At 37.1% G+C, this 144,179-nt stretch overlaps 10 protein-coding genes and 3 long non-coding RNA genes across 13 annotated transcripts; 2 read left to right on the forward strand and 11 right to left on the reverse strand.

The window, feature by feature from the left end:
- Window positions 1-8,202: 8,202 nt before the first annotated feature.
- On the reverse strand, window positions 8,203-9,108 carry LOC110930790 (root allergen protein-like). Its single transcript, XM_022174176.2, has 2 exons — window positions 8,866-9,108; window positions 8,203-8,727 (listed from the first exon to the last, which is right to left on the reverse strand). The coding sequence occupies exons 1-2, from the start codon at window positions 9,044-9,046 to the stop codon at window positions 8,429-8,431; spliced, it is 480 nt and encodes a 159-aa protein (XP_022029868.1). The 5' UTR covers window positions 9,047-9,108; the 3' UTR covers window positions 8,203-8,428.
- A 4,282-nt stretch (window positions 9,109-13,390) lies between these two features.
- LOC110930791 (root allergen protein-like) lies at window positions 13,391-14,313 on the reverse strand. Its single transcript, XM_022174177.2, has 2 exons — window positions 14,075-14,313; window positions 13,391-13,937 (listed from the first exon to the last, which is right to left on the reverse strand). The coding sequence occupies exons 1-2, from the start codon at window positions 14,253-14,255 to the stop codon at window positions 13,639-13,641; spliced, it is 480 nt and encodes a 159-aa protein (XP_022029869.1). The 5' UTR covers window positions 14,256-14,313; the 3' UTR covers window positions 13,391-13,638.
- A 12,859-nt stretch (window positions 14,314-27,172) lies between these two features.
- LOC110932592 (F-box protein At1g22220) lies at window positions 27,173-28,240 on the reverse strand. Its single transcript, XM_022175917.1, has one exon. The coding sequence runs from the start codon at window positions 28,238-28,240 to the stop codon at window positions 27,173-27,175; it is 1,068 nt and encodes a 355-aa protein (XP_022031609.1).
- Window positions 28,241-35,511: 7,271 nt separating this feature from the next.
- On the forward strand, window positions 35,512-41,501 carry LOC110930825 (phytochromobilin:ferredoxin oxidoreductase, chloroplastic). The gene is made up of 8 exons (XM_022174211.2): window positions 35,512-35,788; window positions 38,042-38,161; window positions 38,632-38,726; window positions 38,812-38,905; window positions 39,008-39,139; window positions 39,626-39,730; window positions 40,617-40,667; window positions 41,164-41,501. Exons 1-8 carry the CDS (start codon window positions 35,594-35,596, stop codon window positions 41,347-41,349), a joined length of 978 nt encoding a protein of 325 aa, XP_022029903.1. The 5' UTR covers window positions 35,512-35,593; the 3' UTR covers window positions 41,350-41,501.
- Window positions 41,502-41,705: 204 nt separating this feature from the next.
- LOC110930824 (calcium-dependent protein kinase 7) lies at window positions 41,706-48,016 on the reverse strand. Its single transcript, XM_022174210.2, has 9 exons — window positions 47,718-48,016; window positions 46,649-47,179; window positions 45,885-46,008; window positions 45,630-45,773; window positions 44,733-44,885; window positions 43,961-44,076; window positions 43,125-43,292; window positions 42,799-43,035; window positions 41,706-42,034 (listed from the first exon to the last, which is right to left on the reverse strand). The coding sequence occupies exons 2-9, from the start codon at window positions 47,150-47,152 to the stop codon at window positions 41,891-41,893; spliced, it is 1,590 nt and encodes a 529-aa protein (XP_022029902.1). The 5' UTR covers window positions 47,153-47,179; window positions 47,718-48,016; the 3' UTR covers window positions 41,706-41,890.
- Window positions 48,017-58,670: 10,654 nt separating this feature from the next.
- Window positions 58,671-61,513, reverse strand: LOC110930826. Its single transcript, XR_002588097.2, has 3 exons — window positions 61,195-61,513; window positions 59,966-60,053; window positions 58,671-58,904 (listed from the first exon to the last, which is right to left on the reverse strand). It is a non-coding gene; the product is annotated as an uncharacterized LOC110930826 (long non-coding RNA).
- Window positions 61,514-64,752: 3,239 nt separating this feature from the next.
- Window positions 64,753-67,515, reverse strand: LOC110930827. The gene is made up of 3 exons (XR_002588098.2): window positions 67,294-67,515; window positions 66,068-66,155; window positions 64,753-65,007 (listed from the first exon to the last, which is right to left on the reverse strand). It is a non-coding gene; the product is annotated as an uncharacterized LOC110930827 (long non-coding RNA).
- Window positions 67,516-79,616: 12,101 nt separating this feature from the next.
- On the forward strand, window positions 79,617-81,164 carry LOC110930828 (calmodulin-7). The gene is made up of 2 exons (XM_022174212.2): window positions 79,617-79,798; window positions 80,518-81,164. The coding sequence occupies exons 1-2, from the start codon at window positions 79,723-79,725 to the stop codon at window positions 80,889-80,891; spliced, it is 450 nt and encodes a 149-aa protein (XP_022029904.1). The 5' UTR covers window positions 79,617-79,722; the 3' UTR covers window positions 80,892-81,164.
- A 3,727-nt stretch (window positions 81,165-84,891) lies between these two features.
- Window positions 84,892-90,122, reverse strand: LOC110930829 (BTB/POZ and MATH domain-containing protein 4). The gene is made up of 5 exons (XM_022174213.2): window positions 89,528-90,122; window positions 87,334-87,676; window positions 86,356-86,632; window positions 85,253-85,431; window positions 84,892-85,080 (listed from the first exon to the last, which is right to left on the reverse strand). Exons 1-5 carry the CDS (start codon window positions 89,914-89,916, stop codon window positions 85,054-85,056), a joined length of 1,215 nt encoding a protein of 404 aa, XP_022029905.1. The 5' UTR covers window positions 89,917-90,122; the 3' UTR covers window positions 84,892-85,053.
- Window positions 90,123-97,044: 6,922 nt separating this feature from the next.
- LOC110932593 (putative pentatricopeptide repeat-containing protein At1g12700, mitochondrial) lies at window positions 97,045-99,118 on the reverse strand. Its single transcript, XM_022175919.2, has one exon. The coding sequence runs from the start codon at window positions 98,983-98,985 to the stop codon at window positions 97,186-97,188; it is 1,800 nt and encodes a 599-aa protein (XP_022031611.2). The 5' UTR covers window positions 98,986-99,118; the 3' UTR covers window positions 97,045-97,185.
- Window positions 99,119-103,965: 4,847 nt separating this feature from the next.
- On the reverse strand, window positions 103,966-105,747 carry LOC118490567 (putative pentatricopeptide repeat-containing protein At1g12700, mitochondrial). Its single transcript, XM_035988273.1, has one exon. The coding sequence runs from the start codon at window positions 105,745-105,747 to the stop codon at window positions 103,966-103,968; it is 1,782 nt and encodes a 593-aa protein (XP_035844166.1).
- Window positions 105,748-108,199: 2,452 nt separating this feature from the next.
- Window positions 108,200-109,591, reverse strand: LOC110928340 (pentatricopeptide repeat-containing protein At1g62670, mitochondrial). The gene has a single exon (XM_022171392.2). It carries the CDS (start codon window positions 109,529-109,531, stop codon window positions 108,200-108,202), a length of 1,332 nt encoding a protein of 443 aa, XP_022027084.2. The 5' UTR covers window positions 109,532-109,591.
- A 6,183-nt stretch (window positions 109,592-115,774) lies between these two features.
- On the reverse strand, window positions 115,775-116,507 carry LOC110930830. The gene is made up of 2 exons (XR_002588099.2): window positions 116,315-116,507; window positions 115,775-116,205 (listed from the first exon to the last, which is right to left on the reverse strand). It is a non-coding gene; the product is annotated as an uncharacterized LOC110930830 (long non-coding RNA).
- Between the last annotated feature and the right edge of the window lie 27,672 nt (window positions 116,508-144,179).

Raw genomic sequence — 144,179 nt, forward strand, 5'->3', positions numbered from 1 at the left:
TTGCAAACCCATGCTAGATAAGTCGGTAATTGTATTTATCGACGACATTTTGGTATATTCAAAGAGTGAAGCCGAGCACGTGTGTCACTTGCGGGAAATATTAGACACACTCAGACGAGAGAAGCTGTATGCAAAATTCACGAAGTGTGCTTTCTGGTTACGGGAGGTACAGTTTCTTGGGCATCTCATTAGTGCTGATGGAGTACTAGTAGATCCGTCAAAGATAGAAGCTGTGTCGAAATGGAGCCCTCCAAGAAATCCCTCGGAAATCCGAAGCTTTTTAGGGCTTGCGGGATATTATCGGAGATTCATACAGGATTTCTCCAAAATTGCCTTGCCATTGACCAAATTAACTCGTAAGGAGGAAAAGTTCGTGTGGGGCATTAAGCAAGAGGAAGCTTTCCAAACACTCAAGGAAAAGTTGACCCACGCTCCGGTACTGACATTACCGGAAGGGACTGATGACATGGTGGTTTACTCGGACGCTTCTCAATTGGGGCTCGGGTGTGTGTTAATGCAACGAGGCAAGGTCATCGCCTATGCCTCGAGGCAATTGAAGATTCATGAAAATAAATATCCGGTTCACGACTTAGAATTAGCGGCGGTGGTGTTTACCTTAAAGATATGGAGACATTACTTGTACGGAGTAAAGTTTACAATCTTTACCGACCATAAAAGTTTGAAATATTTCTTCGACCAGAAGGAATTAAACATGCGGCAAAGACGGTGGTTGGAAACCGACAAAGACTTCTATTGCGAAATACATTACCACCCCGGTAAGGCCAATGTAGTGGCCGATGCGTTGAGTCGCAAAACAGATTATACCCCGATACGGGTACGATCAATGCAACTGGTTGTGACTTCAAGTTTACTAGAACGAATTCGAGAAGCACAGGATGAAGCTGTAAAGGCGGAAAACTGGAAGAAGGAAAGAATTATCCGCCAAGTTAAAGACCTAGAGATAGGCAGTCACGGCCTAAAAACTCGTTTTAGTAGAATCTGGGTCCCTAACACATGTGGGGTTAAGAAGCTTCTACTTGATGAAGCTCATAAATCCCGTTATTCCATTCACCCGGGAGCGACCAAGATGTATCATGACTTGAAGCAAAACTATTGGTGGCCCGGAATGAAGCGGGACACTGTGAAATACGTGGAAAAGTGTTTGACGTGCCTACAAGTCAAGGCGGAACACCAAAAGCCATATGGTAAACTTCAACCGTTAGAAATCCCGGTTTAGAAATGGGAGCAAATTACGATGGACCTATTGACCAAACTGCCTAAAACAAGTCGTGGTTTTGATGCTATTTGGGTAGTCGTGGATAGGTTAACTAAAAGCGCTCACTTTATTCCGATTCGTGAGACTTATACATCTGAGAAAATGTCGGAGGTTTACACCAATGAAATCATAGCAAGGCATGGGGTACCGATATCCATTGTGTCAGACAGAGATACTCGGTTTACTTTGAAATTCTGGCGTGAATTCCAAGAACAGATGGGAACTAAATTGTTCCTTAGCACTGCTTACCATCCACAAACGGATGGGCAGAGCGAAAGAACAATACAAACGTTGGGAGATATGCTGCGGGCTTGCATTATTGACTTTGGAGGTAGTTGGGATGTCCATTTACCCTTGGTCGAATTTGCATATAACAATAGCTATCACGCGAGTATCAAAATGGCCCCGTATGAGCTATTATATGGCAGAAAATGTCGGACCCCGGTATGTTGGGGAGAAGTGGGTCCGCGGGGGCTAGCACCTGCCGATATAATCCGAACTACAAATGCGAAAATCGACATAGTTCGGGCACACTTGAAAGCGGCTCAAGACCGGCAAAAGGCATATGCGGATAAAAGGAATAGGCCAATTGAATTTCAGGTTGGCGACATGGTTATGCTAAAAGTTTGCCCATGGAAGGGCATTATTAGATTCAGAAAAAGGGGAAAACTAAGCCCAAGATTTATTGGGCCATTTAGAATCATTGAACGGGTTGGTAAAGTAGCTTATCGACTTGAATTACCCGAAGAGTTGAGTGGGATTCATAACACATTCCACGTGTCACATCTCCGAAAATGTTTGGCCGACGAAACCGCTTATATCCACTACGATGATATCGAGGTAGATAATAGCCTCAACTATGCAGTAAAACCGATTGCGATTTTAGATCGTAAAGAGAAAAGCTTGAGGAACAAAGTGATAAATCAAGTCAAGGTCAAATGGGACCACAGAAAAGGGTCAGACACGACATGGGAGTCCGAGGAGGAGATGCGACGTCTACACCCTACATTATTTGGTACGTAATTCGGTTTCGGGGACGAAACCCTTTTTAAGGGGGGTGGACTTGTAACACCCCTAAAATATAAACCCTTATATTATAAAGTTCAAAGAATTGATAAACAAGAATTTACCAACTAGGAATTTAACCTAGTTAAATTCAAGTCTTGAACTAATACATATTATGGTTAAAACACATTAACTTAAGAACAAAACAAGGTTGGGGGACTAAACTTGTCAAATTTGAAAAGCTAGTTACTAATAGTAACAAAAACCAAACCAAACACACCAAATTTGGTGTGTCTGGTCGATCAAGAGAGGAAGGGCGACAGGGGTTCTCCAAAACCCTAAGCTTCACACCAAATCCCTTCAATTGAAGCCCCAAATCTGTTCCAAATCGAGTTTTAATCACATATTAGTGAACTCCTCGTTGTAAGGATCAAAAGGTATGTGAAATTTAGTAATTTTGTTGCATCACAAATTCTAGGTTAAATGTGAAACATGAAAAATTCAGCTTAATCACTGACGCATGGGTGAAATTAGAAGGGTTATGAGGATTAGGAACAAGCCCTAGATGATTTCATGACATGACCTTGTATAGGACTTGTAGGATTTCACAATCACCATTGTAGGTGATTAGTGAACTTCAAGAAACTTGTTAAATGCTGAAATTATAACTCTTGTTCTAGCATAATCTGAAATTAGGAAATAAGTTCTGAAAAGATGATGTCAAGATGCATGCAAAAATTACTATTATAGTGAAAATAGATGTTGAATCGCAAGTCATGAACTTGTTTATGAATGTAGAAAAATCTGACCCACTAGGTGTTTGTTGAAATGCCTAAGTGAGGACTTAAATGTGAAATTTGGATAAAAACGCAGATTTGATGATGGTCCATAATGATGTGATTGTGGTCATAAAAAGAGTTCTAAACATGTTGTAAAAACTGAATTTTCTAGGCAAAGAGTCCGGTTCTTCTAGCGGACAAGCCGGAGGGAATTCAGGAGGAAAAGACGCGCTCTAAAGGTACGAAATTTATTGTTTCGTTACATTATATCTAATTGTTAGTTTTATGTAGTCAATTCTGAAACATGATAACCAAGATTTGCCAATATGTCACGAATATGACTAGTGTCTTAAACAAGTGAAATGGGTCAAAACAAGTGACAAACAAGGATACTTGCATGCCCTGAATGGTGCTTAATTCAGCACCCAAACGGGTCAAAACAAGTCTTGTAATAAACATGAAGCTAGACACCATCACTTAATGCATGGTTATAATCATTGCGTAAGTTGTAAATTTGACAAGCTATGTTAGTTGTGAAGTTTAAACTCCTAGTATAGGAGTTATGATCTTGATTTGGTAAATATGACTAGTAGTATAGATGACAAACACGAAATCTTGGATTTAATCATATAGATTAATACGTGAGCGATCCCTTATGGGAAAGCAAAACGTGATAACGAGTAATAGTCCCAAACCTGGGCAATTAGCCTTGGGTGGGTGATAAATCTGTTCAAGGTCATTTCTCTGCAAAACGGAACTTGAATGCTCAAGCTCATAAAGCAAGAAAACAAATGCAGGGCCCACCGTAAATTACGGTGACACCGTAATTTACGGTGGCCAACAAATGCTACGGTGGGGATCTACTGATTTACGGTAGGTTCCAAAATGCCCAGAAGCCACCGTAATTTACGGTGACACCGTAAATTACGGTGGAGCCCAGCTTGATGAAATTTTTATTCCATTTTCTTGAATAAGTTTTCGGACCTAATTCGAATACGTGAATTCCCATCATTAATAACACTAATGCTTGTTTAAAACATTTAGTTTTCAGGTACTCAAGAAAAAGGATGGTGATCAAGCAAACGAGTCGAACCGAACACACATTTTTAGAACGCTTCCGCATCCGATCTTTTGTTCTAGAAACTATGTAAAATAATGGTAGTTACCGTCTTGAATATGGTTTTGTAACAAAAATACATGTATGATGTGTCTCGACATGGTTAAAAACGTTAAAAGTTTTTGTAAAGTCTAAATTTTAGGTATCAAATGCATGTCTTTATGTCCTGATTCTAGTATTATATAGAGGGTGTTACACAATAGTTGATAGGAACACGAGCATGAAAGAGCATGGCCAAACCTGTTTCGACTATGTGTCGATGTTTTCTCTCGGCACGACCATTTTGTTGGGCGGTGTACGGACAAGACAAGCGATGAAAGGTGCCGTTGGCATCAAAAATCTTGCGTACGTGTTGATTAACGAATTCCGTACCACCATCACTTTGAAAAACTTTGACTTTTCTTGAAAGTTGGTTTTGAACAAGGCGCAAAAACGACTCCAAAACAGTATAAAATTCGTTTTTTGCTTTAAGAGGATACAACCAAGAAAACTGTGAATGGTCGTCTATGAAAACCGCATAATATTTGTAACCATTATTACCCAAAACCGGTGAGGGTCCCCATAAATCACAGTGAACAAGATCTAGGGAATGCATGGCACGTTTTTCATTTAAATTAAATGGTAATTTGTGTGCTTTAGCAAGTTGACATGGAGAACAAATAGTAGGCTTCGGTAACAAAGACGTAAAAGATAAACAACCATGTTTTTGCAAAGTAGAAATAACGTCAAAAGCAACATGTCCTAATCGATTATGCCACAATTCAAAAGAGGCTATATTTGAAGAAATAGAAGCAACAAAGGCGAAGGACTTGTTCCGAAGCACGTAGAGACCGTTTTCACACCGACCTTGAGCGAGAGGTTGGCTTGTTTTCCGATCCTGAATACGAAAAAAAGTGTCTGAGAACAAAACATCAACAGGATAATCATGTGTCAACTTGCTAACCGAAAGAAGATTCCTAGTTATGTTAGGAACAACTAAGACATCTTTCAAGGAAACATTAGAGTTAATGGAAACGTGGCCTGTGTGAGTTATAGGAGACGATTTTCCATTACCGAAAGTGACTGAAGAAGTGCCCGTGTAGGGCGAAAAAGAATGAAGATTACCGGTATCATCTGTCATGTGAAGGTCGGCTCCTGAATCGGTAGTCCAGTCGGATCCGTCATCAGACACATGACATTTTGCATGAAATGCATGAGCAATTTTATCATCTCCTGATGAACCGATAACAAATGAGGAGAGCTTGGGACATTTATTTGCATAATGTCTATTGGTGCGGCACAATTGACAGTGAGGAGGCCTTCGTGGTCGGTTGGACGAGTTGGAGTGAGGCTGTCCACGAGAGTAAGACTTCGAGCCAGAACCCGAGCCGGACCCAGATCTGGAGTTCGACGAGCGCTGACTTTGGGCAATGAAGGCAACAAGAGGTGGGGCAGGAGGATGAAGAGAGTGGAGAAACTGCTCTTGACTCTCGGCTTTCGTGAGAAGTTCACGAAAAGGCAGAGGGTCCCGAGCCGTACGAATAGTCGTTGACCAACTTTCGAAGGTAGAACCGAGTCCACAAAGAAACCAATGAGTTTTGTCCGTGTCACTAACCGGAAAACCGATGGCGGACAACTGATCACAAATGCCCTTAAACTTCCGACCGTATTCAGCGACGGTAGAAGAGCCTTTGGTTTACTGACGGAGATTGTCCCGTAGGAGATGCATCCGTTCGAGAGAAGAATTGCTGTAGGCTGCTTCAAGGGCAGTCCAAATCTGACGAGCAGTTGTGAGACCAAGGATTTCAGCAATGGCCTCCTCAGTAAGCGAAGAATGGAGGATGAGAATAGTTTGTTGGTCCGAGAGAAACCAAGCAGAATATTTGGGATTTGGCTGTTCTTTGGATTCAAGGATGATTGTTTTTGGTTCAGGTTTAATGGACCCATCAACATATCCAGTGAGACGTTGATTAGCAAGAAGGGGAAGTATCTGGTTATGCCAAATAAGGTAGTTGGTGGACGAGAGTTTGACAGTGATCATATGAAGAAGGGTGGCCAAGGGGAGGATGGCTTCGGTGGTGTTGGAGGAAGTCATGAGGAGGCAAAAAAGATGGAAAAGAAAAAGGAACAGAGAATTACGCAGGGAAGTAAGGAAGAGAAGAAGGACCTTTGTTAGGCTGATACCATGTGATAATGGTAATACTCTCTTGACAATTAAGAGAGATTGAATTGTATTATATACTCAAAATACAAAGCAATAAAAAAGGAAAGAAATAATTACAATTGAATATACAGTAAACAATATTTAACTAAATGAGCAATCAAAGGAGATAATCTTGCATAGGAAGTTATAGACTTTTAAACAAGTTCGTTCATATTGTGTGTTTGTTTATTCGATCAAGGGCCTGATTTCCAACAATATCATGATAATAAAAACGACCATTCCATTCTAGGTGTAGAAAGCTGAGTTTTAAGGACTTAAATCTCCATATTCAACCCTATGATTTACAAACACCTCTAACTAAAATGATGCTTATTTAATTAATAGAATGTCATCAGTGAAACAGCAGACTGTTAAAAATCCACAAAGCTAGTATATTGTTTTAGCAACTTTCAGTAAAGGGTATTCAAGCTTATTATAAGTAGTAAATACCAATGCACGTAAGGCAAGATTCCGGCCAAAATTCGGTCAGATTCTAGCAAATTCTGCAAATTCCCGGCAAACCGGTCTGAAACATCGCTAAAATGAATCTAAACAAGCTTAAAACATGTTTAAAACCTCAAAGAATGGTATGTTTATGCTATCCTCCTTGCTTCCTCGGGCTATTGCTTTTTAAGCGACTTGCGCCTAGGCCCAAGGCTCACTCATTGCGCCTTTGCCAACTATGGTCTAAACATATGACTTGCGATCTAACTCTTTCTTTCAATAGAACAATTCAAAAATACATAAAATAATAAAAAGATTAATTAAACTATCTAATTGATTTGTCCAGTAATCAATTGTTGGCTTAATTTATCTTTTTTTAACATATTTTGTTTTAACCTACAAGATGATAAAACACATATTTTGTTATAACAAAAGCATAATTAAACAATTAAGCAACACTAACATGTTTTCTTAAATAAACCTCTTAACTAAACTTTTATTATTGATTTTAATTGTCGGGATTAGCTTCATTTGTGAACAACCCCTTGATAAAGAATACTAGTAAACTAATCATAGCCTTTGATTATCAATACACAAGTGTAAATCAATGGCCAAGATTTGATGATAAAAATACACTAGTGTATTTTACCATTTGATGCTGTAAATCAATGGTCAGGATTTGTTCACTCAGTTCACAAATACAATAGTGTTCACTCTAGAACCCCACCCTTAATTGTCAAACATAAAAATTTTAAAAAACAGAAAGGAGGTGGTAGTGGAAGTTGTGATGGAAAGGGGAATCATGCCCCCATCAACTGAAAAAAAAATATGTATATATAGTGGAATATGATGTGACTGGGTGGAAAACAAACCATGTGTCATAACCTAATTGATGCATGGTTTGTGGTAACCCAAATGTAGCGTACAAGGCATTACTTGACCAAGTGTACACTAGAGTGCATAGAATACACACAAACACATACATAAAAAAGATCAAATGCATAGTAAAAATTATGTGAAGATTGATCGAAACTAATTCAAGGTTGAAAACCTAGGATGTGCTACCTAACTAAGAGTAACAAGTGAGTATTGAAATATACATTTTATAAAAAATAGCTTTAGAAAAAACATCAATGTACCGTACAACAATGAATAATTATTTAATATATCTTTACGTAATTATAAGCGTGAATCCTTACTATTGTTTACGTCGTGTCACTTAGCTTTTAGGTAATTAAGTTAACCATAAAAAATATATTTACTTCTACAAAGAAAATAATAAACTAACTGTGATCAAGACAATAACATCTTCTTTTAAAAGGATTAATGAAGCTAGTTATAATGTTATAGAAAACCAAATTAATACACAAATAATATTATTTAGCGAAAGTATCCAAAATATTGGATATAATCACTCATTGTTATTCATCGGTATTATATAGAAACCGGTTACAATGACAACTGTTTAACTTGAATACTACTGCATTATTATTCATCGGTATTATATAGAAACCGATTACAATGACAACTATTTAACTTGAATACCACTGCAACATACCATTATTATGAATAAAAACACCGAACGAAACGATTTCAGATAACGACACACATTCATGCAATATAAATTAATTATAAACTTCAGGATGGGCAGCAGCATAAGCCTCCATAGCCTTGTAGGTTTTCTCATATAGTTCTTTCTCAAAGTTAAGAACGTCAACAGGTGGCTTCTCATCACCTTTGCAGTTATAAATGACTGTTTGTTTAAACACACATCCTCCCTCAGCAGATGGTACAATCTTGACATGATGGTTTATGGAGTCTAATATCCCCATCAAGTTATCGCCTTCAAAAAATGTGTAGTTGTAGGTAAAGTTGCTTGCGTCGATGACATCTTGCTTAAACTTTCCACTTGTGAATGGAATATCTGTGTTAATTAATTTAATGTCAGAAAAAAAAAGTATGACAAATAAATTGATAACAATTTTTTTTGCATCCATTACGAATATATTCCCAAGTCGCATTACAAAAAAATGATTATACGGGTAATAATGTAACTTCTTACCATCGCCAAATGTGAATAGCCTTATAGTTCCAACACCTCCATCGCCCTCAAGTATCTCAATGGACTTGAATGCTTGAGGACTGACCTTGGGTGCGATATCATGGAATTTATTGAAAACCTTAAAAACCGTCTCAACGGGGTATGTAGAAGCAACCTCAACTTCAATGCTAACGGTAGTCATGACTTAATAGAGATACTATGTAAGAAAGTAAAGTAGAAAGACTTTTGTTTTGATGATGCATGACTAAATTTTGTGGTATTTATATATTGGAAAAGCCGAGATGAGTGACACATTCGAATGTTAGATACTTAGGGTGTAGGGAGTGGTTAAACACTTTGGAGTGGCAAACCAAAAAACCGACCAATCAGAGCGCGCCATGTCAATTAGTCAAAAGTGTTTAAACTTTGGGGAAAAGTGTTGGCAATGGTTTAGACACTTAGTGAAGTGGTAAACTATTTTTTTAAAAAAAAGGAAAAATGTGTGATTGGTTGAGATAGGAATGGACCCCACCCCACCACACACACACACTCCCTTCACCGACGCGGTAACCGAACACCGATTTGGCAAACTTGGAAGCGGCAAAGTATGTTGGCGGTGGTGTTTACCGCACGGTAAACGTGTTTGCCGCATGTTGCCGATTACCACTCCGTATGCCCTTAGATTCCTAAGAGCACATGAAGTTTGACCGCTCTTGTGGAATAATATAGCATAGTACATGTGCTCAAAGTCAAAGTCATTAAAAAGAAGAAAATTGGAAAAACAATGAATGCATCCAAAACCCAAAACCCTAAATTATTGTAAAATTTGAGTTGGGTACTATGAAAGAAGGGTCAAATGTAGACAATATGAAAACCGAAAGGATGAGAATTGTAAAAGTATGTTCTCGAACGGTAAACATCATGCAAAGATGACGAATGTAAATTAAAATTGTTCTAGAATATTACGTAATCAATAATGTTCAACTATGCAAGAGTGTGAACTATAAAGTAAAGACGGTTTACAAGCCAACCTTAGTGCCTGTTTGTTTGTCTTTTAATAAGTTCTTTAACGGTTTAGATTTTTTACTGGTTTAACACTTAATGGTTCAAAGTATTTGTTTCGCGAGCAGATGTCTGAATGGTTCAGGCATTTGCCTCTGAATGATTAAGCATTATACTGAGTCTGAATGGTTAAGACCTCTAATCTGAATTCATCAGATATTTGTCTCCAAACGGTTAAACATTATACTTGCTCTTAATGGTTCGGACCTCTTATTCAGCACTAAATCATTCAGAAGTTGTCAAAAATATACCATAGAGTTGATATATATAAACACACTAATAGGCAAACCGCACAATGCGACGGCGAAGACAATTTAGAATGGAGTATAGAATAGAGACAAAGTTATCCACGTGCATTGAGGGGAGACTTGTAAATATATAACAAAATGGGGATGGCATTGATCATATCTAACTAAGGGGCTGTTTGGTAGCCTCTGAATAGTTATTAAGAGGCTACCTCTTAATGGAACCATTAAGAATTTTACCAATGAGAAGGTAGAAGAATGTGACATGTGATGATTTACCATTCAGATGTTACCTCTTAGCCATTCAGACTTGAGGTTACCTCTTATTATTCTGATGTTTTAAACCATTAAGAGGTAGCATTTGAATGGTCATTAAGAGGCTATCAAACAACCCCTAAGAAAAAAACCAAATTGAATAAAAACCTTATTCTGCCCACTAGATTCTTCCTTTCGTCATAAATGTATTGTGTAAGATATTATGTTCTAAGTTCTAACCCTTTTTGGTATCTCATCACTCACATCTCATCTTCACCACAACGTCATATATCTGTAAATACAAACCATAAAATACAATCCAATTGACCTTATTAAAATATTATCAGATTAATGTATCTTTAGTATACCCTTCACATACCACTAGAAAGTATGTATGCAACTATGCATGTATGTGTTTGTATAATAAAGTCCTATAACACCTTGTTTACGATTATTAGCATCCCTGTCTTTGGAATTGCCCTTTGTTTAGCATACTGATATAATAGCTTGAACTTCCAAACATGTAAATTTCCTTATATTTCAAAGCTACCAAATTTACATTAACTCTAGTCATTGTGTTCAAGCTTCATAAATAAAAATCAGAGACTATTAACTTGTCGTACCCTAGAGCTTTTACCCACGTACTTCTTATCAGTAATTTAATACATGTCACCAAGGTCCAAATTAATGACAAGGTAAAATGAAAGATCAAGTTAACTTTCCGCATTTGACCATGGTTTAGCAACTGATTTCAGCTTATTATGCTAAATAAAATGGAGTTTTTTCCCAAACTAGTGTAGATACAAAAAATATTTACCTATTTGGATACTTGGAAAAATATTTACCTATTTGGGTAGATTTAAAGTATTATTATTATTATTTTTGTTAAAAAAACCACAAAGCGTAACTGTTCGTCTACTCCCCCAAAATCACGAACCATCGACATCAACTGGCGACCATCGTCATCCCGGCGACCATCGTTCCCTCCCGGCGGCGCATTCATCGCAACGGCGTATCATCAGGTTTGGTTAATCTTATTATTTTTAACGATTCTGATATCATGTTTACAACCGTATTTCATTGGTTCATCACGGATTCCAGTTTAAAGTTCTTCGATTCCAGTTTTTCTATTAGTTTGCACTTTCATAGATTCCAGTTAAATAGGTAAAAAAAAGAAAAGTATAAATTAGGTAAAAAATTAAAGAGGTATAGAAAAGTACCCGGTAAATATTTTTTAAAGTACCCAAATAAGTAAATACTTTTTGTATTTACACTAGTTTGGGAAAAAAACTAATCGAAACAGAGTGTGATATCATGGTAATAAAAACGACCATTCCATTCCAGGTGTAGAAAGCTAAGTTTTAAGAACTTAAATCTCCTTATTCAACCCTATGATTTACAAACACCTCTAACTAAAATGATGCTTATTTAATTAATAGAATGTCATCGTTGAAACAGCAGACTGTTAAAAATCCACAAACCTAGTATATTGTTTTAGCAACCTTCAGAAAAGGGTATTCAAGCTTATTATAAGTAGTAAACACCAATGCACGTAAGGCAAGATTCCGGCCAAAATTCGGTTAGATTCTAGCAAATTCTGCAAATTCCCGGAAAACTGGTCTGAAACATCGCTAAATTGAATCTAAACAAGCTTAAAACACGTCTAAAACCTCAAAGAATGGTATGTTTATGCTATCCACCTTGCTTACTCGGGCTATTGCTTTTTAAGCGACTTGCGCCTAGGCCTAAGGCTCACCCATTGCGCCTTTGCCAACTATGGTCTAAACATATGACTTACTATCTAACTCTTTCTTTCAAAAGAACAATTCAAAAAAATACAGAAAATAATAAATAGATTAATTAAACTATCTAATTGATTGGTCCAGTAATCAATTGTTGGCTTAATTTATCTTTTTTTAACATATTTTGTTTTAACCTACAAGATGATAAAACACATAGAGAATATAACAAAATTATAATTATACAATTAAGCTACACTAACATGCTTTCTTAAATAAACTTCTTAACTAAACTTTTATTATTGATTTTAATTGTCACGGTTAGGTTAATTTGTGAACAACCCCCTTGATAAAGAATACTAGTGAACTAATCGTAGCCCTTGATTATCAATACACAAGTGTATACATAAGTGTAAATCAATGACCAAGATTTGATGATGATGAAATACAGTAGTGCATTTTACGATTTGATAATGTAAATCGATGGTCAGAATTTTTTCATTCAGTTCACAAATACACTAGTGTTCATTCTAGAACCCCACCCTTAATTGCCATACTTAAAAATAGAAAGGAGGTGGTAGTGGAGGTTGTGGTGGAAAGGGGAATCACCCCCCCCACCCCCCCCCCCCCCAACCACTCCACACAAGTGAAAAAATATATATAGTGGAATATGATGTGACGTTGATGTGGCTGGTAGGAAAACAAACCATGTGCCATAACCTAATTGATGCATGGTTTGTAGTAACCCAAATGTAGCGTACACGACATTACTTGACCAAGTGTACGCTAGTGACTAGAGTGCACAAAATACACACAAACACGTACATAAAAAAGATCAAATACATAGTAAAAATGATGTGAAGGTGTGAAGTTATTATACACGATTGATCGAAACTATTCAAGGTTGAAATCCTAGGATGTGCTACTTAACTAAGAGTAACAACTAACAAGTGTGAGTATTGAAATATACATTTTATAAAAAATAGCTTTAAAAAAAACATCAATGTACCGTACAACAATGAATAATTATTTAATATATCTTTACGTAATTATGACGTGAATCCTTACTATTGTTTACGTTGTGTCACTTAGCTTTTAAGTAATTAAGTTAACCATAAAAAATGTATTTACTTCTACAAAGAAAATAATAAACTAACTGTGATCAAGGCAAGAACATCTTCTTTTAAAAGAATTAATGAAGCTAGTTATAATGTTATAGAAAAACAAATTAATACACAAATAATATTATTTAGCCAAAACATCCAAAATATTGGATATAATCACTCATTGTTATTCATCGGTATTATATAGAAACCGGTTACAATGACAACTGTTTAACTTGAATACTACCGCATTATTATTCATCGGTATTATATAGAAACCGATTACAATGACAACTATTTAACTTGAATACTACTGCAACATACCATTATTATGAATAAAACACTGAACGAAACGATTTCAGATAACGACACACATTCATGTAATATAAATTAATTATAAACTTCAGGATGGGCAGCAGCATAAGCCTCGATAGCCTTGTAGGTTTTCTCATATAGTTCTTTCTCAAAGTTAAGAACGTCAACAGGTGGTTTCTCATCACCTTTGCAGTTATAAATGACCGTCTGTTTAAAGACACATCCTCCCTCAGCAGATGGTACAATCTTGACATGATGGTTAATGGAGTCTAATATCCCCATCAAGTTATCGCCTTCAAAAAATGTGTAGTTGTAGATAAAGTTGCTTACGTCGATGACATCTTGCTTAAACTTTCCACTTGTGAATGGAATATCTGTGTTAATTAATTTAATGTCAGAAAAAAAGTTTGACAAATAAATTGATAACAAATTTTTTTGCATCCATTACGAATATATTCCCAAGTCGCATTACAAAAAAAATGATTATACGGATAATAATGTAACTTCTTACCATCGCCAAATGTGAATAGCCTTATAGTTCCAACACCTCCATCGCCCTCAAGTATCTCAATGGACTTGAATGCTTGAGGACTGACCTTGGGTGCGATATCATGGAATTTATTGAAAACCTTAAAAACCGTCTCAGCGGGGTATGTAGAAGCAACCTCAACTTCAATGCTAGCGGTAGTCATGACTTAAGAGAGACACTATGTAAGAATGAAGTAGAAAGACTTTTGTTTTGATGATGCATGACTAGATTTTGTGGTATTTATAGATTGGAAAAGCCGAGATGAGTGACACATTCGAATGTTAGATTCCTAAGAGCACATGAACTTTGACCGCTCTTGTGGAATAATATAGCATAGTACATGTGCTAAAAGTCAAAGTTATTAAAAAGAAGAAAATTGGAAAAACAATGAATGCATCCAAAACCTAACAACCCTAAATTATTGTAAAATTTGAGTTGGGTACAATCAGTGGCGGATCTTGACCTAAAACTCAGTATGGGCCGATGTTTTTTGGAGATAAAATCAGCCTGGGCCGAACCAATACACATTTTTTTATTCTCGAAAACCTGAAATTTAATACTATTGGACGAAAAAACCGCACGGGCCGAGGCCCGGTCCGGCCTCCTCTAAGCTCCTCCCCTGGGTACAATAAGAAGGGTCAAATTTAGACAATATGAAAACCGAAAGGATGAGAATTGTAAAAAAAGTATGTTCTCGAACGATAAACATCACGCAAAGATGACGAATGTAAACTAAAATTGCTCTAGAACATTACGTACTCAATAATGTTCAACTATGCAAGAGTGTGAACTATAAAGTAAAGACGTTTTTTTAACGGTTCATGTGTAAATTCACCCTGCTTGGGGTTATGTCTAAGGTTGACTACTCAACCGCCATGAGACCATGCCCCCCAATGCGTGGAAACCAGATGGAATCCGTAAACCCTCGCCCCGTCAGGTTTGAACCCACGGATTAAAGCCTCGATTCGTCCCTTCACCCAGATCTCCCTTGAAAATTGCTCAAATGAGAATTGAACCAGCGTCTCCACTAGGGAGGGCAGGCCAATTTACTACTAGAACAAGTTCTCAGGACAAAGTAAAGTAAAGACGGTTTAAAAGCCAAACCTTAGTTAGGGGTTGTTTGTTTATCTCATAATGTTTGTTTATCTTATAATGAGGCTCTTAATGGTTCAGATCTCTTACTAGTTCGACATTCAATGGTTCAGACTGTTTGTTTTGAGAGCAGATGTCTAAATGGTTCAGACATTTGCCTCTAAATGGTTAAGCATTATACTGAGTCTGAATGGTTAAGACTAGGGGTGCAAACGAGCCGAGCTACTCGCGAGCTACTCGAGCTCGGCTCGAAAAAAAGCTCGAACAAACCGAGCTTAAACGAGCCCGAGCCCGAGCCTAAAAAACAAGCTCGTTTAGTAAACGAGCCCGAGCTTCGCTTATCGAGCTCGAGCCGGCTCGCGAGCCTAAACGGACTTTCTGTTTATATATTTTTTATTAATATATTAAACACATATTTATATAATAATAATTACCATTTATATAAATATAAAAAAATAACTTAATTATATGTATAATAATAATTATATTTAATATAAATTAATTAATAAATACTAAACGAGTCGAGCCCGAGCCGAGCTCGAGCTTGAAAAATTACCTTCGAGCCGAGCTCGAGCATTAGAAATAAAGCTCGAATCGAGCCGAGCTCGAGCTCGAGCTTTCATATGTTAAACGAGCTCGAGCTCGAGCCTGGTCGAGCTCGGGCTTAGCTCGGCTCGTTTGCACCCCTAGTTAAGACCTCTGATCTTTAGACATTTACCTCTAAACGGGTAAGCGTTATACTGTCTCTTAATAGTTCAGACTTCTTATGGTTCAACACTTAATGGTTCGGACCACTTACTAATTCAGTACTTAACCATTCAAAAGTTGCCAAATAGCCCCTTAATTATACAAAAAGAATTAATTTCACAAAAATTCCATGTGACTTAGTAAATCAACAAAAACAAAATTTCGGTTACTATATGTAATGCCCATGTTTCTTACATCAAAAATAAGTGTTATTATTATTAAAATTCGGGCATGACCCGTTCGTATAATGAACGATTCTCTGTAACAACTTAAACATAACACAGCGGAAAATATGAGCCCAAAAATTTTCTTTCTTATTTAGACCCATTACTTATTTAAAAACTCAAATACAAATGATAACCATTTACAAAAAGGGATTTACAATAACCATATTAAATTAACGCTTCAAAACAATACATAATTCCAACTATGTGGCCGTTCTCCCCGTACAATCCTTGTTTTGCAGCTCGATCAACGCATGCTTATCTTCGCTAGTAGTGGTAGAGGTTCACGCAATACCTGTGGACATCACATACAAATTATCTATTAGTCATTGACTACCTCATACGACACTATTCTCACACGATTAAGATTCGTATAACATTCAACAATATAAACTTCGATTCATTCAACTAGTCTCTTGAAGTCTCTTGTTCAGAATTCGGCTTCAACTTCATAAGAATCCAACGTTCTCATTCCTACATTATATTCCAAACTTAAGTGCATTGTTAGTAACGTTAATTCTCAAATGTATCTAAATCATACATTCGCACATACTTACACACGTACATGCTTACATTCATACACACCTACATACCTAGATACATTCAATCATACCTACAATCATGTATTCATACCTACGTGTTTCAAACACGTTCTTGTATACCATTTGTATGTAATACATGTCCAACTTTAATACATACGTCCATCCTACTCTTACATTGATTACATGGGACTTAGACTTGGATTTATAACTCATAAATGTCAAGGAAACACTCGAAATCATGTTTGGGAGGCCCGCCGTAGACCACGGTTGGAATACCGAAGCCTACAATACGTACATCAACTTAAATAAAAATTTTCAGCCTTTTTAAACAATGGGGAGGGCGTCGGCGACGGCCCTAAGGGCGTCGGCAACGGCCCTTAATTCTTCGCGTCGGAAACAATCCCGTAAGCAGTGAAATAAGGCGTCAGCCAAAAACGGAGGCCAGAGAGGGCGTCGGCGACGGCCCCTCTAAACTATGTTTTTCTACAGATCCGTTTCGTCGTCCGTTAATACTAAAACTTACGTAACTTTTAAACCGTTTACCCGTTTAACCTCTCGTTTCTTCCTACATGATCGTAAATTGATATTCTATCATGTGAACTTGAAATCCAACAATCGGGTTAAGGAAAATATTAACTTAAGACTCGACTTTATATACTCGTTTTCACTTATTTGACCCGCTCATGCTTTAATCCACAAACTTGTGTGGTTACTATCATTTTCGTACTAGCTTCATAACCATGAATGTCCCCTAATACTCGGGCTTAAATCATGAAGTTTATGCACCCGTTATCAATTTCTATGCGTAAACGTATTGTGACCCGCTAAAGGATTCAAGCACTTTAAACTTAAATCTTGCTTTCCTTTCCTTACATCTTATGTCCACATTATTTCATCTATCCATCATTCACCACAACCATATATGTAAAACCTTATTTGAATTCAATTATCATGTTTATATAACTAGTACATAACTTTACTTAAATAACATGAGAAGTGATTCCAGAAATCACTTACCTTAGCGTCCGTATTTGCATCCGTTATCCTTCAATGCTCGTATCCGTGTGACCCGCTTCTTTCCCAAGTCTTCATCTAACTTGTCTAGAGTCAAACTATCATCATCACAATTCGTAAGACGGTTAGATTAGTCACAATCGTTTACGACTATTCTATCCTACGGGTTTTCTGTCGAATTTATCATTCGACCATATCAAAATTATCATTCGATCTAATCATTGGTCGATTTGACTTATTAAAAGTCAATTGACTTATCAACATATTCAAATGCACATTTGGTTCATTGAACTCACTTAGGCATATTTCATCCGAACTCTTAATGAAATCAAATTTTACACACAACCAAGTAGACCGCGATTTCATTTATGCATTTCATATCACTGAAAATGAGCTGTTTTTGGTGACTTGTTTAACTTGTTTACAATTCTTCAAAAATTATGATTTTTTTTATGCGGCGTACCTCTCGGAGGGTTAGGCCTTGTGTTAAAATTTCAAGATCTAACTCTTTACCAAAAATTCGTAAAAATTCATTTACTAAGCTGCAATTAGATTCGTCACTTCTGACTGCAGCTTACGGAAGTTTCTCACTTAACATTATTAGCCCCTCGGAGGGTTAGGCCTTGTGTTTTTATTTTTGATTTTTAATAACCCAAGTTTCTCACTTAACATTATTAGCCCCTCATGTTTCGTTAATTAGTAAGTAGGCTACAACCTACTTGTCTTCAACAATATTTTGTTTTATTAACTAGGTTAAACTTTCCTAGTTAGCTTAGTGAGTTCGAGATAGTCATAACCCGTTTTATTTTAAGTCCCGTTAACTTGGGCCTCTTCACATACTTTGTTTTCTCAAAAGCTTTCGTTTAGCTTTTATTTAATATTAGACTTATTCAATTAAAAATCTTAATATTCACCGGTTTACTTTTACCCCTAACGGTAATTTACCCGTCTTTTAGTACTAACATAGTTTAATTACCAAATCTATTTTCGGGGTGTTACACTATAACAAAAGAAGTTAACTGAAAATAGAAGACAATATTCGCTCACAAAAAGTTGAGAAAAAAAAACGAAAAATCTCTATATCAATATCGATGTCATGATTTTTGGCTTTCTTATGTTTTCTTTCTTATTTCGTAAATATAATTTGGAGTTAATTGCTCGGATGGTCTTTGTGGTTGAATAAAACAATATATCTTTAAAAACCTCATTTATTGTACGGGTTGAATAAATATAATTTTATATATTAAATAATAAAAAGTTATATCTATAAGAACCATATTGTACGGGTTGAATAAATGTAATTTTATATACCAAATAAAAAAGTTATATCTTTAAAACCACGTATATTACACGAGTTGAATAAATGTAATATTGTTTACCGAATAATTAAATAATACATATTTAAAAAACCTCATTTATTACACGGGTTGAATAAATGTAATTTTATATACCAAATAATAATAAAAAAATTACATCTTTAAAAATATATGCATTACATGGTTTGAATAATTGTAATTTTCTGTACTAAATAATAAAAAATATATATTCTTAAAATAACCACGTGTATTGTACGAATTGAATAAATCTAATTTTATTTATCAAATAATAAAAAGTTATATTTTAAAAAACCTCTTGTATTACATGGGTCGAGTAAATGTAATTTTGTATAATGAAAATAAAGATATTTAATATATTAATACAAAGTTTGGTTTTCGTGATAAAAATAGATTATTCTGTTGTTGCAAAATTTGTTAACGAAATCTCAATAAATTTAACCATTTATTTAAAACTCCGTAAATGTATCCCTAAAATGGTTTCTTTTATTATATAGTATAGATAGATTAAGTTTTTTATATTAATATCTCATACTTTAATATATTGGTAGACATAATTAAGGTTTAAATTGTTTTAGTTCTAATTAAGTTAGACTGAATCAAAAGTGGGCTAAGCCCATTTCATGTATCAAGATTAGTATACGGACCCATTTGATAGTTCAATATTTTTTAATAAGAAATTAAACTAATAATATTTAGTTAGAGGGTTATCTATAATACAAAATATTAAATTAAATAATATTTAGTAGAAGGGTTATCTATAATAAATTAGAAGAGATTAAACTAAAATAATAATTATCTATAAGAGATGGTGCTTGAATGCGTGACTTATGTCTCTTTTTCCATTTATAAAAAGTAAGATGAATCTACGCTCCTCGGCCTATAGTAAGTGAATGAGAGGGTATGGGGTTCCAGGTCTTTTTCTAGTCAAAATTGACTAAGAGGCAATCCCCTTTTTCCGTGATAATGTGAAAGGACTCAATTCCTTCTTTCTTCCCCAGCGAAATGTAGCAGGAACAACCTTCCCGCAGTCGCATTAAGGAGATTTTTTCTTGAAACTCTTTACTCCTTCATCCGTAGCAAGTACTCATTTCTATTTAGTTGATGACAAATGTCCTTAAAGTGTATAGATTTAAGTCAAAGATATAAGTGATTAAAAAAATATTAAAACCATTTCAGTGAATCGATTTGGGCTTTGATTATAATTGTCCACTAAAGTTAGCTCTATTCCTTTCCTATACAAAGCCCAATTTCCTTTTTATTTATACGAAGTTATGCTTTAAATTTCATTCAATCCATTTTTCTTCTCAATATTTTTCTTAGAGGGCCGTTCAAAAAAAAAAAAATATTTTTCTTAGAGAATGTCTTACATAAATGGATAAAGGTTTTTACATATTCATGATCCATTGTCTTCTCAGCGGGTAACTTTATTATTAGCCACCAATTCGTAATTTACTTTCATGGTTGTGTTAATAGTTCAATATTTTTAATAAAAAATTAAACTAATAATATTTAATAATATTTAGTTAGAGGGTTATCTATAATACAAAATATTAAATTAAATAATATTTAGTAGAAGAGTTATCTATTACTAATTAGAAGAGATTAAACTAAAATAATAATTATCTATAAGAGATGACCTAATATGATGACAAGTGTTCTTAAAGTGGTTTCTTTTATTATATAGTAAGTATAGATTTGTATAAGTGTATGTGTATTTTTCTGTGATTTTCTAAAGGTTACTTATTTTTGGTTATAAAAATCTTTTTCCGTCCACTTTCGTGTTACCATTTATACAACGAAGTAATTTCTTTTGTGCATCACGACTAGGGATAACAATCAGACCTGAACCTGAGGGGTAAACCCGAAACCCGAATCATTTGGGACGGGTTTGGGTCTAGTAATCGGGTTTGGGACCGGGTATGGGATTAGTTTTATTTTTTTACGCGGGGTTTGGGACGGGTTTGGGATTTGATGATATACCCATTAACCCGACCCGATTACCCGATAAAGTATACCCGTTTACCCAACCCATTTACCCGATAAATATACCCGTTTACCCCATATCTTTCTATATTTTTATATATAAATATACATGTTTTTTTTTAACCTGAAACACTATATCATTCCACACGAAAAAGGGCAATTACAAACCAATGGCAGGTACTCGGGCAACAAGTTGCGCCGCCACCCCCTTTTGAATAGAAAAACCAATTCTACTAAATACAAAGTTTGAAACCTTTAGCGACGAAGAATTACTATTAATGACTTTTTGAACCCGATTCAAAAGTCGCACAGCGTCAGGAGCGAGACCACCAAAGGTATCAAACGCAAACGGGACAAACACATGTTGATTCTCCAGGCAGACTTTCTCATGTTTTGCCACTTTGCTCGCCTCTGTCTTGAGCACCGGTTGCCCTACGACAAAACCCTTGTCCTTGAGCCCGACAAGGGGGAGACTCCAGTTAGATCTACACAAGCGTGTTTCCCCCTTCCCATCCAAACACAAGGATGTCCGCCGGGCGTAAAGTGGAGCTCCCCTCTAAGGGGTCAGTCAGGAAATTTACTGGAGCCTCCTTTTTGGCAGAGATCCCGGCCCGCTTAAGAACATCACATAACACATCTCTCACCCAATCATGCCGATATTTAAACCCTGATAGCTCTTTACAGTGGATCGCGTGCTCGCCGAAAGAATCCAAACACGCTTTGCGGCATAACGGACATGGCTCGTCAACTGGGAACAAAGGAATCATCAGTCGGTATCTAAGGATAGCACGGTATTCCACAGCCGACATGTGTTGCCCCAAGCCTTCAATAGGTGCGACAGACAGAAAATCCTGAGCATGTGGGGCACGTAGACATTCAAACACAGCTCTTTGCCGAGGGGATAAAACAAACTTCTCTTCAAACCTCTTGACAATTTCGTCATATAAGGCATTCGCCAGAATTTTCTGGGATATAGGAGGGGCAGTGTCTTTAATGTAGAAACCGCCAATATCAAGGTCGGGAAGAGAACTATGCAAAAGGTCCAACGCAATCCTGTAATCGGAGTTTAAAACATCCCCACCACATTCTTGGAGTATGTGGTCTTGTAAACCCCAAGATTGGGCCCTTGAAGCCACGAAAGCATATGAAGAGGCATTCTCGGCCGTACAAATCCCTAAGCCTCCGAACCGGGTTGAGAGAGAAGCCAACCTCCACTGGAGATCTCCAAAAAAGGCACCCCCACAAACAACAATATCCTCTAATGCTCCCCGGAGGCCTTCATAAAAAACAGAGACAGTTCCCCCGACCAAAGAAGGTTGACACGTTCGAAGACCAAACAGTAATTTAGCAACACCCATACAAGAACGAAGCAAAAGGAGCTCGCTCTGAGGGTCCCGTAGGCGTTTAAGGCACCTCATCAGCTCGACTGCACAGTTCGCTCTTTTAAGAGCCATACTACTAATAAAATCTGCATCACGACTAACGGCACCCCCCAGGAGTTTCACACCCAGCACCGGCCTCCCAATCCCCCAAGGGAATAAGCCCTCCTGAACCTTTACACCATTGCAGGTTGGCCAGAAAAATTCAGTTTTCTTTATATTAAGTTGAAGCCCTAAGGAAGGATCCTCAGCTCTGATGATATCTAAAGCATTAGCCACTTGGGTGGCATCTCCGATAAGCGTTCCGTCATTTAGGTACCAGGCGTGAAATAGAAGTTTGCAGCGATCCCTTATTCGGTGAACAAGGGGGTGTAGAACAAGGGCAAAAAAGAGGGGCCCCAAGGGGTCCCCCTGCTGAACGCCAGTACATATTCTTTTTTATAATTATGGAAACTCAAAAGTCACCCCATTACCTCAGACTGAACCGCCATTGGTATATCAACAGATTCACACTCACCTCATACGTCACACACGCCATTTTTCATCTATGAATTTGAATTTTTTTTACATTGACGTATTTTATTTTATTTTATATACTTTGCCATTAAGTGACATATTTTCATGATGATAATGCATTAGTAGTTACTCGACGGGTTTGGGTTGTGTATACCCGACGGGTAATTTTTTAGATTAATGGGTTTACCCGAAACCCGTGGGTATACCCGATACCCGATAGATATTTACCCGATAGAAACCCGACAGGTTTTGGGACGAGTTTGGGATAGGTATATCTAATCGGGTTTGGGTTTGGGATTACCTAAACCTGTCCCAAACCCGACCCATTGCCATCCCTAATCACGACATACATTTTTATATATGTTTCAATATTCGAAACTACTTTAACCACTTCAAACTAAGTCACACTTCGTGTCCCACTTATTTTCTCTTATTAATAAGGTTATGGGTGTGGGATAAAGCTCCTAGGGGCTTTATCACGTCACGTCAGACCCACGTCAGTTAGGGGGTTTTATCACGCCTTCTCTTAACTTGCAGAGTGTGGGATAACGCCCTCTATTAAACAAAATTAAAAAAAAATTTATTGGATGAAATGATGTAGACCCCACCTGCAACTCACCTTCTTCCTTGTTACCATGGTGAAGCTCCATTAATGGTGCCCCTCCGTAAATGCGACGGTGTGGGGTGGTGGCGCCATCAGGCGCTATAGACGGTGAGGTGGCATGAGTGGTGCCTCCACACCCTCCGGCCTAAACATGCATAATGCAACTTTTATTTTTAGGTTTTCGTGTTCGGTAACAATACCCTGACGAATCGAGTTGGTAGCAATTGAATGGCCGCCGCGAAGCGCGGAAGAATACGGAATACCACTAGTTTTAATAAAAATGTATATGGTTTTCATTAATAAACTCGTATCTTAATAATAACCCGTTATATATTTTTGTTTTAACCTTACCAAACTAATGGAAAAAAATATTTAAATCTATATTGGTCCTGTAGGGTTATGCGTCCCGTATAGAGAGGTTCAAAATCCTAGCAAAAACTCAACAAAAAAAGACATTGGGTAGTATAATATTATATTGGTCATCTAATATCTTATACGACCCGTATAATGTTATACGACTCGTATATGTAAAGACAAAAAAAAACTTCCTTTACTTTTTGGTTGGTATATCATTCATCTATACGACCTATATAACCATATACGGATATAGTTAATAATGTGTAAATAAGGATTGACAAATGTGTGAATAGTTGGAGCCTTTTATATACTTGATCATATAAAAGAAACTTAAGAGTTTAACACAAACTCACAAAGTATAATTTTAATAGAAAAAAAACATCACATGTACACGAAGACAAGAAGAATACAACATGCCCAGGTCATCAAAACTATAGTTAAACCCAAACCCATAAGACAAAGTAAAGACAAATATGTACCCACCCTTAAAAAGTTTAACCTTAATCCTACGTTTTTCCACGAATTCTATTTTCGACTATATCCTCAAAGAGGTGAAAGTCTATTAAATTTGGCCTAATCCACCCATCTCAAATCAATTTAAGCATACCTCTACTCATCCTCCTTTCTATGGCGAAGGTTCCCACTTATCTAACTGGCATCGTCGTCTGTCTCCTCTTCACATGTCTAGATCATCTAAAACGTTCATCTCTTATCTTACTAGATATACTAGTCACCCTAACCTTTCCCAAAAAAAAAAATCTCATTTCTTATCCAATCCAATCTTGTATTGTATGCCCATACATCCCCTCAACATCCTCATCTCCATTACTTCAGCGTACACACCCAACAATTTGTTTTATATAACATCACATGTTTAACTTACACAAAACCAAATTTGAAAAATATATATTATTTGGAAAGAAAAGAATGTGTCAAGTACTATCTAACAAACCACCATCTTTACCTCTCTACAATCACCTACAATCGAAGTAATTGTCACCGACCCTTATTCCAATAGTTTATCTTCTACTTTTTTTTTAACTCTCGTTTCAATTAACTCCACGTTTGAACCGAAATGAAACTAATGAAATATAAAAGGTCAAAAATAAACGAAATGAAACTAATGAATATAGAAAGTCAATAAGTTCTCTCAACACACAAGTCACAAACTATTAAACAATATAATAATGTTATAACGACTACACGATAAACACAGTGACCTGTCTAATAAGTTGTTGTCACAGAAGATGCACGAATACAAGGCAATCTCGAGTAGCTAACAAGCAACTAAGGTTGTCTACACCCTTTACGCTCACTGTCACGAAAACTTAAATCAACGTCGGCTAAAGTGGAGAGGGTTAGTAAAGAAAGAACGTAACGAGTCACTTGAAAAATGGTGATGATCGATGAATTACTGAATGTTCATCACATATTAACCAAGTCATTTCTTATCAGACTAATTCCAAAGTCGAGATAAGACACATGATTAGTTACAATTAGTTGTTAATTAACGTTTGCTTGCCTACTTCTTTCTTCTTTCAAGTGCATAGCAATGTGCAAATGATGCACATCAAATCAGTTTATGTGAATGCAGCGTTCTAGTAGCTCTTAATGTCTGATTTTTAAAAAGCGTGCCTAGGCACAAGGCACAGGCCTCAGCAGTCATGTCACCTGAGGCGCGCCTTTTTCCAGAAAACGCAAATGTTGGGTTTTTTTGGTCTGAGCGCACGCGTTGTGTACTTTGGGTGTTTTTATGCAACAAAGTGTTGTATTATAGGTTTTTTGTCTTGTACATGTAGGTAAAATCATATATAAACCTTATTTATAGCTATAATGTGGCTAAGGGATGCTAAAAACCTATGGATATATAAAAAAAATTATATAATCTCCTTGCGCATCAGGTATAAAAAGCCCACCGCGTTTACTCTTTGCGCCTCAGTTTCAGACCTCGTGGCTTTTGTGCGTCTCTCGCTTTTTAAAACCAAGCTTAATGTTCTATTCACTTCTAGACGACTCGATGTCAAGCACCCCTTACAACTTTGGTTAGCAACTGATGGGTGATTAAGCAGTCCAAGATATTGCATATCATTAATCAGACTAAGAACACATATTTACCCTGCTAACCGAAGAACAAAGTCGAAATAATCACATAACTGTTGCTGACCCGACTAGAGTTTAAAACAATTAACCCTGATCTGGAAAGCTAATTCACCCGGAAATAGAACAATATTCTACCTTTGGTAGCCCAATTTTTTTGAACCCAAAACAAACATTCAAATTGTGCAACTTAGATAGATGAGTAAAACGTTATCCGACCACCTACTTCAATCCAGTTGGTTTTTAAGAACATTGTGTGAATGCAACATCAAAGCGACTAGCGTTTCAAATCTTCATGACGCGTAGCAAAACACACATTTGTTATAAAAATTCTTCTACTCTTCAGCAAAATTCAAACCCAAATAGATCATCACAAGCTATGGTTGACAACTGAGTTTTGATACTGAGTTTAGTTAAGAAGTCTACTCAATTTTGACATATTAAGGAACAATTTGAGTGCTAGCCATAGGTTCTAAATAATATTAGGGCTGCAAACGAATCGAACGAACACAAACAAGACCTTGTTGGTGTTCGTTTGTTACGGAGATACACAAATTGTTCATGAACACTTACCGAACGAGATTTTCTGTTCGTGTCCGTTCATTAAGGAAATGAACGTGTCCGTGTTCGTTTGTTAATTTTAGATAACGAACGCTCATGAACACAAATGAACACAAATGGACACAAACTTATGTTCATGAAAACAAACGAACAAAAACAAGCGTTCGTGAACAAAATATATAATACACTAATACTTATAAAATATTCTATTTGTCATGATTTTGAAGTATTTAAATCAAATTTAAAAAATAAAAGCACTAATGAACTACCGAACACAAACAAATATAAATGAACACATTACCGAACGTTCACGAACATAAATGAGCGAACCCGGCCTCTGTTCATGCGTGTTCATTTAACTAAACGAACAAAATTGGTTGTTCAAGTTCGTTCATTTATTAAACAGACGAACTTCCCGCCGAACAGTACACGAGTTGTTCGCTGAACGTTAAGTTCATTTGCAGCCCTATACAAAATCGTTACAACATTTCTAACACAACCAGATGCAAATACACCTATGTAACTTGCAAATATTGTTTTAAATTGCATTCAAAGATATATAATACTTGTACAAACAGACATGAACATTAACCTTTAACAAAGACGATTACCAGTTTCAAGATCATACTACAGCAGCCGCTTCATTTTATCCTTATGATTCTCCAAAATCTCCACCACAGCTTCACTATACGCCGCCTCGACTTCATCTTCAACTTCAAACCCATCACCACGGCTCACCAAACACTCATCCCCATCCCGAACATCACCATTCATCCGCATCACAACAAAAGTCACCCCTTTCATAACACACCCCGAAACCGGCAAATTCAACACCGGCACATAACACTGGCTAACATTAACCGGCACCTCAATCCGATTCATCTCCGGTTTCACATTCCCACCCTCGGAATCCATCCACCCCCTCACCTCAGCCAGCCTCCCCCCGCTCAAACAAAGCGTCCCCCTCCGACCAGAATCCGTAATCGACAGTTTCTCCAAGTTCGGAAAATCCTTAACAAAATACAACAACATCCTATGCCTTATAATCACATCTTTCAAACACTGAAACGCAATGTGAACTTTGCGCTTAAACGAATCGATAGTTAGTTCCATATCTAGATCATTTCCTTCTTCATCAACATTTCCATTAACGTAATTTAACCCATTCGGTGACAGAAACCGAAACGATTCGATTCGGTTACTAAACTTAACATTCCACTTAAACAAACAATTATTATTATCTACACCTCTATGATTGGAAACCGGAAGCTCAATAGATAAAAACTTAACTCTAGTAAATTTGCTTAAGAAAGTAACTGCAGATCGAAACGAATCACCGTAAAACGAAGAGATCATAGGCGGAAGAGGTTTAGTAGAAGGAGTAACCATACGTTTGAGGAGGTGAATAGGTTTGAGAACGACGCCGTTTAGGAACGATCGGAACAGGTTTTTGGGGGATCCGGTGGTGGTGATGTCGCCGGAGGTGGTGTTAGGGTTTACGAGAGGTGCGGTGAAGGATATGGTGTCGATTTGGAGGATGATTGAGGCGAAACGTTTGGAGACGAGGTGGAGAATGCATAGGGTTTTAAGGTCGGGTGATTTGGTGAGGATTTGGAGGATGATTTCGTCTGGTAAACGGTTTAGTGAAGATGAAGATGCGTCGTCTTCTTCGAGTGATTTGTTGGTGGTGGTCATTTTTGGGATGTGGGAGTTTGATGGAGTATCGGATAAGGAAACCCTAATCATCTTGTTTGTGTATGTATGTGTGCTCGGTAGGGGTCCTGTCCAGATATGGTCCTGATCTTGATCCCGAAAATACCATACCGAATTTTTTCGGTACCAGAAACGGTATCCATTTTTTGGCATTTTCAGAATCGGTACCGATAAAATACTGAATTTTACCTTCAAATACCGCTACCGTACCGATATATTTCGGTATTGGTATTGGTACCTAGTTTTGACGAAATTTGGGAACAGGATTTTCGGGATCGGGACGGGATCGGGATTTGCTCATCCCTAGTGCTCGAAAGATAGATGAGCATTTGGGACTTTGGTTATCGAATTTCTTGTACTGAATTTTTTTGGTATCAATTTGGTATCTGATTTTTAGCGTTTTCGATACCGGTATTTTATCGAATTTTACATACAAATAATGGTATCGTACCGCACGGTATCGAACATTTTTTGTACCGGTAACCATATTTGACGATCTTCAGTACCGGTACAGAGCTTACCCTACTCTTAATCCTTTGATTTATGAGTTATGACACTAGAAATGGTTTTGGTTAGAAGTTTACTAGGAGAAGTTTGTTGGAAATTGGCTAGGTTTATAAACAAGTCGAGCTGAGCTGAGCTGATTTGGTTTGTAAACCGGTGGAACTCAAGCTAAGGTTGGTTTGCTTGTTGCCTTGTTCGTTTAAATTGATCTCAATTACGCTAAGCTAAGATGACTTGGGTTGTTGTTTTGTTCGTTTAAATCGATCTCAATTTCTCTTAGGTAAAGGATATTCAACATTTTAAGTTCAGCTATTTATGCATTAGGTCAATGTTACATCAAGCAAATGTGTTTCTTCTAAGTTATAATAATTAACAACCTAACCAAGCCGGAACTATGCTGAGTCAATTTTGCGCTAAGTATTTAGCTCCTTTAAAATTTTGAACCGAGCTAGTTTAGTTTGAGTTAGGATATATATTTGTCTCTAATCAAGAGTGGGATTTAAATCTATCCCTTAAATCGAGGGTTGGGGTTTCATAATTTCATGTGAATAGTGGTTAGAGTTTTGATTTCTTCCTAAAATTGTGGGGCAAGGGATTTATTTATTAGGCTATGTTTGGCTTAGCTTTTCGAAACAACTTATGACTTTTTGGAAAAGTTTTCTCTCACATAATAAGCTCATGCCAAACACCTTTTAACTTTTCAAAAAGTCAATAAGCTAATAAGTCACGAAAATAAGCAATCCCAATCACCCCCTTAGTCTCGATTTAGGGTTTCGTTTTTTTTTTTTTTATATTTTGCTAGGTTAGGTGTGTTTGCGGATGTTCATTTAGATTTGATGCGCTTGTGTATGTGTTATATTTGTGCTTGAATGTGTGTATCTGTGTTTGGATTTTAAGATCATAGGTGTGTTTGTTTGTCTATATTTGTTTCATGTTCGTGTTTGAATATAGGTTCATGTATGTATATGTTGTTGGATTTGTTGTGTGTTTGTATGTTTGGTGGGTGGGATGGTGGAGCCTGTGTTAGGATATATGTGTGTACTTGAAGTTGGGTTCATGATTATTTGCCTGACGGGTGGAGATTCTAAATTCTTTACTAAAAAAAAATAACATGTTTTATACCCCAAATTAAAAGGCTTTGAAATGTAACGCAATTTTAGCAAATGAGCATATACGTTGCTAACTTCTTGTTTTAATAAGCCTCTTGATACTAGATTGCCCCATGTTAAGAGTTGAGCCTTGATTAACCATCCTTGAAAAAAAGGGCATGATTGAGGACCATTGACCTTAATCGAGTAACCCGTTCAGGCGTTCATCGACAAGCCTCTTTGATTGGCCTTGAGGATCTGTTAAGGTTGGGCCCATAGATCATATCATTAGAAAGGTGTGAAACAAATACCATATTACAATCTACTACTCTACTGTCTACTAGAGTAAAGGTTGTTCTTTTGGAACTTTTGTACAATGTGTTTTTTGTTTTTTTAGTTTCAATTTCACTTCTTATACATTTCAAGCAAAATCGCTCCTACGCTTTGCTTGCATGAAAATATTTTATCAAATATGTAATACTGATAGTATAGGGAATGATCTTATAATACCTGGTCTATATAAACCAGGTCTCACGTAAACTCTAATCACAACAATCTAATACAAACAATATTTGATGATTTAAGTACTTCAATCCCTAAAGAGTAGCTTAAAAATCCCAAGTCACTCAATTATAAAGTTGATATTTCATTTTCTTCTTAAAGTTGATGATGTGTTTTTTTCCGGTAACTAAAACTCTAATAATTAATTCATTACGTATTTCTAAACTAAAAAAATGAAATAATCAAGAATATGTGACATTGTCAAGCGGTGTCAACATCTAGACATGTTTACCGGATGTCATCAAACAAAACAAATAATCTTTTGCCGACCTAAAACAATATGTTGCCATGTTTTATAGAGATAAAGAGCATGCATATTCACAATGTATCTTTTTTTCCATATCCGTATTATATGAAAAACATTACATTATCTCTTCTTTTCAATTAAATAATACGGTATATATTTTTATCATTACTTTTTCTCTCTTCTCCACTCATAATCACTTTCAAAAATATTAAAAAATCATAAATGGTGAACAATGTTTTCTTCAAATTTACTGAGGAACGTTAACATTTCTCTCTTCTCCATTCACCAACACTTACAACCATTCTATATATTATAGAGAACTCTATCGTGAATACTCTAAAAGGACTCCAAAAGATGATCTAAAAGAGCAAACAAATCAGTGTTAGTTATGGGTTTTCAGAAAAAAAAAAATTAGTTCTACTTTTTAGTATTACGTATATTATTACATTGGACATTGTCGGCTAACACCCTTGTTAATGTGGGTATTTAACACCCCTCAACATTGGCACAAGGGCGTAAAAACTGGGCGTCAAACATGGGGGCACCACCACCTTAACAGGCGTTTGAGAGAAGAGGGGTGGGGCCCATGGAACGTCAACAAATAACCAATTTCTTTATTTTATTTTTTTGGGTTTTTAATTATTAATTAAACATTAACGTGATAGTTAAAGTATACGTTAATCTATACCTTATAATAAAACAAAACAAACTTATGTCACTTGGCATTCACTTAAACCACTCATTACCACGTGTATTCCTCTTAATCCACGCGTTTTGTGTTTAGGCGCTAAAACAAAAGCATCTAAACCCTATTTCAGTTTCTTCTTTCATATGCCATCACCTCCTATCGATTATCTTCAATTCACCCATCATCGAATTCAATAAATTTCGGAGTTACCTTTTTGATTCTCCCATTGATTGAGGGCTGTTACAATCAAAAACCCTAAATCCAGTGTTTCCTTTCATCCTTTATCCTCCCAATTGAAATGAAAGAACCCTAGATCTCATCTCTCTACCACCAGATTAATGCCGCCACCATGGTGATGAAGATGATGAACATGATTTTGAGGATTGCAATTATGGTGATGAAGATGATAGTGACGAATAGGTTCGGTACGTTTTATCTTTCCACAATAATCTCAGTCACAAACCCTAGCTCTAGCTCAGGCGATTTCATATTTTTCCCATTTATATCTTTCGCAATTTCTTCTTTTGAATTCATTTACGTTGATTTCACATGTATTACGGTTTGTTTGCTCGCAATAGATATCGGTGGTCAAACAACTGCTTCCACGGCAGCAGCGCCACCGCCTCTTGGTTTTTCCGTTGGTTGTTCACGGCGGTGTTTGGCGTGACATCTGAGAATGACTGAAGGTATGTGTTTGGTTTATGTTATTTGCAAGATGTATTCTACATACTTTTGTTTCTATCCATCTCCTATAAATATGCTTCCAATTTCAGTTATCAGTTCATCACATTTGCTCTACTTACTGTTGATTCTATCCATTTGTAGGCTTCGGCAATTAGTTAGGGCTCCAATTTTATTATGTTGTTGGCTGGAGATTTAATATGATTTGTTTTGGACATTTTTTTTACTTTGGATTGATCGGGTTTTAGGGTTACAGAACTGTCAGAACATTGATTTTGTTGAGAATTGGTTTTACCATGAGGTTGGAGTCTACACATCTGGTGGGTGGATCGATGGATGGGATCATGCATATTTCATTGTGCTTGCTCAAGAATATGTATGGATGAAAGTGTCACACACGAGAATAGTTATTCGTTGAGTCTTGGACACTGCTGTTGCTAAACATTTGTTTCGTATGTATGGTACCATGGTACAGGTTTTATTTTATTTTTCGCTAATTATATTTTATTAAATTATCTGCGAGGGATAGCCCTTATCGCATTACAAGGTGAGAGAGAAACACATACACACCTGTCCTTTACCTTCACCTTTAGCTTCAGATCACATTACAAGTAGCACTGCTGAACCTTCATTGACTATCAAAAACACAGTTGATAAATACCAATTTATCTCAGAGCAGGTTCACTTCGGATTCTTTTTGTTCTTGTGTAAGTTAAAATTTATTATTTTTTCAGCTGGAATCTCTTATAGCAAAGGATGCTAAAGAAGCTGAAATTCAGGAAATGATTTCTCATATTCCCCATGAAAGGTATTATTTTTCTAAAACATTTGTACTTGAAAAATAGATCTGAAAGAAGAGGCTGTTTTTAGGCTATTATTGGTGAGGTCCATGGGGTAATTCTTAGATGCATTAGTCAGGATGAGGCTACCTTGGTTGTGGCTCAAAAGGTAGTTATTCAGTGCTACTATGTTGAATCTTATCCGTGATAGCTGCGTTAAAAATTAGAAGTATCAAGTGAATTTGAGCAAAAAGTGTATTCAGACAATAAGGATTTATGTTTACCTTTTCGTTGTTGGGTGTTGTGGATACTGCATTGGTGGATAAGCCGTGTTATGGTCTAGGGACCCCGGAAGCTCGAATGATATGTTTTGTTAATAAGGTAGATTGTTTTCTTTAGGTAGTAGGCATTTGTACAGTTGCTTTCTTGCATATGTTAAATGTTTTTTACTAAAAAGGCTTATGACAGCCTTTGGTAAATGTTGGTGGTGAGCTATCGAAGCTTGTGCATGGTTGTGTTTCAACTGAGGTGGATGCTTTCCTTGCTAATGTCACACATCTTATTGTTGGGAAGGTACAACTATGGTTGTTGTTCACGTAAGTATGGCTTTGAATGTTAGTTTAAGTTTGTTCATGGTCTTAATTATATATATGTTGATTGCCTTAGCCCTGTATAATTAAAGCCTTTTGATTTGGGTCAGTCTCAACTTGGGTCATTTTCATATTTGGGTTAGTTCTGGTAATTATTTGCATTTCAAATAAACTAACTACAAAATCTGGTGTTTTCAGCCGTTTTATAGGTTCGAATGTTGTTAACAAGGCATGGGCCAGTTGACTTACAAACCATGTTTTTGTCTACTTAAATTGTTTTTATAAATAATGCATTGAAAAAGGTTTTCAAAAGTTAGTACAACATTATAAAGAAGTAAAAAAATCAAAATGGAAACAACCATGGGTTCGACTTTTAACATCCAAATTCCAACATGTCTAAAAAAACATCATAATTGATTAAAAATAACCAAACAAAAGTAATTTGAGATTGTGTTAATCTCGCTAATCACTTTGCATTTTCCTTTTTCCTCTTTAGTTTTGCATATTTATCCCATCTTCAATCCACTCTAAAAACCCTTTGGAATTCATTATTATATTCGGTATTAATATCGGTATAGGATAACATAAATTGAATAGCACTAAAATTACAGTAGTAAAAAAATAGTTATATATGAATTTTGATAATCCGTTATCAATTGCCAAACTTGATTTCTAAGCATTTTTTGCCTTCTAACTGCAGATAAGGAGGCGTGAAAAGTGGGATAACAGGATGATCTATTTGTGGGCTACTCTTTTGTAATTATCGACATCAACACCAAATGACCACTTCTCTTTTGTAATTATAGAAGTGCTAGAAACTCAAATGGTACTTTAAGGACATGTACATATATTTTCTAACTATGTCAAATTTTTGCCATGGTGAAGCATAAAGATGTGTCCATTATGGACAACAAGAAGGTGGGGTGGTATCTGCTGGGATCTTGAGTGGAACCCCACACTCACCTCTGCTGCGGAAAGAAATGACTGGGAAAGGCTGTCATGTTTTTTGGGCCAACATAATATTAGTAAACAAGGGTCTTACTGGTGGATGGAGAAGCGATGTTGTATCTCTGTCCTGAGCAAGGAGAACTGGATTAAATTCAAAGGAATGGACTATGGTTAATTTTTGTTTCAGTTTTACTGTAGTTTTTCTTTTCTGTATTGTTGTCCCTCTGGTGTATGCTCTGGTCCCTTAGCATCTTGCTAAGTGGAAAGAGTTTTTTTTTTTTTTTTTTTTTTTATTGAGAAGTTCTCCTTTTGCTGGTCATATTATACTCATATTAACATTTAGTAACTTAGGGTGTCATCGCATACACATGCCTTTTCAAATCGTTTCCATTTATAAGCTCCCAGCATTTCATAACTTTAGACATATCGTTTCACTTCTTCCTAAACCTTCAGACACGTCGCTTTGTGTGTGTTTTCAAATTGCTATGCATTTGAGGAGAAGACCTACATGTAATCTATAAAGTTTTGCAATTCAAGATGATGTAGGATAGTAGTTTTTTTGGTTATTGGTATCTTGGGTATTTTAATTTATTAACCTTATTTTTTTCTATAACAGTAAAAGGGATTTATAGCAAATCAAGTGTTGGAGGGTAGCCAACCAGTTGATATCTCTAAGAACCCGTTTGAGTTGTTCTTACACTTAAGTAAGAATCTATTTTTTTTCAAATTAATTTCATGTATCTTTTTAATAATCTAGCAACAGAGGTTTAAATTCTAAGTCGTCCTGGTTGGAATTGATAATGTCAGAGGATGAATGCGATAGTGGAGTTAAAGAAGATATCATGAAAACATCATGAAGGTTTAGTTGACAAAAACTTAATTTGTAACGAACATTATGTAGATGTACTATTGGGACGTGCTCAACTGTCTTAAAATATTAGGCTTAACAAATCACACTTTAACGTTTCTACGTTTAAATTATCTTATGTGTTTAGTTGGTGTTTAGCCACCCGCGAAGCTCGCGGGGTCTTAGGCTAGTACACAACGTGACGAAACGTTATGTTAAACCCGAACAGAGTTTTAAAAGGCTAGACACATCCTATTTATAGAAAAAGAAAAAAGAAATAAAGAAAATCCAACGGTCCAAACAAGCAACACGTGACCATGTACGAAAGTAGAAACCTGTGCGGCTGTCTTCTGGATTGCTGTCTGCACACGCACCGAGCTTTCAACTGCAAACCTTTCAACAATGGAGTCTTTATCTTCCTCAACTTTCTTACCTGCTGCAACCATTAAACCTCATCCATTGTCTTCAAGAACCAAACACAAGAGATGCCCATGTTCAATGAAAGTTGTTTCCACCTTTTCATACCAAAACTTTGTTCAGTTTGCTTTGGATGAAACCAAACTCTTAACTCCAGACCTCACTCCTTCTTACTTGCAGGTAACTATTTATTATTAACTATTGCAGTTTATTTATTACTTGTTCTATGCTAAGTTTAAGGGGTGAATTAGATTATTATTGGGGTTTTGATCAATGTTTTAAATACCGGTATGAACCTGCCGGCTATACCTTTTTTTTTTTTTTTTTGAACGGCCAACAAACTTAATCCCGAGCACTCTCGGGGCACCCACTGGACAAACGGAGTACTCCGAGAGTAACCCGAGTCCACCACCAATTCCGGGGAAAACCCGGTAACTCACCCGCCCGTAGGCACGACAGTGAAATTACCGGTAAAACCCGTTTGGCTCAAGGATCCAACCCAGGTTTCCTGGGTCTCCTATCATTGCCCACCAGTGCCTCACTCTGCACCAAGTGGGAGTCGAACTTGCATCTCTCAAGAGAAATGCAAGCCCTCCACCACTTGATCTAGAGATCATTGGCTATACCTGTTAAACCGGATTCCGGACACATGCGTGGTACAATAAAGACAGGTAAAACCTGAATGCTACTGTATATCTTATGTATCGGCGGTTAATCTGATTCTACCGGTTCAAACCGTTGAACCGGTTTGCATTATTTTAAAATTTGTTTTTTAGTTTTAATAAAATACGATATTATTAAGGTAACACTGAAACTGTTACTCACCTCGATCAATGTAATATTGTTTATAAGTAATAAAAATGCTCTGAAAATACTTAATAGTTTACAAGAAAATAGTTGTTTTTTTTTTTGGATAAAAACATAATCAGTTACATAAATCCTAAATGCGGTTGAACCGCATGGTACAACCCGGTTCAACCAGTTGAACCATTTTAGAGCCCAACCTAATGTAATTTAAAAACCGGTTTTTAAAAGATTAGTTTTGATTATGTTTAGTTTTAAGTTTATATGACCTTCAGGATGTTTCTTGTTGAGGATTTGATATGTAGGGCAATGCTTTGAATTGAGCAAGTTTAGTAGTGATGACAATCATGACAAATTGGTGGTTACTTGGTAGGAAAGTAAGCACTGAATGAGAATATAATTTTAATTTAATGGTTTGGGTTATTTACAATTTTATAGAAACTTTTTTTTGACTTTGTGACTAAATGAATAGTTGAATAGTTTTTAAGATCCTAACTTGAAAGAAAAAGAGTGACCATATATTGAGGAAAGCATGTTTGGGTTAATTGTGTGACCTTGGTTTAATAAGGAGGCGCGGGGTGCTACGGAAAACACATTAGAAGGAAAAGGTGCGCCACATGTAGTTTTGGGTCAAATTCAGTGGCGGACCCAGGAATTATTTTCAAGGGGTGTGAGCGGGATTTTTGCTTAAAAAATTTGTTCAAGGGGTGCGCCCACCCACCCACCCACCCACCCACCACAACACCTAAGTCCGCCCCTGGTCAAATTGCTCAAAAAGGGTCCATACGAGGTTTTAATATAAAAGCAACTTAAGGGATAAAAAAAATTATAAAATGTTTACTTGATATATAGGTTTATATGTAAAAGTAACAAATGAGAAATATGCATCTTTTAGTTGTAAATAAAGCTTATTTCGCTATACATAGACGCTCGCCTTGCATGTGTAATGTGTGCGCCTCGCGCGTAAGATTTTGGGACCAAAACGCCTCAGAGTGCCTCACACTTTATTAAACCAAGAATGTATAAAACACCATAGTAACAATATCCCACAATTGAATGCCCAAGAACAATAAGAACACAATTAACACGGTCCACTGTATCAATGTGACTCCCAAGTTAAAAAGTTCTGGTTTCATCACTTATTGATCATGTATCATAATCTGACCCAAGCCTTAAGCTTGAGTAAATTGCTATTTTAGTCCCTGAGTTTTTGTCCAAATTGCCATTTTAGTCCAAATAGTTTTTTTTCTCCTCTGGGTCCCTGACTTTTCCTTTTTCTTGCTATTTTGATCACACTGCCTAACTTAGTCTAAAAACCAGGTTATAATTAGGGGTATTTTTGGCATTAAATTATTATGAGGTTTATAAATTATGTTGTAAACTACCCCTGGTTATCACTACACAACAGTTATGCCAAAAATACCCCTGGTTATAACCAGATTTTTAGACTGAGTTAGGCAATGTGATCAAAATGGCAAGAAAATGGAAAAGTCAGGGACCCAAAGGAGAAAAAAAAACTATTTGGACTAAAATGGTTGAACGTCAAACTGTAACCACTTGGCAATGGTCGAACGTCAAACTGTACATACTAACTTTATAACTAAGGTTTTGGTCATTTTAAATTAACAGGATGATTTCAGTACCTTAAAGGCAGTGGATGGGAAGACAGAGCTTAAGATGTGTTCGTTTCAAGCTCCGAAAATCAGATTACTTCGCAGTCTTTCTATCGAACAAAGTGATGGCATGCAGGTATATCTTTAACTTTCTTAATTAATAATAATTAGAGTAAAATGCACGGATAGTCCCTGTGGTTTGGTGAAATTTCACCTTTAGTCCTCAACTTTTCAAAATTACACTTTTAGTCCTTGTGGTTTGACAAGTTGTTACTCGGATAGTCCCCAAAGCGGATGAAGGTTACTCGGATAGTCCCTGTGGTTTGACAAGTTGTTACTCGGATAGTCCCTATAGTTTGATAAGTTGTTACTCGGATAGTCCTTGTCATTTCACACCCACTTAACCAGAAAAACTAACCTCATCCGCTTTGGGGACTATCCGAGTAACAACTTGACAAACCACAGGGACTAAGAGTGTAATTTTGAAAAGTTGGGGACTAAAGGTGAAATTTCACCAAACCACAGGGACTATCCGTGCATTTTACTCTAATAATTAGTTACTCTTAATTATTTTATCCTGATCTGGGTACTATAATCTGCTTGCAGGTGCTAGATTTGGCTGTCTTCCCCGAAGCAGAATTTGACCTCCCGATATTTTGCGCCAACTTTTTCACCTCCGGTAACACAAATATCGTTGTACTGTAAGTCTCGGTCAAACAAAGTCATCGAAACATAATTAAACGTTGAATGTTATTATTAAAATTTGGTTTCTGTTACCTGTTACAGGGACCTGAATCCGTTGCATGATGTAATAAATGAAACGCCGTACAAGCAAAAGTATTATAGAAGCTTGATTCCTCTCGGCCTGAAGTACGCCGAGGTGTGTTGACTGTTGACTTTTCAACTTCTTTAATCTGTCAGTTGTAGTTTAACGAATGCCTGAGATTTATGGTGTGCCAACTTAACGACAGATTGCATGCAGCTTTTACCTTGGGGAGGAAAACTCACCGGCGAGTCTTTGAAATTCTTCTCGCCAATAGTCATATGGACGAGGTTTTCTTCAAGTCATGAAAAGCACGATATTTTGTTTTCGGCATTCACAGATTACTACAAGGTATCCACTTTGTGTGTTATCTCTTATATTAAAAGGAGTGAATTTCAAGAATTGTCCTTTATCTTTATACCCAATTTCAGGCGTTGTCCTTTATGTGCAAAATTGACGAGTTTTGTCCTTTATGTTTTCATATCATTCACGTTTTGTCCTTTAGGCCTAACCCAGTTAGTTTTTGTCGTTGAACTTACCTTTGAATTGACAAAAATGCCCTCATGTGCAAAGCATATGACCAAATTTAACTGAATAAACTAACTGGGTTAGGCCTAAAGGACAAAATGTGTATGATATGAAAACATAAAGGACAAAACTCGTCAATTTTGAACATAAAGGACAGCGCTTGAAAATGGGTATAGAGATAAAAGACAATCCTTGAAATTCACTCTATTATACAATCCATAAGATTTAAACATCTTTATTCTACTTCAAAATATCTTATTGCTGTTTTTTACTCTTTTTAATTCGTACTTTATTGTTGTAAATTGGCAGGCTTGGCTCGGTTTGATGAATCAGGCAACAAAGGAGACTGACGTTTCTCAAATAAGTTTGAATCGTGAGGCGCAACATAGGTATTTAACATGGAGAGCCCAAAAGGTGTGTACTTTGCTTTTCTTTTCTTTTCTTTTCTTTTTTTTTCTTTGTTTTTTAACTCTAAATTTTTTAGTCGGTGCGATTGCTTAACCGCTAACAACCAAATAACGTATTTGTTCTTAATCATGATTCCTTCCCCAATATCAATCAAGCAACATTAATGTAATGATAATAGCAATGAGTGTTCCTTTGCATTTTCTTTACCATTTCGATTTCGGGGAATTGGCCTGTAATAATCTCACCTAGACCTTATTGGCCGTTAATAATCCCACCTCAGAATATTCCCCCCACCAGTCCCACCTTTCACCTATTTTTCCTACAATGGTCCCCCGTTAAAAAAACTTAACGGAGTTAAGCTTTTTTCCAAATTACAAACATATTTTTTAGGGCTTTTGATTAAAACGACGATACGAGTCCATTGATGTAAAACTTGCCTCTAAACGGTGCTCCAAACGATGAAACGGCGCTTCAATTCAGGTGTTTAAATTTCCAATTAACCAAAATCAAGTCACTTGGAGCACTATTTCGAAGTAAGTTTTACATCAACGGACTCGTATCATCGTTCTGATCAAAAGCCCTAAAAAATCTGTTTGTAATTTGGAAAAAAGCTTAACTCCGTTAAGTTTTTTTTAACGGTGGACCATTGTAGGAAAAATATGTGACAGGTGGGACTGGTGGGGGTAATATTCTGAGGTGGGATTATTAATGGCCAATAAGGTTTAGGTGGGATTATTATAGGCCAATTTCCCTTTCGATTTCTTGGTGAAAATAGCATACAAGAATTTACCTTACATAACTCTTACCGCAAAGCTTTGACCGCATTTTGTGTGGTAGCTAATTAAGAGTTGAAATCCATGGTTTCTCACTGTATCTTTGTTGCTACAAACAGGATCCAGGCTACAATCTTCTCAAAAGATTAATTGGGGAGACTCTTGCAGAGGTATCGATTTTGACTTAAATCAAAATAAACTAATGCATTTTGACTTTTGAGGTCATATCTATTTCAACTCGAATGACATCACCTCTTTTCCTCTATTCCTTATGATATAAAGAACAATGACAAAATGGCAGGTTGGGGGAGTTGAGTAACACGTCAAAACGGGTCACGTCGGGTCAACTTGTCACACAAACAAATGTGTGTCCAATTTTCCATTTTGGATGAATAGTTAATGCATTATGTACGATTAAACAGAAGCTGTGTTAATACAATATTGAACTAACTATGTAAAGTAAAAAGATTTTCGGAGGTTCTGCGGCTTTCGACCCGTTTTGACCCATTTTCCTTTTAGCTAAATTTATGATTTGGCCCATTTGGTATGTTTAACATAGTCCATAACATAACCCAAAGTGACTCGTTTATAAGTAAATTAGTCAAAATTAAGTCCTTTAATTTTGATCTTGTTTTTTTTAATGCCACCTCTTTAAATGTTGTGTAGGATGTGGTGAAGAAGTTCCTTTTCAATGGAGTGAATGAGCTCGGGAACAAGACGTTTCTAGATTACTTTCCGGAGTATGAGCGTGGGGACGGGTCAATAAATGAAAAACGAAGCGTTGTTGGCAAGTCGTTTGAGAACCGCCCTTGGGATGCTCAAGGGGTATTTATCGGTGATACTTTTGGTTAAGTTCATTGCTATTGTGTATGCATGTTGATACTTGGTATGCTTAGTTAAGTTCATTGCTATTGTGTATGTAGTGGAGGATCATAATATTTGATTTCGTTGTATACGATGTTAGATTTAATCCTGTTCAATATATTCGCATAATCATTGACACATGAATCTTTGGCCGCGTATCTGTTTTTACTCTAGTAGACAGGGGCGGACCCTACCTCTTGACAAGAGGTAACCCCTGTTGCCCCTTGACGCTTCCACAGTAGTATAAATTTTGAAAAAAAAATTGACGTGTTTTTGATTTCGTTACCCCTTTTTCTTGAAACGTCCCTATAAAGTTTTTCTAGATCCGCCACTGCCAGTAGATATAGGCTATAGCCATGATTTTAGTAATATGATCAACCTCAATGATCCAAAACATAGTGTAACTAATCCTATCTAAAGTCAAAAGTCAACTCTAGTAAAGTCAAAGTCAAAGTCAACATAACCTTTACCATCTTATTTGTACATTAGATTTGATTTCTACAAAACCTACTTGTCCTGTAAATTCAACTCAGTTGGACTGTAATGAACCATCCTTCATTAACTTTAAACCGAGACTGTTCAAACGCTCTCGTGAATATTGTCTAGACGCTTTTCTCCAATCGGTTCCCGCTTTCATCATAGCAGCAAACTCCTCATAGCTAATGCGCCCGTCCTGATGCGATAACAATAAGATTATCATCTCATCATCAATGCCAAGGGGGGTGTTTGCACATACAAAATCGAATACTTTACCATCTTATTTGTAAACACTAATGGTAGGGCTGCAAACGAACTGAACAAACACGACGTTTGGATTGCAGTCGTGAATCGCTATGGGTAGGGCTGCAAACGAACTGAACAAACACGAATAAACTTGTTCGTGTTCATTTGTTAAGAAATATATGTGTTCATGAACACTTACCGAACGTGATATTATGTCCGTGTTCGTTTGTTAAGGAAATGAACGTGTACATGTTCGTTTGTTAATTTTACGCAACCAACGTTGATGAACACAAATTAACGTTCATGAACACAAACAAGCGTTCATGAACAGAATATATAATACGCTAACACTTATTAAATATTTCATTGGTCAGAATTTTGAAGTATTTAAATAAAATATAAAAAATAAAAACGTTAATAACTATCGAAAACAAACGAACACGTTACCGAACGTTTATGAAAAAATATGAACAAACACGACCTCTGTTCATGTTCGTTCATTTAACTAAACGAACCAAATTTCTTGTTCGTGTTAGTTTGCTTAATAAATGAACGAACACAAACAAACTTCCCGTCGAACGGTTCACGAACTGTTCACTGAACATTTGGTTCGTTTGCAGCCCTAACTATGGGTATGGGTTGGGTTTGCAGTTAGGAATCATTATGGGTATGGGTTTGATAACGCGATAAAATGGAATAACAATGAATTCTTACCTTATCAGTGTCGACGTCATGCATAATCGCGTGGATCACTTCTTCAATGCCGTTAACATTCTCGTCGTCATCACTTAACACATAGCGAAGCTCATCAACTTCTATATAACCGCTACGGTTTTTATCAAAGAAACCAAATGCTTTGTGTAAATGCTCATCGTTCGCCATCCTCTTAAGATGCACATTAACCGCCACAAATTCATTATAGTTTAGTGTACCATCTCCATCAAGATCAACCTGCAAGTCAAACCATCACTCCTTTGACCAATGGATGCAAAATACGAAACCCGAGAACTCAACAGTGTAAATACGATGATGAAACTTACGGATTCCATTAACACTTGAAGATCTGCATCATTTACCAACTGTCCAAGTTTCTGTAAACCGACGCGCAGTTCTTCAAGATTTATCTTGCCTCTTTTGCTTGTGTCCATCATATCAAACATCTCCTTTATTCCTGACACTTCATCGACTGATAAATGTTCGGCTATCACCTGTGTAATTCAAAAATTACATTCAAAATGATAAGAATCATGAGATGGACTTAGGGCTGCAAACGAACCAAACGTTCGGCGAACAGTTCGTGAACCGTTCGGCGGGAAGTTCGTTTGTGTTCGTTCGTTTATTAAACAAACGAACACGAACAAGAAATTTCGTTCGTTTAGTTAAATGAACAAACATGAACAGAGGCCGTGTTCGTTCGTTTATGTTCGTGAACGTTCGATCACGTGTTCGTTTGTGTTTGATAGTTCATTAGTGTTTTTTGTTTTTATATGTATTTAAATACTTCAAAATTCCGACAAATTAAAGATCTAATAAGAGTCGATGTATTATATATTATGTTCATGAACGATTGTTTGTGTCTGTTTGTTTCCATTTGTGTTCATGAACATTAGTTTGTGCTCATTTGTGTTCGTCGTCGTTCGTTTTTGTTCGTTGCCTAAAATTAACAAACAAAAACAAACGAACACAAACAAGTTCATTTCCTTAACAAACGAACACGAACATAAAATCTCGTTCGATAAGTGTTCGTGAACGGCTCACGAACACATATGTTTCTTAACAAACGAACACGAACATAGTCTTGTTCGTGTTCGTTCGGTTCGTTTGCAGCCGACTTGAACAAAAAAACAAAGCAACTTTAGTAGGTTGTTGATCTTACTATTAAAGCTTGTTTCTTGAACTTGTTCATCACTGAAAACTGTTTAAGTCTTGACCTTACAACCTCGCCCAACGAGACATTTGGAGCCGCCTTTGCATCGACTAACCACGGGTGTTCTGTAATTACAATATGGTAGCAATAACGACAATCAAATCAGCTTATTCACAAGAGAAAGTAGCTTCAAGCGGATCGATTTCGGTTATGTTTTATGACTTTTATCTCAAACAGGTCAAATAGATTAAAGAGTTAATTACTGTTTTCGTCCCTGTGGTTTGTCAAAAATCACTATTTCAATCCATTAGTTTAAAAATTGCGATTTCAGTCCCTGTGGTTTCACTTTCGTAACCATTTCAGTCCACCTCGTAACCATTTCAGTCCCTGTACTAACAGAATAAATGGATTGAAATGGTTACGAAAGTGAAACCACAGGGATTGAAATGGTTACAAAAGTGAAACCACAGGGACTGAAATCGCAATTTTTAAACTAATGGACTGAAATAGTGATTTTTGACAAACCACAGGGACGAAAACAGTAATTAACTCTAGATTAAACTAACTTAACTAGGTGGGTTGAAAGTCATCTGAAATGTATTCAATTGCATAAAATTTCTTGTACTAATATAGTTTTTGTAATCATATTTAACACAGAGAAAACGTAAAAAAGTGATCACGGTTGGTCCAGCCCGACCCGTTTTGACCCGCACTAAAAAGTGCCCGTTTTGACATCCCATTTTTCCACCCTCACTTATATATCTATATAATGAAACATTACCAAGAACTTGTTGAGCTGTAATCCTACGCTTTGGATCGGGATCAAGCATTTTCTTCACAAGATCTTTGGCATTTTCGGAAACTTTTGGCCATGGATCTCTTTTGAAATTAACTTCTGATCGAATAACTGCTTGAGCTATTCCTTGTTCGGTTTCTGAAAACAACATAAAAAAATTATTTTTTAACCTTTGTTCTCTATCATATACACGTATGTAACGATTTATTACAGTTAAGTTCTTGTAAAAATAAAGTAAACGTACGGAACGTACGAATTGGGGGAAAAAGCAAAAGTGGCGGTGTCATTTTGGTAATTATCATCAACTTCAAAATTACTCTAGTAGAGTAATTTTGAGCTTCTGTAGAGTAATTTTGTAAATGTTCATGTAGAGTAATTTTGGTCGTGTAGAGTAATTATCAAAATTACACAACCCCCCCCCCCCCAAAAAAAAAAAAAAACCTAAACCACTGTAAATGTTCATGTAGAGTAATTTTGGTCGTGTAGGGTAATTATCAAAACTGTAGGGTAATTATCAAAATTACACTACCCCCCCCCCCCCCAAAAAAAAAAAAAAACCATAACTAAATGCTAACAAAATTACTCTACAAGACATTTTCCAAAATTACTCTACAGAAGTCAAAATTACTCTACTAGAGTAATTTGATAATTACCCTACATTTCCCAAAATTACTCTACAGATGCTCAAAATTACTCTACAAATGCTCAAAATTACTCTACAATACACTTTTTGCTTTTTCCCCAGTGATATTGAAGTTGCTGATAATTACCAAAATGACACCGCCACTTTTTTGCTTTTTCCCCCAATTCGTACGTTAATTTTATTTCTATTTGATCCTTTACCCGATTTATTAATATCAACTTAGAAATAGAGAAACAAACCTGCCCAGAAAGGCGGAACACCACAAAGCAAAATGTACAAAATAACTCCAGCGCTCCATATATCAACCTCGGGGCCATAATTCCTTTTCAAAACCTCTGGGGCCATATAATAAGGACTTCCAACTATTTCATTGAACACTTCACCTGATAACACACATTTTAAACGGTATTGTGGACTTTATGCCCAAAAAGAATCCGTTTTAATTAAAGGGTTGGCATTTAGATGAACAATGAGCCGTGTTAAGAGTCACATACCTGGTTTAAAGAAAACCGAAAGCCCAAAATCAATAGCCTTGAGATCAGCGGTTTCTTTCTTGTTTGCGAAAAGAAAATTCTCCGGTTTGAGATCGCGATGCATAACTCCATGCTTGTGACAGGTCTATAATGGATAAGAACTATAGTTAATGGAGAAAATACCTCATGCTTCAAGATTTTGACTAGTGACAGGTCAGCATACGTGTGAAACGATGGTTTCTAGCACAAAATGATTCATGAAAACAGATTTTGGTGGAAATCTATGCAGTTAATGCGGTAAAATAGCGGATATCGGTCAAGAACCGATATTTGAGATATTGGTTATCTCGGTGAGATCAGTGGCGAAGCTTGACCCGAATGACAGGGGGGTCGAAAACGTATATACCAAAAAATTTCTATAGAACCGGGGGGTCGAAATATATACCCAAAAATTTCTATACGAAAACTACATATATAACACTACTGAGCGAAAAGTTCGGGGGCGCCCCTCCCTGCCCCTTCTATCCTTCGCCACCGGGTGAGGTGTCTGTCGGATATCAGTAATTTTAATATCATGCAGAATTTATATATATAGCAATTTAACACTAACAATTCAGTGATATATCGGTTATACTGGTAAAAAAATTGGTGATATATCGGTTATAGCAGTCAAATATTGGTCAATATCGCCGTTAATATCGGTACCTATAGTTTGACCGATATTGTACATGGGGACCGATAACCAATATATATCACCGATATTAACTGCATTGGTGGAAATTTACCTGAACAACTTCCACTATTGTCCTCATAACAGCAGCGGCAGCGCGTTCTGTATAATGTCCCCGGGCTACAATCCGATCAAACAACTCGCCACCCTCACACAACTCCATCACTATGTGAACAGCATTATTATCCTCATATGTGTCCTTTATGGTCACAATATTAGGATGTTTAGGCAAATGTTTCATGATTTCAACTTCTCTTTGCACATCCTCGATATCGACTGAAGTCCTAAGTTTTTTCTTCAATATTGTTTTGCAGGCGAATCTTTCACCGGTTTCTAAATCGGTACATAAATATGTTACCCCGAATTCACCTCTTCCTAGCTCGCGTCCCAGATTGTAACGCTGTGTGATGTCATGACCCGTTGGGTTCTTTAAGACGTAAAGTTTGAACCCGGCTCCAGAATTGGGCTTCGGTCGATAGGCATTTGCGTACGGGTTCGGTTTGTTGAGTTTCTTCTTCTTGTTAGCTGATTTACCAGGGGTGACACAGCAGTTTCCCATGATTTAAGTGACAAAATCTTTAAAACTCTGTAAATTGAAATCATAAATAAACAAAAAATAAATCCCACATCATAAAAACTCCATCTTTTTGTTAAAATCAATCCCTAGAAATTAACTAAAATAGAACTGCAAACAGATACCCAAAAAAATCTTGAATTTTTGTTATATAATTAAAATAACAAGTCTTAAATTCACTTAATTTAAATTAAATCTTGAAAATTGATTTAAATCAGACCCCAATAAATCTTACAAACAGTTACCCACCCAAAAAAAAAAAAAATCTTGAATTTTTCATTTGCAGAACCCCAAAACAAACTAAAGCAACAAGCTTTACAAAGATCAAAAAATTCAAACTCAGATAAAAAATATTTTACAAACAGTTACCCCCCCCCCCCCCCCAAAAAAAAAAAAAAAAAATTGAATTTTTCACTTACAGAAACTAAAGCAACAAGCTTTATACATATTCAAAACATGTATACTAATTAAAGACCCTAGTTGGAATTGAAGAAAACATAATCAAACAAAAACCAAACAATCTTGATAAAATTATATAAAAACAGCATACCTCAGAGGCCAATTATTCTAGTTGGGTTTTGTGAAATCTTCTTGAAATGTGTGTGTTTTAAAAAGGGGAAAATTAGGCGATCACAGAGTCGAAATCTTGATTCTTGAAGAAACGCATTAAATGAAGGGGACCGTGGTTTTTTGTTGGGTGGGTTAATGTTATTGATGGGTGTTGGGTGCATACACCATTGATTAAATGAGCAGAAAGATGATTAAAAATCTCGACTTTTCAGAGTCAAAATCCACTTTTCTTGTTGTTTTTCTTGGCTGTTTCCTACTCTTTTGGACTTTTGTGTTGTGAAATATGATTTGAATCAAGGGGTGTGGACATAATTTAGAGATAACACTTCTTCTTTAGTTAAAAGTTTAGAAATAACGCCTCTTCTAGATGGTCAAACTGATGCAAGCAAAGAAAAGAAGCTTCTAAGGCTAGTCGGTATGGGGTTCGGCCCCGGTGCGTCGCGGTCCGGCGCCGGAGCCAACACCGTGCCGCCCCCTGCGTCCTGAGCTCCGTCCCCGTCGCCAACGTCCCTTCTTCGCCGTTCGGGACGATCCTCCAGGTGGGCCCCACCCCCGTCGCCGGAGCCAACACCATGCCGCCCACCCCCGTCAAGCTCCGTCCTCCGTCGCCGGTCCGTCTGCATACCGTGTAGTCTAAGGGTGAGCGGGGCACTCCCCTCTTATGGGAGTCCTCTCTCTTACACACACGCAATCAGATTATGCCACGTCAACTCCTCTCTTAAACTCCCCTCACACCCTCAATTTGATGGCGGCACTCCTCTCTTAGTGAACTTGTTTTTTATTTAAATAAATAAAGAAAGAAAAATACTTGATTGGTTGTTACAAGCTATGGGCCCACCATCTCCTCTCTCTTCATGCGGTGACTCCTCCCCGACCCAACTCCCCGATTTGGGTCCCCGCAGGGATGGCGGCGGTGTTCCCGCTCGGGGAATGGGGTCACCGATCCGCCTCCCCGCTAGTGCCCCGCTCACCCTAATAAACTCTTTTTTATTTTTTTGTATAACCCTTATGATTTTATTAAACATCCAGTAGTTAATGATACGATATTATATAATATCGTTTTTAGTGATAGGATACAATATGATAATGATATTGTATATATGAGATTGAGCTTAGTGGGCGCAAAAGCCCAACCACCTCAGCACCTGAAGACGCGTCAAACATCATTCTGGTGTGAGTGTTAAGGGCGCGTCATGGGGTTAACGGGCCTGAGTGAAGCTTTTAATTTTTTAACATATTACCACCTGACATGTTATCTACACTTTTTAGTTTTTTTTTTTTTTTTAATTTGGCTTTTAATTTTTAGCCAATCAATACCTGACATCATCAGATCATCTACACTTTTTAGTTTTTTATTTAATTTGTTAGACCATGTGTAGTGGTGCACATGAATAATGCCCCCACCCATGGGCATTGTGCGACACGTGTCATCCCAGTCAGCAAATGGGCATTACGGGCGTTTTTCACAAATAGGCGTAGTGGGATAATGCCCAATAATGCCCCATTAATGATTACCCAATTATATAAAAAAATAAAAGTAAACTAAACTAAAAATTAGGTGGAATATTCTTATTGGCCAAAATGGAAATGAGAATGCATGCAATGGCGTGATTACAAAAACGCCAAAACCATTTTCTGCTCGGAACACGCCACAAAACGCCGCCCCGTAATGGGCTTTGGGCGTGATTAGGCGTTTTTTTTGAATTTTTTTTATAAAAAACGCCCCACTACGGGGGGTCTTATAGGTTAATTGTACTTAATTAAATCCCTACAACTTTTGTCATGAGTTCTAATTTTAATAATAGTTATTATTATTTAAAATTTTAATTAAAAATAAATGTAGTTTATCTTTTGATTTGGTTAGGGGATCGTGTAATTGGAAATTATATACTAATAAAATTTGAAGCGAATGAACAGTGTATATATATTAATTAAATATTGATTTAGGGAATATAAGAATATGGGGTATGGGGCGGAGGTTGTGACGTGGGTTGGGTATAAACGCCAAAGTCACCACCTCGGGTGGGCTTGGGTTTCGGCGTGGCCCCTTAGGCGGGGGTTTCAGCCCGGGCGTTGGGCGGGGCTATCAAGATGACATGGCGTGATCTCATTGGCCAAGACAAGTAGCCGTTTGGGCTAGCCGTTTGCCAACGACTATGTGTTTAAAAAAATCTATGAAATATTAGAATATGTGGTATGGGGCGGGGGTTGTGTCGTGGGTTGGGTACAAACGCCCAAGTCACCACCCCGGGTGAGCTTGGGCTTCGGCGTGGCCCCTTGGGCGGGGGTTTCAGCCCGGGCGTTGGGCGGGGCTATCAAAATGACATGGTTGGATCTCATTGGTCAAGACAAGTAGCCGTTTGGGCTAGCCGTTTGCCAACAGCTATGTGTTTAAAAAAAGATTTAGGAAATATTAGAATATGAGGTATGGGGTATGGGGCGGGGGTTGTGGCGTGGGTTGGGTACAAATGCCCAATTCACCACCCCGGGTGGGTTGGGTTTCGGCGTGGCCCCTTGGGCAGGGGTTTCAGCCCGGGCGTTGAGCGGGGCTATCAAGATGACATTGCGGGATCTCATTGGCCAAGACAAGTAGCCGTTTAGGCTAGCTGTTGGCCAACGGCTATGTGTTTAAAAAAAAGATCTAGGAAATATTAGAATATGGGGTATGGGGCGGGGGTTGTGGCGTGGGTTGGGTACAAACGCCCAAGTCACCATCTCGGGTGGGCTTGGGTTTCCGCGTGGCCCCTTAGGCGGGGGTTTCAGCCCGGGCGATTTTGATTTTTAATTCGAATCGTTTACAGTAATGTATAACTAATCGTGATTTTTAATTCAAATCGTTTATAGTAATGTACAACCAATTGAATAATAAACATATATGTTATCAAACCGAGAACGATTCGGTTTAGTGCGCCGCAACGCGCGCTGGTTATAAAACTAGTTTCATTAATCACAAAAATGGTTCTTAGCCTGGGCGGAGCTTTATTGGGCCTTGGGTGTTTCGACCTCACCGATTTTTCACTCGTAGTGTAAATTTTACAAAAAAAAAAAAAAAAAAATCCGATTTATTTTTGTAGTGTATACTATTAGATTTTTAAGAGTCCGGTCACACCGATTTGGATTTTGAGAGTTCGGCCCACAACGAGTTTCATTCAAGTTCCGCCACTGGTTCTATGTGAGGGAACACCTCTACAGCTCTTGTGTTCTCTGAGATTGTTTGATAGAGGTTTCTCATTGAGAGTTTAAATTGGGGATCTATTATGCGAGGGGGCTCTCTAGCGCGGACCCGATTAAAACAACGTATGCTAGACTTCACGACATTCGTGAATAATTCACATCTTTCAAAAAATGAAAAAAAAAGTCACAACACTATGATGCATGTAGGATTGTAGAGCCAACTTTGTATCTTCTTGATTTTAGCATACAAATATGTTTTTCTATGTAGAATCAACTTACTAGTTAAGTCACCTCAGTGGGTAAGTAGGGTCAACCATGAGCAACATAGTATCTTCCTATATGTAGCATACGAGTCAAATGGTGCCTTCTTGTGTAAGTGGAGGTGTACAATAAACCCAGACCGGACCTGAAACCGGGTATTTTAAAAACCGGGTTGTTTATACCCGAACCTGACCCTACATAGGGTAAGGGTCGGGCCGTCGGGTATGCATATTCGTTATAATACCCAAACCCGTAACCGGGTTTTTTATACCCATTTTATACCGGGTTTTCTTGCGTACCCGGGTTTTGAAAATACCCCAACCTGGGTTTAGTTAACACCTGAAACCGTGTTTCATAAATACCCGAACCGGGTTTTGAAATACCGGGAACTGGGTCTTGATCGGGTATTACCGTTGGACTATGCACATCAGCTTTCCAGGTTCATCTTTAACGGTCATATGACCGTTTGGGACGTCTTTGAGCCTCTTTTGGGCAGATTTCACACCATATATCGGGTATAAGTTACACCGAAAATCACCAAAAAACGCTATTAAAATTCTATTTTTATGCCAAAAAAATGAATATAAAAACCCGATCAATACCCGAGCCCAACCCGAACCCGGGTACATATGGTATGGAATTCTTGCTCAATACCCAGACCCGAACCCGACCTGGGTATTGGCAATACCCAAAAAAGTAAAATCCGGTCATACCCAGACCCGATTTCATACCTGGAACTGGGTATTTAAAAAAACCCTATTTGTGCACCACTATGTTTAAGTCCACTAAACGATATCCTCCTATCTAACCTTTTTCCCTAAGCTATGTTAGACTTTAGGTCCATGGGCTTATGGTAGTCTCATGTATGTTTTTTTATCCAGGCCCAAGGTTTGAGCCCACAACTTGGTAATGATGTGTAATTGTGTTCCCTGGTTTTAAATCAGAGTAAACTGCCATTTTGGTCCCTGAGGTTTGACCAGTTTTGCCACTTTAGTCCAACTTTCAAACCTTTTGCCATTTTGGTCCCTGTGGTATCTTTTTTTGCCATTTTGGTCCAAATTGCAAATTTGGCCAGATTCCCCAACTTAAAACCTTCTATTTTGTCTTTATCCTCAAGGGCATTTTAGTCATTTTGAAATTATTATAACACATTTTTAATTAAAACAATACAAATAAAAGCATCCTATGTCTTCATCTTCCCCAAAATTAGAAGACCACCACCGCCACCTCCTCTCTCTTCTCACCACCGCCACCTCCTCCCCCTTCTCACCACCGCCATCATCAACACCCACACATCATCATCATCGCTTCTGAAAAGCATAACTCCATACTATCACAAACAGAACCATCCCCACCACCAATTTTAATCCCATTTTCACCAGAAAACCCTAATCCAAACCCTAATTCCTCTACACCTACACTACCATTCCGCCGCCACCTGACCACTGCCGCTGCTAGATGCTTTCTGGGTTGCAGGAAAGACGGCTCCGCCGTCAATCGTCACCGCGACGGCGGAGAGGGGTCGGCTCCCCCTTCTCCCACCGCTCTCTCTCTCCTCATACTCTCTCTCTTCGTCAATCTCTTTCTCTCTACTCGTCTCTCTCTTCTTCGATCTCCCAACCGACACCACCCACCACAGTTGGATGGTGGTTGTTGGGGTTTTGAGAGGATCGTGGTGTTGGTGGTTGTCCAAAGGTGTCGACAGTGGGATGGTGGTGGTGGGGATGATGCGGTGGTGGGGGTGTGGTGGTGGTAATTCAGAGAGAGAGAGAGAGAGAGAGCAGAGTGAGAATAGGGTGGTGTGGTGTCTGTATGTGTGTGTATTTTAGGGTATTATATATATATAATTAGTTATAATAATTCTAAAATGACCAAAATGCCCTTGAGGATAAAGACAAAATAAAAGGTTTTAAGTTGGGGAATCTGGCCAATTTTGAAATTTGGACCAAAATGGCAAAAAAATGAAACCACAGGGACCAAAATGGCAAAAGATTTGAAATTTGGACTAAAGTGGCAAAACTGATCAAACCTCAAAAACCAAAATGGCAGTTTACTCTTTAAATTAAAACTTAAAAGAAAGGAAAGAGAAAATAAAGTCAATGGAAGAAAAAGGAAGCAGACATGAAAGAGAAATGGAAGGAGTCTTCATGTTTTTAATCTCTAGTTCACTATTATGCAAGTATGATAGTTTTGTTAACAAAAGTCTAGAAAAATAAGGACTTTTTTGTAATTTAACAGTTTTTTTTAAACATCCTCCAACTTTTCCTTTTAACTAGTATTAAACCCTTGTGTTGCGGGATGGGGATGTAAAACCGTGCTACTAGCATTACATGGCCGGGAGCGAGAGACGTAAAACCGTGTTAAGTAGCAACCAAACGACGACTACAACTAAAAAAAATGTACAACAAAATCACGAATTTCTAACAACAATGACTCACATGACGCAAAACATAGACTAAGTCAAATGTATACTGAAACGTATTAAAACTTCACGGGGGTAAAAAACCTGAGGAACCAAATGTTACCACAAAACATTATGTTAAGTAGCAACTAAATGACGACCAAACTCGAGAAAAGCGTAAAACAAAAACTAATATAAAAAACTAAACTCATTTAATTTTTATCGTAAAATTATAACAAAACCAAAGTTTTTCTACAAAAGTTAAATAAAAAAATCTTAAAGTATATTATAAAAAACCCACAAAAGAAAGAAAAAAAAGTTACCATTTCTTGTGATGTTATAAATGAATAGATATCGATAATTACTTTCATTTTTCTTCTTTAAAAAGCTAAGGGTCTTTTTGGTATGGGGTAATGAAATAGACAAGAGAATGCAATGGATCATTACTCTTCTATGTCTTGTTTGGTTACCATGTGAATGGAATAAATTATTATTGTGTATTATTCGGTAGGCAAGAAAAACGGAGTAATAAAATTAGCGGTGAGTGGTGGTGGTGGTCGGTGGTAGTGATTGTGGGTGGTTATAAGTGGTGGTGGTGGTGGGTGTCGGCGGCGATGATGGGTGGTGGTGGTGGCGGCGAGTGGCGGTGCGGCGGTGACGAGGAGTGGTGGTGGCGACAAGTTGGCCGTTGGTGGTGGGTGGCAGCAAAGGTGGCGGTTGGTGGCGGCGGCGGCGGTTGGTGGTGGCGTCGACGATGGTGGTGGGCGGCGGCGGCGAGTGGCGTTGGCAGTTGGTCGCAGCTGTGGGTGACAACGGTGGCGGCGGTGGCTGTCGGGGTGAGGTGGTGGCGGGTGGCGGCTATGGCGTCGGTGGTGGGTGGTGGGTTGTGGCGAAGGTCGTGGGTTGTGGTGTTGATTATGAATATGTGCAAGAGGGATGGAATAGAAAAAAACATGGGGGTGGAAGGAATTATTTTGAGGGAATGGAATGTCTTTTGGAATGGGTGATTCCATTCCATTGACTAACCAAACACTCTTTTCTTCATTCCCTCATAATCCCTCATTCCATTCCACCTCTCATTCCTGCATACCAAACACTACCTAAAAGAACGCAATATCTTTTTTTTTATGTATCCCTCCAATTATTTCATTTCATCTTGAAAATAAAACTTCACAACACAACATAGCTATAGGTGGTATTTTTAGAAAAACCTATTTTGCTCTTTTATGTCTGCGCCGCATAGACCACGTACAGACGTTTAGCTCTGCAGACCTCTTTCAAGCCTTCTAACCTCTTCTTCTTTCTCAAAACACAGACAACTCTTATCAAAACCCTAGCACCTCTCATCCACCCCTCTCCTCCTCCCAGTCGTCACCTCCACCTCCTCCGCCACCACCTCCACCTCCTTCGACAACCACATGTTGCCTCCAAGCCGCCGCCCTCGTTGACCCCACACAACAACCACCTCTTGCCTTCGTCGCTTTTGCCTCGTCGACCCCACACAACAACCACCTGGTATGTTCATTCTTAAGGAAGATGAAGGAACAATCAACCCCCAAATTGAGTGGTAATCCATCTCAAACTAGCAGAGGAGTCCAAATATCTAACAAAGGTCGACCCAATCATGATATTGAAGGATGGGACCTTTCCTCGAAAAAGAAAGGAGATTCGGCTGGATTCATGATGTATTTGTTGAATAATTTCAGTTTAATTTGCAATATATTTGAAATTTTGTTTGATCTGTATTGATGTTTTTGTAGTATTGTTTGATTTGAGGAGTGATATGATATTGATTATACAAAAAACTTTGTTCTTGTTGTTTTGAGTGAATCGATTGTTCTTGCAGAAGTTAAAAAAACAAATAATCTTCTTATTACACACTGCAGAGGTTTGGTCCACCTCTTCTATTACAGATGACCAGATGTCTGTAGATGTGGTCCGCAGACTGCAGACATTTTACATCTGAAAAAACAAACAGCACCATAGTATTCTTTTATGATAAAAATATAAAAATAGTTGACTAGTATTAGTCAATATGTTTAGTATTAAATATTGTTTACCTATTTCTAGCAAAGACTTTGATTTTCATTGTAATTCTTGTTCTATTGGCAAATCATCGAAACTTCATTTACCATCTTCTGATTATAAAAGTAGTCATGTTTTGGATTTACTCTTTTGTGATGTGTGGGGGCCCGCACCGGTCACCTCCTTTGATGGACATACTTATTTTCTTTTGTGTGTGGATCATTTTTCAAAATTCATGTGGTTGTTTCCTTTAAAACGTAAATCAGATGTCTTTGACGTATTCAAACATTTTGTTACCATGGCCGAACGACAATTTTCGACCAAAATCAAATCAGTCCAAACCGATTGGGGAGGAGAATTCCGAAGTCTCTCGCCCTTCTTTGCCTCTCTTGGCATTATACATCGACTCTCTTGTCCTCACACCAGTGAACAAAACGGTGTGGTTGAGCGTCGTCACCGTCATGTTGTGGAAACCGGCCTAACATTAATGGCCCAAGCCCATGTTCCACAACGCTTTTGGCATTACGCCTTTGAAACCGCAGTCTACTTAATCAATCGCATGCCATCTCGTACCAACTCCACTACTTCCCCGTTCGAGCATCTTTTTCATCATAAACCCGATTTCTCCTTCCTCAGAATTTTTGGATGCCAATGCTACCCTTATCTTCGTCCTTATAATCCACACAAAATGGATCTTCGATCCACTTCGTGTATCTTCCTCGGGTATTGCACCTCTCATCATGGATATCGGTGTTTTGATCCGGTTTCCGAACGTATCTACATTGCCCGTCACGTTCGATTTAACGAGTCCCTTTTTCCATTCTCTGTCACCAAAACTACACCCTCTTCTCCTACACCACCCACTGCACATACATCTAACCCTTACGTCTCATCTTATCCTACACCACCCACTGCTGATACATCTAACCCACCAGTGCCCAATCCCACATCCGAGCCTATACCCTCCACACCCTCATCTCCTATACCTGAACCACTTATTCCACAACCTCCTCCTACTCAGCAACCTGCTTCCTCACCTACCTCATTACCAACCCACACAAACTCGCAAACACCTCACACCGAAATTCCAACTCAAACCTATTCTCGCCGAACCACCGACGCCCCACCCTCCTCCGCTTTTGACCGATTCACCAAAACTGTTGCTCCCACTCCCACCACACCTCCCACTCAAACCGCAAATCCCTCCCAAACACCACCTCCTCGTCAGCGCCCACCTAACCTTCGCCAAAATCCTAAACAAACCAAATCCTTCAAACCCGCATCTTTTCACACCTCCACACCTCTCGCTGAGTCTGAACCAACCTCCTTTACCACTGCCAACGCGGACCCTCACTGGCGTAAGGCTATGGCCTATGAATACTCGGCACTCTTACGAAACGGAACTTGGACATTAGTTCCACGGGCACCAAACACAAATGTGGTCGATTGCAAATGGGTCTATAAAATTAAACGGGATCAACATGGGGCCATTCAGCGTTATAAAGCGCGTCTTGTTGCTAAAGGGTTTCGCCAACAACAAGGTATTGATTACACAGAGACCTTTAGTCCAGTGGTTAAAGCCACCACTATTCGAGTAGTTCTCTCCATTGCTGTTTCAAAACATTGGTCTCTACGCCAGCTGGATGTTCAAAATGCCTTTTTGCATGGCGACTTAAAAGAAACAGTTTATCTACAACAGCCACAAGGATTTGTTGATCCTCATAGACCGAATCATGTCTGCTTGCTCCACAAATCCCTATACGGATTGAAGCATGCACCGAGAGCCTGGTTTCAGCGCCTGTCAGCGGCTCTTTTTTCTCTCGGTTTTCAGGGGTCTAAAACTGACCCCTCTTTATTCATTTATTCAGCTAATGGGACAGTAATGTATATGCTTATTTATGTCGACGACATCGTCTTGACAGGTAACAACAACAAGGCTATTGATCAGGTTGTTAAGAGTCTCAGTCACACCTTTGCCATACAGGACATGGGATCTTTGTCTTACTTCCTTGGTATTGAGGTCGCCCGACACGGCTTAGACATCGTTCTCTCACAAAAGAAGTACATCAACGACTTACTTGCTCGTGCCAACCTCTCTCGGGCCAAACCGGTTCCATCACCATGCACTACTAGTGCCCCATTATCTCTTGGTGACAGTGAACCATTTGACGATCCAGTAAAATATCGCCAAATGGTGGGTGCCCTTCAGTATGTCACTCTCTCTAGACCAGATATCACCTTTGCTGTCAATAAGGTTTGCCAGTTCATGCAGTCGCCAACCGTGAATCACTGGTCTGTTGTCAAGCGTATTCTACGCTACCTCCATGGAACCGCCGATCATGGGTTGTTACTCTCAAAATCCTCCTCTTGTGTGCTTCATGCATATACAGACACGACTTTCAATGCCTTGAGTGCCTTCTCTGATGCAGACTGGGCTGGATGCCCTGTTGACCGTCGATCCACGGGAGGGTATGCTATCTATCTTGGATCGAACCTCGTCTCATGGTCTGCACGAAAACAAAAGACAGTCTCTCATTCATCTACAGAATCAGAATATAAGGCACTCGCTGATACGGTAGCGGAAGTAACTTGGCTTGAAACACTTCTCCGTGAACTCCGTGTTCCTATTTGCTCAGCCCCAAACTTATGGTGTGACAACCTAGGGGCTACTTACTTATCGTCTAATCTGGTCTTTCATGCGCGGACAAAGCACATAAAGGTTGACTTTCACTTTGTAAGAGAAAAGGTTGCTCAGGGGGCCCTATCAGTTCAGTTTATTTCAACAAACGATCAGATTGCTGACGTCTTCACAAAACCGCTCTCATCTGAACGATTTCTCTTCTTGAAGTCCAAGCTAAGGGTCGTTCCTCAGCCTTAGCTTGAGGGGGGATATTAGTTAATATGTTTAGTATAGTGTCCCGGCCCTAATTAACATTAGCCGGCCCTAATTAGGGTTTTGTATTCTCTATATATACCTGCTATTGTACAATATTAGACCACACAATAATACAAATGTAACACCCTTGTCATTATTTAATGGTTTTTGTAAAGTATACGACAAACAACATGTAATTATGACTACATATACTTAGTAAAAATACGGGTTTGTTTAAACTTTACAATTTTAAAATAATACAACATAACATAATTGAGTACGTCGTTTAAACATTTCAAAAGTTGTTTAGCAAACAGTTTACATCATAAACATTGTTTAAACCGAGTTGATTTATGCGGAAGCTTCAAGAGTATGTGTTCGGTCCTTCAAAAGTTGCTTGATCGTCACCCATAATCCTTGAGTACCTAAGACTGAAATGTTTACATAAACATTTATATTAGAATGCTTAGAAATGATACTTGATCGAAACTACGATCGAAATGAATTTGAAAATTTACAATTATATAAAATTTATAAACATTCAGGCCCTACCGTAACTTACGGTTTCACCGTAAGTTACGGTGGTCAATTTCCAATAATGGTCCACCGTAAACCAGTAGACTCACACCGTAAGCTCCTGACCTCTACCGTAACTTACGGTACTACCGTAACTTACGGTAGTCCCTGTAAATCCATCTTTTGGTTGCTTTGTTCATTATACTCAAGCCTAAATCTCGGATTTCGCTCTTTCTAACATACCAATACATTAGTTTCTTGAAATTCTAATATGTTACATATGAACCAATATCAAAGATCAATCAATCATATTCAAAATATCATGCATATCACGTTATATCAACTTACTAATGTGCAAGGTTCAAATTACGGGTTTCTTATGAATTCTTAACCCGTTTTACCTATCTACTCCTTTTGACCCGTGAAGGGAAGTTAAACACTTTTAACTATACATCTATATATATAAGCGTACCTGGCTCGAGTCAACATATTGACCCGTTTTAAGACCTTGTCTCTATAATATGCTAATTCATAGCCTCGCTAATTCATAAACCAATTACCCTGCGAGCATGAGACTCGACATACACTTATTAGTCGTTAATTGTCAAATGGTATAAATATTACCATTTGACCCGTTTGGTCTAGACTACCAAATATTTCGTGCTTAATATTAAATGGTGTTGTTTTAAACTTCAACTCTTTTTCGTCTACACATGACTAATTCGTCGTTTTACTCTTTTTATTCGTTTAGGCTTACCTTAATAAGTAGCCATTCAAAAACTCATTTTATATATATGTTATCTCGTGACCAATTACCATTTCGCCCATTTTACCATTAAACATGGTTTATCATTATTTTATATGTCCCGACCCGTTTCATTTCGTGTCGGAACCATATTTCAAATATAGCTTTTATCGTATTTACAACCTATGAATAAACACATAACTTACAAAAGAGGGCGTAAGCTTTACTTACCTCGCATCCAAATTACGCTTTTCTTTTCGTACTTGCTTCGTTTGACCCGCTTCATTCCAAGCCTCCATCTAGCTTGTCAAGAGTCAAACTATCATCATAATTCACAAGGTGGTTAGATTAGTCATTATAACCACGACTATTCCACCTTACGTGTTTTCTATGTCAAAACTACTATTCGACTCCGTCCATGGTTAGTTTAACTCTTCAAAAGTTAACTGCCCTTAATTATATGATATGTGCATATAAGCTAAATCGACTTCATAATTAAAATTTGTATTACCCCACGTCACACATAATTAGTCGAACTAGGAAATTACGCGTTTGATTCATAATTTCAACATATGAACATTGTGGGCATAATTTATAATATCAACAATCAAGTTTCGTATCACTGAAAATAGGCTGTTTTTGGTGACCTGTTTAACCTGTTTACAAGTCTTCAAAAATTATAATTTTTTTATGTGGCGTACCTCTCGGAGGGGTAATCCTTGTGTTAAAATTTCAAGATCTAACACTTTACCAAAAGTTCGTAAAAATTCATCTACTAAGCTGCAATCAGATTCGTCACTTCTGACTGCAGCTTACGGAAAAATTCATTAAAAATTCCTCGTTTATCCGATTGACGAAATTCCAATTGGAGATTCTTCTAATAACTTAATACTTTCTACAGTAAGAATTTGAGATCATAACTCAATTCCTAAATTGAGTTATGACATTCGTAATGGGCTGCAAATTCTGCCAGAAAACGCAGCTTGAACCTTTGATACGGAAAAATTCATAAAACGCTCAATTTTAGTCGAAAAAATGCGATTCCAGTGGGGTTTTAAAGATATTTCCTGGAATTACATTTTAGGCTCAAGAAACAAACGTTTTTGTCACGTTTTGTCCACGTTACAGCCAATACAATTCGGCTGTAAATTCTGATCAGAAGCTGTTTGAATTCAGTTTTCAATCGAAACATGTTTATGATATTATAGCACTATTTTTAGCCATCAAAAACCCTAAAAACATCACATTACACGAATTTAGCATCATCACACTTATCACCTTCAATGGTGATCATGAATTCACAAGATTTAGACCTAATTTCATCATATGCTTGTCTAGGGTTTACTCCTAGACACTACAATGTTCCTATTTCATCATATAACGAACATGCATCAACAAATTTCGAATATCCTAAATTCATGAGAATTTCAAGTAGAGAATTAACATCAAATTTTACATACCTTACAACCCCCTTGCAATGGGGATCAGTAATCTATGCTCGATTTTCGTTTTCGACCAGATTTGCACCTCCAATTTGAGAGTTTTAGTAAGGATTTTAGGGTTTGAAGAAACCCATCGCCTCCTGCTTCTTTGTACGACCAGACATCCCCAAATGGGGTGTTTGGTTTTTGTTTTAATTAAATTAGCAACATAAGTTTCGATTTTAACATCTTTGGCCCCTTCATTTTCCTTAGTTCATAATTTAAGTGTTTTAACCCACTCATAAGTCACTATCTAACTAGGTTAGAATTATTCCTAGTTAGCTTAGTAGGTTCGGGAAGTCGTAACCCCTTTACTTTAAGTCCCGTTAAATCGGGCCTTTTATAAACTTAATTACTAAAAACTTTGACTCGTTTTTATTTAATATTAGGATTTCTTATTTAAATCCAAATATTTGCCGGGTTATTTTTACTAATAACGGTACGTTACCCGTCTTTTAGTATTAACAGAGTTTAATTACCAAGCCCGTTTTCGGGGTGTTACAAGTCTACCCCCCTTAAAGAGGTTTCGTCCTCGAAACCTTGCTTACATAGTTCATTGAGTTCTAAACTCAATGCCTTTGACCTGAGTAATCTCTTAAGCATTATTCATATTTTAACCAATTGTTAGTATTACCAGAAAAACTTTGGTAATATCTTTTTGGTTACAGAACCTCTACGTACCTCATACGACATAATGTAATTTGAAATAACGTAATTCCGTTATTTCTACTAGTTTAGTTAACTTAGCGATTTCCATCGCTTTTATATATTATCGAACTCTTGGTGAATCCGTTACCTTGACCCGTTTAAAGGTCTTTAGTGAAATATTTCACTTTTAGCAATAATTTCTTTTGTTTTCAGATTTATTTATTCGGTTCAGTTATACCGAATCCACCGCTTACAAGCAAACCAATTTTTTTATTGATTTGAATTACTGGCCTTAACCGGTCTTACTAACTAGACTTATTAGTCCCGTTACTTCTCACCGCTCGCTTGGTTATAACGTGATTTTACTTCACATTACATTTCCTAACCGTGATCGTGTCACATCATGTTTAGTTTGTATCAACCTTTCATTTTCGAAAATATCACTTTTCGAATATATCGTCTTGCGCCTATCAGTGTCAAGACTTGTATCTTTCATGCTTACTATTTAAATTCCTATCAGAATTTATGTTTGTAAAAACGCTGTTTCTTACTAAAACCGAAGTTTTAGTTTTAGGATCTTCTCTTTAACTTTTGTCAATTATCCATACCAGGATATTGACAGTCCATAATTTATTCTTTTACAGTCTTAGTTTTATGCGGGGATTCTCAACCGATTCCCTCGCTTTATCTAATTAACCCGTAGGTTTTTATCACTTAGCCTTATGGGCTATTTTGATTAGACTTTCACCTCTTTAGGGCGAAGTCACTATAACTTCTTTCTAATCATGACCCGTGGGTCGTTTTAGTCACGTAGATCTTTCATTTGTTTGTAACCCTAAAGGTTATGTTGATCCCGTAGATCACTCCTTACTCATGTCATTCTTAAAACACATGTTTGGTGTCAAGGCACCCTGTTTTTGTTCGAAGAATTATTTGGTTTCAAGCTTAGGTCCCGTTAACCTTAATTGTAGTTTCATGGCTATAATTGTTTTCTTTCGGACGATTTTCCGATTTTATGACTTCTCACGTCATTTATGCGTCAGTTCTTCTTATGCTTACTGTTATTTGATTTGCATATATTCTTATTTGGTTATATCCCATTACCGGGCTCATTATTCTCTTGCATTTAACGCTACCTTTCTCTGGCTAGCGCTCACTTGTGCCATTCGGCGTTATATTGTATTCAACCTGTTTGACTTATTAATGTGAAATCCATCACTTATAAACAATCAACTTTATTCTTTATTCAACCCATTCGACTTCGAATAGTTGAACATATTTACTCACAATTTCTATATACGAGATTTTATAGTCATAACTCGTAATCCGAGTCTTTTGACTTTAAATTCGTGTTCCCGTTTCTCGGTTTACGCATGTGTTTAAATCCTTACCCATCAACCGGGTACTTTACCGAAGTCATTATTAGTGCAAGCATTCCGGTATACATTAAGATTTCGTTTTAATTTGTTTGGTTGTCTTAGCGAAATCCATCGCTTTTATTCAACCAAACCTTTATTCTTTATTTGACCATCCTTGACAGTCTTATAAACTATGAATGATGATTATCATCATCATTATTTCTTTACTACGACCAAAGTCAACGACTTTGATCGTTTTTCTCATGTGGGCAATACCTTTGTTTCTATGACCCCGCGGGTCATTTATACTTTGGTTTTACAATGCCCTTTTTGTCTACCATGGTTGTTTCGTCTAAAATGACTTATGTCACGAATTTCCTTGGGTCTTTTGTTTCTATGTGCGCCATACATCGTTTTTATGGTTCCCGCGAAAACCATTTATACGAGTATGCCCATAAGATTTCTTGACCCTAAGGATCCTTTAAATTTTCATTCATCTTGACCTTACTACATCGGACATAACTGCGCTCATTATAATAAGCTCATGCTATCATGTGTTCACTACTTACTTGGCCAGAGTAAGCGATCAACACATGGTACGCGTGACCTTATTATAATTACCACATCACGTCCCATGTAAGTAACTCCTCAAATTATCTCCATATTTATGATTTCATTTGGTAAAACTTTATTTAATTGTTAGTTAACAATTATTAGTTTTAGTCGTTTATCCTTGAACATTTAAAATGTCCCTTTTTATAAACATTTATTCACATTCGTTGATGTGATCATTACTTTTCTCAATAGGATTTATATTGAGAATACTTACTTGGATGATCACTCTCGTCCAAGTTTCTATATAAACTGAATTCTGTTATTGTCTTGTTATTCACAATTTGTGAATAATACATATTCTCTACTGAATTTCTCTTGGAAACGTCATCCTGGATAGGTAACCTATCCAGGTTTTCCAAGTTTCATATTCTATATGCAACTGTCATTCACTATGTATTTGTTGCATATTACTGTTTGTACTATAAGTTTAAAATGTGCACCTGGTAATGCTTGCCCCAACGGGCATTCCTTGCCATTACTTATTTGCGATCGTTACGCGATTTAGGTCCTTGATGAGTATGCTCTTCTTGTCACATCTCGGACCGTTCCATCATCATATCCGCAATTTGTTAAACTCTCGCTATCTTCAGATGCGAGTGTCCTTCAATTAAAACATTTACAAGAATTAGTAATATCAACTTCAATAATCGCCCGTATTATAATGCAAGGCTTTTCTACTATACGCGTCAACGCGCGCAATTTTGTCAACTATATTTATCATTTAATTGAGGTAACGTGTATCACACGATAACCCTATGTGTTGTTCACAACATTTCAACACATAACAAACCATTAATATACATGTACTTACCGGATTTGCGATCAAGCCTCGAACCGAACACAATTTACTCTTTAACCATGAGCTCTGATTACCAATTTGTAACACCCTTGTCATTATTTAATGGTTTTTGTAAAGTATACGACAAACAACATGTAATTATGACTACATGTACTTTGTAAAAATACGGGTTTGTTTAAACTTTACAATTTTAAAATAATACAACATAACATAATTGAGTACGTCGTTTAAACATTTCAAAAGTTGTTTAGCAAACAGTTTACATCATAAACATTGTTTAAACCGAGTTGATTTATGCGGAAGCTTCAAGAGTATGTGTTCGGTCCTTCAAAAGTTGCTTGATCGTCACCCATAATCCTTGAGTACCTAAGACTGAAATGTTTACATAAACATTTATATTAGAATGCTTAGAAATGATACTTGATCGAAACTACGATCGAAATGAATTTGAAAATTTACAATTATATAAAATTTATAAACATTCAGGCCCTACCGTAACTTACGGTTTCACCGTAAGTTACGGTGGTCAATTTCCAATAATGGTCCACCGTAAACCAGTAGACTCACACCGTAAGCTCCTGACCTCTACCGTAACTTACGGTACTACCGTAACTTACGGTAGTCCCTGTAAATCCATCTTTTGGTTGCTTTGTTCATTATACTCAAGCCTAAATCTCGGATTTCGCTCTTTCTAACATACCAATACATTAGTTTCTCGAAATTCTAATATGTTACATATGAACCAATATCAAAGATCAATCAATCATATTCAAAATATCATGCATATCACGTTATATCAACTTACTAATGTGCAAGGTTCAAATTACGGGTTTCTTATGAATTCTTAACCCGTTTTACCTATCTACTCCTTTTGACCCGTGAAGGGAAGTTAAACACTTTTAACTATACATCTATATATATAAGCGTACCTGGCTCGAGTCAACATATTGACCCGTTTTAAGACCTTGTCTCTATAATATGCTAATTCATAGCCTCGCTAATTCATAAACCAATTACCCTGCGAGCATGAGACTCGACATACACTTATTAGTCGTTAATTGTCAAATGGTATAAATATTACCATTTGACCCGTTTGGTCTAGACTACCAAATATTTCGTGCTTAATATTAAATGGTGTTGTTTTAAACTTCAACTCTTTTTCGTCTACACATGACTAATTCGTCGTTTTACTCTTTTTATTCGTTTAGGCTTACCTTAATATGTAGCCATTCAAAAACTCATTTTATATATATGTCATCTCGTGACCAATTACCATTTCGCCCATTTTACCATTAAACATGGTTTATCATTATTTTATATGTCCCGACCCGTTTCATTTCGTGTCGGAACCATATTTCAAATATAGCTTTTATCGTATTTACAACCTATGAATAAACAATAACTTACAAAAGAGGGCGTAAGCTTTACTTACCTCGCATCCAAATTACGCTTTCCTTTTCGTACTTGCTCCGTTTGACCCGCTTCATTCCAAGCCTCCATCTAGCTTGTCAAGAGTCAAACTATCATCATAATTCACAAGGTGGTTAGATTAGTCATTATAACCACGACTATTCCACCTTACGTGTTTTCTATGTCAAAACTACTATTCGACTCCGTCCATGGTTAGTTTAACTCTTCAAAAGTTAACTGCCCTTAATTATATGATATGTGCATATAAGCTAAATCGACTTCATAATTAAAATTTGTATTACCCCACATCACACATAATTAGTCGAACTAGGAAATTACGCGTTTGATTCATAATTTCAACATATGAACATTGTGGGCATAATTTATAATATCAACAATCAAGTTTCGTATCACTGAAAATAGGCTGTTTTTGGTGACCTGTTTAACCTGTTTACAAGTCTTCAAAAATTATGATTTTTTTATGTGGCATACCTCTCGGAGGGGTAATCCTTGTGTTAAAATTTCAAGATCTAACTCTTTACCAAAAATTCGTAAAAATTCATCTACTAAGCTGCAATCAGATTCGTCACTTCTGACTGCAGCTTACGGAAAAATTCATTAAAAATTTCTCGTTTCGATTGACGAAATTCCAATTGGAGATTCTTCTAATAACTTAATACTTTCTACAGTAAGAATTTGAGATCATAACTCAATTCCTAAATTGAGTTATGACATTCGTAATGGGCTGCAAATTCTGCCAGAAAACGCAACTTGAACCTTTGATACGGAAAAATTCATAAAACGCTCAATTTTAGTCGAAAAAATGCGATTCCAGTGGGGTTTTAAAGATATTTCCTGGAATTACATTTTAGACTCAAGAAACAAACGTTTTTGTCACGTTTTGTCCACGTTACAGCCAATACAATTCGGCTGTAAATTCTGATCAGAAGCTGTTTGAATTCAGTTTTCAATCGAAACATATTTATGATATTATAGCACTATTTTTAGCCATCAAAAACCCTAAAAACATCACATTACACGAATTTAGCATCATCACACTTATCACCTTCAATGGTGATCATGAATTCACAAGATTTAGACCTAATTTCATCATATGCTTGTCTAGGGTTTACTCCTAGACACTACAATGTTCCTATTTCATCATATAACGAACATGCATCAACAAATTTCGAATATCCTAAACTCATGAGAATTTCAAGTAGAGAATTAACATCAAATTTTACATACCTTACAACCCCCTTGCAATGGGGATCAGTAATCTATGCTCGATTTTCGTTTTGGACCAGATTTGCACCTCCAATTTGAGAGTTTTAGTAAGGATTTTAGGGTTTGAAGAAACCCATCGCCTCCTGCTTCTTTGTACGACCAGACATCCCCAAATGGGGTGTTTGGTTTTTGTTTTAATTAAATTAGCAACATAAGTTTCGATTTTAACATCTTTGGCCCCTTCATTTTCCTTAGTTCACAATTTAAGTGTTTTAACCCACTCATAAGTCACTATCTAACTAGGTTAGAATTATTCCTAGTTAGCTTAGTAGGTTCGGGAAGTCGTAACCCCTTTTTACTTTAAGTCCCGTTAAATCAGGCCTTTTATAAACTTAATTACTTAAAACTTTGATTCGTTTTTATTTAATATTAGGATTTCTTATTTAAATCCAAATATTTGCCGGGTTATTTTTACTAATTACGGTACGTTACCCGTCTTTTAGTATTAACAGAGTTTATGTAACAGCCCAGCGTAACCGCACCATGATATTGTCCGCTTTGGCAGCCAGCACGCTCTCAGCGTCCGCCCCTCACGGCTTTAAAACGCGTCATGATGGTGAAGGTATCAAGCCCCTTATAAGGAAGCCTCCGTTCCCCTTCACAACCGATGTGGGATATCACAATCCACCCCCCTTAAGGGGTCCAGCGTCCTCGCGAGACCTGGCACCACCGGTCCGGTCCTGGCTCTGATACCATCTGTAACAGCCCAGCGTAACCGCACCATGATATTGTCCGCTTTGGCAGCCAGCACGCTCTCAGCGTCCGCCCCTCACGGCTTTAAAACGCGTCATGATGGTGAAGGTATCAAGCCCCTTATAAGGAAGCCTCCGTTCCCCTTCACAACCGATGTGGGATATCACAGTTTAATTACCAAGCCCGTTTTCGGGGTGTTACAACAAATCATTCTTTACCAAGTTTAACTACTAGTAACCCTCAAACACATTTATGAAAATAAGTTACTATTCATTGTGATGTTGTGAATGTGAATTAACTAGAGTTATGCGCTGTCCGCGTTGCGGGGCGCTAAACCGAATATTTTTTAGTTTAATAACATGTACGTTTTAATGTCGATTAGTTATACATGCTACCTATAACACGATATCAAAAAAGATACATCAATTTAACCAATTGATAAAAAACTTAACTAAAATGATAACAAGCGTGTAATTTTGAGTTGGGGGCAAAACAATAATTTGTCAGGACCAATTAGCGAGTGCTAGCCAGCTGTTTGGCATGAATAAAAACAAAATTGAGTCAACAAAGTAAAATAAAACACTACCATGGTTTTGCCAAAGAAAAAAAACGATGGCAAGATTGCAATTTTTAGCGGATGTAAAATCGTAATTTTAAAATGGAGGTAAAATAATATCTTGAACTGAGGGCAAAACCATTTTTTTATTTTGAATGGGGGCAAAATCGTAATATTTTAGCTGCGGGCAAAATCGTAATTTTAAACTGGGAACCAAATCGTAATTTGGCAGGACTCTAGCTGAGGGCAAAACCATAATTTTATTTTAAACTGAGGGCAAAATTGTATTTTTTAACTGAGGGCAAAATCGTAAATTTAAGCAATGGGCAAAAGCAAAATTTTATTTTGAATCGTGGACAAAATCGTAATTCTATACTTGGGATAAAATTGTAATTTGACATCAACTATAAATAACTATTATATAAAAAAAGAAAAAAAAAACAAAAGTCAAAGTAGCCGTAAGTGGCAAACCACTTCAAAAAACTATTCCCCATAACGTAAGCAACTTGTAAATGTATATGTTAGAAAATAGATATCGAGAATTCATTTCTTGATAGGCGTCTTTGTCATGCAAAAAATATTAATTTAGAATCAATGTGTTAAAAGATTTATATTCCAAGTGTAAGGTGGTGTCTATGAAATTATGCTTGGGTCTTCGAACAAGTATTTTGTAAGTATTCTTCAACTACGTTAAAGATAAATGTGTGTGTATATATATTATGCCTTTACTTTATATTAAGAAAAATGTGTGTGTTTTTTTTTTTTTTTTACTTTCTTCATACTTTTTATTAAATTTATTACTAATTTCTTTGCATAGTTTTCCATTGATACTTTTTATTAAATTTATTACTAATTTTTTGTACTTTCTTTATAATTTTGTCTTTTGTGAGATTCATTATCATCATACTCATTAAATCTCACCAATAGCAAAGTCAAGGTAGAGTTTGAGGATGGTAAGATGTAAATAGTCTTACCTCTATCCGTTAGTAATAGAGAGCCTGCTTCCAGTAAAACCCAAGGGTAAAATGTAGACAGTCTTACCTCTTTTGTGAGATTATTAATCTTAAACATCTTATAGTCAATTTAAGAACCTTCTAGATGCATGTTTAAAAGAGACATCTTGCTTTATATGATGAGGCCAAATGCGATCAAGAACTTATAATCATAATGAATTAAGCTACAAAAAGAATTGTTCTAGTCATATATCTAACTTTGAATAATATTAGTTTAACTGTTAAAAAAATGAAAAATTGAACATTCCTGTTTTTCACAAAGAATTTTTTGTACTTTGGATTTGACACAATAAAATGAATAATTGACTGTTATTCACAAAGAATTTTTCCTACTTTGGATTTGACACAATAAAATGAATAATTGAACATTCTTGTTTTTTAAGGAATTTTTTTCTTGTGCTTTGGATTGAACACAATAATATAAATAATTGAACATTCTTGTTTTTTCACAAAGAATTTTTCTACTTTGGCTTTGACACAATAAATAGAACAACTGAACATTTTTTTTTCACAAAGAATTTTTCTACTTTGGATTTGACTTCACAAAGTTGATACCAATCTATGACATCATTGCATTCTTTCCCATTTGCCTTAAATCGTCAGAAATAATACATAATCATGCAAATGATGTAAGAGTTAATTATATAAATGGTGATAAGACTATGTGTAGTGGCTTTAACTAAACATTATTGTTTAATGGTTTTGTTTGAAGACTTAAGTTCAATCCTTACTAGTGCCATATTTGATAGATAAAGGCAATGAATGTTAGTTATCCCAGACCTTAGGTCAAGAGCTGGAGCCCGAGCCACCCCGGGTTTTAGTCCACCATGCGTTACGCCAGAGAGATTCTCTCTTGTGGCGGCGTTAGCCAAACTCTGACGCCAACGTGGGCCCGGTTAAGACAACATAGTCTGGCCAGTGTAGGGTTAGGCCCCTCTGTTTTGGAGGGTGTGAGATCTCTCTCTCAACTGTTAAAGATTCTCATCGTAAAAAAAAAATATAAGTAAACATTATTGTTAAAGTGTTACATTGTTTCCATGTAGGGAGTAGACCTTTGCTAAACCATCATTTTATATGGGTGACGTAATTTTAACTAAAAGTTAAACAACATAATAGATAAGAAAAAGAAAACATATGATTGGTTGATTTGCAAGTGTTCCCTACCTCCATACCCTTTACGCTCGTTAGTGTGGTAACAAGAAGCCTATTGGCGCCCCCTTTCATTATTGTATAATGGTGTTTGGGTTGTTAAAGTGGTGTCGTGACAAACCTTTAACGTTCCACTACACTAAGTCTAAGGTTTAGCCTAAGTTTTGGATTTTGTCCCTATAATCTAAAATTTGCTAAATTAGTTCTAAAGTATGTACCTATTTCTCTTTCAATCTGGATCCAAATAATTAATTTTCTTTTTCTATTTTTTTCTTTTTTTGTTTCTTTTAAACCAAGGATTAAAGGGTAATTTTACATCATTTAAATTTAAAAAGCTAACCCATTAACCATGTGGACCAAGATTGAAAGAGAACAAGTTACTTCAGAACTACGTCAGTCGTTAGAGATTAAAATCCAAAATTCAGGCAAACTACGAGACTATATATTGGGTTATAGAGTGAAAGCTTGAAATTTAAGACGCGAGATATTAAGACGATACGATATATTAGGTTATAAAGTGAAAACTTGAAATTTAATACCGGGCTGGAAACTGGTTTTCTTTTACACCTCTACTCCTATGTGGCTATGTATGCTTTTTTCTTGGGCTATGTTATGACTTTAAATTCACGGGCTTATGGATTTGGTCCTATGTATGTTTTTTTAAGGAGCACCAAGGTTTGAGCCCACATGGTGATGATGTGTGATTGTGTTAGGGCGGTTCACGAGTCGAACCGTACCGATCAGACCTTTGCTCGTGCTCGGTTCGTTTACAAATCGATTTGAACCGAATCGAGCGTTTTTTCAACCGAGCCAAAGTCGAGCGAGCGTCTTTCGATCCGAGCATTTTTCGAACGAACGTCGAGCGAGTATCGAGCGTTGCAGAATAAACAAAGAAAGTGACGATGGGAGTGCTAGTTATTAGAATAAAGTGCAGTTTCGTCCAATAGAACACAAGTAAAAAATTTAACAAATAACCAGGAATACAAAAACACTCAACTAGTTCTATCGAGATTAACTAAGCGGGAAGATAAATCGTCGACCGATTGAAACATGCCCTTGTTCTATCGGAAGTTTGAAATTGAATGGATCGATTGAAGCTAAACCCTTGAGAGTTAGTGTCTTGGCGAGTGGATGGAGAAATCGAATAACGATGGCCAATGGGGGTTTTGACCAGGGTCTTGCACTTCTGAATCAAATGGCGGGTTTTGACTTGAGTATTGATTGACGTTTCACATTTTAGTATTTGAAATTTTGACTCAATTATTCAAATGGACATTTAAGTATTGGATAATAGACTATTGGTATTGGATTTAAATTCTAATTACTTAAATGAGTTCTATTTGGATCTTGGACCAAACATTATTATTGTTGGTTTCTAGTCATTTCATTAAAAATGATACACACACAAACACAAATATATATGTATATATATATTAAAAGATAAATCGAGCCAACCGAGTCGAACCGAACTGAGCGGACCTTTGCTCGTGCTCGGTTCATTTACAAACCGAGCCGATCCGAACCGAGCATTTTTTTAATCGAGCTGAATCGAACGAGCAAATTTCGAGCATTTTCCGAGCGAGCATCGAACGAGCGTCGAGCGCCGAGCAAATTGAACAGCCCTAGATTGTGTTCCCTAGTTTTGAATTAAAAGAAAGGACCATGAGATGATGAGAAAATAAAGTGAAGAAAAGAAAATGGAAGGAGACGTGAAAGAGAAATGGAAGAAAATGTAATGAGTTTTCATGTTAATTCACTATAATGGAATATAATATGACACTTCTACGATAATGAGTTTTCATGTTAATTCACTAAAATGGAAATATATTATGACACTTTTACAATAATACGTTATGTATATTAGTTTAACAAAAGTCCAAAATCAAAAGCAAGGACTTTTCGTAACTTTAAAGTTTTTTAACTCGTTTCTTTTTCTTTCCTTTCATCAGACTCCAAATTTTAAAACCGGTCTTTTTTTCGTTTGATTTCTTTCATTCTTCTCCTTAAAAATCACAATATTTTTTATGTATGCCTCCATTTATACCATTTCACCTTGAAATAAAACTCGAATCCTTAAAAATCACAGACTCACAGTACTTTTTATGTATACCTCCATTTATACCATTTCGCCTTGAAATAAAACTCGAAAATTTTATAAGTTCCCAACTTGAATTTTATTTATTTTTCGGAAATCATAGAGGAAAAAGCAAACCAAGCCCTAGTAAAATGTTGAGACTTGAGATATACAACTTGTGAAGTGACTTGTTGACTAATAACCCAGTTACCAGTCACACACCTCCGATACAAACGAATATCACATACTCCCTCAGTCCCTTGCTATATTCTTAAGCGTCTTTGTCACGCAAAGAACATCAACAAGTCTTAAAATCATCGTTTTAGAAGAATCACTATTCCAAGTGTATGATGGTGGTTGTGAGGTAACTGCGGTTATGCTTGGATCTCCGATAACAAGTATTTTGGTAACTATTCTTCAATTACAGAAAGAACTTTGTGTGTATATAATATATATTATGCCTTTAAAAATACAATATTAAGAAAACATGATTTTGTTACTTTCCTAGTACTTTTTTATTAAATTTAATAATTAATTTCTTTGTATCTTTCATTGAAAAAACATCATCATTTCTTGAGAGTTTAAGCATATTTTTAGTAGGAGTAAACTTCAATTTTGCTCTCTGTGGTTTGGTCACTTTAACGGTTTTGTCTCAAACTTTTAAAAATAGTCATTTTACTCCCTAATCTATGAAGCTCTTCATGATTTTACTCCCCGCCTAAGCGTCATCCATTTTAAACGTTAGGGTTTTAAAAGGTAATTCATTAATATGGGTTGGGAAAAGACATAATTGCCCATCAGGTGTTTTGCACGTGATAGGCTTTAATGTTTAAAATGGATGACGTTTAGGGCGGGGAGTAAAATCATGAAGGACTTCATAGATCAGGGATTAAAATGGCTATTTTTAAAGGTTTGGGGCAAAACCGTTAAAGTGACTAAACCACCGGAAGCAAAACGGAAGTTTACTCTTTTAGTAGTGTTGTGTTGAAAAGACATCTTTTTTTTTTCAAAACAACGTAATAGTTAACTTTATGCTATATACTTAGGGTATACGGAGTGGGATGCGGTTTCATGCGGTAAACTTAGTTTACCAATTGAGAACATCAACGCCAACATAAGTTTACCACTCAAAGTTAAAGGATTTCGGTGATGGGTTGCCGAAGCGGTGAAGGGAGGGAAGGAGAGAGAGGGGTGTGTGTGGTGGGGTCCATGTCATCTCAACCAATCACACCTTTTTTTTTAAATAGTTTACCAATTCATGAAGTGTCTAACTATTGCCAACACTTTTGAGCATAGTTTAAACACTTTTCATTGAATGACATGACACACTCTCATTGGTTGATTTTAAAGTTTACCACTTTCAAGTGTCTAACCGCTCCCTACAGCCTTATATAATTTTAAGATATGGTTTCTTTTTGAAGTGTTTACTTATGAATAATTTAAACCGAGTTAATATTCATACACCCCTCCTCTATATATATACATAGATATATATAATGAGAGATAGAGTGAAAAAATATGTGAAAACCGAAAATAAGATATAAGAGTATGAGAATAATGAGAGCCTTAATTTAGGGGGTGTTTGGGATTGCGTTTTCAACCTGATTATTTGATTATTGTGTTTTGAAATCGCAAAAAATCTATTTTGAGTGTTTGGTAAAAAATAATAAAAAGTGATTTTTTACGTTTTGTAGAGTTCAAAACGTGATAATCCGTAAGTAGGTCACCCCTTGCTGCAGGAAAACGTGATAATCCAAAAATTGATTTTTTACGTTTTCACTTATTTATTTTTTTAAAATATATATACTTGCCAAACACTCAAATAGTTGATTATCTGATTATCGTGATATCAAACAACATAATCAAATCCAAACAATGTTGATTATCTGATTATTGTGATATCAAACAACATAATCAAATCCAAACACTGTCTTTCTGCAGCACGTTTTGTTACAGCTAATTATCTGATTCTGATTATTCAAAACGCATAATCTATTTTCAAAACTCAACCCCAAACACCCCCTTAAACATCTACAAATAAACTACTAACATGTTTCAACATATATCATGGTTAAAGTCACATTATTTACATTTTTTTTTCAACAAGTGACTAAAGTTTTGCATCAAATTGAAAGCCAGACATAACTTTGTATTAACCAACTTTTTAATGATATAGATAGTTTGGTTTCCTAGAAAAGTTTGACTTTTTTTAACGAAACTGAATATTAATTAATCTATGAATTGGTGTATTTTTTTTTTATATTTTAAAAGTAGTATTCTCGATATAAAAGTTGAATGTTATACAGTCTTTAAAGAAATCAAGGGTCTTGGCTAAACCAATCATATGTGAACAACCACTCATGACTTGAACAGTTGAACACTTCTATGTTTACAAATAATAGTAGACTCATTCGTCAAAAGCTGACCAAAATCATGTTTGAAAGTTATTAGTATTTGTAACCAATAATTTATAACGGAATGTTTCGTATTTGAATAGAACTTTCTAATTTTTTTAACGACAAATTTAGATCATTGACGGCAGTGACGGACCCAGGATTTTTTTCTAATGGTGTCCATTTTTTTCGATGTTCAGATTTTTCACAACTAAATGATAGAATTTTCGGGTCGGGATGATCCTGGGTTCCTATGGGTAATCATCTCAGAAATCATATACAGTTTAATATGCAGGACGTAAAAGAAATTAAAGTTGCTATGAATTGTCATTCTGTTTCATGACACTTTTTCAATCTCCAAAAGAGTGCATACGTTTCATATTGGTCAGGCAAATTCTTAGGGTGGTTCACTTGGAGTTTTGGACCCATGAAACTATGCATCCAGTTTAGAAGTTTTGTCATTGAAACTCAAAAGTGGGCCTTGCTTTTTGTTGCATGAAATAAGAAAACGCTTAAAAACGTAAAAAACCAGCTTGAATAAGGATTGAACTCGTGACCTTTTTGTTAGGAAACAAAGGATTTACCACCACACCGGTTCTACCTTTGACACTATGGTGTCCAACTAAATCTTCTTATGGAGTCCATGACCAATTTAATATACCGAATCTACTAAATTTTTAAAAAAGATTGGGGTCCGGGGACCCCAACCCACTCTATGTGGGTCCGCCCCTGATTGACGAACCACTGGAGTATCATCGTGTCACTAGCAGAACCACCCGATCATATCCATCTCCACTAGGCAATAATGCATATACATCAATTCAGGAGAAACCCAATTAATATGGAAAAACCCTCCTATGAGAATCAAACCCAGGACCTAAGGTAGCGTTCGTTTCATGGAATGGAATGTAATGGAATTAGGAAGTTTTTCTTTGTAAAATTGATCTTAGTTGGGGGAGGGAGGAATTTGAAATCCTTCACTCTAATGAAATTTGTGACTATTTCAACATTCCTTGGAAATCCTTCACTCTAATGAAGGAATGAAATGGAATGTTGAAATAGTCACAAATTTCATTGATTAAAGAAATTCATTGGATTTCAAATTCCTCCCTCCCCCAACCAAGATCAATTTTACAAAGAAAAACTTTCTAATTCCATTCCATTCCATTCCATGAAACGAACGCTACCTTAATGGTTCTTTTTTAAGATGAATTGCTAACTTATATAAAAACTTACGCTTAAGAGTTCAAACTCATAAATCAAAATCATTATAGGATGAACCTTAGCGCATACCACGATATAACTATTAACTACATATAGGAATACAAAAATACCGAAATGTGACACCAATTATTATACGCACCACATAATAACAAAAACCACATGATCCTAATCTTGTATGATTTCTAAATGATTTAGCGGTAGAACTAATGTATAGTCATTTGTACTAAATTCCATACCGAACACGACACATGAGACGTGTCACATTAATCACACATAAATTTCTTCGCTCTTTTAGCATTATTAGGATGACGATTCCTATCACACGACACTCTTCTAAGATTTTTGTACTTTCGTTTTCATTTTAGTCAATTTTAAGAATCTTCAAGTTGCATGTTTAAAAAAAGATATCTTGCTTTATAACATGCATTCTAATTCGCGGCAAAGAGAAGATTTTATGACCGTAAACCTTAGAATCTTCATTTTCTCAAACATATAAGCTATGAAAAGAATTGTTCTAGTTATATATAGAACCTTCAAAAGTATTAGGTTAACAATATGAACAACTAAACATTCTTGTTTTTCACAAAGAATTTTCTACTTTGGTTTCGACCTCACAAAGTTCCTAGAAATCTATTAGGGAGGTGTGGGCGCTACATGATGGTCCGTGGTGGTTGGGTGACCACGCCGTCCACGCGTGGAACACCGCCACCACTCATGGTCACCACGCGTGGTGGTGACCACGCGTTGTGGTGACCATGCGTATTAAAAGTTGTTTACTATCGCACACCATGCTTCTCCTAGTGATGGTTTGTTACGGCGGAGATGAGTGTGTGGTGAGTGATGGAAAGTGGAGCACCCCCACTAAAATCCATCACTAGTGATGGAACCAAGTTCGATAACGTGGCGTAACATGATTGGGTGTGGTGAATGGTGGAAAGTGGAGCACCCCCACCCCCTTAGGGTGGCCGAGGTCATGAAAGATTGAACGGGCACAATGGATTTTTAGCGGCCATGTGTTTAAGATTGAGATGGCATGAAGAAAGCATGTAGTCCTGTAAATGAACTTAAATGAACTGAACGAATATGAACAAAGACATGTTCGTGTTCGTTCATTTAACTTTAACCGAACATGAATACGAACATATAATCAAACACATTATTTTGTTCATGTTCATTTATGTTCGTTCGTTTAAAACCTAAACAAACAATTCACGAACGTAAACGAACATAAACAAACAAACTTAAATGAACATAATTTAACAAACAACAAGCAATACTAATGAACATAATTGAAGAAACATAAATGAATATAATTCACTGAATATAAACGAACATAAAATAAGTTTTTATATAAATTGGTGATTAATTAAGATAAACTCCATTAGAAAACCCATTTTTATTACTAAAAACCAACAAAATGTGTGTTCATGTTTGTTCTTTTAATTAAACGAGCTTCCCGCCGAATAAGTTCACAAACAGTTCGTGAACGTTTAATTCGTTTACAGGCCTAAGCATGAGCAAAGCGAGAAGCAAGGCACGAGCATGAGAACACTATTATGTGGCTTTCAGTGTCAAAGTGAAATTTACAAAAGAAGCCCGAAGGCATATGAAAAAGATACATACTGTCCACCCTTACAACATTGTATTCTTTCCCATTTGCCTTAAAATCTTAAATCATCATAAACTAGAATTTTGATATGTGTCGCGCTACAGTGGCTACATCGCGTTTGTGACTTCGCTACACGTGTAACGATAATGACATTAACGTGTGGAGGCTGCACATGATGTTAAACATTTTTTTTTACTTTGTTACACACGTTACGTTTATGACATTAACGTCATTAGACATAGGTAAAAATAGTATAATGTCTTAGACGTTGCGATGTAAAGTTGTAAAAGTAACTTAGGCAGTGGTGTAAAGTCGTAAAAATAATATACACATTAACGTGGTTAGGGATAAATAAAAAAATATAAAAATGTGTCGCACGTTACAATCTAAAACCATTAAAATAATTTAAATATAAGGTGTCAACTTATTAAATAGAAAAGGTCGGCGGTTCAAAGTTGTAAATTAACAAAAAATAAAATTAACAAAAGTTAAAAGTGAATATGTGACTTAGTTAAAGATGAGAGTTAATAGTGTTTTATGTCAAAAGTTTGAGGGCGTGAAGTGAAAAACCAAAACTTTTAAAACGAAGTAGCAGTCAAAGGTTAAAGGGTTAAAACTGTTAATTTTGAAAGTTTGGGGTTAGTTTGTCGGTGGGAAAACTCCACCGACCATTGATTTAAGATAGTTATATATATAAGAGTTAAATGCCATTTTAGTCCATGTGGTTTGAGCCATTTTGCCAGTTTAGCCCAAATGTTTCACCGTTGTTATTTTAGTTCACTGGGTTAACTTCATTCGTTTTCTATGTTAACGAGAAAGGCAATTCAGTCATTTTATATGTAATCCTGTTAACTAGAAGGGCAATTCGGCCATATAAAATGACTGAAGTGCCCTTTTCGTTAACAAAAAAAAAATGAATGAAGTTAACCCAGTGGACTAAAATGGCAACGATGAAACATTTTCGGACACACAAGCGAAAAATAAAACCTTCGGACTAAACTGACAAAATGACACAAACCAAATGGACTAAAATGACATTTAACTCTATATATAATTATAATTTAACTAGTATTAAGCACCCCCACGTTGCGGCGGGAGCGGACACTAATGCCACACTACTGTCAGCAATCACCGACAATGAAGTTGCAGCGTGTTAATGCAAAGAAATTAAACTGAAACATAAAACATGTAATAAAATAACTAAGTTGATTTAGGACTCGCTCGTTACGGTGAACCTACATCTATTTTTTTCCCGTTTGTAAGGTTCATCGTAATCTATATATAATATATATGATTACCACTATACAAACCATAATACATACATTACAACAACCAATGCATCAATATATTGCAAATTATATAATATAATATAATATAATATAATATCACAAAACAAAGCAACCATGTATAAGATCCTAGACAAGCCAAAAGTGTAAGTAGCAATGAAGATGAAGGAGCATTTGGAAGAAAAACAAGACACAAAAGGGAGGGCAATATGGTAAAAACGTAGGAGGGAGGAAGCATCAGATGCGTGGAGGACCACCATACACTCTTTTATATATTCCACAGCCCGGCCCAACTCCAATCACCTCACCACACACTCTCCCTCTCTCTCACTTTCATTTCATTTCTTCTGTAACCAAACCCTTTCTTCTCCTTCTTCTTCTTCAACAACAACAATGGCCGATCAGCTCACAGATGATCAGATCTCTGAATTCAAGGAGGCTTTCAGCCTCTTCGACAAGGACGGCGATGGTCAGCTCTCTCTATTCCTCTTACTATTGCTTTCATACCATTACAAACCTTAAATCGGTTATTCGATCTATGTTTTCTTTAATCATGATTGATTGAGTATGTTATCGTTTCAGATCTGGTTTCTGATCGTCTGATTATGAATTTATCATCTTATCATAGATGTTGACTTTTAGATTTGGGGGTAAATGATGACGTCAGCCGAATTGATAATTAGTTTTGGTTATTGTTGTGTTTTTTTGTGTTGTATGATGGATGATTGATTGATTGTTTAGAATTTAAGTGTTTGTTGTGAGTGATTTTGAAGGAGATGACAGATTAACCAAACCCTAGGTTTTTGTTATGTTGTTAGATCTGTTTGGTTTATAAGAATGATTGTTTTAGGGCTGTGTAGGTGATTAACAGATCAATTTAGACGTTTAGTTTCAAGTTATTAAGTTATTAGAACTTGTTACTCTTTTAGTTAATTTTGTTTTTTTATTTGGCGCGTGTAACATGATGAAAGTATGAAGCGTAACGCGAATCAGTTTGTATTTAGAGCGATTAATGATTGTTATTAGGGCTGTGTAGGTGATTAACAGATCAATTTAGACATTTAGTTTAAGTGATTAACTTATTGTAACGTTTTTGTTCTTGTGACGTGTGTAATAAGATGAAAGTATGAAACGTAACGTAACGCGAATCAGTTTGTATTTAAAGTGTTTAGTGATGTATATATGTAGGTTGTATCACCACCAAGGAACTTGGAACTGTGATGAGATCTCTTGGGCAAAACCCGACCGAAGCTGAGCTTCAAGATATGATCAATGAGGTGGATGCTGATGGGAACGGGACGATTGATTTCCCGGAGTTTCTTAACCTGATGGCACGTAAGATGAAGGACACTGATTCTGAGGAAGAGCTCAAGGAAGCTTTCAGGGTGTTTGATAAGGATCAAAACGGTTTCATTTCTGCGGCTGAGTTGCGTCATGTCATGACTAATCTTGGTGAGAAGCTGACAGATGAGGAAGTCGATGAGATGATTCGCGAGGCTGATGTGGACGGTGATGGCCAGATCAACTATGAGGAGTTTGTTAAAGTCATGATGGCCAAGTAAGGATCTTCAGTCTGGGAATTGGATTAAGTTAAAAAAAAAGAAGATAAATGTGTTTGCGGTTATGATTCATTTTCCGGTGTTTTAGTGTCTGTTGGGTGCTTTCGGTTTCTCTTGTTTGCATTTATTTGTAGCGACGAAATATTAACTACTTGTTTTTCTGTATTTTGTTGAGTAGCTTGCATTAGTTTCTGGTTATTTGTTAAAAAAAACCTAGAACAAGTTGGAGTCTTTTGTTTCTTATTTTCTATTAATCTAAGTTGTTTTTCATTATTGTTCTCAGCTTGCATTAGCTTGCATATTGTATTGTTAATTAGGATGACCCTACTTAGCATGCTGTGAAAGTCTGGCTTTATTTAGATACTTTGTTGTGTTGACTATGCAAGCACCTATGGCTGGAAGTGACCCAAATTGAGCTGGCAATGCTCATGGTCAACTCACTTACGGGCTGTTTGGCAACTTCTGAATGGTTAAGTGCTGAACCAGAAAGAGGTCTGAATAATTAAGTGTTGAACCAGTAAGAGGTCTGAACCATTAAGAGCCAGTATAATGCTTAACCGTTTAGAGGCAAATATCTGACCAATTCAGATTAGAGGCCTTAATCATTCAGACTCTGTATGAATCGTAACCATTCAGAGGCAAATGTCTGATCTATTCAGACAATTGCTCGCAAAACAAACAGTCTGAACCATTAAGTGCTGAACAAGTAAGAGGTCTGAACCATTAAGAGCCTCATTAAGAGGTAAACAAACAACCCCTTAATGTTAAAATGTTCATTTAACTTGATACCCTAAAAAAATAATCAGGATGCATGCTTGAGTTCGGTTCAAGAGGCTTAAGGTTAGGTAGATGTAGATTGGGTATACTTGGAGATGTGCTTAAATGCGTGAGTTTGTGATTGCTAGGACATATCTTTTGTGAGCGTGTTAATGATCAACTAAAAGTGTCGAAAGGGCTTTCATTTTTTGGTCGAAGGCAATGTGAAACCAATGAACTCGAATACATATGGGTGAAATGGTTAATGGACCAGTTTTTTAAGATTCATGGATGTTGCACGACGCTTATAAGTGGAGCGTGTAACAAGTAATATCTGAGTGGGCGTTTGAGCATTTTAGGTTGTTTGGCGAGGTAAAGTCACTTTCCGAGTTTCTTATATGATGGCGAGAAAAGAACTAACAAGGATGTGTCTATGTCTTCTGAGTCATGGTGGTGGACAGGATGTTGCGAGGAGTCACATGCTCCACTCGAAGGTTGCGAAAGAGCTAGCACTGGACCACCAGAAAGGGTGATGGACCAGCCTAAGGGGGTTGTTTTAATTGATTTTCAGCAGGCCGAACTTTTGTGAATGGCCAAATGTATTGGAATTTGGTTTTAAGGGGTAAAAACAAATAATTATAAGTATAGTCCAATTACTTGATTAATTTACACACTCCCTTTTTATAACTATTTTTATACTTAAATACTCATAACCTTGCACTTTGAAAGGTTTTGAATTTAAACTCATCAGAGGCCAAACACTTTATCACTAGACCACCATGGCACCATGCTATGGGTATTTACATCATAATATCTATTATTGTATTCTTATACTACGTGTAGTCGTGTATATTATTTAGCAACTCTTCATGGGAGCATTCGCAATAAATTCTTTATCCATATCCATATATTTACATTAAAAAAACTAGTTTTTCTCTCTTCTTTGCAATTAAATAATATTTTTTATACCTTTATCATTATCTTTTTCTCTTCTCCACTCACAACCATTTCTAAAAATATTAAAAAATTTATAAGGTTTTCTCTCTCTAGATTTTTTTCCCATATATTTACAGATCAACGGTAACTTTCCCATATATTTTCTCTTTCCTCCACTCATAACCACTCAAAAACACTAACAACCATTCTTTATAATATAACTAAACTCACTTAAATATTTTTAGGATCATGAATGCTCTTATGTGCTCCAATAGACTAATAAATTTCACTAATATTGTAAATAACATATATTTTTGACCTACTTTTTTTCAGTTTCATTTTTTCTTTAATAACTTTCATTCGTATTTAGAAACAAATTAATACGCCATTGTGTTGATATCCTTTCGGGTTGTACCGGTGACGAACCGAATCTATACTATCCGAACATTGGTATCGTTAATCAATGTTATCGGAACCAGTATCGATATTCGTTTATAGCTCTCGATTGATGTAAAACATGTTGATATCCTTTTGGGCATCTCACGACTTTATTGTTTGGGTTTTTCCTGCTTCATCGCCCTTGTAGAACTTACTAGTTCTCTCCAATTACAACTTGTTCTTGACATGAAATCATCAAACTAACCAGTTGTAACTTGGACCCATAGTTCAACACCCTGTTTGAAATTTAATTATTTATTGAACACTAACCGAAGAAATCATCAGAGTTCGGTTTTGTGCACGTATGTAAGGGTGTACGGGGCACCCTTCGGGGACCCCTTCGGTGACAAAAAACACCGATCGGCAAAGCACCGCCGTTGATGCGGGAGAGGAAATCGGGACAGGAAACCGGTGGCGGCTCACCGAAGAGAGAGGGAGGAGAGAGAGAGGGGCGGTCCAATCACAGCTTCCCTTTTTTTTTTTTTTTTTTTTTTTTTTTTTTAAAACCAATTCACCTAAGAGGGGAGTGCCGCCATCAATTTAGGGTGTTAGGGGAGTTTAAGAGGGGAGTTGACGTGGCACACAAGGATTGGTTGGGCGTAAGAGAGGGGACTCACCTCTTAGGTGAGCACCCCTTACACCCTAACCAAAACCAAACCAAAAAGTCCGTTATGAATAAATATAAAATCAAAAAATGGCAAGCCAAAAAGTCCGTTATGAATAAGCGAAACACACGGTTTCTTAAACTAGTAAATATAAAATCAAAATATGGGTTTTTGTTTGATTCAGCTATATAGATAAATTCGATTCTAGTCACCACTTGTGGCCTAGTGGTAGGGAGGCTTGGGTTCTCCAATGGAGACCCAAGTTCAATCCTCACTTGTGTCACTTTGGTGGATTAGGCAATGATGGATAGAGCCTGACCTCCTTGCAACGGTGTCAGGTTCTATCCTGAGCCCACCTAGGTTTTCGTCCCACCGTGTGTTACGTTAGGGAGTGTTCAGCTCTTGTGGTGGCACAACGGCTGTCAAGTGGCAGTCGGCGGTATGGTCTCTCGGGGGAACGCCCAAGCCAAACTCTGAAGTCAGCGTGAGCCCCGATTAAGATAACATAGTCTGGCCGGAGATGGGGCAACGAGCCTCTCCAATTTGGGGAGTGCGGTAGCCTAATACAAGAAAGTCGCCGTTCTCTAAAAACAAGATAAATTCGATTCTGGTTCACTTGATCAATTTTCTGCTCAACTTGCACTTCTCAGGCGTAAGACAATACAACAGATTACGTCGGTCAACATATGCTATATAGACGATATGACTTGCCATTACGGATTCAAGAACGTCGCATGCACTAGTAATTCGAGTCGGTGACAGTGCTAGACAAAATGACCGGCCCTCATGGATTTAAGAACGTCATGCGAGACTCATAACGCATAGATATATTCGATCCTGGTTCAGATTTTCTGCTCATCTTGCACTTCTCAGCTGGTCTGAGACAATGAAACCAACTACATTGGTCAACCGTACGCTAGACGATATGACTTGCCACTAAGGATTCAAGAAATCAAGTTGGTGACAGTGCTAGACAAAATGACTGGCCGTCATGGATTTAAGAACATCACGCATCAAGCAAGTTTTGTAATTTGAGTCGATGATGGCGCTCCTATCATATAACTTGAAAACATATTTGCTCGATTTCTGTTTTATTTAGGTAAAAATATACAACATACCTACATATTACATAAGGTCCGAAATGACTCGAATTCCTACCCTACGCGTTCAAGCTCAGTTCATTGCATTTTCTAGTTTCGTTTTCCATTTTATTTGTGTTTGGACTTGGATAAAATATCAACTCAGAAGTTTAAGATTGAGCAATTCAATTAAAGAAATGTATAATAATGTTACCTATAATAACTGAATTCTTGAATCCACATGTTTCGAGCAATCGAGCTTACTTTTGATTTGAATGCCATCAAACAAATCACAAACTTATGTCACAACAACGACGTTTCCAGCTTACTTGTGGGCATCTAAGCTAATCACTACATGAGAAACCTTACCCATCTCACCTACATCACAACCGCGAATAATATTATACACAGCTTCATCATCAAAATCACAACAGAACCGGCATATCACGCAAACCACCACAACAACCACTGCCCTTGCCGTCTTCTTTTTACTGTATAACAGAATCATTCTAATAAAAACAAAAACAAACAATCAAGTTCTCTGTCTTACCCTCCTGCTATTTGAATCTCCGCCGTCTGACAGCTGAGCACAAACACTCATTGTTTTACCACCGCCACCACCACCACTGCTATAGCCTTCTTCACAACCAGCCACCGTCTTCAGAATCTCCGATTGCAATGCCGGATGGTTTGCTTTCAGATACTCAAACCCATCTGATCGCATAACACCTGCCATTTGTACCACAATATCAATAAGAAAGAAGTAACACACATACATGCCAAACATATACCAATAAGATAATATGCATGTCATACATAAATAGCATTATTTAAAAGTAAAATGCCATTTTCGTCCCTGAGGTTAGGTCAGTTTTGCGACTTTCGTCCAAAGGTTTGTTTTTTTGCGCATCTGGATCCAAAAGGTTTGAAATCTTGCCAATTTCATCCGGCTTTTTAACTCCATCCCTTTTTCTCCATTAGTAAGGAGTATTTCCGTCTTTTTGTTAACTTAAAGGGCAATTCGGTCTTTTTTAGGGGTATTCGGTCTTTTTACATAAAGTGAAAAAGACCGATTTGCCCTTTAAGTTAGCAAAAAAGGCGAAATACCTCTTAATTAATAGAGAAAAGGGATGGAGTTAGCGAGCCGGATGAAAATGGCAAGATTTCAATCCTTTTGGATCTAGATGCGGAAAAACAAACCCTTGGACGAAAGTCGCAAAACTGACCAAACCTCAGGGACGGAAATAGCATTTTACAACTTTTTAATTTTTATACAAGAATTTTTTTTTTCATATGTATACTGTGGCAGCAATTTACAGGTAAAATTAACTAAAATGAGGTTGGTTCCCAAAAGCACTATTAAATCATGAGTTGGTTCCCAGTTTACTATATAACCCCGTTTGACCGAATCAACTTGTAGCTATTTTTTTTAACCCAGTTTAAGATAATACACAATCCCAATCATAAAATAGGAAGATCACTTTTGTTATAAGAAAACAGAATAATTATTGATACAGGTAGTTAAAAACAAGTAAGATAATTGTAGTGCATTTAACAGTTATGTCGATGAAAATGTTCCGTAGAAACCATAGTTCACTAGAAAATTAAATCAACAGGTAATATCAATAATATCCAAGACTAAAGGCGACATACCTGCAAGGTTTTCGGAAGCAAATCGGAGGCAAATAGCTTTGAGTTCCATAGCATGATAAGTATCTGCAAATGCTAGAATTCGGCCAACAGAATTTACAGATATATCCTTGCAGATACGCGACTCACACATTCGTTTGAGTCTACACAAATCATACTCATCAGCAGCAGCTAACAACTTGGCTGATAACGTATCCCCCACATGGGATTCACTAGACGCACTAGAAGCCGCCAACTCATCTTCATCAAGTTCATCTCTGTATATGAAGTGCAGCATTGCCTGTTGAACAATAGCCAAACCTTAAAAAAAAGATGCAGAAAAGTACAGTAACGTTTTTCAACCAAAAAGCATGCTACAATCATTATTTTCTTATACACAAATAGTAATATGTACATAACTTTGAGCTGGACGTAGGACTGCAAACAAACCGAACGAACATGAACAAGACCTTGTTCGTGTTCGTTTGTTAAGAAATATGTGTTAACGAACTGTTCATGAGCATTTACTGAACGAGAATTTATGTTCGCGTTCGTTTGGTAAGGAAATGAACTTGTTCGTGTCCGTGTTCGTTTGTTAATTTTAGGCAACGAACGAAAACGAACATTGATGAACACAAATGAGCACAAACTAATGTTCATGAACACAAATGGAAACAAACGAACACAAACAAGCGTTCACGAACAAAATATATAATATACCGACACTTATTAAATATTTTATGTGTCGGAATTTTGAAGTATTTAAGTAAAGTATAAAAACTAAAAACACTAATGAACTATCGAACACAAACGAACACGTTACCGAACGTTCACGAACATAAATGAACGAACGCGGCCTCTGTTCATGTTCGTTCATTTAACTAAACGAACAAAATTTCTTGTCCGTATTCATTTTTGTTTAATAAAAAAACAATCAGAAACGAACTTCCCGCCGAACGTTTGGTTCGTTTGCAGCCCTAGGCTGGAGTGAGTATGAATTACCTTGAAAACCCTAGGTTCCATATCAGTGATGACAATCTCATGATCATCTCCCTCTTCCCGAAAAAAATTAGTCCGAAAAACAGGGGATCTAGCGGCCAATACCAACTTATGGGCGTGAAATATTTCACCAGCAACGTTGAAGATAACATCTGAACCTTCCATATTTTCAAGCAACATGCCAAAATTTAATCCAATATCAGATTCTGGGACCTGAATAGAATGTAACCTAGGACAATGCGTTGCAGAAACCACCACTCCAACAGTGCAATTGATTTTTAAGCAGTCATCCTTGAGATAATCCGATGTTTCAAGTAATGCTCGCCTATAAAAACGCTTGTAACCCCTTAAAAAGTACATGTTGAATTGAGTTAATTTTATAGAAAATAAGTTATACCAAACATATATGAACTTTGTACAACTATACATCAAACTATGAAAGCAAATTACTCTAAAACGAGTGGTTAAACTACGAGTGGATATATCCTATTAGGCTATTATAGCCAGTGAACTAACCAAAAAAGTCCAAACGAACTAACTCAAGCTAACCACGAGCTTGTGAGCTTCCCACAACCACCCAAATGCATGATCCAGTTTGCACAGCTCATGTAAATAACCAAAAGGATACACATTATACACACTATTGACATTTAGCCAACACAAGGTCCATTAAAAAGGTATTATAAGAAGAAAAGAAAGTAAGCTTGGTCTATATTGTCAAAAGCCCAAGGCGCATAGGCCGAGCCCAGAGCCCGGAGCCTAGGCGCTGAAAAACCGAGAGCTTTTTTAAGCTAGGCGCATAGTATAAAATACCAATTTTAGGGGTTTTAGACATGTTTTATGCTTGTTTAGGGCTAATTTAGGATGCTTTAGGTTGATTCCATGCTTACTTAGGTTAATTCCAGCCTTCTTTAGGTTTTTATTAACCATTTTGGCCGGAATTTGGCGAGAAAATGCCCTGAAGCAGCGCACGAAAACTCGCCTTTCAGGACGCAGCACATTTGGTGCGTTGGGCTACGCCTGAACGCCTAGGCGCGGCGCGCGCTATGTAGTTAATATCCCGATATATCAGTGATATATCGGTTATCGGTCCCTTGTCGAGATATCGGTAAGAATATCAGTACCGATAATATCGGCGATATTGACCGATATTTGACAAATATATCACCGATTTCTCGATCTCAGTACTTTTCTTCTAATTTCTACTACCATTCGCCTTTCTTCTTATTGTTGCTATTAGTGTTTTAAGTCTTAGTCAGTTCCTACTTGCTACAATTGTTAGTGTTTTGCAAGTTGCAAATGGTTAATTTGTTAATGGTAGGAGACAAGAGTATACTGAATCGTTAGTGTTAAATTGCTATACATATAAATTTAGCATGAGCGCGATAACCGATATCTCAAATACCCGTCCTTGACCGATATCCGATATTTTACCGCATTAACTACTTAGGGGGCTTTTGACAAGATAGACCTTGGTGAATGGTGATAATGTAATACCACAAATCACAACTCTAAAGCAATCGCTACATCTAAATAAGCAGTCCGATTAACAAAAGACCAAGTACATCTATTCTACATAAGCAAAACTCTCCCCTTTATCCACAACACCGGTCCAAAAATCCATCCGAATACGCATAGTTGTTAAAAGCCATCGCCTCTCGCGCCTAGGCCCATTCTTCAGGCGAGGCGAGGCGGTTGCACTTTAAGTCGACGAAATTGCGCTTTAACTCTCCAGGTGATGGTTCCGGCGCAGATTCCGGCAAGATTCCTAGATTCCGGAGAGTTTCCGGCTAAATTCCGACAAAATTCTAGCCAAATTTCTACTTTTAATAAAGGAAAACTACTTTTCTACACTAATACACTAAAATTTTGGTACTCATTAGATGTTATAAAGTGTTACACAATAGACTTTGTTTATTTTATTTGAAGAATAGTATTCTTTTTCTAATACATAATTTATTTTTAAAAATTTTCATTATGCGCTTCATTTTTCTCAGGCCCTCGCTTTTTTTACGCTTTGCGCCTAGGCCCCAGGCGAGGCCTATGCGCCTTGAGTGCGCCTAGTGCCTTTAATAACTATGCGAATACGTACACAAACAACCTATAGGCTATACCATATAGCTACAATCCCTAACATTAATCACAACAATATAAAACCAACACACACAAAATCAACAAAACCAATCCAGCAACATACCACATACTGCCTCTATACTTCAACGTATACGGACCGCTCTCCAACGCCCGATCGAAATGACTATGCACCTTATGCTTCTCCTTCCCACTCTGATCAACCAAAGTGAGCTCAAACAAAGCCCTAACATCCGAACCCTCACTAGTAAGCGCAATGAAAAGCGAAACATAAGTCGAATTATCCTCCTGATTCTTCCCATCAGGATAGAAATAGACAGCCCATTGGTAACCTCCAACCGTAAAATTATCACTGGCGATGTGTTTTCCGATCCCCATACCTTTGGCTAACGAATAACCTTGAATTACGAACTGGTGTGAGCCGTTTACGGTCTCGGTTACTGATCTGGAGCTTGTTGGCGAGTCTATCACGGGGATGTTGTCGTTGTATGACATTGCTGTTGTTAGGTTTTAGGGTTTGTGGTTTGTTCTGAAAGTCATGGAAGGTTAGAGATCTGGTAGTGGTGGTGAAATTGACAAGTGGATTGGATTGAGATCGTACCGGATTTGATTGGAGAAGGATTTGTTGGTGAGATTATGAGAATTTGTAATCCAGATGATGATGATAGAGAGAGTTTGGAGACTTTCTGGCTGTTCGTAATGGTGCAATTTTGCTTTCTAAACTTGAGTTTTTATATAGAGTTAATTACTATTTTCGTCCATGTGGTTTGCCAAAAATCACTATTTCAGTCCATTAGTTTAAAAAGTACGATTTTAGTCCCTGTGGTATCATTTTCGTAACTATTTCAGTCCACCTCGTAACCATTTCAGTCCCTGTACTAACAGAACAAATGGATTGAAATGGTTACGAAAGTGGAACCACAGGGACTGAAAGGGTTACGAAAGTGAAACCACAGGGACTGAAATCGCAATTTTTAAACTAATGGACTGAAATAGTGATTTTTGACAAACCACAGGGATGAAAACAGTAATTAACTCTTTTATATAAGATTAGTGCTAGTGTCGTATCGTATCGTATTGAACTGGTATCGTACCACATAGTAATTGTATCAAAAATTTTGCTAAGATTTAATTACTGTTTTAGTCCATGTGATTTGTCAAAAATCACTATTTCAGTCCATTAGTTTAAAAATTGCGATTTCAGTCCCTGTTGTTTCACTTTCGTAACCATTTCAGTCCACCTCGTAACGATTTCAGTCCCTGTACTTAACAGAATAATGGATTAAAATGGTTACGAAAGTGAAAGCACAGGGACTGAAACGGTTACGAAAGTGAAACCAAAGGGACTGAAATGGCAATTTTTAAACTGATGGACCGAAATAGTGATTTTTGACAAACCACAGGGACGAAAACAGTAATTAACTCTTTTGCTAAAATCAAAACTCTTTCTCAACCTGTTGACTTAACCCAGCCCAGCTGGTTGATGCATTGGAAATGATGGGGAAGGACTCAGGTTCGACTCTTGATCTCACCTGAGTTTTCTACTACAATGCATTTATTCCAGAGGGTCGGCTCTTGTGGAGGGTGCAACTCCTGTCATGTGGCAGGAGGCTGTAAATTTTCTCGGGGACAGCGTAACGCCCCTCTCGACCAGGCGTAGGCCCAGTTAAGACAACATAGTTCTGGTAATGAGTGGTGGCGGGCCTGCGACTTGCGGGTGTGAATTAGCCGTCTGTTGTGAAGTTCACTTGTAAAAAAAAAAACCTGTTGACTTAACGGTTTGACAGTTTCACTCGTGCTTCTTGAAAGGAAAGAAATATGTCGCAGCCCCCGACCCCACCCTGGGAGCGGGAGCCGCGAGCCAGTCGGATGGTATCGATGTTTATTAATTTGGCAGTGGAAATTTTCATCAGTACCGTAGTTAGGAAATATTTTTATCAGAGTTAAACACCAAAATGGTTGAAATAATTAAATGGGATAAAACCCAAGTTTTTCTGATAATATATTTATAATAACAAGTGGGACAAAACCCGATTTTCATTTGTAATACATTTATAGGGAATAGCCCTAATTATTGAAAACAATTCTCCTTTTTAATTAGGTAACTTTTATGGCCACTTTTCTAGCTGTCTTTTATTGGCTTCATACTAAGTTATCTGAAACACGTGTTTAAAACATTTTATCAGCAAGAAATACTGGTGAGTGCATCTCAGTTTAATCAAAAGAGTTTTATCGTTTTATAGCATTGAGGGCAACCCGCAATTACATTTGCTTATATCTACTTTAATTACCACACACGGTACTGTCAATCCTGACTTGTGGTAATGTTACTACTCACAGTGTAGTAACAAGTTATGTATACAAAACCCCAACATACCGACAGTAATTGTAGAATACAAATACTCAATCACTGTTATTTATATTTTAAAATAATTGAGGTTTTATAATAACAGTTTATGAAAAGCAGATGTACTCACAATACTATTTTAGATAATTCCTGAAGACGTCCTGGTTATAATCTATTTAAAATAAACAATCCACACGTGTTAGTATAATAACCCAATTTACATTAGCTATACCCTCGAGACAGAATTCCAACGATTGAGTCAAGCAGAGCCTTGACATGCGTTACGGAGCTCTAGATCAATCTGGCAGAGTAACTAATACGTAACCGGGGGTTATAATACTTACAACGAGATAGAGCTTCGCTTATTAGGGGGTATTTGGCTATAACTTTGGCTCATAGAAATCGAGAGAAATAAAGAAAATGAACGACTTGGAAATGCTGCATCTCGGTCCTTTTATAGCTGAAACAGAGGTCTCTCGCGCCTCGCGAGAGCCTCTTCTTCTTCCGTCGCGGCCCGCGAGAGCCTAAAAAGGCGGCAACGAGTTTGATGAGTCATCCCCTGGTTCTGACGCGTGTCCGACACGTGGCGACCTGAGAAGTCGCCTGGTGTCATTCGTCGCGCCCCGCGACAGCCTAAGCATCCTCCGTCGCAGGCCGCGAGGCCCTATATTTTTTTTGTTTTATTTGATTTTTAATTATATAAAGGTATTTTGGGTCCATTTTTCACACACGGAATGTATCTGGAGCGTTTAGGGTCGTTTTCGAGGGTTATTATAAAATAGCTCGACTGTTAAGTAGAGAGAGCACTGAGTTACACTCACTATGCCCGACCATTCCGATTAGTAAGTAACTTTATAATCAATGTATAGAATAATTTAGATTCAGTCCGAGGATTAGGTGTATATTTCTCTGTGCTAAAGGGGGGGTTATGTGAGGCCCTTATCATGTTGATAGCTGGAGGAAGAGGGAAGCTTTTCCAAGCTCAAACGCGGTGACTAGTGTATCCTTTTTTTCCTGGCTATATGATATCATATATGACAGAATAGACCCCGCCAAAGAGCACTAACCCGGAGCGAAGGGTCCAGAACTTAATACCATCTTGTATATGTTCGGTCAATATTGGTATGGTACGGTTATGTTAAAAGTCTGGAATTGGATACAGTACCGTGTGGTACTGATATCGAAAACGAGCTAAATTAAAAAATGAATACAATACCGTATATGTTCAGTCAGTACCGGTATTTAGCATAGAATATTCATCCCTAGTTTATAGTGTGTTATGTTTTTATGTATGATTATAGAGTTTTAAGTAATATTATAATCTGGAAATTTGTAATTTAATTTAGACGAATAGTTTATTTAAATCATATTATTATTTTGAGTATATAATAGTTTTGGTTGAACACACAAAGTTTCTATATATTTACATGTGACATAGAAATACATGTGAAGATAATGTGGTTTATGATGTCATTGATTGCATATAGTTCCATCTAACATGCTTTACTCATTTAGGGTGTGTTCTTGCGCCCTTTTGTAAGGAGAAATGTGAAAGTAGAAATAAACTGGAAATTATTTTTGTTTCTGATATTTTTAATGGAAGAAGGGAAGAGAAAATGAAAGAAATTATTTTTTGTTCCGATGTTAGTCAAATGGATTGAAATGGCAAAAAAAAAAAAAAAAAAAAAAATTGAAGCGGTAGTGTCTCAGCAAAAAGAAATAGGTTGGGACCGAGAATTTGACCAAACCGTAAGAACAAAAAATGTAATTAGGGTGAGAGGTGTTAGACTAATCTTGCATATTATGCGTAAGTTTGGGTTAAAAATGACCGACTTACTAAGTTCGGGTAAAAAGTGACCGACTTACAAAGCTCGGGTAAAAAGTGATCGAGTCACAAACTTGGGGTTTTTTTGAGAAAGTTTTTTAATCCTAATTTGAGTCAAAATAGGTTTCTTTGTTTAGGTTTATATAAAAAGGAATTTATGTAACCAGATGTATCAATTGGAGACTTAATAAAACAGAGAACGTGCTTTGATTCAAGTTTCTTGTTCGCCAGATCTATACCAATTTTCTTTCAAGAGGGGCACTCCTCTCTTAGGGGAGTGACCTCTCTTACAAAAAACCAATCAGCACGCGCCACGTCAACTCCCCCTCTTAACTCCCCCCACACCCTCAATTTGATGGCGGCACCCCTCTCTTAATTACATCTTATCATCTTCTCTCTCTCTCTCTCTCTCAGCATCTTCTCTCTCTCCTCTCTTTTTATGCGGTGAACACCCACCGCTCCCCACTCGGAGCAAACACTCCCCAAGGGGTCGGCGGCGGTGTTCCCGCTCGGGGACTACACACCCCGCACCCCTCCCCGAGAAGTGCCCCGCTCACCCTTAGACCAAACCCAATGCAAAGTATTTAGCTTGGATTTTGGTGGAGGTGACCAAGCATGCCCAAGAGCTGCATTATGGAGTAGGACATTTAGGGGGTGTTTGTTTTTGCTTAAAACATCTGCAAGGAGCCTATGTCTAAAGGCGGGCAGACATAAGGGCTTGAAGACTGTTTGTTTTTTTTTAAAGAAGATCTGAAAATGGCTTATTTTATCTTAAAATAAAAGCTATGAACCCTTGCTTCAATTGTCTTCACACAACTCCTTCAACACATCTCCAGCTCCCTCTCCTTCCACCCCCCTCTTCTTCTTCTCAATTCCCGGACCACCTCCAATGTCCTCATCATCCACCACAGAAAATCATCATCATCATTAGACCGCCGCCGTCGGAGACAGACCGCCGCCGTCGGAGACGGCTCCGGAAACCTCGTCGGAAGAAATACAGACCGCCGCCGTCGGAGAGGGCTCCGGCTCTGCCGGTTCTCTCTCTTTCTCTGGTCCTTACACCGCCGTCGGAGACAGCTCCGGCTCTGCCGGTTCTCTCTCTTTCTCTGGTCCTTACGCCGCCGTCGGAGACGGCTCCGGCTCTGCCGATTTCTCTCCTCCTTTCCCGATTTCTCTCTCATCAGTCTCTCTCTCTCTCCTTGTTCTTCAGGGTGTCGGAGTGTGGGGGGTGTTCGTGAGAAGGAGAGTTGTGAGGGTGTGGCCGGCCGATTAACCGGCTCCGATCAGTCATCGAGAGGAAGAAGCAGGGGTTGAGTTGATGTGAGTTGGATCATGGATATGTTAGATGTTGAATGTGTAGACATTATCAGGTTATAAAACAAACAGTCTTATATTTTCAGCTTGCAGATCTTCAAACCACATCTTCAGTTACAGATATAAAAACAGATGAAATCAGCTTGCAGACAATTTATGTCTGAAAAACAAACAGCACCTTAGGGAGTATTTGTGGGTGGAGGTTAACATTGTCTCATTTTTTATTTTCTTTTTCCATTCCCAACAGTAACGAGTGAAAAAAGTTAAGTCCAAATTAAACCAAAGTTATATTATTTTAAAAAATAATAATTTTTTCCAAACTACTAAAAAGATAATTAATAAGGCTGCCCGGTGTGGGCTTCGGCCTTGGATAGTCGAGGATCGGCGCTGCCGGCTAGACCATTTCGCCCCCCATCGTCGTCCTGCGCGTCTACCTTTGGACGATTGAGCCGACCCACAAAAAGACAAAACATACTCACACACACCTATACATACGATATATACATTTATATTTTAGGCTCATCCTCCAATTCCTTACCTCAATCCTCTTTGCCCCATCCTCACACCCGATCTACGTGGCGCTTACGTGGCGGATCATCCTCCAAGAATGGGTCATCACCATTCCGCATAGCCTAATTACTACACCTTTACATATTCATCCTAAAAATCATGAACCCAAACCTGAACCAACCCTCAATTACGCAATTATTAAATGACGACGACAAAGATAACAACCCGAACTCATTTCAACCGAACCAACCTTATTTAATTTTTTGGTTTTATAAATTTAGTTATTTTAATTTATTTAATTAGTTTATTTTTATTTTAATTAGGTAAAAAAAAGAAGGGATTAACTATAATAAATTGAGTATAGAAAAATAAAATGTAAAAAATGTGGTGATGATGAGGAAATGTAAGTATAAGTAAAGATGTTATAGGATTGGAGAGAAAAATGAGTATTTTTTGTGCATCTTGTGTAAATCTGATGTGGAGCTGAGTGTATACGTTTCTGAGTGTATTTAGCCCTTTGCACTAATGATTTCTTAGCTCAAAAGAATTAAGGAGGAACGAATCTTAGAACCTCTTAAATATCTACTAGATTCGTTCCTCCTTAACTCTTTAAAACTGTTTTTATTTGAAGATTTATTTTTTATAACAATATTATTATTTATTATAATCATAACTAATGCCTTAATAATTTACAGAAATTTTATAATATTAACAAGAAAAAAAGTCCTTGTCCAACAACCCAGCTGAACAGGCCAACCCAACCCGTGTTGACCTGACTGAAAAAATGACCCATAATTATATATCATATTTGATCATCACATCTTGCAGGTGCTCTGATACTACATAAATATTTGGATTGCTAATAAAATCTACAATGCCTATGGATCGATTACGAGTCCATCTAAGAGTGCACTAAATATGTAGACATCAGGTGCAATAGCTCGCCTAAAGCAACAACCTAGGAGTGCAAACCCGTCTTTGGTGCGATACAACTGACAGCAACACTTGATTGCAATGCTCATAGAATATTCATTAACAGGGAGACCAAGGGAACACATTTGGTTGAAAAGGTCAAGAGAGGAAGAAAAATGTTTCATTTTAGTAACAGCGGTCAACAACTGATTGAACTTAACAACGGATGGCAAAGGTCGTCTGTGTGACATTTCATGGAACAGATTCATGCCATCATTCAAGTTGGTATCTTTTTCAAACATGGATCGATATGAGGATACGTTGGAATATGTCGATAACACCAGATATATCAACAACATATGGTATCAAGGTACGACTTGTTTATAAACATCAAAACAAACAGTTCAAATAGAGAGCTGGAAACTTCTGAATTCAAAAATTCAGAAAAAAAAAATTGGAAGAGATAATCCGAGGTTTCAAGGAATGCTCACCGATTGAATTCAAAAAATATCACTATGTTGCAGAAGCCACTACTTACAGACTAGCAATCCTAGTTTGAATTATGATCAACCTATGATATCCACATTGTTACATAAAAATGGAACTAGCATATATAACTGATAAACTGTGAAACACCATGTATCCAGAAACAAAAACTAAAACATAAAGAAGATCTTGCAGCCAGCTTTCATATATTAGCAAAATATCATAAAAATACAACAAACACAAATGCCTAAGCGTTGTGAATTCATTAAATGGACAATGTCTAGAGACCAAACACATGAAATCAAATGTGAACCAAACACATCAAGACCAAATCGAATTTGGTAGAAATTTCCAAATTACTATTTAAGTTTCAGTCCCAGTCGCACAAGCTAGGGTCGTCTATTAATTCTTTTGGCACAAGCTTACCTAACAGCTTAAGCATACTTCTATCTAGTAAACCAGCTGCGATACGATCTATAAATAACGATAAAGTCGAAGCATCAAGTGAGTAACCTCTACAATCCATTTCCTGTAAAAGCGTCTCTACATCATCATAGTGCTTGTTCTTTAAACATCCTTGGACAAAAACACAGTAAGTAACATTATTTGGTGGGTAGCCACTCTCTTCCATTTTAAGATACAACAACTTTGCTTCCCCCAATAGACCTTCGCGACAAAAACCACCAATCATCACATTATACGTCCTGACATCAGGTTGCAAGCCTTTATCTATTAATTCATGGAAAAGATTCCTTGCAATGTGAAATTTCCCACATTTTCCTGCCCCATCAATGAGGATAGTGTACACAACAATATCAGAATTAAGCTTGCTATCACCCATTAACTGGAACAAAGAGAGCGCATCTTCTACTAGATGGTTGTTGCAAAGACCGCCTAAAATTATTCGATAAGTGCATTGGTCTGGAATTAGGCCTTGTGCATGCATCTCATTGAAGAGTTTGCATGCATCTACACAACGCCCAACCTGAAAAAATCCTTGTATCATGGTGCTGTAAGTAACTACATCGGGTTTTAAATCTTTTCCGGACATTTCACGAAACATTTGCTCAGCCTTCTCAATATTCAGATTCTTGCAATACCCATTCAATAAACTACTGTAAGTAACAACATTGGGAACGAGACCTCTAAGTGTCATTGAATCAAAAATCTCCCTTGCTTTGATCATTTCACCTCGAAGACAGTAACCATCAATAAGTGAACTGTACGTCACTATGTTTGGAACCTCACCTCTCTCAATCATGATGTTGATAACAGCCTCAGCTTCTTCTACTTTACCTTCCTTGCAAAATGCATCAACTAATGCAGTAAAGGTTTGCACATTTGGAGAAATGTTCTCATCCTCCATTTCTTTTAGCAGCTTTGAGGCCTCATCCCAACGACCCAAGTTACAAAGACCACGAATTAAAGAAGTGTAGGTGATGACGTTTGGTAGAATACCTTTGTCAGATACCATTTCTTTTAAGAGCTTCAAAGCATCATCAATCAGTTTATCCTTGCAAAGACTATCAATGATGGTGCTATATGTAACAATACTAGGCTGACAATGTTTTTGTTCCATTAGCCTGAGCAAAGCAAGTGCTGTAACGTTATTACCGAACTTGCAAAGGCCTTTAATCATTGTGCTGTACATAACAACATTAGGTTCACAAAGTTTTTGTTTGACGAGCTTCTTGAATAACATCTCTGCTTCAAGAATCTTATCTTCAAGGACGAGTCCATCTAAGAGTGCACTATATATGTACACATTGGGTGGAATAGCTCGCCTAAAGCAACAACCTAGGACTGCGAAACCATCTTTGGTGCGATACAACTGACAACAACACTTGATTGCAATGCTCATAGAAAATTCATTAACAGGGACACCAAGGGAACACATTTGGTTGAAAAGATGAAGAGAGGTAGAAAAATGTTTCATTTTAGTAACAGCATTCAACAACTGAGTGAAGTGAACAACAGATGGAAGAGGGCGTCTCTGTGACATTTCATCGAACAGGTTGAGTGCATCATTCAAGTTGGTAATTTTATGAAACATAGATCGATTTGAGGAAACATCGGAATGTAAAGAGAAAGGGGTTTCGGAATGAAGATGGAAGGAGGAGTTGGTGGTAAAATTACCTCGGAATTTGATGAAAGCTATGCGATTCATCATCTTCGGTAGGAGGAAACGGAGTAGAAGCAGCCTTCAACCTGGCTATGAAATTTCCATTTCTACAAAACTCAAAAATTGAGTCACACACCCACATTCACATCTTTCATTTATCTTATTTTGCATTTTTCACTTTTCTCTTAAACTAGTGGAATTTTTCCGCGCGTTGTGACATAATTAAGTTCCTGTCGGTTAATTTTACTATGGTTCGGTATGGTAGCGGCATTCGGTACTACAACCAAAAGATAATATTCAAAGTCGTAATATTCTAAAAATCGATATGTGCTTTACATTGATCTAAAACTATAAAACTAATATTTTTTCGAAAGATAGTCACATGTGATACCCGACGATCACACAAATAACTCATTTTTAGTTTAACAATCACTATTTCTATGAAAAAATTTAAAAGATTTAAAAATATATTATCTTATATGCTAGAATATTACATGTGTTTGGAAACGAAATGTTTTTTAATTTGTTTGCATGTGATGTAAAACCAATTTTTTTACCATTGAATTCTCCATATTTCTCACATGTGATGTAAAAAAAGAAATGTCATTGGATGACATTTTTATAAATGCCTTTTAAAATGAGGGATGATTTATGTATTATAGCTAAGCGCTTGGTATAGCTAAGCACTTGATCTTTTATACAAATATAATAATGTGTCATATTATACACTAGAAAGGACAACACCGTTGTAAGTCGTATTCTTTATATCCACGAGTAAGGATTCTTGATTCAGATATAGATATAGATAATTAAAAGTAATAGCTTAGAATTATGAGTCATTTAAAAAAAATAAAAAATAATAAATTTCAAATATTAAATTCAATAATTCACCCAACATATCCATATTATAAATACTATTTAGATTTCAATGTGGCTCTAGTCTACTGTAGGTTTTCTTTTTAGGTTTTTATCTAACTAGTTATTTTCCGTCCGCACGTTGCGGCGGGGACCCAATAACTACAAAAGGCGTGTCAGTAACGGCAAACAGAATACCGAATATCAAAACATAAATAAAAATGACGTGGTAAGGATAGTCACTCCGTCCTAACAAAACGATGTTAAATAACCTAATATATAATAATAGGACCCACACGTTGGAAATTCGGTTGTTTTCAGTTCAGTTATTACAGTGCTAACACGTTAAAATATGGATGAGCTCGGTACCGGTAATGAGACCGAAAGTACCAATCCGGAAAATCATTGAAATTAGGTACCAGCACCGAAAATGCTCGGTACAATACGGTGTGGTATTTGAAGGTAAAAATAAAAAAATACAGGCATGGTGCTAGACCAGTGACGAACCGAAAGTAACGATTCTGAAAACGCCAAAAGGTGGGTACCAAATTGGTACAGAAAATAATTTGGTATAGTAAATTTGGTACCGATACGATACCGGTTTGATTACAGGATTTGATACGATTTGCTCACCAATATTCTAAATATCCAAGTTAATTTTACATGCTACAATTCATTCATTACAATTCATTACAGAAAAAGACAAAAAAGAAAGCAAAATAAGTTCTTGTGTATATAAAACCTCATTCAAACGAAATACTGTTTACTTATTATGTGTATGAAAAGTAATCTAAACGGTGCAATTACTTGCATTGCTGCGTTGCTACAGGATTTGATGAGCTCGGTACCAACCGGTATCGAAAATACCATTACCGAAATCCCCAAAAGTGGGTACCGATACCGAATATATCTGGTATGGTACGGTTTGGTACTGGTACGACACCGGTATTTGAGGGTAACAACCGGTGAATACCGGTACCGAAAATACACCGGTTTGGTAAATTTGGGATCGGTACCGGTACCCGATACCATTTACTCATCTCTTAGTGATGTTACTATTCATTCCATTCTAATTCTAATTTTAATTTAATATATAGGTAATATGTTTTGTAAGTTTTAATCACATCTTTAAACTTTAAAAACATTGTGTTCGTTAATTATTCCAATTGCCGGCATTGTACAAGTAACTAAACGAAGTGGGCCAACACCGATTAAACAACGTCATTATCAGTATAAATATTCGTTTCTATTGTTTTTGATTGATGTAAAACATGCCTCCATATCAACATTTTTGTTTCTCTTTCGGTTTTTATAGCGAATGTTGGTATCATAACGAACCGAACCGATACCAACCAAATTCCTACCGCATAGATTTAGGGTATGTTTGGTGCGAGGTAATAGAATGGATGAGGGAATAGAATGGACGGAGGAATGGAATGGGCGAGGTAATGGAATGGACAACCGAATAAAATGAATCATTCCATCCATTGTGATGTTTGGTTACTCATTTGTGAATATAATGAAATATTACTTTGTACGATTTGATAATAAAAAAAGACGAAGTAACGAAACATAATTGTATTAAAAATGACAAAAATATGATTGCCTTAATAATAATATATTAATGGTAAAAAATTAATAATATAAATATAATAATAATAATATATTTCTTTCTATTCCTCGAAGGAATGAACAAAAAACATCTCTCACCAAGGAATGGAATTTTTATATTTGGAAGAAGTACATTCGTTTGGAATCCTCTATTTCATTACCACATTATAACCAAACATGTTTCTTTATATTCCATTTCACCTTCTATTCCTTCGTACCAAACGTTACCTTACAATTTTTTAAAGTTGTAGTTTATTTTATTATTATAACTAATTTTAAGCATATTTAGTTTTTTTTTTAATTTTAATATACGACGTTTTATGAAATTAAGAGTTTGTCGTTGCGACATGCCTATCTTTATCTACATCTCAATATAATTTTTTTCCCGAAACCGTGTTGTGAGTAGTAATGTACAAGTAACGGAAGCACAAACGTAAATGCTATCAAAGTAACCCCACATTTATTTTTTTAATAAACTAGCGACATATACTATCTGTATAAAGTTCCGAGAACATATCGTTGCGACATGTTTATTTTTATGCACATAAATTTCGTTGAAATGGAGTTTTATTTGAAATAGAGTACGGTACCGGTAACATGACAAATCAAGCTTATGTTGTCGACCGAAAACATCGGTATCGATAGTATCAATTGCGTTACAAGTATTGGTTTGTTATGGTTTTTGGTCGATGTAAAACACGTTGCGACATCTTTTGGGGCTTATCACGACTTTATTTTTTAAGTTTTCCTTTCCGGTTGCTATATCGAGTGTCTGTACTATATCAATGTCGTAATGAAGCGAACCAAATGAATTTCTGTCATTAACGCTATTTTTACCATTGTGTAAGGTCACTGATTGGCTTAGAAAGGTTATACGCTTGCAAAGTATGTTGACTTGATTGGCTTAGAAAGGTTATACGCTTGCAAAGTATGTTGACTTGTTAACCAAATTCTTTACCTACACTGAACAAATGTTCATGTTGACACTTTATCAAGTTTATATGTGTTTGGTTATCAATACATGAACATTCGGCTTGCTACAATATTATCAAACCGTTAGACTGTGGGGTATGGGGCGTGGGTTGACTGAAAACACCCAAGCTACCACCCCGGTGGGCTTGGGTTTGGGCGTGGCCCAAGGGGCGGGAGTTTAAACCCGGACGTGGGGCGGGCTAGCGATCCTATGTGGCACATGGGCTGGTGTGTATTTTTTAATTGGGGAATTGGCCTATAATAATCCCACCTAGACCTTATTGGCCATTAATAATCCCACCTCAGAATATTCCCCCCACCAGTCCCACCTTTCACTTATTTTTCCTACAATGGTCCCCCGTTAAAGAAACTTAACGGAGTTAAGCTTTTTTCCAAATTACAAACATATTTTTTAGGGTTTTTGATCAGAACGATGATACGAGTACATTGATGTAAAACTTACTTCGAAATGGTGCTCCAAGTGACTTGAGTTTGGTTAATTGGAAATCTAAACACCCGAATTGAAGCGTCGTTTTCATCGTTTGGAGCACCGTTTCGAGGCAAGTTTTACATCAATAGACTCGTATCGTTCTTCTAATCAAAAGCCCTAAAAAATCTGTTTGTAATTTGAAAAAAAGCTTAACTCCGTTAAGTTTTTTTAACGGGGGACCATTGTAGGAAAAATAGGTGAAAGGTGGGACTGGTGGGGGGAATATTCTGAGGTGGGATTATTAATGGCCAATAAGGTCTACGTGGGATTATTACAGGCCAATTTCCCTTTTTAATTTTTGTTTTTTTTTATTATTATTTTAATAAACTGCCAAGCCACGCGGGCTAGCCACACCCCGCCATACCCCACAGACACGTCACTCACCGGCGGGGGGGCTCAAACTCCACATGTCAACTCATGTCCCCTACCCCAACCCCCGCCCCACCATACCGACAGTCTTAGTAAAATATCAAAAGTAACCTTTAGGAAGTGACTAGATTTTAGAAATATCTGCATCTTTTATAGCACCGGGAAGCACATCATTGTTGGGTTTGCAACATAAGCATGACTGGGTTCAACTGATTCTGCATCATGTCCTTTCTGGCTAATATTGCTTCTAAACTCTCATCATTCATGTATCTTTTCAGACATTCTGCTTATGAATGATGACTTGCGAAGCTTGAGATTTCCGATCGGGGGTGGAAGTCACCAGACCTAAAAATTTCTATAAAACCAAGGGGTCGATAACGGATATACCCAAAAATTTCTATACGAAAACTACATACTCTCCACTACTGAGCGAAAAGTTCGGGGGGGTCGGCCGTCCCCTCCCGCCCCTTCAAAGCTTCGCCCATGATGATGAGAATTCAGAAGCAATGTTAGCCAGCAGCACAAAGATAATGGCTAATATCATGTCTCAAGACAATGATATTGCAGGAAACTTTCATCAACAAGCAAAATATCACAAAACTACAACAAACACAGATGTGAATTCATTAAATGCAGAATGTCTGATGACCAAACACATGAAAACCACATGTCAAGCAACCAAACACATGAACACCAAATAGAATTAAGCAGAGATTCCCACATATACTATTTCAGTTTCTCTCCCAGGTGCACAACCTAGGATGGTCCATTAATTCTTTTGAGACAAGCTTACCGAACAACTTTAGCATACTCCTATCTAGTGAACCAGCTGCGATCTGATCTATAAATAATGATAAAGTCGAAGCATCAAGTGAGTAACCTCTTCCATCCATTTCCTTTAAAAGCATCTTTACATCATCATAGTGCTTGTTCTTTAGACATCCTTGGAGAAAAACACGGTAAGTAACATTATCTGGGGGGCATCCACACTCGTCCATTTTAAGAAACAATAACTTCGCTTCCACCACCTGACCTTCCCGACAAAAACCACTGATCATCACGTTATATGTACGAACATTAAGTTGCAAGCCTTTGTCAATTAGACCTTGGAAAAGAACCCTCGCAGTATCCACTTCCCCACATTTTCCTGCACCATCAATGAGGATATTGTACACAACAATATCAGAATTAAGCTTGCTATCACCCATCAAATGAAACAAAGAGAGAGCCTCTTCTACTTGACGATTGCTGCAAAGGCCCTCTAAAACTATTCGATAGGTGCATTCGTTTGGATTTTGGCCTTGTGCATACATCTCGTCAAAGAGTTTGCGTGCATCTACACAATGCCCAACCTTGAACAATCCTTGTATCATGGTGCTGTAAGTGACTACATTGGGCTGCAAACCTTTTCCAGTCATTTCACGTAACATTTGCATGGCCTTTTCTATGTTCAGATTTTTGCAATACCCATTCAACAAACTACTGTAAGTGACAACATCGGGACCCAAACCTCTAAGCGTCAGTGAATCAAAAAGTTTTTTTGCTTTGATCATTTCCCCTCGCAGACAGTAACCATCAATAAGTGAGTTGTATGTCACTATGTTTGGAACCTCACCTCTCTCAATCATGATGTTGATAACAACCTCAGCTTCTTCTACTTTACCTTCCTTGCAAAAAGCATCAACTAATGCAGTAAAGGTTTGCACATCTGGAGAAATGTTCTCATCCTCCATTTGTTTTAGCAGCTTTGAGGCCTCATCCCAACGACCTAATTTACAAAGACCACAAATTAAAGAGGTGTAGGTAATGACATCTGGTAAAATTCCTTTTTCAAATGCCATTTCTTTAAAGAGCTTGAAAGCATCCTCAATCAGTTTATCCTTGCAAAGACTATCAATGATGGTGTTATATGTAAAAATATCAGGCTTGCAGTTTTTTTGCTCCATCAGCCTCAGCAAAGCAACTGCTGTAACGTTATTACCGAACTTACAAAGGCCTTTAATCATTGTGTTGTACATAACAACATTAGGTTCACAAAGTTTTTGCTTGACGAGCTTCTTGAATAACATCTCTGCTTCAAGAATCTTATCTTCAAGGACGAGTCCATCTAAGAGTGCACTATATATGTACACATTGGGTGGAATAGCTCGCCTAAAGCAACAGCCTAGGAGTGCAAACCCGTCTTTGGTGCGATACAACTGGCAACAACACTTCATTGCAATACTGATGGAGTAATTACTAACAGGAAGGCCAAGAGAACACATTTGGTTGAAAAGATAAAGAGAGGTAGAAAAATGTTTCATTTTAGTAACTGCTGTCAACAACTGATTAAACTGAACAACAGAAGGAAGAGGGCGCCTCTGTGACATTTCATCGAACAGGTTGAGTGCATGATTCAAGTTGGTGATTTTATGAAGCATAGATCGATTTGTGGAGAAATTAGAGTGAAGAAGGAAGGGTGTGGTGATAAAATTACCTCTGAATTTGATAAGAAGCGAATTTGTGAGATTCATGATCGTCGATTCGTCAGGGAAAAGGAGTCGATGCCTTCAAATTCAACCTAACTATCAAATGGTGGAAAGCATGTCTGTCCTTGTTGTTGTATTTGTATTTCTTAAAAGATGGAATTAATATCTTTTTTGAGTTACCTACCTGAATTGGTTGATGGGATTTCCTTTTGAATATGGTTCAATTTTATTTTCATTTTCATCTAAAATTAAAATTCATTCAGATATCTATTTTATTTTAATCTTTTTTCTCACTTTTAATGAACGGTAAAATGGTCTTTTAACGTTTTATAAATAACAAATTATAAAAATCTGAAAATTTTGTCATTCATTAAAAGCGAGGAAAAAAACAAAAAAACTGGATGTTAAGTGAAAATCTAACCCGGTCTCCCAACAACCTCTATATATTTGTAACCCCCAACCCACTGGTCCCCCCATCCCACGAACCGAAACCCCACCGGCTACCCACTTCTCTTGAACCCGCTAACCCACTGGTCCCCCATCCCATGAACCCAACACCGCTATGGCATCCTGGACCCATGAAGAAGAAATTGCTCTTGTCATAAGCGTCGTTGACGCTATGAAGGGTCGGCCACCCGGCCAAACAAAATATTGGGTGGAAGCATTCGGAGCCTACCGACATAACGTCGGTAACGACCGCCACAACCTCAACGCGTGCCAACATAAATGGCGCGAGCTACGGCCCAAGCTCGAGCGTTTCAAGGCTTACTACGAAGCCGTTCCCGGTGGCGAGTTAAGCCACGAGGACCGGGTGGCGGTGGCGAACATAGAGTTTCAAGGCAAGGAAAACAAGGCGTTCGACAAGATCGACCTTTTTGAAATTTTTTTAACGCTCTAGGTTTGTTTATTTTGTAATTTTTAGAAATTATGTAATTTTTAGGATTATGTAATTTTTAAAATTTTAATGAAGTTGTAGGTTTTTTTTATAAATGTTGTGTGATTTTTTGTATTTTTTTTAAATTGTTCTGCCACGCGGTGCACCCAACCCAAGCCCAACCCACGCCCCGCCATATCCCGCGGACACGTAACCAGGCAGGGGGGGGGGGCTCTTTTTACACGTGTCAGCAAATGCCCCAACCCAAGCCCAACTCCCGCCCCACCATACCCCAGGTCTAAGACCGTGGGGTATGGTGGGGCTTGGGTTGGGGGCATGAGTTGACACGTGGAATTCGAGCCCCCCCACCGGTGAATGACGTGTCCGTGGGGTATGGCGGGGCTTGGGTTGGGGCGTGGCTTGGCATTTTATTAAAAAAAAGCGAATAAGAGCCCGCCACATAGGATCGCTAGCCCGCCCTACGCCCGGCTTCAAACTCCCGCCCCTTGGGCACGTCCCCAACCCAAGCCCCCGGGGTGGTGGCTTGGGCGTTTTCAGCCAACCCACGCCCCAACCCAGGCCCCATACCCCATAGTCTAAACCCAGATTCAAAAGATTTAAGTTTTGAACTAAAATGACAAAAGTGATCAAACCTTAGGGACATTTTGGCAATTTACTCATCTTTTTTCTTGTTTCTCATTTATTACTTTTATCTCTAAAAAAATGGTGAACATTATACCTAATGAAAAGCATTAAAAATTATTCCTTTATTTTTTTTTCCATTTTTTAAATGCTAATATTAGTATAATTTTACTTTTAAATTACACTAAATAAATCATAATTTATTTTTTTTAGGTTGAGGTGTTTTGATTGAATCACCACGAAAAAATGTTCTCGGGTCGCAAAAAAAAAAAACGACTCACATTCTTGAACGGCTTTATCTAGTGCTCAATCTTCGGTTGTAACCTAGGCACGCCACGTAGTACCCATCAAATACAATATTTTTAATCTTTTAAAAGAAGAAGCTAAAGGAACGGCAAAGGGTAAAGAAATTGAAGCACCGAAGGAAATCGTGGTGGCCGTTATTAAGGAACTTGCGGAGCCAAAGATTAAAAAAAATTGAGGACTTGAGGATTAAAGAAATTGAGGCGGCTATGTCAAAAGATAACGTTTGTGACGGATATTAAACACTTGTGCTACAACTTAACTACAAATCCTTTGGTTTCATTTTGCTAATCCATATATATTGAAAACATGTCGATAACACCAGATATATCAACAACATATGGTATCAAGGTACGACTTGTTTATAAACATCAAAACAAACAGTTCAAATGGAGAGCTGGAAACTTCTGAATTCAAAAATTCTGAAACAAAAACTAAAACATAAAGAAGATCTTGCTTCTAGCTTTCATATATTAGCAAAATATCATTAAAATACAACAAATACAAATGCCTAAGCGTTGCGAATTCATTAAATGGACAATGTCTAGAGACCAAACACATGAAATCAAATGTGAACCAAACACATGAAGACCAAATCGAATTTGGAAGAGATTTCCAGCTTTCCACATTTTGCAATTTATAATCTTCATCTTTCATCCCACAATTACTATTTAAGTTTCAGTCCCAGTCGCACAAGCTAGGATCGTCCATTAATTCTTTTGGCACAAGCTTACCTAACAGCTTAAGCATACTTCTATCTAGTAAACCAGCTGCGATCTGATCTATAAATAACGATAAAGTCGAAGCATCAAGTGAGTAACCTCTATCATCCATTTCCTGTAAAAGCATCTCCACATCATCATAGAGCCTGTTCTTTAGATATCCTTGGAGTAAAACACGGTAAGTAACATTATTTGGTAGGTAGCCACTCTCTTCCATTTTAAGAAACAACAACTTTGCTTCCCCCAATAGACTTGCGCGACAAAAAACACCAATCATCACATTATATGTCCTGACATCAGGTTGCAAGCCTTTATCTATTAATTCATGGAAAAGATTCCTTGCAATGTGAAATTTCCCACATTTTCCTGCCCCATCAATGAGGATAGTGTACACAACAATATCAGAATTAAGCTTGCTATCACCCATTAACTGGAACAAAGAGAGTGCATCTTCTACTAGATGGTTGTTGCAAAGACCGTCTAAAATTATTCGATAAGTGCATTGGTTTGGAACTAGGCCTTGTGCATGCATCTCATTGAAGAGTTTGCATGCATCTACACAACGCCCAACCTGAAACAATCCTTGTATCATGGTGCTGTAAGTAACTACATCGGGTTTTAAACCTTTTCCGGACATTTCACGAAACATTTGCTCAGCCTTCTCAATATTCAGATTCTTGCAATACCCATTCAATAAACTACTGTAAGTAACAACATTGGGAACGAGACCTCTAAGTGTCATTGAATCAAAAATCTCCCTTGCTTTGATCATTTCACCTCGAAGACAGTAACCATCAATAAGTGAACTGTACGTCACTATGTTTGGAACCTCACCTCTCTCAATCATGATGTTGATAACAGCCTCAGCTTCTTCTACTTTACCTTCCTTGCAAAATGCATCAACTAATGCAGTAAAGGTTTTCACATTTGGAGCAATCTTCTCATCCTCCATTTCTTTTAGCATCTTTGAGGCCTCATCCCAACGACCCAAGTTGCAAAGACCACGAATTAAAGAAGTGTAGGTGATGACGTTTGGTAGAATACCTTTGTCAGATACCATTTCTTTTAAGAGCTTCAAAGCATCATCCATCATTTTATCCTTGCAAAGACTATCAATGATGGTGCTATATGTAACAATACTAGGCTTGCAGTTTTTTTGTTCCATTAGCCTGAGCAAAGCAACTGCTGTAACGTTATAATCGAACTTGCAAAGGCCTTTAATCATTGTGCTGTACGTAACAACATTAGGTTCACAAAGTTTTTGTTTGACGAGCTTCTTGAATAACATCTCTGCTTCAAGAATCTTATCTTCAAGGACGAGTCCATCTAAGAGTGCACTATATATAAACTCATTCGGTGCGATAGATCGTCTAAAGCAACAACCTAGGACTGCGAAACCATCTTTGGTGCGATACAACTGGCAACAACACTTGATTGCAATGCTCATAGAAAATTCATTAACAGGGACACCAAGGGAACACATTTGGTTGAAAAGATGAAGAGAAGAGGGAAAATGTTTCATTTTAGTAACAGCATTCAACAACTGAGTGAAGTGAACAACAGATGGAAGAGGGCGTCTCTGTGACATTTCATCGAACAGGTTGAGTGCATCATTCAAGTTGGTAATTTTATGAAACATAGATCGATTTGAGGAAACATTGATGTCTGTCGTTAGTGACATGCAAAAACCGAAATAAACTAGTAGCTAGAGTAAGTCGGATATCGAACCAGAGGAGGTTGTGGAAAGTGTGTAATGCTCAGTTTTAATTAACTACTATAGAAAAAGTAAAACTCAATTGATGATTTGATTGATTATGAGAAATAGCTAAATTAACGAACAAAAATTGTGATTTAAATCAATAGGAGAGAGAATGGTTCCTCCAGATTTCAGGTTTTACAGTTAGTTTCCACTATGTGTTTAATCGTAACCTACATAGACATAGGTATTAAACTCGATTAATTAATTGTGATAACCAACGACTAAGTACTCCGGTCAATACATAACGGGAGGTTATCGAATGATTATCAATTACAATTTACAAACCCTAACCCCATGTCAAATATATCCCAATTACTAGAACTCTCGGGAACTGAATGCTTAGAAATTAAGGTTTAAATAACCGTAACTGTTTACAATCAATAAATCAAATCAATGGTGAAAAGCATCGAATGCTTAGATCACCAAATTAGAACGATTGTATCAAACACATAGTTTCACCTAACTTACAAAAACCCTCCATCTGGAGGAAACCACTAGGAGATTAGCCGCTCATCTCGATCACTTGATCTTCAAAGGCTTGATTAATGGTTGAATAAATCATTATCAATCCAATTATTATATTACAAATAATATTGAAAGATAATAATATTCTCCTTCCCAATGCCTTGTCTTCGAAGATGATGATGTTGTTGACTAAAAGTGATGATGTTGATTCCTCAATCAATGTCTTGGTTTCTTTTGCGGCTGCCAAGGGGTCCCCCAAAAAGAAATCTCGGTCCAAGATATATCTGCTTGTATGGATGATGTCACCTCATGTATTGGCCCAAGATGTGCCGTCCAGTCTAATTCTCCTTCACACATATGCGGCCCAACAACCCTCCAAGTGTTCGACTAATGATGATGTATGTGATTTTTATGAAACCCACAAAACTATGTTATCTTTTCCAAAGTAACACTCGTAAGCTACAGGTTAAAACCATAGCTTACAAATTGAAATCTCTGATCTTTTTCTCCTTGTCATCATAATTCACTCGTAAGCTACGAACAGAAACCATAGCTTACAGTTTGTGATCTCTGTTCCTTTCCTTTCTACGTAACATCTTTCAACAACTTACATATTGGCCCCTTCTAGTTTGTTTCTTCATTCTTCTCACATATTCACTATATTATAACTTTCCATTAATTGCCAAATGACCCTTGAACTTTATTACTCCTTGATTTTTGCATATCTAAGCTCCACACAACTTTCATAAAGTACCGAATTAGTCCCTGAACTTTGCTTTTTCACACTCCTTTCACTCGTGAGCCTTTGTATCACCCGAACAAGCTTCGACATTCATTCTTGAGCTGCAACATCCCATCCAATGCTTGTAACTTCATCTTTAATCACCGTAAATGCATCGAATTACGTGCTTTACTTGCGAATCACCAAAATCTCATAGTTACTTCATTCTAAGCAAATAAACACATCAAACGCACATAAGACATGATATTTAGACACTCTAAAGCTCGGGTTTCACCCTCTCCATCAAACATCGGAATGTAAAGCTAAGTGGAAAGAAGAGAAAGGGGTTTCGGAATGAAGATGGAAGGAGGAGTTGGTGGTAAAATTACCTCGGAATTTGATGAAAGCTATGCGATTCATCATCTTCGGTAGGAGGAAACGGATCAGAAGTAGCCTTCAACCTAGCTATGAAATGTTACAAAGCATGTTCTATTTCCATTTCTACAAAACTCAAAAATTGAGACACACACCCACATTCACATCTTTCATTCATCTTATTTTGCATTTTTCACTTTTCTCTTAAACTAGTGGAATTTTCCCGCGCGTTGTGACATAATTAAGTTCGTGTCGGTTAATTTTACTATGGTTCGGTATGGCAGTGGCATTCGGTACTACAACCAAAAGATAATATTCAAAGTCGTGATATTCTAAAAATTGACATGTGCTTTACATTGATCTAAAACTATAAAATTAATATTTTTTCGAAAGATAGACACATGTCATACCCAACGATCACACAAATAACTCATTTTTAGTTTAACAATCACTATTTCTATAAAATATTTTAAAGGATTTAAAAATATATTATCTTATATGCTAGAATATTACATGTGTTTGGAAACGAAATATTTTCTAATTTGTTTGCATGTGATGTAAAACCAATTTTTTTACAATGAATTCTCCATATTTCTCACATGTGATGTAAAAAAAGAAATGTCATTAGATGACATTTTTATAAATACCTTTTAAAATGAGGGATGATTTATGTATTGTAGCTAAGCGCTTGGTATAGCTAAGCACTTGATCTTTTATACAAATATAATAACGTGTCATATTATACACCAGAAAGGACAACACCGTTGTAAGTCGTATTCTTTGTATCCATGAGTAAGGATTCTTGATTCAGATATAGATATAGATGATTAAAAGTAATAACTTAGAATTAGGAGTCATTTAAAAAAAATTAAAAAATAATAAATTTCAAATATTAAATTCAATAATTCACCCAACATATCCATATTATAAATACTATTTACATCTCAATGTGGCTCTAATCTACTGTAGGTTTTCTTTTTAGGTTTTTATCTAACTAGTTATTTTCCGTCCGCACGTTGCGGCGGGGACCCAATAACTACAAAAGGCGTGTCTGCAATGCCAAAATATGGATGAGCTCGGTACCGGTAACGGGACCGAAAGTACCGATCCAGAAAATCATCGAAATTAGGTACCAGCACTGAAAATGCTCGGTACAACACGGTGTGGTATTTGAAGGTAAAAATAAAAAAAATAAAGGCATGGTGCTAGACCAGTGACGAACTGAAAGTAACGATTCTGAAAACGCCAAAAGGTGGGTACCAAATTGGTACAGAAAATAATTTGGTATAGTAAATTTGGTACAGATACGATACCGGTTTGATTACAGGATTTGATACGATTTGCTCATCAATATTCTAAATATCCAAGTTAATTTTACATGCTACAATTCATTCATTACAGAAAAAGACAAAAAAGAAAGCAAAATAAATTGTTGTGTATATAAAACCTCATTCAAACGAAATACTGTTTACTTACTGTGTGTATGAAAAGTAGTCTAAACGGTGCAATTACTTGCATTGCTGCGTTGCTACAGGATTTGATGAGCTCGGTACCAACCGGTATCGAAAATACCATTACCAAAATCCCCAAAAGTGGGTACCGATACCGAATATACCTGGTATGGTACGGTTCGGTACTGGTACGACACCGGTATTTGAGGGTAACAACCGGTGAATACCGGTACTGAAAATACACCGGTTTGGTAAATTTGGGATTGGTACCGGTACCCGTACCCGATACCATTTACTCATCTCTTAGTGATGTTACTATTCATTCCATTCTAATTCTAATTTTAATTAATTAATATATAGGTAATATGTTTTGTAAGTTTTAATCACATCTTTAAACTTTAAAAAAATTGTGTTCGTTAATTATTCCAATTGCCGGCATTGTACAAGTAAGTAAACGAAGTGGGCCAACATCGATTAAACAACGTCAGTATCAGTATAAATATTCATTTCTATTGTTTTTGATTGATGTAAAACATGCCTCCATATCAACATTTTTGTTTCTCTTTCGGTTTTTATAGCGAATGTTGGTATCATAACGAACCGAACCGATACCAACCAAATTCCTACCGCATAGATTTAGGGTATCTTTGGTGCAAGGTAATAGAATGGATGAGGGAATAGAATGGACGAGGGAATGGAATGAGCGAGGTAATGGAATGGACAACCGAATAAAATGAATCATTCCATCCATTGTGATGTTTGGTTACTCATTTGTGAATATAATGAAATATTACTTTGTACAATTTGATAATAAAAAAAAGACGAAGTAACGAAACATAATTGTATTAAAAATGACAAAAATATGACTGCCTTAATAATAATATATTAATGGTAAAAAGCTAAAAATATAAATATAATAATAATATATTTCTTTTTATTCCTCGAAGGAATGAACAAAAAACATCCGTCACCAAGGAATGAAATTTTTATATTTGGAAGGAGTACATTCGTTTGGAATCCTCTATTCCATTACCACATTATAACCAAACATGTTTCTTTATATTCCATTTCACCTTCTATTCCTTCACACCAAACGCTACCTTACAATTTTGAGTAAACTTCCGTTTTGCTCCCTGTGGTTTGGTCACTTTAACGGTTTTGCTCCAAACCATTAAAAATAGCCATTTTGCTCCCTGATGTTTCGGTTTTTTTGCCAGTTTGCTCCCCGCCTCTAACTCCATCCAAATTGTTTGTGTTTCCATTTTGCTCCCAGCAGGCAGCAGGGAACAAACTGGCAAAAAAACCAAAAATCAGGGAGTAAAATGGCTACTTTTAAAGGTCTGGGGCAAAACCGTTAAAGTGACCAAACCACAGGGAGCAAAACTTTATACTATCTGTATAAAGTTCCGAGAATATATCGTTGCGACATGTTTATTTTTATGCACATAAATTTCGTTGAAATGGAGTTTTATTTGAAATAGAGTACGGTACCGGTAACATGACAAATCAAGCTTATGTTGTCGACCGAAAACATCGGTATCGATAGTATCAATTGCGTTACAAGTATTTGTTTGTTATGGTTTTTGGTCGATGTAAAACACGTTGCGACATCTTTTGGGGCTTATCATGACTTTATTTTTTAAGTTTTCCTTTCCGGTTGCTATATCGAGTGTCTGTACTATATCAATGCCGTAATGAAGCGAACCAAATGAATTTCTGTCATTAACGTTATTTTTACCATTGTGTAAGGTCACTGATTGGCTTAGAAAGGTTATACGCTTGCAAAGTATGTTGACTTGTTGACCAAATTCTTTACCTACACTGAACAAATGTGCATGTTGACACTTTACCAAGTTTATATGTGTTTGGTTATCAATACATGAACATTCGGCTTGCTACAATATTATCAAACCGTTATACTGTGGGGTATGGGGCGTGGGTTGGCTGAAAACACCCAAGCCACCACCCCGGTGGGCTTGGGTTTGGGCGTGGCCCAAGGGGCGGGAGTTTAAACCCGGACGTGGGGCGGGCTAGCGATCCTATGTGGCACATGGGCTAGTGTGTATTTTTTAATTTTTGTTTTTTTATTATTATTTTAATAAACTGCCAAGCCACGCGGGCTAGCCACGCCCCGCCATACCCCACGGACACGTCACTCACCGGCGGGGGGGCTCGAACTCCACATGTCAACTCATGTCCCCAACCCCCGCCCCACCATACCCGACAGTCTTAGTAAAATATCAAAAGTAACCTTTAGGAAGTGACTAGATTTTAGAAATATCTGCATTTTTTTATAGCACATCATTGTTGGGTTTGCAACATAAGCATGACTGGGTTCAACTGATTCTGCATCATGTCCTTTCTGGCTAATATTGCTTCTAAACTCTCATCATTCATGTATCTTTTCAGACATCTTGCTTATGAATGATGACTTGCGAAGCTTGAGATTTCCGACCGGGAGCGGAAGTCACCAGACCTAAAAAAAAATTATAAAACCGGGGGGTCGAAAACGGATATACCCAAAATTTTCTATACGAAAAACTACCTACTCTCCACTACTAAGCGAAAAGTTCGGGGGGGTCGGCCACCCCCTCCCGCCCCTTCAAGCTTCGCCCATGATGATGAGAATTCAGAAGCAATGTTAGCCAGCAGCACAAAGATAATGGCTAATATTGTATTTAACTCAAACTAGCAAATAAACTGTGAAATATCATGTCTCAAGACAATGATATTGCAGGTAACTTTCATCAACAAGCAAAATATCACAAACACAGATGTGAATTCATTAAATGCAGAATATCTGATGACCAAACACATGAAAACCACATGTCAAGCAACCAAACACATGATAACTAATAAACCATGTGAATAGGTTCAATAACTGACATACATAACTGGGATTCTGTAACATTTCGATATGTTACATTTGTAACAATTTTCATTCTTAACCTCTGTAGTTGACACTCACTAGGTTTGACTATAAAAAAGTCAAAAATGCACTCAAAACCCTAAAATCAAATAAGCTTCAACAACAAACAAATCTAAGCAAACCCCTTAAATCTTAAAGCATCCAATCAACTACCATTAACAGCTCAAACACATTCTCCTACATAAATCACATTCTCAAACCCATGTTACATAAACAAAGAAACCCATCAATCCAACACACAGAATCAACAAATAGCTAAACCCTGAAGAAAAGATCCAAACTTTTTAGGTTTTATAAATACCCAACTGAGAAAAACCATGAAATCAAGCAAATAGAGTGACAAATTAAGACGGGTATTTGCTAAAACTTACAGAAAATCAGTACAAGTGAGAAAATGAGCATGAAATTGAGCTTCTGAGCTTCACTTTCCCTCATGCTTGATGGGTTGGTTATTGTCGCCCTTCAAGAAATATGAATTTATTGTAATAAATTTGCAAAATAATAAATGAGTGAATTTAAAGAATGATTGTCATAATTTTGTTGAGAAAAAGAAGGCGGTGATGAAACGGGAATATATAGAGCAAGCAAGTAGTTTGGTTGCAGCTGTCTATTTATTTATATGCCAAGAGCCCCACAAAAATATATAGCGTGTAGATGAAATATATGTTTGTTATTTTGGAAAATCACTAAAATAGCTAGGACCACGCCGTTATTTCAATACTAGCCAACTGACACCTTTCCACGAGCTGGTACCGTTCACTGACACGGCTTAAGGAGTTCTTTCAACGCAAACCAATTGTGATGCGGGTGAACCCGGTCTGGAATGGGATCCCGGTTGAAGATTACCCGAAGATTTGGATAATATTTTATTCCTTAATTATCGAGTCTTTTATTAGTTATCGTATCTTTTATTTATTTTGTTTATTCATGTTTATCTCTAAAAATTTTTAGTTTCTAGTATAAATAGGGGTCTAGGTTTTATTATTTAGTTAGCTTTTGATTTGATTATTAGTAAAAAGAACAATGTTCTTGAACCTTTTTGGTTCTTTTTATCGTCATTGATTATCAATTGTTCTTGAGCCATTTGATTGCACGCGAAACTGCATCAGGTGGTATCAGAGCTATGGTTTATCAAATGGCTCTACGTGGAAAAGAAGAAACTTTCGTTCGTAGATTCGCCGCCGGAGGCAACGACGGAGTTCCTTTTAATCCGCAAGGATATGGTGATCATTCTCGTAGATTCGCCGCCCGAGGCAACGAGATTGTGGACCATGAAAACTTTCGTGAATCATGTGATGGTTATCATCCTCGTAGATTCGCCGCCCGAGGCAACGAGGATCCTGACCTTATCTATGATTCTTCTCCCGTGTATGATGAATATGAGGACGAGGAGTGGTATTCTTGGGTTACCGGTGGTGATCGAAACTTATTGGGAGATGAATCGGGTTTCAAAAGTCGTAAGGTTGGTGTTACAGCGGTAGAAAACGGTGATGATGCGGTTGCTCACGGTGGTCCTGCGCAGGCCATGGTGGTTACTGGTTGTGATACCTTGGTCAGGGGAGGTCCTTTGGTGGACCGAAAAATATTACTGGTTAGTTTTATCAATTTGGATATTGCTAATTGCATAAAATTATCTCTAGTGAAGGTGAGAATTCAAATTGGAGATGGTTATTATTTTAATGGAAAAAGATCACTTGTTGATAATAAACTTTTCGATTATTTTGATGGCTATACACGTGAAGAGCTATTATTTTCAAAAATACAAATGAGAGGGTCCAATCAGAATGCTAGGATTATTGTGATAGGTTTGACTAGTAAACCTCTTTTATCGGAAGTTCAAATAGAAAGAAATATTAGCAAAGAAGTAGGTGAAAGTGGAATGGAATTAGATGGGCCGCATGTTGCTGCTGTTCACATAAAAGTCCAAAAGGTTGGACAATTTAATTTCCCTAGTTATTTACCAAATAAAGGGGCAAAAGAGATTGAATCGAACAATACCCAATTCGACCCAGGTGGTTCATGTCAAGAGCCAGGCGTAACGAATCTTGAAAAGAGTTTAATCCCGCTGCTGCTTAATATCATCGGGCCTACGAGTATAAATACAATTATGGTTAAGTCAAAACTGAGTGATCGGCTTGTGGGATGCTTGGTTCGAAAGCAAAACTCGAGGACGAGTTTTTTTGAAGACGGGGAGAATGATGCGGGTGAACCCGGTCTGGAATGGGATCCCGGTTGAAGATTACCCGAAGATTTGGATAATATTTTATTCCTTAATTATCGAGTCTTTTATTAGTTATCGTATCTTTTATTTATTTTGTTTATTCATGTTTATCTCTAAGATTTTTAGTTTCTAGTATAAATAGGGGTCTAGGTTTTATTATTTAGTTAGCTTTTGATTTGATTATTAGTAAAAAGAACAATGTTCTTGAACCTTTTTGGTTCTTTTTATCGTCATTGATTATCAATTGTTCTTGAGCCATTTGATTGCACGTGAAACTGCATCAAATTGGAACACGACACGAGTCCGACAAACTTCTGAAACGGCTTAATATGCTGAAACGGCTTGATATACTGAAACGGCTCCAATCAGATGAACCGGCTTGGGTCACCTCAGACGTCTCGAACAGTGCCTGTGACGGCTTGAGCACTTGCCGGAAACGGCTCGGCTTGAGCACCACCGTAAACCACCACCACCCTCACCGAGCACCACCACCCTCCACCCACCACAACCACTACCTAGATTACTATAGATGCGACGGAGTTTGTTGAGTTTTTTATTGTGAAACCGGTGGTTGATGATGAGTTTGTTGAGTTGATTGAGTTGCTGAACGATGATAAAGACTTGAACTTCGATCTGCACATATGCTTCATGGAGGTGAGGGTTGTGGAGGGTGGAGGGTGGTGGTGGTGCTCGGTGAGGGTGGTGGTTGGTTGCAGGGTGGTAGTGCTCTGTGAGGGTGGTGGGAGGTAAGGGTGAGGGTGGTGGTGGTGCTTGGTGAAGAAGATGAAGACCGAGAGTAGGGTGGGAGTGGTGAAGAAGAAATAGGGAGATGAGAGAGAGAGAGAGAGAGAGAGAGAAAGAGAAAGAGGAGATAAAAAAAAGAAATAGGCTTATGTCTTGAGCCGGGTTGTAATTCGTGAAACGACATTTTATGGGATGTCAACGGGCTATTTTTGAAATTTTGACAAAGTCTTGGCTAAATTCGTGATTTTCCCTTGTTATTTTCTTCACTAGAAAAAAAAAAAGAAAATATTATGAATGTTTAATAGATGTGTTTTTAAACGGTTGTTGTGTAGTGATCGAATACGATTAAGAGTAAAATGAGAAACTTAAAATGATGTTTAAAAGTCTGCATTCTTTTTAGGATAAACAAGAAAAGAAAGATAGATATTTTTTTTTAACTAACAGGTCTTTGGCTTAATGATATCATGTGTGTAAAATAGTACCATTTGAGGTGGTGTAAGCAGGTTCTAAAAAAGTGTATGTGGAGGGCCGAGTTGAACCGGATTCTTACCAGTGATGCTTTGCCTAAGTGTAACATTGTTGTGGAGAACCAAAGGTGTTTGTTTTATGATCAAGCGGAGGAGTGACGTGCTTTAAAATATACATATTTTTATATAAATATTCCTACACTTTTGAATAGCTTAATGATCGTTTGTTATTAAATTCCATTCATAACTGATTCATATTTAAAGTTGAATGATTTTTAGTAAAATGAGCTAAAACGATCAAGTTGGAGCTAAAATAAATATTAGTATTCATCAATCATAAATAAAGTTGTATAATATTAGATTGGACTAACACATATTTACAATTAGTAATGCATGTAGTATGATAGGTAAATATGCTAGTGTTTGGTTTTGGATACTAAATGAGAAAAATATATGATTGACATTTGGTTGTAGGTGTGCTCGAGAAACAGGAAATAATAAAATATCAAAAGAGATTAAAATGGGTCATGACAAATAAAGAGAAGAGAGGCATAGGGGGTACACCTATTATTGTTTTCGAAATCCAAGATATACATAGAGCAATTGTTATTGTTTTCGAAAAAGGAGAGTTAGACAGAAGACATTAGTGGGCCGCCAAAATCACAGCATGTTTACGTGGAAAAGGGTATTGGGCTTTGAATGGTAATTAAATTAAACTAGGGTTAAAGATCCGCCCGCGTTGCGGCGCGGGTGCATCGTAAACATTGAATAGATTAGTCCAAACATTATATGATGCATTAACCATATGAAAACACACATTTCGACGTATCTAGTTGAACTCAGTGTAACCTGTATAAGCATTGTCATTGGATCAAACGTAAAGTAAATGAAATTCATATCGAACAATAACTTGAATTTATACGAAAACGTACATAAAAATATGCACGTAAAAATTGTTTCTTTAAACGAAAACGTATTATATTTGACTTGACTCGTCTATAAAAAAAGTTTACGTCGGAATGTAAAAGAAATCATATTTATACATACCCGTACATAAAATATGCACGTAAAAATAGTTTTTAAGTGAAGGAAGTATAGGGGTAAACCGAAACAAAATATTAGTAAAAAAATTAATAGGTTAAAACCGTTCGTAAAACCGTGCCAAGTAGCACCAATGCAACAACGGCATCGACTCTCAACATCGTAAAAATAAAATAGATAAAATGGTAAAAATTACATTGAACGAAAAGGAGACTAAAATTGTTGAACCATACACACCCGTTACAGTGTGTTAATGCGAAGAAATTAACCGGAAACGTAAAACGTAGAAAATAACAACTTAGTTGATCTAGGACCCGCCCATTGCGGTGAAGTTTTCAAAAGGGAAAAAATGGACGCGTTGCGACGGGTCTGTCAAATATGAGAAAATAGAGCAAAAACGTTGAAACTCACATGCACGTCACTACATGTTAACTCGCAAAATTTAGAACGAAACGTAAAACGAAAAACTTGCGAAAGATAAAAAGTATGGGGACCAAAGTTGTAAATAATAAAGTGTTGTGTTCAATTCAAAAGATGAAAAGTTTGAGTTAAAAGTAAAAATTCAAATAGGTTAAAATGAAAAAGATAAAACTTTAAGGTTGAAAGTGGAAATCAAGTAATGGGTTAAAATTTAAAAGATAAAAGTTTAAGGTAGAAAGTGGAAAATCAAAATTTTTTTTTGAAAAAAGCCCAAAGCATAGAGTACAAGTGATGATGCATAAGAAAGTTGTAAATTTATATATGGGATAATATGTATTGATGATATCTAAAAACCCTACTCAGCGACATACATATATACTTTGAACGAAAAAGAAAGGGGATGATGTATTGCAAAATACATACTTTTATCGTGTATAGTTTGTATATTTTATCGTTAATTTTAGTTTAGTTTAGGTTAGAATTGCGTGCTATTGATCTTTATTGTTTTTTTTAGGTCGTGATACATAAAAATGCTGGAATTGGAGCAAAACCGAGCTGAAATGTCGAATGTCAAGTCTTGGTTCAATACACAAAAGTGTTAGAATAAATTGCAAGGATTTTGGAGAGTTGAACCAGCTTTTGGAAGCAACATTCTGTGAAAAAGTCCCACTCGCGTAGCGCGAGGGTGAAACATCAGGCAGTAGCGCTACACCACTGCATCCAAGTGATTTTTCGTTGACCTGGGAAGCCTCGCGTAGCGCGAGCACATGAGCTTAACCAGTCGCGCTACGCGACTGGTGTAACTGACGCGTCTTATCTGCTGATTGATTAGGGTTTCGTATAAAAGCTTATTTTATCATCATTAAACAAGAGGAGACGAACCAAGAACTCTAGGGCGATTTTAAGAGCAGATTTTGGAGGTTTTCGAGGCGTTCGAGCTTGCAAGAATCATAGGATCGAAGCACGGAGCGTAGGAAAGAAGATAACTCGGGTCTTACCTCCCGTTTTTCACTATTTCCCCGTTTAGTTACTTTAATCATGAATTCTTGTTTTGAAACTGATTTGTTTTCGTTAGACATGATGTTTCTTGGCTAGATCTTCGTAACTACCTAGACTAGATGATGGTTTAATTATTGTTTGGATCTTTTAAAGGTTTTTATTTGTTAGACTATGGATTGATTTCTGAAAGTAAAGTGTTCTAGATATTCTGATTTGGTGCTTATGCATACTTGACAATTGTTTTATAACTACTTGTTACTTCATATGATCCTTGGTGACGGTCTTTATCACGTAATAGGGTTATATTAGGGTTCTTGATTTAGGTGAGTGTCTATATCACGTTATAGATCATTAATCCTTTAGGGTGAAAACGCGTAAGTAACCTTAGAAGTAATATTTGGTAATTTAACAAAATCAAGTGTTCTGCTTAACTTGTCGCTGAGAGGCTCGAGTTAGTTATTAGGTCGCAGTGTAATATATATCTAAGATAGGTTTTGAGAGAAGTCGATCTTATTTCCCTAATTGCATTTGTGTCTAGTAAACCAAGTCAGAACCTAGAATTGCCTTAGATTATCGCGCTGAGAGGTAGATAGTCATATTAGGGCACTTTTAGAATCGTTAGAGGACTGAGAGGAAATCTAACAGTCGGTAATCATAACAGCCTTGTAGGGTTTCCTAGGTTTCTTCCTGAGAAGGGTCGGGAAGTCTTAGCATTGAAATACCTTAAGGTTTAGTATTCAACGATCCCGGCTCCATACAACAATAAACCCGTTAAAAGTCCACTCATTGTCAAACCGGATTCAAGTCTAGGTAGCCCTTAATCTCATCTGAATTAAAACCTTAGTTCTTCGTGCGTGCTTTAGTTAATTTTAATTTAATCACAATTTTAGGATTTTAGCAAACCCCCCCCCCCAAACACAATATTTGTTAGTCGTGTCAGTATTTAGTCTAAATTGAGTAGTTAACGTAATTCGTAGAGTCCTTGTGGGTTCGACATCCGGACTTACTTTTCTGTGCTAGAGTCGACCGGTACACTTGCCGGTGAGTAGTTTAGTCAGGTTTAGGAGTCTAGAATTTTATTACTTGAGTCTTAATTTAGGGTAATTTTAGTTTAATTAGTTGAACTACTTTTTCCACATCAAGTTTTTGGCGCCGTTGCCGGGGATTCTTGGCAATTGCGTTAACTGCTTTGTTTGGATTTCAACTGATATCGTTACGTGCTTTTTGTGTGTTTGTGAGTCGTAGGAGTCCAAGTACTTTTAGTATCTTTTTCGTATTTCTTTGAGTCTTTTATTGGAGTCGTTTTACTTGTTTGTTCTTGGTTTTGCAGTTCATGCCCCACACGCGTTCGCAGGGACCAGTGAAGCCACCAATTGACAAGTCTTCCGTCTCCACACCAATCCCTCAGGTTCGAAAACCCCCAACTTCATCTTCAGCCCTTTCTGACTCTACACTTCCATCTAAACCACCGAACTTCGACTTTACCCCTAAGTCATCACCCCACAATTCCCCACCACCCTCCCGTCACCCTAGTCCACCACCAGTTCACCAAATGGCCGAAAACCAAACTGTCCACCAGCGTTCCACCGCGGGTTTTACCGCAAACTCACCCATCACCCTCCCTGAAATCACCAATGATAAGTCTTGGCAAATTCCTTCATACATCATGACTGCCATTAACAACTCTTGTCAGTTTCACGGTCGTGATGATGAAGACGCGCCAGCACATATCAACCGTCTCACCCGTCTGTGTAACACCTTCGGTATCGAAGGTGTGAATCTTGATGCCCGCTATCTCCAAGTCTTCCCCTTTTCGCTTGCTGGCCGCGCAGCCACCTGGCTTGATTCGCAGCCGGCAGGTACTTACACCACTTGGGCTGGACTTAGAGATGCCTTCCTTGCTAAGTATTTCCCACCTGCGAAGGCATCCCGCCTTCGAGATCAGATCCATTCCTTCAGAATGGAGCCTGACGAACCTTATCACTTAGCATGGGAGAGGTTTCAAATATTGCTCTCGCGTTGTTCCCAACATGGACTGTCGGATTGGGCCTTAGTAGAAAAATTTTATAATGGTCTTACCCCTGAGTGCAAGGCCCGATTCGACACATCCGCAGGAGGCCACCTAATGGGAAAGAAAACTGTGGCTGACTGCAACGACCTCTTTGAGAGCTTCGCTCATGCTGATATAGATCATAGTGCTACCGGCAGGAATTCCAATCCTGTGGTTACCTCCTCATCCTCTCGAGGAGTGAATCAAGTCGTTTCAGACTCAAAGGTAATATCTCAGCTTGACTATATCACCAAAGAGTTGCTAGAAATTAAAAAGAAGGTAGATAGATGCGAGGTTTGTAGAGGGGGACATGACACCATAGATTGCCCAACCATCACACTAGAGCAGGTCGAGTATTTAGCAGGTCAAAATAGGGGTCCAACTAACCCGTTCAACAATAGTAACTCTAATTGGCGTGCTAATAATTATCGCTCCTCAGGTAACCCCCCTGGTTTTCCGTCAGGTCAATACCAAAGTAGGGGGCCAGGTTTTTATTCTAGTGGGGGGTCGGGTCAAACAGGTCAATTTGCTAGTTCAGGTTCAGGGGGGCAGTTTAGAGGTGAGGGGTCAAACCAAGAGGTTCAACCTAGGAATGAGGGGTCAAATGGTAGTTTGTCTAGGATAGAGGACCTTCTTTCCCAATTATTGGTTAGAGATCAGGCTACCCAACGTACCTTAGAGGACCATGCTACGCTCTTAAAGAATAATCATTCGAATTTCTTAGACCTTCAAAGGCAAGTTGGGGATATTGCACGCCAGTTGCAAGAACGACCTCCTGGCCAATTTTCGGGCAACACAAAGCCAAACCCATCTGGTAGTGTGAAGGCAATTTCGACCCGTAGTGGTAGGACTCTAGGAGAGGTAGTGAGACCCGAGAGTGTCGAGGAAGAAGATGAGGACCCCGTAGATGAGGAGATTGAAATGGAGACGCCCGGTAAAGTGCAACCTAGGTTAATCCCAGCATGCACCGCACACACCGGGGGTCCTTCGAGTGAGAAGAGTGTAGGAAAGAAACCCGTTCAAGTCGTTCCATCACCCACTGTTAATATTTCCCGTGCTCCGTTTCCTTCCCGCCTTAAAAATCAAACTTATTCCAAAGAGTACGGGAAATTTTTAGAGATCTTTAAGCAGCTTAGGATCAACCTTCCTTTTATAGAAGCTCTTCAATCAATGCCGAAATATGCAAAATTCCTAAAAGACCTTCTAAAAAACAAGGATATGTTAGGAGAGGTTTCTAACATCCCCCTTAGTGGAGGATGTTCCGCCGTAGTGTTGAACAAAGTTCCGGAAAAATTGACGGATCCGGGCCTTTTTACCATCCCGTGCTTGTTTGGGAGTGATACCGAGTGTAGGGCCCTAGCCGACCTAGGAGCGAGTATAAACCTAATGCCATATTCTTTGTATGAGAGGTTAGGTCTAGGAGAGTTGTCACCTACACGCATGTCTTTGTCGCTAGCCGATAGGTCCGTTAAGTATCCACGAGGCATTATTGAAAACCTTCTAGTCAAAGTGGATAAATTTGTCTTCCCCGTAGACTTTGTCGTTCTTGATATGGAAGCCGACGAAAAGGTTCCCATCATTTTAGGGCGCCCATTCTTGAACACGGCTAAAGCATTGATAGATGTCTTCTTAGGCACAATTACACTTAGAGCGGGTGAGGAGTCGGTAGTCTTTGACGTGAATACTACGAGAGGGTCGAGTGAGAGAGTTGAGGCGATAGCATCGGTAGAGGAAAGTGAGAAGCAGGAGAGAGGTGAGAATAGGGTGGTAAGTGAGCCGAGCTTAGAAAAGGTGTTAAAACCTAAGTGTGGGGATCCACCTGATAGGAGAATCGAAGAATTGGAAGAGAGAATGAGTACGTTAGAATTTAAGATAGAGAAACTGAGCAAGGCTCAGTGTGGGGATAGGTATAGAGATGATATGTTTAGATTCACACCGTTTGATGACGAGTTGAAGGAAGTTGAGAGATCTAGGAGAGATACGGGTGATATGGGAGACGGTAGTGCTACGGCCCGTACGAGTTGGTTTGGAGGTGAGCTCCACTTAAATGATCCTCCGTAATTTTGTGAACAGTTGTGATTATTTGTAGCGTTTGTATATTGAGTCGTACTTTGTGTCGTGTCGTTAGTTAGTTTGGTTTAGCGTCGTTTGCGTCTTTTTCGTGTTTTTGTGTCTTTTGTGTGTTTTGTCTAGTGTTTTGCAGGTTGCATCACCTTTACGTGGTCGAGAATATCACGCGGGCAGCATCACAGTGTTGTTGCTGTTGTCTGCTGTTCAGGCGGCCCGCCTACGATTCATACATATATGATGCGGACCGCGCGGGTTATAAAAAAGGTGCCTGGAGTTTAAGTTGAAGCGGCCCGCCCCCACTTGCATAGCACACCCATGCGGGCCGCGAGCCCATCAGAAAATGAAACAGGCTGTTTAGCCCAGCATTAGTTCATCCAGTTAACCACTTCGCCATCACCATTCGGTTCGGGTCGACGCTCAGGTATGTTTGCTTGCAATTGTTGTTGTTGTATTCTGAGTCACTGTTATTGGGTTTATTACCATCTTAAGTGTGGGGAAGCGGGCTGCGAATCTTTACACGTAAAAATGTGATTTTTCACCACATTTTCGACCCGTTTCCCGTTGCATCCACACTTTCGTCAGGTTGGGCACTGGGTTTGTTCGAGGACGAGCAAAGTGCAGGGAGGAGGTAAGATGGTAATTTGGTTGTGTACTTTGAGTCTTTTATTTTGGACCATGAGTCTTAATTAGTGGTTCTTGAGTCGTTTTTTTTAGAGTCAGTATTGCTTTGGTTTGTGCTTGTTTTTGGTTATGCAGATTAGAATATGTACCACCCGTACGCAATCTTCATCCGGGTGAGTTTGGAGCTGCTATTCGAATATAAGGCATTTATCAAGCGTACCAGTGTCAGAGTCAAAGCCGATCGCGACCAAAATGCTATACGATCGTGCAGGATGGGACGAGAGATTTGGAGCATACGCGTTGTTATTAATCAGCTAAGTCGTTTCCCGTGTATTTTTGTATTTTTTTTTTTATTTCGTCTTTCGTTTTAGTAGTTGTTAGGTAGTGTCGAGTCGTGTTTTCGTTCTTGCATTAGGGACAATGCAATCTCTAAGTGTGGGGATGGGAGTACATGTAAATAATCGAGTCTTAATTTTAAAAATCCAAAAAAATTAAAAAAATTGAAAAATACAAAAAAATTGAGAAATCAGAAAATGTCTTTCGAAATATAAAGAAGTTTGCATTTTTGAACGGAAAATGATAGAAAAAATGAATTTTTGCTCGGGTTTGAATAATAATAATATGAGATCATAATAAATCAAGCTTGCGTCTAGTTAGGGATATGTGGGTAGGCCCGGGTTTTGTTTTTAAATCCCTTTGAGTTAATATACCTTAATTGTCGGTCTGCTAGTGGGTTCTCGCCTAGGAAATATGGGAAACTAAAACTGGCAAAAATAGTATAAGGGATGCCGTTATAAGCTAAGATAGTTAGAGTTTTTTATCATATCTCGCTGAAAAAAGAAAAAAAAATAGAATAAAAGTGAGCTAGAAACTAAATGAAAGTAACACAGGCCTATGTAATCTGTGGTTGGGGATAGCGACTCTACAGCCGGAATGCCTCTGGGATGTGTGAAATCGACTTGCCGAATAAAAGTACCGAAACCTAAGTAATCTGTGATTGGGGATAGCGACTCTACAGTCGGAATACCGCTGGGTTAGGGAAAGCATCGTCTAGTCTCACGAAAATGAACTTGAAAAAAAAAAAAAGAAGCAAGCTAGAATTAGAAAAAAAAAAAAGAAGAAAAAAAATTAGATTTGATGTCAAACTCTCTTTATCTTGGTATAAAACGGTTAGGAATTGGTCAAATGATCGTTCTTTTAGTCCTATAAGCTTGAGTTGGGAGTAGGTGGACTGTTGATTCTAGTGTGAGACCCTAGGTAGACTGACCGCACTTGAACTAAATCTACATGATAAGGGTTTAGGATTAGATTCGGGTTTAGAGTGGATCAATATATCCGCAATCGCAGCTAACGCAAGTTTTGGTTTTAATTAAGTATATCTATGATTTTCGGCCCGAGTGTTTGTTTGTTTATGATTCCGTTGCATAATTCTTTTTCGGGGACGAAAAAAGAGTAAGTGTGGGGATATTTGATGTATTGCAAAATACATACTTTTATCGTGTATAGTTTGTATATTTTATCGTTAATTTTAGTTTAGTTTAGGTTAGAATTGCGTGCTATTGATCTTTATTGTTTTTTTTAGGTCGTGATACATAAAAATGCTGGAATTGGAGCAAAACCGAGCTGAAATGTCGAATGTCAAGTCTTGGTTCAATACACAAAAGTGTTAGAATAAATTGCAAGGATTTTGGAGAGTTGAACCAGCTTTTGGAAGCAACATTCTGTGAAAAAGTCCCACTCGCGTAGCGCGAGGGTGAAACATCAGGCAGTAGCGCTACACCACTGCATCCAAGTGATTTTCGTTGACCTGGGAAGCCTCGCGTAGCGCGAGCACATGAGCTTAACCAGTCGCGCTACGCGACTGGTGTAACTGACGCGTCTTATCTGCTGATTGATTAGGGTTTCGTATAAAAGCTTATTTTATCATCATTAAACAAGAGGAGACGAACCAAGAACTCTAGGGCGATTTTAAGAGCAGATTTTGGAGGTTTTCGAGGCATTCGAGCTTGCAAGAATCATAGGATCGAAGCACGGAGCGTAGGAAAGAAGATAACTCGGGTCTTACCTCCCGTTTTTCACTATTTCCCCGTTTAGTTACTTTAATCATGAATTCTTGTTTTGAAACTGATTTGTTTTCGTTAGACATGATGTTTCTTGGCTAGATCTTCGTAACTACCTAGACTAGATGATGGTTTAATTATTGTTTGGATCTTTTAAAGGTTTTTATTTGTTAGACTATGGATTGATTTCTGAAAGTAAAGTGTTCTAGATATTCTGATTTGGTGCTTATGCATACTTGACAATTGTTTTATAACTACTTGTTACTTCATATGATCCTTGGTGACGGTCTTTATCACGTAATAGGGTTATATTAGGGTTCTTGATTTAGGTGAGTGTCTATATCACGTTATAGATCATTAATCCTTTAGGGTGAAAACGCGTAAGTAACCTTAGAAGTAATATTTGGTAATTTAACAAAATCAAGTGTTCTGCTTAACTTGTCGCTGAGAGGCTCGAGTTAGTTATTAGGTCGCAGTGTAATATATATCTAAGATAGGTTTTGAGAGAAGTCGATCTTATTTCCCTAATTGCATTTGTGTCTAGTAAACCAAGTCAGAACCTAGAATTGCCTTAGATTATCGCGCTGAGAGGTAGATAGTCATATTAGGGCACTTTTAGAATCGTTAGAGGACTGAGAGGAAATCTAACAGTCGGTAATCATAACAGCCTTGTAGGGTTTCCTAGGTTTCTTCCTGAGAAGGGTCGGGAAGTCTTAGCATTGAAATACCTTAAGGTTTAGTATTCAACGATCCCGGCTCCATACAACAATAAACCCGTTAAAAGTCCACTCATTGTCAAACCGGATTCAAGTCTAGGTAGCCCTTAATCTCATCTGAATTAAAACCTTAGTTCTTCGTGCGTGCTTTAGTTAATTTTAATTTAATCACAATTTTAGGATTTTAGCAAACCCCCCCCCCCCCCAAACACAATATTTGTTAGTCGTGTCAGTATTTAGTCTAAATTGAGTAGTTAACGTAATTCGTAGAGTCCTTGTGGGTTCGACATCCGGACTTACTTTTCTGTGCTAGAGTCGACCGGTACACTTGCCGGTGAGTAGTTTAGTCAGGTTTAGGAGTCTAGAATTTTATTACTTGAGTCTTAATTTAGGGTAATTTTAGTTTAATTAGTTGAACTACTTTTTCCACATCAGGGGACATAGACAATAACAGAAGGTGACGGCTGAACAGTTCTACGAACAAGAAAGGGCGATCAAGACAAGAGAAAAGAAAAGGATTGGTTCGGGTTCAAGCCGCGATCAAGATTAAGTCCGGGTTTGATATTTATTAGTATTCAATTTTGTTAAGACTTTGTGTTTTCAGATTTGATACTATGTTTTATTTATTATTTGAGACTTATTTCTTTTTAACGACTATGATTCTTGGCTAATCTTTCATGCTACCTGGGTTTAGATGAACTTGATGATTGTAATGGATTTTGACATATTATAGTTATTTGATGTGATTTACATAACTTTTCTTTGATATTGATCTTGATATTGCATGTTGGTATGTTTTGGTTATTTTATTAGTCAATAAATTCAGCGGTTTAGGCACGTAGAAATTCCCCCTAGACTTAGGATTTAATTTAATTCATTGATCTTAGGATTTTCGGGTTGAATATTGTGTTGAGAAATTGACCAAGTTGACTAATAACTGAAACCACTATATTAAAACTTGCATCCTCATCTTGTGACTCGAAAGACGATTAGGGTGAACTAGGTTATTAGCTAATTATTGGTGGGTAGATTGGGTGACCGATAGCTCGGGCTCGTTTATTGCATCGTAATTAAGGTTTCCTAGGATTTCAATTATCAAAGTTGGGTTTGCTTTGCGATTCTGGGATCTTCTCTTAACATAACTGTCTCTGAGGTCAAAAGGATTCTATTTTCGTAGGATTTGGTATCGATAGCTCGAGCCGGTTCGTTCTAGCACTTCACATTTAGTCTTGCTTCTTCATTTGGGACATCTCTAGCGGGGGGTCAATTGAGGGAGTAGGATATTTAACCATTGTCACTGTCAGAGTAGCATTGCATGATTCTAGGGATTCGAAGCCTGAAGCCTGGGTAGTTCTTTATCATTATTGTCTGCTTCCTGTCATTTCACCAATCTTGCTTGCTTGTTTTGTTCTCTTGTTTATTCTCTTTAGTAGAATTAGTGAGTTAAAACCTCAAAATCCAAACAAATTAAAACCAGTTAAGTATTAGTTGAGTCAGAGTCTAGTTTAGCGTCGCTAGTGTCTCGTGGGTTCGATACTCGGACTTCATTAGGCTTTACTACGTACGATAAGTACACTTGCCTGTCAGTGGTCTAGCATTTAGAGAGTCTTAGTATATAAATTTAAAACTAGGGTGTCTATATTAGGTTAGTAGTTTATATAGACCATAATTTGCACATCAAGGAGTCAACGGAACACCTTCTTTCAGGTTGCTCCATTCCTGTTGTGTTTGGCAGCAAGTGGCATCTTGGTGCAAAACTAGCTTGTTTGTGGCTTTTTCAATCAGAGACCTGTTGAGCATGGTAGAGTTTGAAGGTGGCAATGATAACAAGGAGGCCTTCCATGGTGTTATGATGGTGGAGTGCTGATCATCACACCCCGACCTGTGACGAATTATCGATCGTGACATTATAATTGTCCATAGCTCATGACACATATTAAATCTTTAAATATTATTTATATCAAAACTAAAAGATGTCACATAATCCAAATAATCCGTACAACTTCAAACAAAGTCCAACGACATAAAAATATAAACAAATCTCGTTTAATCAATTATGGCACGTCCTATATGTCCTCGTCCTTATCTTATCAAACTTGTTCACCTTTAGATCTACTCATTGTTTGTGTTAGCTTTGATCTGCGAAAAATACAACACGAGAAAGAGAACTTCGAGATAAGAGTGTGACCTAAATATATATAATAATGAAAAATACCAACAACCAACATGTAAATAACTATATAAATTAATTCATATGTTTTGATGATTTTTGTATGAGAAATATATCTATCAATTATTTAATTTTATTATTCACAAGGTACGTCTTGTTTCACCATGGTTTCGTAAATCCCAAAAGACCTGGATGAGATCGGAGATCGTCACCTCTTAGAAGGTTAGGAGTTTTCTCGACTATATACCTTTGCAAATATTTTTTGTAAAAGTAACTTATCGATTATTATTAGTTCCATAATTTAATTAGTCTTTTTTATTACAAATAATTAAATCGAGATACATGAACATTATTATAAACATTTCATAACTAGTATATCTCTCTAAAAAAATCAGGTTAATATTTATAAACTTTTATTTTCATGATTTCCATATTTTTATATTATTTTTATAAATTATAACATAATTAAAACATGAAATAAATTCAAAAGATAACCAAAAATTCTGAAAAATTAGGAGATCTAATCTAATATGTTTATGAACAGTGAACAACTTCCAATTTCGCAAAACACGAAATTAAAATCAAAAACCTAGAAATTCAAGATTCAAGAACACTAAAATACAAGGAATTTAATTCGGATTTTGGATGCTTTCTATCACAAAAATTGATAGAGGGGTTTTGTAGATCTCAAAAACATTGAGTGAAATAGACACAAGAAATACCTCATTTGATAAGAATTGAACGAGATATAAAAAGATGAAGTTCCAAGCCCTAGGATGTGTTCTTCAATGAACTCATGAATCACAAAGAGTATTGAACGATTTAAGAGTTAGGGTTTGTGTTTTAGAAGTGGAGCGGTCGTTTAGGATTAATGGGAAGTGTTATAATAAACAAATTTTATGATATAGAAATTGGGCATCTTCTTGATTTTAATGGAGATTTGAATTAGATGCTAATTAGGAAGTTATAAGGTGTACTTGGACGTTTTAGATTGTGTATTAGGGTATAGACTTAATTGGGGTAAATTATAATACTAATAAGGTGGACAGCGTGCATCTTTTGGAAGGAATTGTTATTGTCGTTTGAATGAGGTTTTCAAACAATGGGCATTATTGTTTGGTTTTGTAAACAAAATGGTTTTATTATTATATGTGTTTTATATATAATTAAATTAATTTAGCTGCTTAACTCATTTTTCTCGTATAACTCGAAAAAACGTTTTATAGAATTACGAAAATACTATTAAGACGAGCTTGTTTTTCTCTATCTTATGACCTAAGTTTCATAAAAAAATCTAACTAGGGTCAAATTCTTATTATTACGTTGCGGTTCTGTACCGAATTTTCAAAACGGGTCCATTTTTGGCGGATGTTACAGTCTCCCCTACTTTTGAGAATTTCTTCACGAAATTATGAGGAAACCACTCGAGTAGGATGGTATGTAGGGTTTTTTTCATAGGTTTAAGTGATATACGTAGTAATAGCACAAGGAACACTAATCTCAAGAACAGATTATTCCTAAGGAACGTTAGGTAATAAGTGTTAAACACGAGTCTTAAAGATATGGAAGGTATGCTCAACTAAATGAAAGTCAGGTTTAGATCTTGATTGATGCGGTAGCGTTCTTGGTAAGGGTTGAATACCCTGCTAGAGGAATTGCTTTTTGATGCCATAGATGTAGGGGTGAAGTGTGTTAATGATAGTGCGTGAGATAGCCTTTCATAAGTGATACGAGTATTACATCATGGAGCCAAAAAATGGCATATCGAAGATGGATTGTGGCATAAGAGAAAATCCCTGTCCCAAAGATGACTTGTAACTCGAGGGAGTTGGCAAATTGAGTCGTATGACATACTCAATGATGCCTAAACTGCGATTTGTGTCACAACTTAGGATTTTGAAAAGAAATCTCCTCATGAAACGCCACATTGATATAATTAAATACGTAATGTCACAAAACTTGAAACGGCAAACATATAACCACACAAAATCTTTCATGATTAGTTTAACATTGCTTTTGATAATTTGTCAGAAACACTTATATATAGGAAGTACCATCGGCGTATCCACCATGTCTCTACCAAACTCTCATCCACATCGTTATTTGAATCATGACTAACTAACGATATAAACAATACTTACACAGAACTTCTCATGACCAGTCTAACGAGGCTTTTAATAGTTTGACAAGGACACCTATATATAGGAAGTACCAGCGGCGTATCCACCATGTCCTTATCAATTTTTCATTGGCTTTGTTATAGAGTCATGATTGATTCTGTGTGACGACTCGACACAAACTTACTACTAAATAAGCATAATCAAATCCATAACAACCAATGTGTAACAAAATAACGATGACGTCACGTCCTTAACTTTTATAAGTTAAGTCGTGACACGACCCTGTCCCTTGCTGTTCAAGTCATGAAATTGTATGAAATGAGATGTAAATTGTGAAACAATGAACTAATAGTGGTGGCCTTGTTTCTTGCGGGTCAAGCCGTGAACTAGTGGTAATGCGAAACTACAATAATATAAAACATCAAAAATGTGAAACATCAATAATAGTGCAAAAAGACAGCGACACGAATTAATAATGGTTGAAATTTGTGGTAGCATCACATGTCAGGGCATGAGATGTTTATGATGATAACATCGGAAGTGTGACAACAACACAAGTTAACAATGGTATAAAATAAAATTTAACAAAGTATGGATTGATGCTAATGCAACATCAAGAAATGTCAATACTATGGAAGGACCAAACATTAGGTCGAATGACGAGTGCAACGAAATTGCAGCAATGACCTTAACATCTACAAGTTATGTAAACGAATCAAACAACCATAGAAGGTCATAAGATAAATTATTGAGTAAGTTTAATGTTGTCGAAATGACAGTTTGGAGGTTCATCTCAGGTGATGAAAAGGTAGAAGGATAAATTCCAGTTTTACTAAGAGCTTTTATTTGTTTTCAAAAAGTGTTGTATTAACCCTAACGTTGCTAAACATATTCACGTTTATTGCATTTTGTATACTTGATTCTACATTTCACTAAGTGTGAGCTATTAGTAAAAAAAATCCATTAAGTTTAACGTCTTCGTGTGCCCTTGACTCGAATTTGGCGAGCTCTGGTCACATGTTACGAAAATAATTAGGGTTGTAATACTCGGTGTGTTTAGGACCACTATGTTTTTATGTGTTAAGTGTGTTTTTAATCATGTTTTTGTGTTTATTATTGATTAACAAGTAGAATAGGTCATATTGATGTGTACAATATTTTTTTATTTTTTTTATTTTGAACCCTTCGTATACGTGAAACTCTCGCTTCACGCTTGAAGCTTCGCTTAAAGCTTGGAACCAAAACGCTTCGGAATGACTCACACTTTTTTAACATTTTATTTGGTCATGAAATATAATGAAACCAAATACATTAGCAACTGAAATGGATCCCTTTGACCTGTAATCAAATTACTGATTTGAATGCCAACTACTATATCAAATACCACATCCATTTAACTGAAAACCCCACCTTCACACCCCATCATAGCCAATCATCTCTGACCTCCTTTATTTGCACATGTTCCAAAATGGTTTGAAGCTGATTCCATTCCACCATTTCAGGCGCCAATTGAGGAGTGTGTTTGCACCTGACCCCCCCTGCACCCACTCATCAGTCCAGAACAGCAGAACTGCATCTTATCGCCTTTACCCACGTCACAAACCAAGCACTCGTTCAAATCTAGATAGTATCCAAATAACAGGAAGGCTACAATATTTATACAAAGATGTTAAAAACGTGTCACAAAAAAACTTAAAAACCATACAAGCAAGAAAAATCATATCTACTCAGACAATTATGGTGTTTTGTTTTCCAATGGCGTTTAGATAATGATGAGACTTTTTTGTTTTATTTTCATTGCACATTGTTTTAAGCTTTTTTTTGATATATTATAATAGTACTTGTTCAAAGTAATTTTATTATAGTTTGGTAGTTTTTGGGGCGTTTTATGGCATGATGGCGTTTTACAAGCATTTGCTCGCTTGGCGTTTTATTATATTTTTATTATAGTATTAATGTACTTTGATGTTTCTTGTCTGAAATTACATAACAAACAACATATAAAGAAAATCAAAAAAAAAAAAACAAATAGAAGCAATTTATGATCTAAATCTTCAGTGTCATCGGTCTCTTTCTTCTTTTGAAACTACAAGAACTGTCACAAATAAATGACGTTTTGGGTTTGGCGTGGTTTTTTTTTTCATGTGTTGAAGTGTCTTTGTGGATGTTGAAGTGTCTTTGGCGTGGTTTTTTTTTTCATGGTTTTTTTTTTCATGTGTTGAAGTGACTTCAGTGTCATAGATCAACCCCGTATGGGTGGATGCTATCTGCCCGTCATCTTCATTATAATCATCGAGGCCAAAGTAGCATTTACACTGGGATAGGTCTCTTCTAATCATCCAAACCTTCTTCAAGAACAAAGAAGACAAAATGACATATGGGTGTCATCAGTCCCTCTTTCTTGAATTTTGTCCATCTCATGCAGCAAAATCTTACTACACTCACCTAACAAATCATTCAGCGAAACTTCATGCAGAACATTACTGAGTATCAAAGAAAAGATGTTTGCCATCGTTGTATTTTTTGGCGTTTTACATTGAGTCGTATTTTTTAGGAACCAGTGTTTTTTTTTTTGTGTGTTTTTTATGTGATAAACGGAAGGTGGTGAGATGTTTCTATTTATAGGATTTTTTGGCGCGTAGTTTAGGCGGGATATTATTTTATTTAAAAATATAATTAAGATTTATCTGGATGTAAGGCTTGGCGTTATATATTATGGCGTTTCACATTTTGTGGCGTTTTTGTAGCCTGGGAGCTTAAATAAAAACACAGAAAAAAGTACGCAGTGATAAAATTGGCGTTTTGTATTTATTTGGCGTTTTATATTTCAACGGCGTTTTATGTGAGAAATGATGTTTTACCTTTTTTACCCTTAACGAAGCGTGTCCACGTAATAAAATTGATGTTATTTATGAAGTCCATAGATTGTTTTTATCGGACGATCGATAACCGTTCTCACACTTTTCACCGTTTTCTCTAAATCCTGACCCTAAAAACAATGTTATTTGATCCCAATGTTTGTTTGGTTGTGTTTGACATTTTTCAAGTTTTGACTTTTGTTCAATTTCAAACTCTACATCGCTTTCTGGAGAATTATACGCAAATTGGTGCGTAAGCGTACTCAGTTTAATGCAACAAATACTCCGGAACATCAACATATACTCAACATACCTTAAATAACCTTTACATAACTTAGAAATAAGTTTTGAAGGCTTTGGTATAGCAAAAACAAGTTAATTCGCTTACAGGGACTAAATTTGACAAACTGCGAAAGTATGTCAATTTGAACTGTAACGAACATTCCGGAACATGCCCATAAGTTAAATATACCATAAATATCATTTAAATAGCTTAGAAATAGACTTTGAGGGGTTTGGTATGCTAAAATAAACTTTTGGATCATTCAGGGACTAAAAGTGTCAAAAAGTGCACAAGTTTGCAATTTCGCGCATAACTTACGTTCTGAATACATCCGGACATCCAAAAATTTATGTAAGCATCCTTACATTATGCCTTGATGTTTGGCATGAGAAAAATCCATTCGTTGCGTCATTTGGATCGTCTTTCGCACTTATGCGCATTCTGTCGTAATTAAGCGAACATCGCGATCGTACGGCCAAACGAACCGACACCTGACATATTTTTGAGCATGTTTCATGTCCACAATGTTTAGGCATCATTTTAGGGCCTTAAAGTTGGCTTTACGGGCCTTAGAAGTGTCGGAAATGGCTTAAATACACAATAGGGACCTAAACTGTAAATTCTGAAACTTGGTTTCTGATCAGGACCCTCAGGCGGGGCGCATAAAGGTAAGGGCAACCCTTACGCGGGCCGCGTCAGACATACAGATCAGATAAGATCAATTAGTCAGCAAATTTCAGCTGATTAAACCACAACCACATGATTTCACTTGCCCTTTCATCTCACTAAGGGTCATTTTCAGTAACCACAACTTTTCGACAAGTGTACGCACGAGATTCGATCACGTTTTTCAAGAAACGATCCTAACGGTTCGGGAAATACTATAAATACCCCACCCCCATTCTTGTTAAAACCCACAAAAATCTGATCTAAGCTCTAAGTTGGAACCTTTGTTTCATACCTGAGCTATTTTGATCTAGATTAGCATTCGGGGACCCTTCGTAAGTGTTCTTTCGTTCTTTTATTCGCTTTTCGAGTCCGAAAGTCAACGTTTTGTTGACTTTCTGCATTGACCAGCCTATGGTCAACACGAAGTTCATTGGAACTTCATAACGTGAGCGTGATCACGATGGTTATAGTCCATGGCGACTATACCTACTGATTACCACGTTATCTAGGCTCAGTGACGAGTCGTAGTTTCGGCCAAAATGCGCATTCTTGCGTATTTTGTAACCAAACTACTTGTGAGCATCAAAGCCGTTTGTTTTGATGCCAAACCTGTTTTCTAAACTTAATTAAGCATGTCCTAACATGCTTAGCTCGTCACTCTTAGTATAGTGCTTATATAGGGTCGTAAGGTAAGCGATCTAAACCATCGCTTATACTTTCGAACCTGACCCATTTGGTCGATCATTAGGATCCGACCAAACACATTAGGTGACCATAGCGGTAACCTTCCGAGGTTATACCTTGTGGTCACAATGTTAGGCGTTCCAAACGCGTTCTACGCGGACGACACGTTAAGGTAGCATAAGCTACCTAAACGGGTCGTAATGGGCCGTAAGCACTTAGGTTAGGTTTCATTTTAGTATGTAGGCTTTGTTAAACCATACTACACGAGTCTCCATACTCGCTTGGTTTACGAACCCGCATACTATCCAATCTTCCGATTTAGGTCCGGTATATTAACATAGCTACCTATTAGGTGCCGTTTGATATTCCGTGATCTCTAGCATTGTTTGGTTATTATACAAAGAACTTCAAAGCAATCTCAGGTGAGTACATTGAACCCCTCTTTTACTGTTTTCCAAACTGTTTTGGGGTGAAACACATGTGCCTACTTGTTACTTTCATGCTTTCCTGTTTTCACATCATATACTTGCTATGTTCGTTAGTACATTATAGTACATGATTTCATTACATTTCATGCTATGTATGCCCATTGTGTGCGTACTTAGTACATTGCTTTACATTACATTTCATGCTATGTATACCCATTGTGTGCGTACTTAGTACATTGCTTTACATGACATTTCATGCTATGTATGTCCATTGTGTGCGTACTTAGTACATTGCTTTACATTACATTTCATGCTATGTATGCCCATTGTGTGCGTACCTAGTACATTGTTTCACATTACATTTCATGCTATTTATGCCCATTATGTGCATACTTAGTACAATTGATTACATCACATGCCTTCATTTTGGTATGACATTTGGTTTGTTTAACATGGAACAATACATTCATTAACATTGATCACGCCATTCGTTAGTAGGTAGTGGTACCATAGGAATTGACAACTCCCGTTCCGGACATCCTAGGTTTGTTTGGATGAAAGGAATGACCGAATTCGATATACATAACTTAGATAAACCATTAATTTGTTTAAGGGTTTATCGCCACAGTCTCAAGGCTTGGATGTATGCATTTTCACAATACCGCATAAATGTTAATATCAGTAGAGCATGCATTGTTCCACAAAACATAACGTTGATTTAAACCATGTTTTACTTCAACACCTTGTTTTGTGCATTTTACATATGGTTTAGTTAATACATCTCACTTACCATACAAGATATATTTTGGGTACACATTACATGATCTACATTAAACATAAACATTTTGACATTGATATACATACATGGCGGTTTACATTGAACATAGACATTTCGACATGGTTTACATTGAACATAGACATTTCGACATGGTCTCCACAATAACACTTGACAATTGATTTATACATGAACAATTTACATGGTGGTTGGGTTGGGTAAATGGTTGGAGTAACGTGACGTATGTAATATGATACAAACATGGTGGATACGCCGCTGGTACTTCCTATATATAAATGGTTGTATAATATTACATATCGTAGCATTATCTAAGTCATTTCAGTTTAGACACATTACATTTTACACAAATAACATACTCTTCACAAGACATTATTTTTGCAAACAACTTATCTTATTCAACTCATTTTACTTGGTTACTCGTTTAACCTTACACTTATCTATACATATCATCTAATATTATCGTTTTTCAAATGGTTTACAAAGCAAGACAAATTACAAGGTTCATGACTGACTGTTATTAAACATTTCTTTAAACTCAAGTCATGAATCCCATTTTCACAAAACCTATGTATCTCACAGGCATTTTTATGCTGACGTACCTACTTTCACATGTGTTTTCGGGAGCTATTCCATAGGATGATGATTATGACACTAGGGCGGACCTGTGCCTTAGAGAATAAAAACAAAATGAAGACAGACTAGTTTAATTATGTTCTGAACTCTTTGTTTTCCTGTTTAAGACAATGTATTACGCTTGTTTAATAAATAAAATGTAACTTTGATTTCCATGGTTATGAAACAATTAATTCTGTCCCAACACTCCCCGGCGTTTCCGCCGCGGTTGCATGTTATACGCGGCCGGGGTGTGACAATATATATCTAGAGTGAACACTAGTGTATTTGTAAACTGAGTGAACAAATCCTGGTCATTGATTTACATCATCAAATTGAAAAATACACCGGTGTATTTTTGTCAACAAGTGTATTTTCATCAACAAATCCTGGTCATTGATTTACACTTGTGTTTACACTTATGTATTGATAATCAAAGGCTAGGATTTGTTCACTAGTGTTCACAATCAATGGGGTTGTTCACAAACTTATAAGAAATTAAGTGTAAATTTTGAAGGTTTAAACAAAATTTGGTAATAAGTTGATTTTATAACATCATTTAAAGATCTTTATATAAAAACAAAAAGTAAATGTATTTATTTAATTTCTACCAGTTGTGTTGCACACCATCTAACTTTGGGGCAATTAGTAAGTATTTTTTTTAGCCATTAACTCAAACACTTGCCCACCTTTGGTTTAACCATCCTGTGATTTTGGTTTAACCATCCTGTGATTCTGGAAAAAATTAAACATTTATTTGCAATGCTACCCATAGAGATATTAAAGTTTCATACTCCTGTAACAAATGTAAAATGTCATCTTTCAAACATTGTTGAAGTAGGTTAAACATTTTTCTTTATCTTTCATAAAACGGTCGATTACTTGTGGGAATCTGAGAGATTTTGACCTTTTCACTGTATTCATTTCTCAGAACCCTGTATTCATCTTCTATTTCCATCCATGCTTCCAACTGATTTGCTTAAACATACGTCTCGAACCGATTGACCCATTCTGGATAATCTTCCACAAAGCAACTTCAGAGGTTTGTTTGTAATACCCATCATGTTCTCTAGGTTCAGGTTTTAAACAAGAGGTGTTGAACTCCCTGCTGCAAAAGCATTAATGTCTCCTAAATCCATGATGAACACTTTAACAATTTTCATACAAACCAAACGTATAACTTCCAAGCGTATGAATCAATCCAAGCGTATAACCCTGTGCGTAGAACTCTTCTCTTGCATGACTTCCTCAACGTATGACTAATTCAAGTGTATGACTCTTTCACTCACACTCATGCGCGCATATGAGCTCCTACGTTTGGACTCCTACGTGAGCACGACTCCTGCACACAAACCCATTTTTTGCAAGAATTTTGATCATCTGGATGTGAAAATGGATGAATCTGGGTGTAATCTTCTGATATGTTGTTCAAAAATGAAATGGAAAGGTCTATAAAGAAATTAAGAACTTTTTGACCATGGAATCTCTTCAAATGATGAAAAACAATGTTTTTTTGCCCAAAATCTTCAACTCTAAGCATGTACACAAGTATATATCCTCTTCGTAGCTTTGATACCACTTGTAGGAACAGTTTTGATGTGCAAATAGACTTGAAATATGCACAATGCATATCTACGTCATCATTATAAGTGCGATATTCAAATAACAATGATGCACAATGCACTAATGAAGTACTCAAACGTGTGTAGGACTCCTACGCATGTGTGAGTCCTTTTACATTTAAATTCAAACATAAATTAACTTATACGAACGTGGTACCTATAAACACTGACAAGTATAAAAGACTCAGGAATTAGACATTTATTGTACTAACAATTCCACTAGTTTTGGTTTCCAATACTTCAGTCTTCTAAGTTGACTTGTTGACTACTCTTTGGTGTTTAGCTTTGACTTATTTGCCAACACTATAACATCCGCCATAACTAGATCTTAGAACCTGACCCTTTGTAACCCGGACTCGAACCGTAATAAATTAAAGTATGAATTCCTTTATTATTACTTGTGATTTTTAGTTGTTATTTATTACTTTGTTTCTTGTTGTTGCAATATTATATTAAGTACAATATTTAAATTAATATCATCACACGTCAACCGATGGTGATGATCCCAAATGATGGTCCATTGTTCCAAACGAAGGTCCATCGTAACCAAATGAAAGTCTAAACCAAGGTGGTTATTTTCCAAACGACGGTCAAGTCGTGCAAACGACAGTGACCTACAACTTCGTGTTTTCTATAGTATTCGACCTGTGCATCCAAAACAGCCTCAAATCCTCACATCCTAAACCTTTTGTCTTGCTTACTATCCGAATTAATTGGGTATTCAAGGCAAAACTAAATGCACACTATATGGACCATTAACTACTAATAACTAGACACTTAAAAATCAAAACAAAGTATCCTTTGCTTTTTGTAAGAACTCAAACCATCTCACCCAAAGTTGAATGCATTTCTCTTCGACCAAACAATATCATATACCATCTACTTTGTATTTTTACCAATTACCTCGCTAATTCGCAATTTGGACAAGAATTATCATCTAGGGCTTGACATTTGGTGAAGTGATATTTTTCTCATTGCTCCACCAAATCAGGTAATTCCAAAGCCTATTTCCTTTAAAATTTTGAGCTCTATAAAACCCCTCTATCCATACCTATGATAGAGGGTAATTACTATACGGAATTTTTCTCTAGGGTTCTTAGTCTTAGAAATGGGGCTTTTGGCTTAGGATTTGTGTTTTGATCAAACTGGACTTAGGAAATTGCCTGTCATCATATTAGATATGCTTGCATCAATTTTATAAATTTTTAGATATCACGTAGATTTATTATGTATTGTTGATCATATTATTACTTATGGAAAACTATATAAAAATTGGTTTCCTCAAAATATAAAAACTCATGAACATTATTTTCTGATTTTTATTTGCAAAATAAATAGATTACAGAATATATATTGGGTTTAATGATCTATGGAAGCCTTATTTGTGACAACCCGAATATTTAAGATTAGCACTACTTAAATTCCACAACCTTTGGCATGCGTCTTTACCTTTAATTGCCTATATATTGCAACCATACGAGGCTTATTTGGTTACACTCGTGCACCACTAAATGTTTATGTGTGTATGTTGGTTCATTATACATGAAACCGTTAAATGTTTATATGGGTCGGTTAGTTATTTTAGGAATCCGTTATTAACTAAACTGGGCCGCGAACTTATTTGAGACACACACACCCCTCCTGGCCAATGGGCCCCTTTCATCTTGGCCCACACGTTAGGTTAGGCCAAAAGCCCAGTACATGTGTTATGCGTATACATGAAGGGCGAGTAGAGGTTTACGTGGCTTTTGGAAAAGTAACAAACCCTAACACTCCTTTCCTCACACCCTTGGATCGACAGCAGCCCCTCTCTGGCCGAAGTCTTCTTCTCTGTGGGGGCACATCATCTCTCACTCGCACACTCTCTACAATCTCTCAGTTAGTTCGTGTATACCCGTATTGATTACCATGAGTTACTCTCGGTTATATGTGATGATATGAATATTGATTGTGTCTATGAGCATGAATTCTATGTGACAATATGAATGATGTAAATGGTTAGGAATGCATGGTAGTGCGGTTGTGATGAACATGTTATGATAATTAATTGATTAGATCGAATGACTAGTGTACTTGATGCTAACAATTGTTAATCGGTAAGTTAGGGTGCACAATGTTAATAATTCGGTGGTGTCTTGGCCCAATAGATCAACTCGGATTTGGATGGGTTTATGGGGTTAATTTCTTGATAAAGGAAACTGATGATTGTGAAAGAATTAGTGGCTGCCTGGTTAAATCAGGATTCGTGTGATAAAACTATTGAATGATGATTCATTATAATTATGTTGAATGATCAAGATTCATAATAATCGAAGTTGTAACTGTTTGTGTATTTAGCTGCATGAAAACTATTTAGGTATTGGGTCATATGAAATTATTCATGTATTGGGCCATACACCCGAATGCGGCCATACACTTCATTGGGCCTGAACTAATGGGCCGCACACTATAGGAATTACGTGTTGGACTGTTAATTGTTTATTTGAGACATGAAGTTGCAAAGTAAATTCGTGTGAGGCCCAAATACCTGCTAGATGATTACACGATGATAATCGGCTAATTACGTTGCATGATTTCTTGTCACA

This window comes from Helianthus annuus, chromosome 3 (genome assembly GCF_002127325.2).
Source record: "Helianthus annuus cultivar XRQ/B chromosome 3, HanXRQr2.0-SUNRISE, whole genome shotgun sequence".
NCBI lineage: Eukaryota > Viridiplantae > Streptophyta > Magnoliopsida > Asterales > Asteraceae > Helianthus > Helianthus annuus.

Bases quoted from the DNA above. Each gene is read 5' to 3' on its own strand.
- LOC118490567 (XM_035988273.1), bottom strand. From the start codon at position 105,747: ATGAATCTCACAAATTCGCTTCTTATCAAATTCAGAGGTAATTTTATC.
- LOC110928340 (XM_022171392.2), bottom strand. From the start codon at position 109,531: ATGTTATTCAAGAAGCTCGTCAAACAAAAACTTTGTGAACCTAATGTT.
- LOC110930825 (XM_022174211.2), top strand. From the start codon at position 35,594: ATGGAGTCTTTATCTTCCTCAACTTTCTTACCTGCTGCAACCATTAAA. The intron at 38,162-38,631 runs GTATATCTTTAA...ATCTGCTTGCAG, and splicing joins AACAAAGTGATGGCATGCAG to GTGCTAGATTTGGCTGTCTT. The intron at 39,731-40,616 runs GTGTGTACTTTG...TGCTACAAACAG, and splicing joins TAACATGGAGAGCCCAAAAG to GATCCAGGCTACAATCTTCT.
- LOC110932592 (XM_022175917.1), bottom strand. From the start codon at position 28,240: ATGACCACCACCAACAAATCACTCGAAGAAGACGACGCATCTTCATCT.
- LOC110930791 (XM_022174177.2), bottom strand. From the start codon at position 14,255: ATGACTACCGCTAGCATTGAAGTTGAGGTTGCTTCTACATACCCCGCT. The intron at 13,938-14,074 runs GTAAGAAGTTAC...TAATTAACACAG, and splicing joins GCTATTCACATTTGGCGATG to ATATTCCATTCACAAGTGGA.
- LOC110930824 (XM_022174210.2), bottom strand. From the start codon at position 47,152: ATGGGAAACTGCTGTGTCACCCCTGGTAAATCAGCTAACAAGAAGAAG. The intron at 44,077-44,732 runs GTAATGTTTCAT...TTGTAATTACAG, and splicing joins TACAGCTCAACAAGTTCTTG to AACACCCGTGGTTAGTCGAT. The intron at 43,293-43,960 runs GTAAGATCAACA...TGAATTACACAG, and splicing joins TCAAGAAACAAGCTTTAATA to GTGATAGCCGAACATTTATC.
- LOC110930790 (XM_022174176.2), bottom strand. From the start codon at position 9,046: ATGACTACCGTTAGCATTGAAGTTGAGGTTGCTTCTACATACCCCGTT. The intron at 8,728-8,865 runs GTAAGAAGTTAC...TAATTAACACAG, and splicing joins GCTATTCACATTTGGCGATG to ATATTCCATTCACAAGTGGA.
- LOC110932593 (XM_022175919.2), bottom strand. From the start codon at position 98,985: ATGATGAATCGCATAGCTTTCATCAAATTCCGAGGTAATTTTACCACC.
- LOC110930828 (XM_022174212.2), top strand. From the start codon at position 79,723: ATGGCCGATCAGCTCACAGATGATCAGATCTCTGAATTCAAGGAGGCT. The intron at 79,799-80,517 runs GTCAGCTCTCTC...GTATATATGTAG, and splicing joins CTTCGACAAGGACGGCGATG to GTTGTATCACCACCAAGGAA.
- LOC110930829 (XM_022174213.2), bottom strand. From the start codon at position 89,916: ATGTCATACAACGACAACATCCCCGTGATAGACTCGCCAACAAGCTCC. The intron at 85,432-86,355 runs GTATGTCGCCTT...TACAAATGGCAG, and splicing joins TGCTTCCGAAAACCTTGCAG to GTGTTATGCGATCAGATGGG. The intron at 85,081-85,252 runs GTAAGACAGAGA...GTTGTGATGTAG, and splicing joins GAGATTCAAATAGCAGGAGG to GTGAGATGGGTAAGGTTTCT.